This window comes from Indicator indicator, chromosome 14 (genome assembly GCF_027791375.1).
Source record: "Indicator indicator isolate 239-I01 chromosome 14, UM_Iind_1.1, whole genome shotgun sequence".
Lineage (NCBI taxonomy): Eukaryota > Metazoa > Chordata > Aves > Piciformes > Indicatoridae > Indicator > Indicator indicator.
Window position 1 is genome coordinate 6400673 of NC_072023.1, and position 139926 is coordinate 6540598.

At 42.7% G+C, this 139926-nt stretch overlaps 7 protein-coding genes and 2 non-coding genes across 14 annotated transcripts; 6 read left to right on the forward strand and 3 right to left on the reverse strand.

Annotated features, from left to right (window-relative positions):
- The first annotated feature begins 4021 nt into the window (after window positions 1-4021).
- On the forward strand, window positions 4022-43732 carry UBN2 (ubinuclein 2). The gene is made up of 17 exons (XM_054386797.1): window positions 4022-4459; window positions 8973-9065; window positions 13980-14081; window positions 21987-22128; window positions 22748-22856; window positions 23836-24334; window positions 27713-27783; window positions 28353-28482; window positions 29765-29883; window positions 30515-30628; window positions 31912-32055; window positions 33150-33200; window positions 34561-34603; window positions 35382-36914; window positions 40998-41244; window positions 41995-42084; window positions 43121-43732. The coding sequence occupies exons 1-17, from the start codon at window positions 4022-4024 to the stop codon at window positions 43168-43170; spliced, it is 3975 nt and encodes a 1324-aa protein (XP_054242772.1). The 3' UTR covers window positions 43171-43732.
- Window positions 43733-52664: 8932 nt separating this feature from the next.
- Window positions 52665-52737, forward strand: TRNAR-CCU (transfer RNA arginine (anticodon CCU)). Its single transcript has one exon. It is a non-coding gene; the product is annotated as a tRNA-Arg (tRNA).
- A 592-nt stretch (window positions 52738-53329) lies between these two features.
- On the forward strand, window positions 53330-53920 carry FMC1 (formation of mitochondrial complex V assembly factor 1 homolog). The gene is made up of 2 exons (XM_054386385.1): window positions 53330-53467; window positions 53625-53920. The coding sequence occupies exons 1-2, from the start codon at window positions 53330-53332 to the stop codon at window positions 53817-53819; spliced, it is 333 nt and encodes a 110-aa protein (XP_054242360.1). The 3' UTR covers window positions 53820-53920.
- Window positions 53921-56586: 2666 nt separating this feature from the next.
- On the forward strand, window positions 56587-87557 carry LUC7L2 (LUC7 like 2, pre-mRNA splicing factor). 3 transcript variants are annotated; one of them, XM_054386384.1, is made up of 11 exons: window positions 56587-56647; window positions 65292-65386; window positions 75374-75472; window positions 76250-76360; window positions 77004-77147; window positions 78131-78307; window positions 80507-80598; window positions 81441-81470; window positions 82406-82600; window positions 86548-86582; window positions 86619-87557. In XM_054386384.1, exons 1-11 carry the CDS (start codon window positions 56587-56589, stop codon window positions 86738-86740), a joined length of 1161 nt encoding a protein of 386 aa, XP_054242359.1. In that variant the 3' UTR covers window positions 86741-87557. The 3 variants fall into 3 exon arrangements, with proteins under 3 accessions (XP_054242359.1, XP_054242357.1, XP_054242358.1); XM_054386382.1 differs by having other exon boundaries at window positions 86548-87557; XM_054386383.1 differs by having other exon boundaries at window positions 86563-87557.
- A 3658-nt stretch (window positions 87558-91215) lies between these two features.
- LOC128971467 (cytoglobin-1-like) lies at window positions 91216-94266 on the reverse strand. The gene is made up of 3 exons (XM_054387036.1): window positions 94172-94266; window positions 92680-92911; window positions 91216-91344 (listed from the first exon to the last, which is right to left on the reverse strand). The coding sequence occupies exons 1-3, from the start codon at window positions 94264-94266 to the stop codon at window positions 91216-91218; spliced, it is 456 nt and encodes a 151-aa protein (XP_054243011.1).
- A 4926-nt stretch (window positions 94267-99192) lies between these two features.
- LOC128971556 (U12 minor spliceosomal RNA) lies at window positions 99193-99341 on the reverse strand. Its single transcript, XR_008489237.1, has one exon. It is a non-coding gene; the product is annotated as a U12 minor spliceosomal RNA (small nuclear RNA).
- A 380-nt stretch (window positions 99342-99721) lies between these two features.
- POLDIP3 (DNA polymerase delta interacting protein 3) lies at window positions 99722-113281 on the forward strand. Of its 4 annotated transcripts, none has more exons than XM_054386609.1 (9): window positions 99722-99781; window positions 103093-103489; window positions 105855-105932; window positions 107697-107792; window positions 109562-109744; window positions 110673-110750; window positions 111312-111441; window positions 112348-112414; window positions 112759-113281. In XM_054386609.1, exons 1-9 carry the CDS (start codon window positions 99723-99725, stop codon window positions 112931-112933), a joined length of 1263 nt encoding a protein of 420 aa, XP_054242584.1. In that variant the 5' UTR covers window position 99722; the 3' UTR covers window positions 112934-113281. The 4 variants fall into 4 exon arrangements, with proteins under 4 accessions (XP_054242584.1, XP_054242582.1, XP_054242583.1 ...); XM_054386607.1 differs by having other exon boundaries at window positions 103093-103480; XM_054386608.1 differs by having other exon boundaries at window positions 103093-103480; window positions 105858-105932.
- A 3011-nt stretch (window positions 113282-116292) lies between these two features.
- Window positions 116293-119453, forward strand: RRP7A (ribosomal RNA processing 7 homolog A). The gene is made up of 7 exons (XM_054386589.1): window positions 116293-116344; window positions 116429-116571; window positions 116743-116868; window positions 117170-117293; window positions 117916-118013; window positions 118377-118575; window positions 119065-119453. The coding sequence occupies exons 1-7, from the start codon at window positions 116293-116295 to the stop codon at window positions 119148-119150; spliced, it is 828 nt and encodes a 275-aa protein (XP_054242564.1). The 3' UTR covers window positions 119151-119453.
- A 913-nt stretch (window positions 119454-120366) lies between these two features.
- On the reverse strand, window positions 120367-127618 carry SERHL2 (serine hydrolase like 2). Its single transcript, XM_054386588.1, has 11 exons — window positions 127471-127618; window positions 127286-127399; window positions 126174-126215; window positions 125447-125466; window positions 125165-125239; window positions 124322-124431; window positions 123968-124047; window positions 123589-123623; window positions 122739-122815; window positions 121250-121343; window positions 120367-121145 (listed from the first exon to the last, which is right to left on the reverse strand). The coding sequence occupies exons 1-11, from the start codon at window positions 127616-127618 to the stop codon at window positions 121029-121031; spliced, it is 912 nt and encodes a 303-aa protein (XP_054242563.1). The 3' UTR covers window positions 120367-121028.
- Between the last annotated feature and the right edge of the window lie 12308 nt (window positions 127619-139926).

The window sequence follows — 139926 nt, forward strand, 5'->3', positions numbered from 1 at the left end:
TTCCTGCCCTAGTAAATTACATCCTGATTACCTGAAGCTAATGCAGTCTTTCTAGTTCCAACATCTGGTATTTCTCTACCTGTCTACAGTACTTCTACATGCTGTTTGCTTCACTGAATAGAGTACTTTGGACTTTTTAAGGATGTGGCAGAGCAGCTGGTAACAACTCGAGTACATGTGCCTGAGGAGAGAAAGTTAGATGTTCTTCCAGAAACAGTATTTTAATTAAAAGAAGGGGGGGGGGGAAGGGAAGAAGGGAAGGATCCTGTAGATAAAATTAGTTTTTTAAATGTTTTGCAGGGCATTGGTGCTTTGTTTTGGAAAGTGGGGGCAGATTTTATTCCTTGACTCTGGATCTGGCAGGAAGCAACTTAGTAAAGCTGTAGGAGGGAAGACAAGTTCAATAAAAAGCACACTTCAGACAGCCTTATTAAACAGAAAGCCAGTGATACCAGCCACACTGTTGGTACAGTGGATTCTTGTGATGCAGCAGCAGTTCTAGTAACAGCTATACAAACACCATCCTACCTCCAGCTGTATCATCTCCTGACACAGCAATGAAAGTAGCAGTTGCTGTGGCAGCAGTTTCAGTGAAAGGACCATAAGGATCAACAAGATTCCTGGTTAGACCATAAAAAACCAAGATACCAGGAGACTACCTTGAGGAAAGAGCCCACACCAAGCAGACATATCTCTTGAGGACTTCTCAGTGACTGAGCTCTGACTGGTTACCAGTGAAGCTCCTGTTTCAGTGCAAGCCCCAATGCTCACCTTAAGCAAAGCAGAAGACAAATCGACATCCCATGCCACCTAAGCCTGGGTGGGGAAACTTATTGATATGAACAGGAAATGGTTTCCCCCCACATTCCTATCTTGGGGCAACAGTCCCACAGCTCGTGGAAGTATTCAGTCTTTGAAACTAAAAGCAAGCTACTTGGAGACAGACACCACTGATCATGGATGAGGGGACCAAGTACTCCCTCAGTTTGCAGATGACACCAAACAGGGTGGGAGTGTTGATCTGCTTGATGATAGGTACTCCATTGGAAAATGCAGCAAATTATACTACGAACAATACTTGAGACAGCTTAACACCAAAGAAAAAACTGGTAGAATAAAAAAGAATAATGAAAAAATACAGATCTAACTCCTCTTAAAACTGTTTGATATGGCACAAGCCTGGAACTCTTCTTGTGTGTTCAAAACTAATCTGTCTTTGGCAAGCTCACTTGAAATTCAGAGATCCAGAACTACTGTTTGTCTAGTCGCATAAAAAAATGTTAAGCCTCATTAAAAAACTGTGCTCCAAGATGCTCAGAGGTAACACAGGAAGGTTTATTTGCTAATTAAACTCCCAGAAGACAGGAAGAGGAGGTATATAAACAAACAGCTATGAAAACCTTAGATGTGAAAGGCTGCTTCTACTCTCAAAGCCTGCAATCTCATAACTTACAACAAATGGCTACCTGGAACTATTTCCAAGAGCTACTTCTGGTTTTCTCTGTAACCCAGTCATGGGTCAGGTGAGTTATTGCTATTCAGCTTATTTTTTCCTACTTAAAATGCATGTTAAAAACCTGACCAGAATATGCTACAAACCAAGATGAAGTACTGAACTCAGATACTTGCAAAACGTATTTTCTTGTGGAGTACCTATCCTACACTCATTACTTTATATCTTAGGGAACTGCAAAACAGAACTGAGTTCTAGGCTAGATACTTTAAATGCACAGCTTATTTCACCTCTTCTCATGGATACGTCCAAGTACTACCTGGGAACAAAAGATGTTGTATTCCTGATTATTTCAGTGTCTAGTCTAAGTCTCCCACCTGGTAATTGAAAGCAAGCATTCATCAGAACTGCAGAAAAGCCCATGATTTCCACACAAGACTTTTGTTTGCTGAGCAATAAATTGTTCTTTTTTGGGTTTTGCTTGTTTCTGAGGAAAGGTTCCTTTTGCCATCATAATATGTTGAATGACACAGACTACATAGAAAGTTGATGAAAACTGGAATCTTCCTGGCAGGACTTGCTTGGCTGGAGCTTTGTTGGAGTCCAGAAATACACCACTCTCTGTGTGTCATCAGAAAGCTGTATGTAAGAAGAACTTGTGGGATTTCAAAATAATTTTATTATGACACTGAAAGTAAAACTGTATTTGAGGAGTACCTCTACCAAGCCTGCTAGTCATACTAGAACACATGAAGTTTTAAGATAAAACAAGTCTGACTATAAAACTCAACAGTCTTTCAGGCTTCAGAAGGAGAGAGCCCACACTTCTCGGATCAGTTCAGTCGTTCCACTGACTTTCTGCTGCAAGCAGAATTCTGGAATGTTCTCTATTCCCTTTTAGTGAAACCATGACTTTCAATAATGCCATTCTAGTGTCATGGATCTTCTCCAGATGAAAGCAAGCAGTCATGTTAAATGAGTTCATATGCAGTGAGAAGAAAACATCATACACTGCCATAAATGCAGTTTGGAAACTGGAGTAATGTGCTGCACAGAATGGTCTCCTATAATTATCCAAAATATATGTATGCAAATTATGTTTGGTTTGCATGAGTACATTTTTAAAAAGAGAACAAAACTACTCCTGACTAGCATTTTTGAGGCTAAAAAGAGGGGAAAAATATTGTAACATCTTTCTCTCTACTCCAATGCAGCTGGTGAATACACTGCAAACGAAGCTGTTTATGGCTTCCTGCAACTTGGTAGTGCCTAGGTGGCACACCTCCATCTGGAAATACCAGCCCTCAGTCTGTCGAAGTAGGTGGTGACAGACTAAACACTTGCACTGTCTGCAGGCAGCTCTGGCTCATGAGGGAAGTCTCGCTGCTGGTGTTACCCTTTCCAGCTCAGGGGATCCTGTGTTGTAGGGGAAAACTTCCTCACTAATCAGCAACAGCTCCCTGCAAGCCGAACTGGCACCCCACAGAGCAGGCACGGCAGCAGAACAAGCTACCTTTTCTCAGAGGACAGCCTGGCAGCCAGAGCAGAGTTTACTGTTTCTCATGAAACAGGTTTGTCAAACTCGGACCTTCTCAGTTGATCCAACAGGGTTTCATAGAGTGTACATAGATGCCCCCCACAAACGTTCCTAACACCATCCTTGCAGCCTGGAAACAGTCAGTCTCATCCTCACTGAACTCTCGGTCATGTTTAGGGTTTAGGAGTAATCTTGGTTTGGGTTTTTTTTTGGTTGGTTGGGGTTTTTTCGTGGTGTGTTTTTTATTTTCGGTGACTGACCTACAGCTGCTGACTTCAGGCCTCAGAGCACCTTCCTCTAAGCAGGCCTGCGGGCCCGGCTGCCATCCCACGCTGCCCCGAGCGGACGAGTGTTGTACAGCCCCATCAATACCCGCTGCCGGCAGCGGGGGGGCAGCTCCGGTCCCGCCGGCGGTTCCTGCCGCCCCGCCAGTACGAAGCAGCCCAGGCTGCGACTGCCCTTTCCTCCCCTCCCGCCTCAGCGGGGCCGCGCCGCGCCTCAGGGAAGAGGGGATCCCGCTGAAGCCGCTCTCCTGGCGCCAAAGGCCGCCCGCGAGCAGCCGCGAGGTGCAAGAGGTGGGGTGGCGAGACGGCAGCGACCGCCATTGTCCCGCAAGGGTGTACGAGCGGGCGAGCGGCTGTCGGCCCGGCGCGTCGCGGGCCCTTTAAGGAGCCGACGGCAGGCAGCGTGCACATCGCCAAGGCAACTGGAGGCGGGCGCCGGCGACCGCGCTGACGTCGGGGGGAAGCTGAGCAATAACAACAGCGACGCGGGGCGGTGCGCCGGCCGTAGCCGTGCGCTTGCGCGGCCTGCGGGCCTGCTTCTATTTATGTGGGGGGGCGCCAAGATGGCGGGGGTGGAGGCGGCGAGGAGAACGTAGGGGGCAGCTCCAACCGGGCGGCGGAGGGGGGAGGAGAGAGGGAGGAGGAGGAGCCGGTGGGAGGGAGCGCGGAGAGCGGTGTCACCGAGCGCGTGAGGCGGGGGGCCGGCTGAACGGCGGGCGGGCGGGCGGGGGGTGGGGGGGGCGGAGGATGGCGGAGCCGCGCCGGGTGCCGTTCATTAGCCTGTCACCCGTGAGGCGCCGCGAGGGCGAGAGCCCAGCGCTGGAGCGGGAGCCGGGGGGCCGCGAGTCGGAGCCGCCACCGGCGGGCCGCGAGGCGCCGCTGTTGGTGCCGCCGGAGCTGCCGCCGCACGAGCTCTCCCGGGCAGAACCGCCGCCGCCCCGCGAGACCGGCCGGCCCGAGCAGCAGCCGCAGCGAGAGCCCCCGCGGCCCGAGCCGCCGCCGCTGCCGCCACCGCCGCAGTTACCGCCGCCGCCGCGCCAGAGCAGTCGGCAGGAGCCGCCGCCGCCGCAGGAGGCGCTCCCGCTCCGCCAGACGGTCCGCCTGGAGGTGGTGCTGAAGGACCCCACCGAGGAAGGCTGTGTGGAGTTCAGCTACCCGGAGCTGCTGCTGTGCGGGGACTCGCGGGTACGGGACCTCCCCTTCCCACTTCCCCTCCCCTGCCGCCGGGCCGGGCCCCGACACGCTTTCTCCTCCTGCCGGCGGGCAGCTGACCACGTCCTTGCCTTTGCCGTTAACGTTATCGGTTTCCCCGTGTTGCTCGGAGGTGGTCCCGGCCCGGGGGGGGCGGCACCCTAGAGGGAAGTCCGGTGGCCTCACCGTCGCTCTGGGTTCCTCCTGGTGCTGAGGGCTCCAGTTGCACTTATGGGGGAAGGGGAGGCTTCGCACTTGTCCCTGAGCCGACCGAGGGCTCCCGGGTGGCTTTTCTGGTGTCTCCTGGCATTTGCTGGGAGTAATGGTGGGAGAACGCCAGTTATCTTGTACCCTGCTCACGCCCATCTCTCATCGCTTCCTTTTGCCTTCCCGAAGAGGTGTAGAGTTGCATTCTCCGTGGAAGCTTCTTGAGGCAGCTGAACGACACTATAGCCATGCTGGTCTGTTTTCCGAATTGTCTGTAGTCTCTGTGCAGGTAAATGCAGAGTTGTTAGCCTGGCTCTGCTACAGACTTGGAGAAGCAGTGAAGTGGCCATTAGCAGACTTGGACGTGAGTTTCTGCAGTCTTGAGAGAGCAGGGATGAATGAGAGTTAATGTGCTTGAAACTTTAACTTCACCTGTAACTGTTAAGAACTTGGGAAGTGCTTTCTTGTTTCCTGTGCCTCCCAACTGGAAAATACTTGGTACTTGAACTGCTTGGGTTTCTAAGGAGAAAAGCTTGTGAAGACAACCTTAAGAGGCAAGCAGCCAACCAACAATACCCAGCGTTCAAGTAGGAAGGAGAAACACATTTCCTTAAAGCTGGGTACACTTAAGCCACCCGTTCTTAGTGAGTTGAGGAAGTGAAGCTACACTTTAAATGGTTGTGATTTCTCTCAGTTCTGATACTCAGACAATTTTAGAGAAGACTTACTGAAAAGGGCAGGGGACAAGGACGTGACTCCTGCTGAGAAGGTTGTGATAAAAACAAACCTCAGAGGTCAAGTATTGATACTGCTATTGTATTTTTACACCTAGCACAAATTTGAGAATGTTTAAAGCTTTCATTTTGTGAATCAAAGTGTTTCTAGGTGGTCGTGATGCCACAGCTATGCTTAGTAGCATGCTCACTTTTGGTTCTGTAGTAGGAGAGATGTACACACTGATTGTGTTCAAATGTGGGAGGCAGAAAAATCAATGACTCTGATTTTAATTCCTCTGACATCTTACGATGCAAGTTCAAGGGTTCTTTCTGTGCATTCTGCCCTACAGCTGTTGTAGGCAAACAGTGTCAGTTATGACTTCTCTGTGTTGGTGTAGCATAAGCATGCTGCTCTGAAGTGCTGCATTTCTGAGCAGCTCTTGCATGAAGGTGAAAATTGTGTTAGTGTTGAGAAGTAGTTCAATGTGTGGAGGTTGATCTCCCCACCCCGCCCCTTTAGAAGTTCCTAGTTCCATAATTGCCTTTTTCTGTGGGTTGTTAGTCTGTTTGTTGCTTAGTTGGGGAAAAATTCTTTTATGTAGCTCTGATGCAAATTCCATATCTTCTCAGAAGGAGCAATGATTTAGGGAATTTTTGGTACAATTGGAATCAGAGATTGCTTTTAAGGTAAAGAAGCGATAGAAATGCCTTGTAAGAAATTGTGTATGTTTTTTCAGCTCTCTATAATAGAGTTCAGAGTGAAATGAATGGATCATAATGGCCTGTCTGTTGCTGACTCTGTGGAGCAATCAGATGATTATGTAAAACAGTGTCATAAATCGTGATTCTCTTACAGCGATTCTGGACTTTTCATTCTTGTTTAAAAACAGATGTGTGCTTGGCCTGTCAGTTTAACTTCTTGTCTGCTATGTGATATAAGCTGGAAAAGCTACTCCGATGTGGTAGGGAGAATTTAAAATCTTTTATTGATCAACATGAGAGGGGCAGCATGTTTTATCCAGCAGTGAAATTAGTGCATGCTTGTTTCTTCATAGGTAAAGCAAATACAAGAGGAAATTTTGTTCTGCACAGTGCTAGGAGAAGCAGGATGACAGAAGACTGTCTTTTACCCTAGTGTGTAACCTATTTGAAGTTCTAAAATAGAAAAAAAAATTTGAAAGGAAATGTGTTCCTGCTTGTGGATTAGAATAGCTATGGTGATTTATGCCAGTTCATGCAGAAAACTACCTTGTTAAAATGAAGCTTGATCAAGAAACCTCTGCCCTCTACCACTTTTCTGCAGAATCTGAGATTCACGGTTTCCAAGTAGGTAGTAACTGGTTGGCAGGCAATACTGTGGTTTTAGGTGGATTTTTAGCTTTCCAAATTTGTTGGTTTAATAATGATTCAATTCCAAATGAACAGTTCTTGTAAAATGAGCTGTGCAAACTATAGGGTGAAGATTGATTTGGTTTTCTAAAAGTTGTTTACTCATCCCTTGTAAGAAGTTGCTTAGTTTCCTTAACTATTCCAGTTAATATTCAACATCACAAAATTAGGAGCTTGTCTTTCTATCTTGTAATGTTGTTTAGAACTGGAGCAATCTCCAGGAGCAGGCTGTTCTGAGAGCGCAAGGACCATTGCACAAGATTAACTTAAAATGTTGCTTTAATAGGTCTCCTAATGGAATGGTAGAGAATGCCAAAACTTACATGACAAGGTCAATTCAGCTTCTTTTTTTATTATTCCAAACTGGGGGTCCTAGCTTGAATCAGAAGCTGCTGGAAATGTTTATGTTAGAAACTCAGGCTGTCCTTGTCCTGCTTGTTTGTCTTGATAAAGAGAACATCCTTGACAGGATTGTGGTAGACTTCATGCTTTAGCAGGATTTATGTAAAGTTTTCAGGTGCAAGTAGTAAGCTAAGTGTGGTTGAAGAGTTTATTTGCCTCTTAAACTGGCAGAAGTGAAAATAGCACTCCCTTTTCTGTTGATGTAATTGAAGCTTGGTGCATAAAGCTTAACTCAAAGTGGGTAAGTCAGAAGCCTAAGATGGCTTCTGTCATGTAGGCTGTAAAGGTGCTGAAATAGTAACTGCCAAGTTACTGCCAAGTCTGTGAGTTGTTTGGAGCCCTCAGAAACCATCCAAACTGAAAGCTGCTTGAATGTGACATTCCAGTAGTGCTTAACTAATGAAAATGGTCAGCTACAGGTTTGAGAGGTTGGTGGAAAGAGACAAGTTAACACTGAAGTACTAAATTTTGCTTTACTCTGGCCTTAGAGCTTGTTCATTTCGCAGTTAAAAAAACCCCTCCATTTGCCCAACAGATGATGCAGAATAGATTTCCCCAGCTAAAAGTAAACAGTATTTTATGTTTAATTTTGCCCACAGAAAATGTGTGTATCTTAAATTTGTTTCAAGATTAACATGTAATTTTTCTCCAAGTAGTCACTTCAGAGAATGTAAGATAGTTCAATGCTATTTGCTGTTTTGCTCAGCTCGCCTTTCTCATTGCATTGGTCTTGATACTATTGAGCTGGTTTGTCATTATTTGGTCAAAGTTTAGTCAACATATTGGCTTTTTGTACTGCAGAGGAAGGATCTTGCTTTTGGTTCTGTTTTGCCGTAAGCCTTCATTTATTCATTGGGTGATCTATGTGCCACAAAGTGAGCTACCAGCCTTAAAAGTTCTGTAAAATGGAACCCAATTCCACTGTATTTTAGCATCTTAATCCCCCCCAATAACAACAATTATATTTTAAGTGAGCTGTAATTTGAAGAGGTAGCCTTGGTTTTCTGCCATACTTTATTTCTCCCCTGAAAAATCACTGTGTATACCCATGATTACTGTTCATTGACTGCTTGTCAGTGAAAGCCTTTCTCAACCCCTCCCCCCCAAAAAAAACCCCAAACATCACAACAACAAAAAACCCAAACAAAAAAACAAAAACACAACCCACTAAAAAAAAGCAATGAAGGGGGTACTTCCTGCTTATTTGTACAGCTGGAATAATCTTTATTGTCCTTGTGGTTGCCATAGCATGAATTCTACAAAATTGCTGCTATAATTACTGAAATTACCTGGGAAAAAAGAATAACAGTACAAGAGTTAAAAGGAGTCACATTAGTTACAATTATAACTTGCTGAGCTTTTTAGTTTTCTGGCTGCTTCCCTGCTGACTGGCATACCAGGTACATCTTGTGTATTGTATCTGAATCACAGCACCAATAAAAGGCACTGGTGGAGCAGAAGTGAAAAGGAGTCATACTTGGAGAGAATTCTTTCTTGTTGAACCTTAAATAGGCATAGTGCTCTTTCGTGCTTGCACTTTCAGTTGAAGTTGTAATGGAATGCTTGGGAAAATGAAAATTGGAGTCTTTCGTTTCTGTTTGTCTTCTTATTAGAAAAAAAGAAAGCAACTGTGATAATTGAACAGGTCCAACTAATTTTTAGACAGTAATTTTGACTCTGTAAATTCTGACTACTAAGTCATCAGAGCATTGTGTATTGACATTTAGTAGGTTTTTATTGGCTGCACTCTGTATTTCTTTGTGCAATGAATATTTAACTTCTGTATTTTTCAGAAGAAATCGGTTCACTCAGAAGATCCATTTAATGATGAGCAGCGTGAGCGGCATGAAGTAGAAATGCTAGCCAAGAAGTTCGAGGCAAAATACGTGAGTTACTGTACCGGCGTTTAAACATCCAAATGTTTAAGAGTGATAACTCATGATGCTGCTGAGATGTTAACATCAGGGTTTTCTTCCTTAATAGGGTTTCTAACGTACTGTAAAATGACTTCTGTGCATTTTGGAGCCGACTGTCTCATTATATTTAATTTAAGTAGCTTGAAGCTGCTACAAGCTTATTAGACAAGTCTGCTAAAGAGATTTGTCTATAGGATGTTTCAGCCTGTGAAGCTATTCCTGGAAAACCTTGCTATAGAAATATAAATGAGTAATAGATGCAGGTCGATGTTCATGATGAATACTGTGCCAGAGGAAAGAGTTTTCAAGTAAAGCAGTTGTGTGCTATTGAACTGCTCTTCTGTTTGGGCTAAATACGGATGGATCTTGACAAATTTCTGACTAGTTTGGAATGCTTCCATAGGAAGTTATTGTTGAATAATAAGTCATTCCTTGATGAGTTTATCTTGTAGCTGCCAGCTGCCTAAAGATACTCTGCTGACTCCTGAAAGTGTAATATAAATGACTTAAACAACACTAGGTAGTAACATAAAGAGGCTTTCACTAATAAATGAAGATAGAAATCAGAAAATGTTGATTAAAACCACACCCAAACAGGTCTTTAAGAATTCATATGGGTAGAGTTGGGTGATTAATTCTGAGCTGGCAATCAAAACTCATTATCATGCTTAGGCATGTTGATATTCTGGATTACTAATAGAGCACCTCAGTAATAAGGGGAAACAAGCAGTCATTTGTGTATCTGCTATTAATATACATAGTAACATCTTTATTGTCTGATTTATTTAGATTTTTTGTCCTGGCAAAGGCAGATTTCTCTGAGTGTGCAGTCTATACATTCTGTAGAAGTTATTATTTCAGGGCATGTTAGCTGTTTCATAATGAAAGAAACCTTTAAACTGAAGAGAAGAATTTTCATCTTTTGGTGGGATTGATGGAACCCAGTATACCCAGTGAATTGAGAAAGGGGTTTCAGAACACTGTTTGCTTTTCATTTGAACAGTAAACTAGGTTTTGAACATGAAGTGTTTCAACTGTACTTTTCTAGAAAACTCATTTTCACAATACAAGTTAAGGATTTTATGGAGTCCTAAAAGGAGATGTTTAACTACATCAGATGAAAGTCTGTTTAAGCATGCAAAACAATGTGGGAGGGAGTGGTAGTGGAAGCAATCTCATTCGTTTATGCATACATTAAAGGTAAACATGTACACTACGGACAAAGCATGTTACTAGACTTAAAAAAGCTAGAGTTCAATGCTCAGTAATAAAAATTGGCAAATAAATACTTTTAACTGTTAGCAGCAGGGAACAAAACCTAGCCTTTCACAACAGTACAAATTCATGGTGCACTTGTGTCTTGATTACTATTTGCACTTTTGATTTCTTGCCTTTCTCATTCTCTGCAGTACCTTACACTCAGCTCTACGAAATTCCCAGAAGGAAAACGTCTTCTGTATAAAAACCAAATTATTAGGTTGGGGCCATTAAGCATGGAGGATGGTGAGGGGTTAATAATTCTTGTGTTAGATGCTCCCAGTCCTTTTTCTCTTCCAGTACGAGAGCTATCAATCTCTACTTGCTATCCGAGCTCAGAGGAATTGCATCTCTGTACACTGACCCAGCACAATTGCTCATGTTCTGACAGCATCTGGCCATCTTCTGATTCTTGTGATGAGACGTTCACTCCTTAATTTAAACTAGAACAAGGAACCCCATGAAGTGGATACCCATTCTCTCTAACAGCATACTAGTGTAAAAGGGATCACTGGTGATATGACAAAGGGGTCTGTCAGATTTGCAGGAATTACTATATGCTTCTTAAATTAATTAGCTATTACTTGTCTATAACCATTTAAAATTGACTCAGTTTTTAGTCATAGCATGTGACAGTACTTCTGAAAAATCTGGTGCATGAGGAACAGTCTTCTGTGAAGACTTTTCAGATAAATTCTTGCAATCAAATCAGTACAGTATGGCATATATCTTGCAGATACTAAGAAAGGCTATAAATAGATTTTTGTAAAATGGGCTGCATGAAGTTAATGTAGCATTTGTTCACTTGATTATTCAGAACTTCTTTGTAATTGCAGTCTGTTTTAAGCACTAGCATAAAAATCTGTTCTGAATGGTTCCCGTGTTCATTCTTTTAATCAAACAAAATCAAACACTGTAAAAACATAATATGGAATCTTGGCTGATATTGTACATGAGAATTTTTATTGAATCAAAACAAAGGTACTCTAACCTGAGTTTAATCCCAAAAGTACAACAAAGTGTGCACTGATACTACTTCACTGTGACTATCTAGCAGTCTGTAGCTTAATTTCTCCCAGAGCCAAAGGCTGTGGTGTTTAACTACCCTTCATATACGTTTCTGCCATAAGCTTGCTAGATCGTTTTGAGTTCAATGAATTTCTGTTTCTTTGCACTGAGTACCTGACAATGGTGGTGTATGAAAACGTATTTGTATTTAAACCTGATGAGTTCACTTGGTGGTCCATAGTTCCTGTATTGTAAGAACCAGTGAAATATTTCCTGTTTTTTTGCATGCTATGTGAATTATGGTGATTATGGCAGAAGCATTTTAACACTGTTACTGTATGGCTGCACTGCTTTTTACCTTTAAACATACTTGTTGGATTACTGCTCTCTTTTTTTTTTTTGTTCTAATTTTAAGTGAAAGGATATTAATGATAGGATGCCCTGATTTATAAGTGATATAATGATGACTTCTTGTTGTGTTCTCTGTTCTTTTTTCATAAGTCCCAATTATTTTCTTTTTTTGACCGCTCTTGATTGTTGAGCAAATGTCATGGAGCTGTGTGTAACAGCTCAGGGCTTCCTCAGCAGCATAACAAATTTTGGGAGCGTGCCATGTTTTTCTTGTCTGGCTTGTGCTTCCTTTTCGTGGATTACCTTGCTTTTATTGATAGGGAATTCAGTTTATGGTTCATGGTTCAGAATAACTCTTGAGGCCTTTCAGTGATTCTCCAGTTGTCTTCTTTATTTACTATCTTCAGTAATTTGCCACCTTCCTTCCCCCACCCCCTGGCCTCCCTCTCTGTTGCTTCTAAAGATGAATGAATGTACATGGCTTGGTGATTTCACTGATTACTTTCTTTGCCAAAATAAAATACTTGTTTCTACCTTTTCTAGCCTTAAGCCAAACATTAGTATGAGAAGATTTTCCTCTTATTCCGTGATAGTTTCATGTCTTTAAAGATCTTTGTACCTTTTTTAAAGCGTGCTTCTACCAAAATTTTCCTGCTCTGGAATGTGTGTTCTTGTGCCTGTTAGTTCTGTTCTTTCTATCTCCTATTAATTTGCCCAATATAGTGATCAAGTTTACTGGGTTATAGACTGCTGTGGCCCTTGAAAAATTCTTTGAAAACTGGCATTATATTTGCCTCCTTCTAGTCCTAGTGGGCAAGGGTTGTTTAAGCCTTAGGTTACATGCCACAGTTAATTTGTTGAACTCATATTTGAGTTTTCTGAATACTTACATGAGAACTATTTGTGGCTTCAGGAACTAGGTATCTTAACTGGCTCTAGTATCATGACTGTTTATCTTTTAGGGCAGAAGGGTTGAAGGAACTCTTGGGAAAAGTGAAAAAACTTCCCTGAACTGCTGCATAAGAAACACTGATGCAGATAATCCCTTCAGTTCTGTCGTGGTCTTCCATCCTTAACATCTTGATCATATGGACTTTAAACACACTTCCTTAAACATAACTAGGTGGAGCCAAGCCTGAGGGGAAATTCTCTGTATACAGTAGTTCAGATATTTTCATATGTCTGAATACAGATTATTACTATTTTAATTTTGCTTTTATTCATTTGACTATTATTTTAGGGTTTTTTGTTATTAACTTTATTCCATATCTGCACTGCATTTCTATGAATAACAGGCAGCCACAATGTATTGAGAATTTTAATATTTTTTTAATGCCCATACACTGGAACCATAGAATCATGGAATAGCCATTATCACATAAGGATTTTGGACTGGCAGACAAGGATGTTGATGGACACCTGGGCTTAGGAAGAGGTGTGGTACAGAGGTGGATTGCATTGTAGATTAGTGAGATGAGGAGAGGTAAAGTATAGTTTATCATTCTTCAGACAGCTTGCTGGTGCCTCAATCAGAATTGTGAGAATTGCATAAGCTTTTCAGCTGGAGTTTAAACAGAATTCTTAAGTGTTGCTTTTATTTTTCTAAGTTTTTCTTTTCCCATCAAAATTTTCTTTTAAAAAGAAAAAAGTACTGCATGTTTTGGGAATGAGCAGTATTTCAGATATTTTACCATATGAATGAGTGAGGTGATGTCTTTTGCATTTCTAAGTATTTTTTCTTAATATGTTTTATTTTCAGTTATGAATGCTGTCACTCCTTAAACTCAGAGACATCACATCTGCAAGTACCAGATCAATATTTTTCTGCTTTGACTTAGGCTTCACTTTTCTGTAGAGGAGCAATCCATCTTTATGGAATGCTAGGCTACCAGCACTTTCCTTTGAAAGGACTCTGTCACACATTGCAAAACTCAACGCTTTCTAAATTATCCTAGTCCTTCTATCACTAACAGTCTTACCATGATGTTGTAAAGGCACAGGATGGTGAAATGTCCCCAAATAGGAAATGTTAGGAAGATCTCAGTCATGCAGAAACTGGGTGGCCAGTGAGTACCTTTTGGGGATGATTCTAGTGAGCCTGTAGTAGAGCATGTTTGCCTGAACTCAATCCTGTATTTTCCAGGAAGCATCCAAGAGAGTAAACCTGCTAAGTCCTGGATGACCATCCTTCCAATGCCTTATGCTTTGTAGGGTTTAGTACTTTGCTTTCCCATTTCCCAAATAATGCAAGGCTTGCTTGCTTTTCAGGGTGGAAAGCCCCACAAACATCGGAAGGATCGCCTGCAGGATCTGATTGATATAGGCTATGGTTATGATGAAACAGACCCTTTCATTGATAATTCTGAAGCGGTAAGTAAGCCTCATCAATGCAGCAAGAAGAAACAAGACAATGCTGCTTTTTTTCCCCCTCTCTCTTTTGATAAAGAAGGTAAGGGAAAATACTTTGTGCTTGTGTGTAACTGGTATGGATCCCAAGAGCTGTATTACTTTGGGAATCTCATGAATGATTATATTTGCAGTCTCATTTAGATGTCATTATGCACTGTAACAATGCAGAAAACTATTGCTATATCATGTAATTTTCCAGCTTCAGAAATTGTTTGTCTTTAACACTTACCGTGGACTGGCTCTGTTCAGTTTCTTGTACTAGATATCTGGATAATTAGTACATTACTGGTGTTTTCCTGCATTAGCTCAGGAAGCTATTCTGCTTTTAAAAGCCAGCAAGAATAGAATGCTTATGCTAAACACTTACCAAATAGGTCTGAAAACTGAGATATAACAGCTTGGTTAAACTGCAGAGTATTACAGCTTATTTTGTGTGAATAGTTTTCAGAAATGAAAACACATTTCAAGGTGAAAAAAAGGTATTAGTTAGGTGCAGGTGATATTGGGGATATCAGGTTTATAAGAAGGCACTTGAAAATATCTTAGGAGTGATACGTGAAATTATGACAACGGGGAAGAAGCTTGGAAGAGCGTAGATGTTATAAAAGCTTAGACATAAAATTCTCCTCTGTGTGATACTAGATCTGAGGAATGGTAAAGCTTTGTAAAGAGCTTCTATGGGCACCAGCTTGTAAGGTTTTGGGCATATGGATGTTGCAATGAATATTGTTTGTAAGAACTGTGGGGGGGACACAGAAGGTGTGTTGTAGAACTGCTCCCTTCTTGAACAAAAGAATTTCAGGTATTAACCACCATGAATAGCAGGCTGAGCTCATCTGTGTTTATCATTAGTTTCTGAAGTGGATCTGAAGACACCTAAACAAGTTGAGTGAAAAATGAGTTTGCTTATTGTAGCTAGGATTAATTTGTCTTTTTTTTTTTTCTTGGTCTAGATGAAAATTTTAGTTGAACTTGCCAATATTAAACTGTCCTATCATTATCCTTCAATTTCTGGTTGTGCTTGTGTAGCAATACTGGGGCCTGAGTCTTGGTAAGTCCTTTCCAAAGGTCAGATTCTGATCTTCAGCTCAGTAAGAACAAAGGTGTTGCACTCCTACTGACCCCATAGGCTTATCCTCACTGTTGCTTGTGTTAACTGTCCTTAGTTTTTATAGTTTATGATACAAGACACAAGTTGTATCTTAGTTTTTCTGGATTTGTTGTGACCTATCACAGATCCGACATGTGATTCTGATAACTTTAAGTACTCATAGTACAGGTTTCTGTCAAAGACATATGTGAGAGGAGCAGGGATGAAGATTTCACTGGTGCACTGATAGTGCTTCTCATACTGTGCCTCTTTCCAGTGCTGTTCTTGTTACCAGCAGCAGATTTGTTAGGTCTGCAGGAGCATTTACTTCTGATACCTCTTGCCAGACTCCTTGCGAAAACATACAAAAGGCAGTTGTTAGAGGACTAGATGATTGCATCATGTGGTTGCTGTGTAAGCTACTGGGGAGAATGGTGTATTCTCCAAAGATTGCTCTCCTGAACAAATCATTATGCCTTGTGTCTGCGTTACCAATACAGACTAGTGAGAGATTCTCTCTGGTTTTGCTTTTATCCTTATTTCTGTATAGAAAAGAAGACGAAAAAAGCAATGTGCCAGCTGTAGTCTAAGGTGCTGTTGCAGAGCTTAAGAGTCCTGAAATGTAGGAGTTAACCTCTCATTTCATCTTAGATGCAAATAGGAAGTGTTCAGAAAGAAAAAACTGTCTGACTTTGTCCATCTGCTGTGTGGCCAGCTAGTAAATCACTGTATACCCTCAGAAATGTCAGAGTCAGGCCCTGCTGAATCCTCCTTCCTCTTGGAAGATATGTTTTCTTATATATAAAAAGCTGTGTAATATCCTGGGCACAAACACATGAAAAATGAGTATGACTGCCTCTTGAATTGCTTCAGGATTAGCATCCTGTTGTTTTCTGTATCCCAGAAAAAAATAATTGAAAGGTTCCTTAGAATTTCAGTCCTTTCTCTTGTCACAGATGTGAAAGAAATACTGAGCTCTTTCACAGTGAAACAGATTTATTCCATAGCTTCAGAGATATTTTCCCTCTAAAAACAGATTTTGAAGTAATGCCATCAAATCCTATTCAGGAAACCAAACCAATAAAACCCCTAAGCTTGTTTTGAGTAGTCTTTGTAATTAAGGAATGCTTCCTTTGTATCCATTTCCAATGAAGCATTTCTGTACATGTAAAATGGATGCATATATAACAAATAGCAGATGTACTGGAGGATTTGGGTCCTCCAAGGATCCAGGAAAGCAATTGCTTATATTCTTGGGGCAGGAATCGGGGTCAGTGCAAGAAATCTGCTAATGGCATGGTTTTCAGGTAATGAACTTTAATGGGGCTGGAATGCAAAAAGATACAGGACATAATTTTCTGGAGGAAGGTTCTTGAAAAGTGCTGATAGAAGAGAGCTTCTTCTGAGCAAAGAAATTTTTCCTGTCAGACTCCTCAAAGGGGCACTGACATCTATCCTGATAAGGTAAGATAAATCTTGGGCTGCCTAGTAGGCTAGATTTGCACAGAAGGTAAACAGTGGCAATGAAGAACATGCATGAGATGATTACAGATTTGCTTTTATTGTTTATTCTGGAAAGAATCAGTACTTTCTTACAGCATAGTAAAGACTTCAGCAGCCTGGCTGCATTAACACCATCAAGGTCCTTGTGGCTATTGAACACAGGCAAGTAAGGGCTTCTGAAAAGCAATTAAGTGGACTTAGACATGAAGTCAAACTAAAGAACAGTATTGGAGAAAGTTTCTTGGGTACATATTACCCTAAGTGACACAGTCAATTCCTACCTCACATCTTCCTTCAGACTTACCTCCTCCTAAAGGAATAAATACATGGTTAGAAGTTGCTGTTTGCTTTGCATGTATCCAGTTTACATGCTGTTCATTTTTTTACCTTGCTGTCATCCTTGGAATATTTTTATCTGGTCATGTTTGAAAGAAGTGGCATTTCCTCTCTGAATGCAATTGCAGCCAAGTGGGAAATTCGTGCTTCTGTCTATTGGGTTGAGCATTTTGACTGTAGTCAGCAGGTTGTGAACTCGTTGTTCCAGAAAGATGTAAATCAAAACCATCTTACTCTGTTGTTCTTAACTACTATGTAGTGATTAGTCTGATGGCAAATACTAATCTTTACATAGCTTAATGGACCTCTGTGGTAGTAATAGACAGAGCTCATAACCAGAGAAAGCTGTCCCCTCCTCAGTGTTTCTACTGCTTTGATGCTGAAAACAGCTTTGGCTAGAATGTAAACTGCCCAGAACTACATAATTTGTGGAATGGTATTCTTGTAGATTTCTGCTTCCCATGTATTCTTCCTGCATGCACACACAAGCATACATGTGCGTATCAGCCTGATTTGACTGGACAGCTTGCTCCTGGGATGATACCTGAATATTTGGTTGGTTGAATACTTTCCTGACAATGTGAGCTTTATATAGATAGAGGATCCAGAGGAATACAGTCTGCTCTCTGAGCTTTCTACGATGCAATACAGAACAGGGATCTGAAGTAATACATGGTGCGTAGTGAAAAAGTGTTATTTTCTTACTCAGGGTTAATAAGGCATGCCTGTCCACAACAAAGACCTTCTCCCATGTTAAGCAGATAAATGCAGAGGAACAACCTCTGCATTTAAATGTAATAGATACATACATAAATGTAGCAACTTCTTGCTATTTGATAACATTTTTGAAGAGTCCAAAAAATAGCACCTTGTTGTACTGGAGGTTACTGACTGGCGACTGGTGGGGGGTGTAAAAGGTCATGGTCATGGTGAGAACAAAATGGAGATACGTAGATACACATAGATATGCATCTCTAGATATAGGTGCTTCTCAAAAACAAAGGTTTTGAAACCAATTAATCAGAAGATTTAGAAGTTGCAAAAGCCATGTTCTCTGAAGTTTTCTGAAGAAACTTTAAAATTAAGCTTAATCTTGCTGTAAATATGATTGTATAAGATACTGGTTCACATGATCATTCTACTCATCTGCTGTGATTCATGGCTTCCTCGCTTGTGGACTGTCTTCAATCCTTTTTCTTGTATGTTCTTCAGGGCTTCCTTTACTGCTCCACAGCTAAGTCTTTACTGTGTTTCACATAATTTGTTCTTCACTTCTTATGATAATGGTCCTGGCTTTGACTGTGTGTTTTCTCCTTCAAACTTCTTCTGTTTTGATCCTATGCTGCCCCTGCCTCACCAATTCACTTCATACCCTGCCATCTCAAAAGGGAAATGCCTGTTATGTCTATTAAACACTATGGATAATGTATTTTCTTCTTCTTTCATCATCTTGTACATAATGAAGCTGGTTCTGAGAGCTGTAGAAAAACCATCAGATTTCTCTAAGATTCTTAGTCTTTTCTCTCAAGTTTACTTTGCACCTCCTATATTGCATGACCGTCCTGGTTTCTTAAGATGAATGACAGGACCACAACTAAGCTACTTTGCCTCCATTTTGTCCAGTTAATAGATTCTTGCTATTTTGTGCTAGTCGTTCATATGATCTTAGGGTGTTTCATGGATCCTGTCAACCACTTTTCCTTTCTGTACTGCTTGTTAAGCCTTCCATTTCAGGAAGATAAAACATGATGACTCATGGAAATTTCAAACTATTGAAGGATACAGGTGCTGACTCTACACTGTTTATCACATGTAGGTGTTTTCAAGTCCTCAATGTTGTGGCAGTTAAAACTGTCTACTAATTGGTTCAGTCCATTGAAGTCTGTCTTAACAGACATGCAGTGAAATGCCTCTGGTTCAAACCTTGACATAACAAATGTGTCATTTTCTTCTCAAGTATCTTAATCATTTGTCTGTGCCACCAAACATTTATTTCTTGCAGCTGTAACTGAAAATCTACCTTCTTCCTCTACCAGATGCACACCTCTGAGGTGTGTAATAATCCTACCCTTTCTTTCAGAAAAAGGACAGTAATTGATTCTTAGTCATTGCTATTATTTCTTCCTGGTACTTTTCTAACACTTTCAGTGAGGTCCTGTAAATGCTTCCTCCCTTTGTCAGCAGGTATGTCTCAGACATTCTGGTTTTATGCTTCCAGACAGACTGTAGCTGTCAGAATTGTATTTGTTGCCTAAGGACATCATCTTACAATTTTCAGTATTTGAAAACAAAGACTGGTAGTTGGTATCTAAAATAGTTTGGGGCAGCCTTGTCCTTTGATAGTGATAACAGCATTGTCAAGGCAACCTTCCTGTAGCTCTCTTGCGAACACTTCCATAGTTTTTGTTGATTATTATGCCCAGAGCTAGAGTGAGTATGTTCATAGAATCATTCAGGTCCAACCATTAACCCTACTCTATCAAGTTCACCAGTAAACCATGTCACTAAGTACCATATCTAAATGACTTTTAAACACATCCAGAGATGATGATTCAACCACCTCCCTGGGCAGCCTGTTCCAAAGCTTAACTACTTTCAGTGAAAATTATTTTCCTAATGTCTAGCACAAGCCTGCCATGGTGCAGCTTGAGGCCATTCCCTCTTGTTCTATCACTAATCACCTGTGAGAAGAGACCACTACCTGCCTCTCTATATTGTCCTTTCAGGTAGTTGTAGAGGGTGATAATTTTCCCTTCAGCCTCTTCTCCCTCAAACAGTCCCAGTTCTCTCAGTCACTCTTCATAAGACAAGTTTTCTAGGCCCTTCATCAGCTTAGTTGCTTTTCACACCTGCTTCAGGGTCTCAGTGTCTGTCCTGTATGGAGGTGCCCAAAACTGAACACAGTACTCAAGGTGTGGCCTCACCAATGCAGAGAGTAGAGGGGGACAATCATTTCTCTGTTCCTGCTGGTCACACTTTCTGATACAAGCCAGAATGACATTGGATTTCTTTGTCACCTGGGCACACTGCTGGCTTGCATTCAGTTGCTTGTTCATTAGAATCTTCAACAAGGCATTTGGCCTTGTTGAAGCACATACCCTTGACCTTGGCCCATTGATCCAATCTAAGTCTCTCTTTAGAGCATTCCTACCCTCAAGCAGATCAACACCTCCACCTAAGTTGGTGTCATCTGCAGATTTACTAAAGGTGCACTCTAACTTCTCATCAAGGTCATTGATGAAGATGTTAAACAGAAATCCTAATACTGAGCCCTGAGGAACACCCCTTGTAACTGACCACCAGTTGGACTTCACTTTGTTGATCACCACTCTTTGGGCCTGGCTGTCCAGTAAGTTGTTTTATCTAGTGGAATATATCTTCTTCCAAGCCATGACCAGCCAGTTTTTTCATATGAATTCCAGGAGAAACAGTGTCACCCTCCCAGCTTTGTTTGAGTTTGCTGTTGATGAAATATTTCCTACAGATTTAACAGTTTTCTGGTAATACTCGGGGAAAACATCATTCTGAGGAGGCTGCTGGTTGTGAAATAATTATTACTGACCCCTCTACTTACTGACCACTTCTCTAGTGTCTTTGGATTTCAGTATTTTTGACATACAGCTTTGTAATTCTAACTGCCTTTTAAAATGTATATGAGTCTGAAGCCTCTTTGGTGGTTTTAAAACTGTAAACAGAATGAGAATATATCAGACTTTCAGTGAAACAAAATCCTGGTACTATGGTATTTGTGTTAAGTCACCTAAAATTGTAAATAAGACAAAATCAACATCTAGAATTAGAAATAAGAGAACAGATACTGTGGCTAAGTTGTCATGCCTGGCATATCTTTTTTAACAAAAGAAAACTTCAGAGAACTTTGTAGGAGAAGTAGGTTTTTTTTGAGCAGGACACTGTGGTTAGAGTTGATACTAAATATAGCATGTGTTGGAACATCTGAACATGTCAAGTGCACTGCAGATCTTGGTGTTGATGAAAACTGTGGCAGCCGTAATGAAACAAAGCAGATAATCTGTGAAGGTTTGTTTTATGCTTAATTTACAAAAACATTTCTACTGTCTTCAGTCTTTTCCTGAATATAATATCCAGTTCTGTAAAATTCTGACACAGATCAGGCTTCTTCCAGTGCAGTAGAGTGATTGTTTAAACTGCCATCTGCTTTTCAAAATAAGGAAAGAATAGGTTCTGGAAGTAAATGCAGCTATCACAGATAACTTAAAGGTTCTGTGTTAAAAGTGTGTCACTAACAGAGGTACTTTGAACTGCACATTGTCTCATAAAATGGAAGGGTATTCATTAAAAGAATTGATAGAGGCAGTTCTTTTTACAAAATTTGTTTTCAGCCATTGATGTTCCTGGTTTGCCTGTAAGGCTGTTGTCCACAAAAACAAATAATTCACCATGTGTCAGCCTGCTTTCTAGGTAAAAACAACCAATGAACAATCCAGTGAAGCTGCTCCTAGGCAGATGGTGTAATCATTGTTCCTATGGTTTGTGTATCTTGAGATTTAATGGCTACCATAATGTAACATGCTCTCATAGGCAGAATATTGTGGGGGGAAGTGTAGAAGTTGGCGCTTTTTCTGCAGCCTGGATTGGGAGGGGGGGGATGCCTGTGTGTTCATCCTAATTTCCTTCAGAAAGCAGGACTTCCACTGCTGTAGTCCTCTCTTCCTTATATATGTGTGTATATGTACACCTATATATAGGCATTGTTTTGAAAGTAAAAAGGCTATTTTGTAACATTAATGTTCTGTGCCTTGACCAGTAATTATTCAATAGTGTTCCTATCCTGTTTCTGTTCTAGCAAACTGTGTTGTGTACTTGTATACAATTCTTCATGTATGGGGACTGATAAATGAAATACATACTAATTTTCTTAAGAAATGCTGATAAACTCCCCTCCTTTTCCTGCACAGTATGATGAATTGGTTCCTGCATCCCTAACAACCAAATATGGAGGGTTTTATATCAACACTGGCACACTGCAGTTCCGTCAGGCATCTGACTCAGAGGATGAAGACTTTGCAGAAGACAAAAAGCATAGGCCACCTAAAGTGAGTGATCTTAATTATGCTTTTTATACAGAGCTTATATCTAGGTGGGCATAGGGAATATTGAGGCTTAGTGGGGTGGGGTTAACTTTCTTCATAACAGCCCTTTTAGTGGGCTTTGGATTTGGATTTAGATTTGGATTTGTGACTGATACAGTGTTGGTAACATGCTGAAGTTTTGTCTGTTGCTGAATAGTGTTCACACAGTGTGAAGGCTTTCTTTTTTCCTGTGCTGCAAGAACTGGGGAGAGAAGACAGCCAGTCTGAATCAGTCAAGAAGATATTTTATACTATGTGACTTCATATGCAGTAGTGAAACTGTGGTAACAGAAGGTGGCAAAGGGGATTCAGTCTTCTGAGGTGGCCATTGCTCATGCTGACAGGACTTAAGTCTGTGTGACTTGAAATTTTTTTTTCTTACTGAATTCAGTAACTGTTCAAAAATTTGATTGCAACTTGTCAGCAACTGCAGTTGCTGACAGGAATCCAGTGGTACTGTTTGCCTTTATGCCTATTGAAGTATTTTTTTTTCCTGAAAAGTGTAAGGAAAAAGAAATGTTTCTTTCTGTGCAAGTAATTTAGGGTGGAAGAATCATTGCCCTCTCTTCAATCTCTTTTTTAGATAGCAAAGTTGAAAGAGAGTGAGGATCGTGGAATGAAGAAGCGCAAACGGAAAGATGAAGGGACAGAAAAGGAGAAGAAACCTCGGAAAATGAAAGTTCCTAAGCAGTTGGGGTAGGTTTCTTTCTTCAGATGAGCCCTTGGCTTATGTGAGGTTTGGGTTTGAGATTGTATGCCACAGAAAGATCATCACAACTGTTTAGAATATTTTATTTTTAAACTATAATCAATAGCTAAGAGATTTGGGGTTGGAATTGAGATTATGTATAAATGTGTCCTACAAGTTAGTTTTTTTGTCCCCCAATATTTTGAACAAGAAATAATAAACCAAGGAAAGACAAATTGCAGAAATTTTGTCTGAGGGACATTATCCATTTTTCTACCCAAAGCCTTATATAGCACTAAGAACTACATCTTCTAATGGAAAAGAATTTTGCTTTTATCCCTTGATTTCTAATCTGGAAACTATAAACATAGCTTAGTTATTCTATATGTTTATTTCTAACTTTATGCATGTTTTCATGAGTTCTGAGACTAGAGTTGGAAAGATTGGGTTCTAATTGTATTCTACAAAACTGTTATTGAGTGGGAGTTGTCATATTGTGAATATTTAAGTTTGTTGATAATATTGTTCATCAACATGATGAACTGGTGGAAAATTTTCGGCTTAAATAGCACATAGATGTTGAGCCTGCATGTCAAAATTCTCAGCAATGAACAGAATTTCTCATAACCTACATGGTGTGCCTAAACTTAAAGCAACCTGCCACCATTCAGGAGTCTGAGAAGCAAGTTTGGGTATTTTGGTAGCATAGATCAGCTATGGGTTTAACAACTGTGCCAGCTTAGAGAAGTCAAAAGTGAACCACCTTTGCCTTAATGTGTCCAAAACTTAGCAGAACGAATCAGGTGGAGCACATGACAGGACATGACCTGCAAAGGTTTATGGTAGTTAATAGAACAGTCTGAAGACGGAAGCACAAATTGCTGCTTCTTCCTGGTCATTTTTTAAGTTGTACTAAACAGGTTTTCTCTTTAAAGTTGTTATAGCCCTGCATCACATGCATTCTAATAAGATTTCTTTCCCACACAGAGTAATGGCCTTAAATTCTCACAAGTCTGAAAAGAAGAAAAAGAAACTATATAAAGACTCACTCTCTCTGGCTGCCATGATCCGTAAATTTCAAAAGGAGAAGGAAGCCATGAGGAAGAAGGAATCAAGTCCAAAACCTCCAGTGACTGTTGCAACCTCTACCCCTAGTAAAATTCCTTCCTCCTCTCTCAGTGCAGGAAATGATATCTCTGACTTGAATCTTAGGAGCAACGATCCTGTCCTCTCCATTTTTGGTAGCACAAATGAACCTGAGCTCCTACAAGAAACTGAAAGTGCCCTGGAGATGCTGGGAGACATTGACTTTGACAAGTTGCTTGATGGCACTTCTGATGGCAGCCCAGTATCTGAGCTGTCAGGAGAAAATGGAAATGTCACTCAGGCAACCTACACCTCTCAGGTCATGACACCCAAGCAGGTGCCTGCCCTCCCAGAAGGTCTACCTGTGCTACTTGAAAAGCGCATTGGGGACCTTCGAACAGTAAGTATGCATTCACTGTCAAGAGATTGCATTCAAGAATCTGAGAGGACAAGGAAGAGTTAAGTAGAGCCTGAGTTGTCATCTTTACATTGCTGGTAGAAACCAAAACATGTAGAACTGATCGTAGTGTTTATCTCAATGGCTGTGTTTATACCGAGATGAAAATGAGCACAGAGGTGATGCAGGTCAATTGTGTTTGTTTCACAATGTAGACAAGGTTTACTGAGTCTTCTGTGTGCAGTAACTTGTAAATTTTGTTTGGTTTTTTTTCCATAATGGAAATATCAGTGTTATTCTAACTTGAATTCTTAGCTGGTGAAATGAATGACTATTTCCTTACTTTGGAGCAGGAAACCTGAAATATAGCTGCACCTTACACGTCAGTGTCTTGAATTTTTGGCTTTGTAGTATAAATGCTGACTTGCCAGTTCAAAACCAAGCAATAACCCACAAAAACAAACCAAAAACAGCCTCCACCAAACCAGCAACAAAGGCAAACACAAAAAAATCGAAGTTGAATATTTCCTTTTGGAAGGTTAGAACGGAGTCCAAACTTGTCAAATGACAAATATTAAATCCTCAGGTTACAAACATCCCAATAGCTTATTGAAAGGGATCAGAGCCAGTAAGGTATTATGTGGTCCTTGTTTGGTTGCCCAGATTGTTACAGGAAAACATTTTTCTTATTCAGAGTAAAGTGCAGCTTTTCCTTACTCAGAGTAAGTTTGGTGAAAGCAGTTCAAGTTACTACCTTTTTGGAAAAATAAATAGACAGTAACAGCTTGCTTTGCTACATGTTACAGTAATGATAATGTAATAGTTATCTTACCTTATGGAAATGTCTAACAGTGCTGTTATTTTTGAATGTACCAAGCTAAATACAACTGAAGACTTAATATTACTGAAGTGAGAGAGAATTTTGTCCACCTTTGCATATTCAGTTTAATCTTGCTGTGAATCAACAAGAAGCTTCTACCAAAACTGCAGAGCAACTGGATTAGGCCAAAAGTCAGGAAGTTCGTGGCCTTTCCCAAATTTCTTCTGCTTTGCTGCATAACAAGCTCCATCCAGTTGCAAGAAAGCTTTAATTCAGTGGTTCCTGGAAAGCCTAACTCTTCTATCTTCTGCTTTTCATGATGTCTTAGAGAAGTTTGATGCTGGTTGAGCAGAGGAAATCCACCTGTACATGTGAGAAAAAAACTAGATTGTGTTGACTTACAGATTGCAGCTTCCTAACCTCCTGCAGCTTGCAGTCAACTGACACGTTATCAGTGGGGGGGAGCATCTGCTAAAAAGCAGGGAAAAAAATGAGCCTTGTCAAATACTTAGCAGGCTTACATCTTTATCTTTAGTGCCCAAGAAAGCTAAAAAGTTCAGAAAGCTGTAGGAAAAAGACTATGTTCCATGAATGCAGTATGACATGTCTAGATTATAAACATAATAAAAATTAAAGTCACTGACTAAATACAATAAAAATTCCTGACTTCCTTTTGTAGATTAATTTTAGTTCCCCAGTTGGGCAATTCTGATCAGACATGACAGGAGGCAATATTGTACACAAGAAGGAAAGTAATGACTTTTGTTTCTTATTGTGAAGGTAACTGTAAGATAATCTGTCTGTAAGGGGAAAAAAAAACAAACTGAAGGAGAAATTAAAAAAACCCCACACCAAAACAAAAGCATGCACTGCCACCCACCAAACCAACCACAGTTCACTGATAGCAGTGCACTTTTACAATCTCCCAGAGTTCCTGCCTTCAAAAGCCAGCAATGCTGTCCAGTATGACAGTATAATGCTGACACAGTCTTTTAAGGGGCTACCTGGAACTACAATATCAAAGCATATATTTCCTTCCACTTTATATAAAGCAGAAGGTGTTAATTCTTGTGTTAATTGTGTTCAAAGACTCTCCAACCTGTCTCTTCAGTATCCTATCACTTGTAAACATCTATAATTTTTCCAGGATTTTTTTTAGCAGGACCTATGCTTCAATATTCTTAAACAGATAGTATCATCCCCTCAGCAGTAGAAAGTGATCAGCAGAATGCAGTTCTTACAGGAACTTAAACTCTGGTGGCAGTGTCCGGGACTGAAGCAGTAAAGCATTCAGACAATGAGCTACCTTATGGTTTCTGAGAGAGGATCAGGCTCCTGTTTTCCTGTGCAGTCTAGAGTTCACAATGCCAGAAAACATTTTTCTTTGAAACTTAGATGAGTCAGTTATGAAGAGCAAGAACAGTAAGTACTTCATAATAATAAAGGAGGTTTTTATCAAGTTAACACTTGCATTTATTTGTAGGTTTTGGCTACTTTCTCACAAGCCACTACATTTCATTTTTTTTAATAAAAGGCAGAATTAGAGTTTTTTAATTATTTGAATATTCAGCTTTGTAGCATGTTGGCTGTCTCTAATATTTGTCAGTCAGAATGGTATCAAACTTGCCTGCTTTTCTGCATGTATATCTTTCTGACTTCTTTGCTGACTTGCCCCAGTCAGGATATAAAATGGGAGTAGGCCTCTAAAAGTGATTTGTGTTCTTCCTCTTCTATAAATCTACAGAGTGGATGAACACTAGAGAAAAGATCCTACAGATTCTTGCATCTTACTGAAGATGCAGAGCTTGTGGGCTTTTTCCTACAAACTCTCATTGCTTGAAAATAAGAATCTAGATGGTAAGTAAGAGCAAAGATAAAGGGATTCAGCATGGGAATTCCTGTGAAATCAGTGAAAAAAAAACAAACCAAAACCAAAAAGGAAGTATGTATGGGAATAAGGTTGTATTTTTTCTTTTCTTCCCCTGACCCTAGACAAACTCAGGAAGAGACCAGACAAAATTATTAAAGAGAGATAGTCTAAATAGGCAAGAGTGCTGGACAGCACCAGAAAAGAGGGATGAAGCATGCATAATCCCATTGTAGAAATTGCAGTGAAGGATTGTGATGGATGTAGGAAGGCTGGGAAGTTGTTAACTGGATGAGATACATATGTCGTAGAAAAGGAACCTTTAATATATTAAAAGTAGAAATGGGTTGATGCTGTTGCCTGCTTGATTTGTCAAGCAATGCTCTTTCTAAAGAGTGGAATGTTGCTGGTGGTGAGATGATAGAAATCTGCCATTTTCCTTCTTCCTAATTATGGAAAAGATGAATTAACATTGGGCAGATTCTAAATACAATGATTCTGGCCTAGAGTAAGACATTTTTGCTTGAATGTAATAACTTTTGTCACTTTTTTTTTTGAAACAGCTGAATATAGTTTGGTTTTCTTTTTTTTTTTTTCAAGTAATGTTGTTTTCTGGAAAATAAAAATGTAATACAGCTGTAAGAGTAAAGATGCTCTATGAACTTTTGGACACTCTTTATTGCTGTATTTTCAGGCCGCCAAGATGTTTGATGAAGAAGGCAGGAAGAAGTTTTTCACGCAAGACATGAATAATATTCTGCTGGAGTAAGTGCTTATCTGTACAACCTTCCCTTTTTTGAAAGGGGGTGAAAGGAAAAGTACAGAAGAGGAAATATTATTGAGGTTGTTCCAAGAAAGCCCTTTAAAGTCAATGAAGGTAGATCAGTTTAAGCTAGTTACTAGCTAAAGAGATTTATATATAAAATACAATTGCTGTCATGACTGTCTGTCTTTATCCAGTGTGAAGTGTTTTGTACTTCCCTGTGTCCTTGACTTCATGTGTAAAATTCAGTAAAAACTGCCATTATTTCTTTCTCCCCTGCTTTCATATGTCAAAACACCTTCAGCTTTCATGGAGTGCTGGCTCTTTGAGTAACTGCAATTTGAGTGACTGTGTTCAGCAGTATGTATAGGAGCAATATGTATAGGAATTGTTTCTTGCCATTGATTAAGCCTGCCTTCCTTTCTTACAAAAAAATATCCCAAGCTGCTATTTTTTTATTAAAATTATGCATAGCTAACACATTACACATATAAAGGTTCCTTAGGTTTTTTGTTCAGTTGTCATCATCTTCAGTGCCTCACTGATTGACTATTTTTCGTTTATTTGTCAGCATTGAGCTGCAGTTACAGGAGATAAATCCTGCCCTCCGCAATGGAGTGTACTCTCACCTTGAGGCTTTTGTGCCATGCAATAAGGACACACTGATAAAACGTCTGAAGAAGTTACACCTCAATGTGCAGGTAATGGTGGGGAGGTTAGCTCCCACAGGAGTCAGTTATGTAATACAGGTAAGGACAGAAAGCAGGAGGGCAGAGCAACAGTCAAACAATCTCCAACAAAACAAAAGATTTTTGATCAGTTGCTGGATCAGCTCAAAAGCTTTCTTTTTTGTGTGTGTGTTCCTGCTGTTGTCACTACTTTAGAAACAAATATTTTTAAGTACTTCATGTTCTTTGTTTGAGAATGAAGTGCTTTCAGCTTAAAAGCAGAGTAGAAGGCACGTATCAAAGTAGCAAAACTACAAAGACACAATCATGGTTATGACAGGCAAAAAAACCACTACTGCATTCACCTTTGTATCAAGAAAAAAGGTGATTAGATGGACAACAGATGACTCAGCCTGTACTGTTAGTGCAAATTTGCCACTATAGCTACGTCTTAAAAATATTTTGTCATTTGCAGTTGCGTTTCTCTTAATATGTTTCCCTACTGAATAATGTTATCTGTGATCTGAAGTATCCTGACACGATTTTTTAGATGAAATCCAGGACTAAATCTTGCCAGAAGATCATGAATGCAGAGATCTTGGAACCTTCTAGGAAAGCAAATGGATTCATATACTGTTTTTAAGCAATTAGACACCATAGCCCATAGTATTTGAGTGCTTTTCAAGAAGCAGTTATGATTCAGATTGAAGTCAGAAGATGAAGGAAGAGAATTTAAAACATGTAGGGAGGTATATGGTATATTACTTTAATGTTTGAAGAACTTCAGAATTTGGAGACCCTTCTAAATACATAGTCCTTACCTTTTTAAGGTGCATAAATCACATATAATAGATATGTTCAATTATTATTTTGCTCATTATCTGCAATGTTTTTATACCCCAGTTTTTGGAGACTTGGTTAATTGGATACTTAATTGGCAAGTCTTGAGAGAATCATTAGTCAGGTCATCCCTCAGGTTTTCTTCTTTTCCCAGTTTTGATTTAAAAAGCATCATTTAATGAGATCATGCTGTAATGTTTTGGAATAGTCATGATATGTTTCCTTGTGACTGTCCTTCGTTGTTTCTGGTCTAAATACTCACATGTGTTGTATGAAGAATGTCAAGTATGAGGAGTTCTGTAATCCTGTTGCACTTAACAGAATTAAGTGCCACGAAGGAAATGGCTGTTGCAGTCAATAGTTAGTGCTGGAAATATTGCCTCAGAAATGAGCAGGAAATAATTTTGGTGAAACTATCTGAAATACTCTCTACATTGCATGTAGTAAGACTGCTTTGATGCTTCTCTTTTCACAGGATGACCGCTTGAGAGAACCACTGCAGAAGCTGAAACTGGCTGTCAGTAACGTCATGCCTGAACAGTTATGCAAGTATCAAGAGGACTGTCAGGCCCGCAGTCAAGCCAAGAATGCCAAGTAGGTATTTCTGGAGTCTGGCCATGTCTGTTCTAGAGTCCAGCTGGAAGTCTGTCTCCATGTTTTTCATTCCCTGAGTTCAAAGTACTCAGCTCCAGTTTACAGGTGTCTGTAAGCTTTCAGTTGTTCTTAGTTTTTCTTGATGTTATTGCCTGACTCTAGAAATAAATTCATAAATCAAATTCAATAGATCTTGAGATCAGTTATAACCCAAGAAGGATAGTGGAGATTCTCAAAATGCTGGATTAATGGAGGAGGATGGTGTGATCATGTTCTTGATTAATTTTGTCCTTGTTCATTTTAATGGTTTCTCCTCATGGCTAACTAATTTTAGCTGTGGAGAGGCATTAACAGATTTATAAGCATCCTGCTGTTTCCAGGTAGAGGCACTACATGAAGCTTATAGCCAGCATCCTTGATAGCAGCCATACAGTGTCCTTTCACTTCTCTCTAAGGACCGTGAAGCAATGAGGAGAGGAAGATGAACTGTTTACTCTTTCAGGAAGGTTATAATAATCTGAAGACAGGTCTATTTGGTGTATTTTTTCCTGACACCTAAACCAGCACTCATTTTCAAGGGAGCATTGTCTGTGTTGTGTACCTATAAAGAACCCACTTGTTCTGACTGTAGGTCACAAGTGGAAGATGAACGAGAGAAAAATGGATCAGAGGAAGATGATGATGAAAAACCTGGAAAAAGGGTTGTGGGACCCAGAAAGAAGTTTCATTGGGATGACACAGTAAGGTGAGACAAACTACCAAGAGTTTTCATTGACTTCATAAAGGGATTTCTGAGGGCTGTTACTACGTGATATTGTTTAATAAATCATCATTCACATAAATATACCTTAGAAGTTTTGGAGAGTGTTGAGGCTAAATAATCAAGCTGCAATGCTGCAGTGATAACTCTTCTTTAGCTTGAAAGGCAAGATCGAGTTATGTCCGACCCTTTTTTTCACTGCTTCTTTGTCTGTGTTATCTAAATACATGAGAATTTTCCTGGTCCTAGGACCTTGAGCTTCTTTTAATAGCAGGTGCAAGCAGCGTTACTCATGCTTCCCATCATACTAGGAACAGATGACAAAACACTCACCCGATGAACAATTAAAAGTATCAGCTAAAACAGGGCAAGCCTTCCAGTCCTTGGGCAAGCCAGAATCCAGAATGCATGAATCTTATCCCCTCCCATCCCCTCTAAACACACACGTACACACTGTCTTCTCTCAAGGGCAACACAGATTCTTGTCTGAAATGATTTCTCACTGTTCTGTTTCCTAAAACAGATTTTACTGAAAATTGAGATTACTGTTATTGAAATGATCTAAACAGGCTTTTCTTTTTTTAGACAAGCAGCAGATCCTTGAAAATTAGTCATTTCCCATGCAAGACCTAAACTAATTTAGTACAAGTATAGATATTATTAAAAAGGGCTGATGGACTTAGTCTTTTTAGTATGTAAAGACAATGGGGAAGCAAACTTCATGGAACATAAAGAACCAGTATAGCTTGGACTGATCTGGAGGGAGCCATACTTAAGAGATTTAAACCTGTGTTTTTCATTCAAGGCTCTGAAACACCAGTGTTACTTAGCTGCATGCCCTTCGATATTTTTAAGGACAGTAAAAGGCAGCGCCCCTGAAAGAACCTTGGGATACTCAGTGTAGAACAAATTTCACTTGTTTTCAGACATTTTCCATCTTAAATGGGGTAGAGGTTACTGAGCAAAGTGAGAAGAAATATTTCACTGTGAATAAACAACAAAGAAATGTAAAACCGATTACAAAATTATATTAAATGAGAGGAAAAGAACACTCAACGCTTTGTTAGAAGTGGAGGAGAAGTGACAGTGGCAGATCCTAGCAGTTGTAGGAGCAAACTTGTGCAGTGGCAAATGTCCAGAAAACAGATTTTGGAACTTGGAGCTGAGTTCTTCCTACAGCAGGCAATGAACAGCAGCTATATAGAATTGCTCAGCCTTTTTCTACTGAGCTTTGGAACGATTTTTTACTTTATTGTTTCTTTCTGCAGGTCTCTGTTGTGTAATCTTGTCAAGATCAAGCTGGGATGCTATGAGCTAGAGCCAAATAGAAGTCAGTCTGCTGAAGATTACCTCAAAACTTTTATGGAAACAGAAGTGAAACCACTTTGGCCTAAAGGCTGGATGCAGGCAAGGTAAGATACTTGCTTTGTATATTTATTCATTTTTATGTTAACTATTTCTTAGGTCTTTCTTATTGTCATACACCTGACTCAACTATGTACTATTGTTTTAAACTTCAGAATATGTCAGTGGAACTGGAATATTTTAGAAGAATAGATGTTTTTCAGAAGTTAATTCTGTCTTATTTGCATGCTTGTGAGCTAAAATCCCACTCTTTGGAGAACTATTTGTCATCTGCTGGAGACTGTATTTACTGGTGTTTGTAATAGTGCATGGTGTTTCATTTGAGGGGGAAGTATGAGACCAGGTAACTGCTTGGGAAGTTTTCTGTGATATAGAAAATGATAGTGATATAGAAAGCAGTTTTGCCTATACATTATAAGCTGTCTGATACTGCAAGTCAAACAGCATACTTGACTTGAAGTCATGATCAGAGATGAACAATTTCATACTGATCTCATCAACTTGTAAACATACATCTATGAAATGGAGGGATTTGCTTGCAGGCATGGCCTTGCTTTTGGAACATACACTGCACTGTCCTTTCTTCGTACCATAGCTTTGACTTCTGTAGTTAGTCACACTTCCATCTTGAACCTTTAAGGACAGTACTACACATTACTCATGCCTGGGATTCATTTTGGATTTCATTCCAAAGTGAAAAAGACTAAGGAATAGACAAAGTACTGGGAAGAATATGACAAGAGAAATACTCTGGAGAAGCCGAGTAGATCGGAAAGCAGCACATTGAACTTGTAATGAGGCATGTTCCTTTTGCTCCATGATGTCCTTAAGCATTCAGTAGTCTCTAGTGGGAAGCAGCATAATACAGGTTTGGAGATTAGTATGGTGAAGAAAACATGAGAATGGATCTGAAAGTGCAATCTGAAAAGTAAGACATTGGAACTGTAGCAAGAGCTTTTACTTAGCAGATTACATGAGATTTTGTGGATACTTGGATTTTTCATATTGCAGCACTACAGCATGTGTTACCAGTCATGGAAGGGGTTCTTCTGAGAAATTAAGCATATTTGAGTATGTGGTGGCCATTTGCAGATGGTCCCTGTGCAATCACCTTACGTTTCATTTCTCAACACTCCTTTAGGATGCTATTCAAAGAAAGCCGAAGCGTTCACAATCACCTCACTGCTGCTCCGTGAGTATAATACTGACAATTTATTAGTATCTTCAGGTGGTTCATCCTTTCCATTTTCATGCTACCTTTCTTGGACAGGGAAGGAAAGGGAGATATTTTTTGGGATTTGTTTGAAGAGACTTACTATGTTGGTGGGGTTTTTTAATACGCAAAGCATGTAATTGTAATGTTCTTGTGACAGTTATATTTTGAGTCTGTGATGAAGTGGCTAGGCAACTCAAGGGAATATTCATTCCTGGATTAACACCTTTTTCTCAAAGCATTGCAAAGCACTATACCTTCATTTTGCTGTGCAACATATTAAATGGAACTCAGGCTGCAGTACTTCCTGCTCTTTTCCTCAAATATCTCTGTAGCCAACAGAAGGTTGTGTATCTTAGTGGAATTTTACCTTCTTCGTTTTCAGGCAATGCTTTGTCCCTCTCAGGAGCTGCCTGCATTCAGACAGAATTCAAATAAACAATAATGACTTTGATTAACACCCAAATTGCAGCCTTTATGATAAATATAATTACATGGGATATTTTTTCACATAATGGCAAAACTGAGTCATGATTCATTCACAGTTTGATCTGTTTTTAGAAGGTGTATTCCGAGTTGCCTAGGAAAGGAGAATAAATGACCTATCGGATGTAGATCTGTTGATCCTTGTGAATAGAAATGGGGAAAGATCATGTGAAATGCTTAACTGCTAAGCTGTAACTGACTCATAATCCTAAATGCTGTCCCTGCTCACATAAATGCCTTTGGTGCTGTGGTGTTCACTTAAACTTCCACGTTCTTTTGCAGTTGTTAAATAGTTTCTTGCAACAAACAAGTTAGATACAACTGCTTCACAGCTGATAAGCAGTAAAACACTTTTTTAGTGGGGAGGGGAAAGCAACTGTTTTAACATGGTTTGAAATAGAAATGAGAATTGAAGTATGTTCCTCAGTGACAAACGTCAGTATAAAGTGAAATTACATCACTATTATAAGTGACCTCAGTTTAGACAAAGCTCTGCCAAGTAGTCAAACTCTTAAGATTGTAAGAGGTTGAGATGGCTTAATACTTCAAAGTTTCTCTAAATATGAAAAGTAAAAAAGTAGCTCTCCTGATATATATTGAGTTATATCAGCAATTCAGTGAATTTTGCTTCTGATTCACTTAGAGGTACATGACAAAAATGGATGAAGTGTGCTTGTTTTCTCCTTTCTCTACATCTTAACCCATTTTCTATTTCAAGGATGTTTTATCCTTAAAGCTGGACTCTAGTATCCATCCTTCTAGTCTATTGGGATGTAATTAAGGTAACAGTTAATGCTAAAATGTCTTGTCTTTCTTTTTGTCTTCTGATGTGCTTGTATCTCCTCTATTTTAGGGCAAAGAAGAAGGTGATTTTGGCCCCTAAACCCAAAGTGAAGGTAAATGCCATTTGGGTATCTGAATTTTACAAGTGCTTGATACAACCTGTTTCCTGCTTCTGATCCAGAAAGTCTGGCAGAAGAGTTCCATCAGGAAATCCTATAAGAATTTACTGCTCTTTAAAGAAGTTTTACAAAAGGCTTCTGTATAACTTTGTAATTTTAAGTTATATTAGTTCTTTTGAAAATTACTTGCATTAGTTTGGCAACACTGGAAAAATGTGTCATTGAGAGGAAACATAGTAAGTTGATTGAGGTTCCCATTAGACACGACCAGGTGTCTTCAGTAGCAATTCTACCTGGTGATCAGATCAGCTGCCCTGTTCCTCATAGCATTGATTATTCTGAACTCTCTGGGATGCTTTCAGTTACAGAGCAACAGCACTAAGTTTTTAAATATTTAATTAGAACCATAGAATTGTTTGGATTGGAAAAGACCTCTAAGATCATTGAGTCCAAGCATCAACCCAGCACCACCATGGACATTAAACCATGTCCCCAAGTGCCATGTCCACACACTTCTTTAACATCTCCAGGGACAGTGACTTCACCACCACCCTGGGCAGCCTGTTCTAATGCCTGACCACGCTTCCAGGACAGAAATTGGAATTAGCACCCAGGCCCTCAAACACCTCAGTACAGTAGACAATATGAAAATTTCAATAGCAGATACTTGGCTCATCTCTAGTTACAGGATAACAGTATTACACTGAAGATGACTTTAGATCTGCTTCAGAAAGGTTCTTAAACCTGCCTTTTCTTCTCTCTTCATTCTCAGGACTCCAGTCCAAAGAAAGAACAGAAAACATGTTTGTCTTCAGTCAATTCAGGTTGTGCTGCTGTCCTGAGTTCCAGCACACCTGTCTGCACCCCAGCCAGCTCTAGCTGCACACCGGCTCCAGAGACGATCTGCTTGGATGACTCATTGGATGAAGACCTCTCTTTCCACCCACCATCACTGGACTCTATTTCTGATGCTCTGGCAGTTATGAATAATGGTGCCAAGGGATCACCTCTTGGATCTACCATAGATGCACCAACGTCCAGACCTCGCCCTGGGCTGAGGGAGGAGAAATTAGCAAGCATTATGAGTAAGCTGCCCCTGGCAACTTCAAAGAAAGTAGAGCCCACTCAAACACCCCATTCATCAAGTCTTATTGCTGGTCACACAGGGCCAGTACCAAAGAAACCCCAGGACCTAGTTCACACTGGTATCTCTTCAGGCCTTATTGCTGGATCTTCAATTCAAAATCCGAAGGTTTCCTTAGAGCCTTTGCCAGCCAAACTACTTCAGCAAGGACTACAGAGGTCAAGCCAGATCCAAGCTGCCTCCTCCTCTTCGCAGACTCATGTTTCTTCCTCTAAGACCCAAGCAGCTATTTCCACCTCTTCTCAAAGAACCAAGGATGCTAATATCTTAGTATCATCTTCTGAGGCTCAAGGTAGTTCTTCCTCAACATCACAAGTGACAAAGGTGCACCAGCATTCAGCTGTACAGCAGAAATATGTATCTCCTTTACAAGCAACTATTAGTAAATCACAGACCAATCCAGTGGTGAAATTGAGTAGTAACCCCAAACTGTCTTGCTCATCACCAGTCATCAAGGCTCAAGATAAGTCTGTAGTATATCGCCTGCCTTTGTCCAATCCCTCATCTGGAAGTGGCTCTCAAGTGTCTCACCCACTGGTTTCTCGGTCAACATCCAGCACCTCTACCTCTAGTAACTATTTAGCCAAGGCTATGGTGTCACAAGTTTCTTCCCAGGGTTTCAAGTCTCCCTTCTCGATGGCTGCCTCTCCCAAACCTGCTGCCTCTCCCAAGCCCACTGCATCTAAACCCTCTGTGACACCTAAGCCCAATGCATCACCTAAATTTTCATCGAAGTCCACCTCATCCCCCAGGCCTGCAACAACACCCAGTTCTTCCAGTTCAAGTGCACTAGTTTCCCAGAGCAGTCACTCCAGCAACAACCCCCTTCATAAACAGACCAGTGGTGTAAATATCAGCAGGCAGTCTCCCACAGTCAATTTGCTGCCCTCTAATCGCACCTCAGGCCTTCAGCCTGCAAAGAACCCTCAGGCGTCAAAATTACCCAACTCTTCTTCTGGAACTGTTGGTAAAAACAATTTGGGTGGAGTTGGAATGAATGTACCTGCCAGCAGAGGCAGTAACCTTAACTCAAGTGGCGCTAGTAGGACTAGTCTGTCTGGGGGAGCAGGAAGTGGAACACAGGGTGCTACTAAACAATTGTCAACTCCACACAGACCGTCTTCTGCCTCAGGGTCATCAGTTGTAGCAGCCAGTGTACAGGTATGCATCTAATGACTTTACATTTAAAATATGCATTAATATTTATCACAGTTTGTAAACATTCTTTCTTGGCAGTATCTTGATTTTTGAAAATGTGCCATAAATGTAATGTTTCTACTTTACATAAATGTGAATCCTGATGAAACTATTTTGCACTAGCAAATGGGTATTTGCAGCCAATGTCAAATGCAACCATCAGTGTGGAATGAATTGAATGAATCCTCACTAAAATGTTGGTTGGTCCCTGCTGTGGAACAGAATTCATTCTTGCTGGGGATTTTTGTGTTGTTGGGTTTCGGGAGTGGGTTTTTTTTTTTTTTGTGTGTGTGTGGTTTTTTTTTTTTCCTTTTTTTTAGCATTAGGAAAGGTAAGTTTTCTGTGGTCATATTTTCAGGGAATGTTGTATTTTCTTGCATTATTTTTGTATTCCTGTGTATTTGCTTGTAATGACAGCGGTCATATGAAAAGGTGTCTTGGTACACTTGTCAAACTTCACAATGACCTTGCAAAACTGGAGTTCAGTTGCTTATGATTTGAGTATGATTTAAGACTTGTATTTAAAAAACAACCTTTTCTTTAGTAGTTGTGATTATATTTTATTTTGTAGGATCTAGTCAAACTAAATGAGACATCTCACCAATATATAAATAACCTAGGAATTGTCAGAAAGAGCTTATACAGGACTCTATCATTGAAAATAAAAAGTCATGCAAATGAAATACTTTGAAAGTACTGTTATAAAACTCATGCAAACCTTCTATATACTCAGAAGGCAACCTGCTTTCCCACGTTATGCATTCTTCTTACTGGGAATTGAAATGGTGAGACACTGGAACAGGTTGCCCAGGGAGGTCATGGATGTCCCTTCCCTGGTAGGTGTTCAAGGTCAGATTGAATGAGGCCTTGAGCAACCTGGTCTAGTGGGAGGTGTCCCTGCCCATGATGGGGAGGTTGGAACTAGATGATCTTTAAGGTCCCTTTCAACCCAAACAATTCTGCGAATCTATGATTTGAGATTTCCCAGTCTTCTATTGCTTTTTGTCTGAAGTGTTCACTACTTCTGTGCATCAGGGACCTGGCATACAGCAAATGAAAGCTTTGTATTTTTCTGAACAGTGTGTATAGCTATTGCATGGTAGTGATGTATACTCAGCTTGTAGCAGTGGTTTATAATATTTAGTTTGCTATCCTGTTTTGCTCAATGCAGCTGAGTAACAGGAAGATGATGATTTTTATAAGATATTTCTATGGTCTTTCATCCTCTGGTACCTTAAGTCTCTTAGAGTGAAGAAATGTCTGGCAGACTCTGGCACAGCCTTCTCATTATTTTGGGTGCTTTGGATGAGGAAAAATAACCCATCCCATATGCTGTGTAAGGGCTGCTAAGGTACCACAGAGGGCCTAGAGAAGAACCGAGCAGTGTGGGCACTCTGGGTGACAACTGGAACAGACAAAAAAGGCTACAATGAATGAAGTGGGAACAGAGTTGCTCATTTCTGGTGCAATCGATAGAATCCAATGGATACAATTGCTTTGATGTAAAAGAAAATGTGAAATGAATGTGGTAGTGTTCAAAGATGACAGGCAAGGGAAGTAAGTAGTGAGATGAGATTCATTCTGGCAAACTTTCCTATACATAAAGGCAAGTAAATTTTTTTTTTTAGAGATACTGATCACCTGAGTAACAAAATGTATTGTGACAGACAGTGATATTGAAGAGGCCTAGAGGGGTGTGGTAGATAATCAAGTAATATGAGTGCACAGTGCAATACAGCAAAATAGGGTGTGTTGGTGTAGAGAAGGGGGGAATTAGCCTGAGGTACTGAGCAGTATATAGTATCACTAGAATAATTATTGTGACTTTACACATGGAGGTTTTGGACACTTCAGCAGTTACTTTAATAACACAGAAATGGTTGAGATGAATGGTGCAAGATAAACTGTGGAATAAGGCTGTTGCCACTCTGCAGACTGAGGCTTAGTCAGTGAGGCGTGTTCAAGAGATTAGAATCAAGCTACCTCCCAGTCTGAGTACACTGAAGGGGAAGAGATTTGTGGTAAGAGGGCTTTATTTAGCCTTAAAGGTCTTATTGCTGACTGAACTTAATTCCAAGATAGTTGTTAGGTGCAATGTGTACTAAGGAGTTAGTTACCCCTCTTAAAACTTTGCATGAGACTGAAAGTGAAACCACTTTCCATTAAAGTTTAATGTGTTTAAGTCCTATCTGTTATTAATCAGAGGATGAGGATGGGATCTGAGCCTGCTCATGGGAATGTCCTGATCTGCTTACACTGAACTAGATGATTTCATGTGATAATGAAGACATTCCTGTCTAGGAAGGAAGAGTTTCCAAATGAGTTTCCCTTCTTTCCCCTTTTGGCTGACACAGTCATTTACACTGAAATATAAGCTGCCTGCTGTAGCTCCACAGAAATTTTACTCTGGAGTACTCTAAGTTATATCCTAAGAATACAAAGCCAAATTAATCTAGAAGTCAGCAGTTACTGCATGTGTTTTCCTTAAATTCTACCCATCATTAGTGCTCTTAAACAATCTGTCTTAGACTCCTGAGGATCATGGTGACTCACATTTACATGAGCAGGATGAACACTTGTATGAAGTGCTGTCACAGATGAGATAAATAAACCCCTGAACTGCCACTCTTTTAGGGCATTCTTTGTAGCTCTTTCCCTCACTTAATTTCGCTCTCGGTTTTTGAGAGAGCAAGTAAGAAGAGCACATTACAAAGCTGCTTTCTGTGTTCAGGTGTTTTACAAAGCCACAACTGTAAGAGGTTACTGTATGGCTTCTATTTTTGATTTATTACAGAATCAGTTCTTTTAAAGGCAAGACAGAAGAATAGTACATGTTGAAGGTTTTTTATCCATTTAGGTTTTTTCTACTTGTGGAATGGCGTATGTCTTGGAAGCTGTTACTCATAAGACAAGCAATAAAACACTTGCTAGAAACATTATAGCTCTGATTGTTTGCACTTATGGGGATATTGTTTTAAAAATCTGTGTTTCCTTGTCAGCAGCAAACAGCCTTTCTTTAGCTGCTTTAATCTATGAACACCTTAAGACCAAAGCTTGTAATAGGAATTTCATTCCCGCTTGGAGTTTTCATCATTTTGCTGTATCTGTAAGTTGATTCTACACAACTCAAGGAGACTTCGTTTTTTAAGTTCACATTCATTAAAATACTCCTAAGTTTGGGGTTTAGTTAAGGTTTTCTTGTATAGACGCATAGGCTAGAGGTCTTCTTAAATCAAATAACAGATGACTCTGTGTGGTTCAAAATAATTTCTATACCAGCTGTTTTGTAGAGCATTAGAGAAATTAACATTAGTATATAAAAATACTATAGACACAGTGAAGGGAAGATTGTTACACAAGAATGAGCTGTTCTAATGTTAGAGGAATTAATGCAGGTTAGGAGCTGTTGTAGCTAATATTCTGGCTGATGTTGTTGGTTTTCAGTGAATTTAACTTCATTGTAACACATAGAATGGAGATATATTTTTTTTAAATTTTATTTTGCCTTTTGATGTGTGCAAACAGCTATACATGCATATGTATGTCTGCAGCTTGGTAACCTGACTCAAAGTGTGAAGGTTCTTGTGCATGAACCTTAATTTTCAAAAATATTTTGTTCTAAGCAACCTCTTTAGAAGGAAAGTTAATGTTCTGTTAAGACCCAGATTTGGAGAGGGAAGAGTAACATCGTGCTTCTAAAGAGCTTCAGACCTACATCTGGTAATTTTGTATTGTTAATATAATGGAAGATGTTGCAGTAGATTTTAACTGTAGAGCCTGTGAATAATTAGAGAGGAGACAGGAAATTACCTGCAAGACTGACAAGAAAAACATGAGAGATGAACCGCTGTCCTGTCTGAATCCAAGATGTGATTGTACTTGCTTTGCAGATGAACAGTAGGAAGAGGTCCTAGCTGCATAAGTGAATATTAATTAATGGTTTAATACAGTTCTTAATAGGGCCACACTTAAAGTATAGTTAATTCTTACCACCTTGAATGCAACTCAAAGGTTTAAAATCTTTAAGTACTCCTTTTCTTTGTACAGTCAACAGCAGGAGCATCCTTACTGGCTAATGCCTCACCTCTGACTCTCATGGCATCACCCCTGTCTGTAACCAGTCAGAATGTGACGTCTGCACCATTAACTCCTTTTGGGATGCTGGGTGGCCTTGTTCCTGTGACCGTGCCCTTCCAGTTTCCCTTGGAGCTGCTTGGATTTGGGACAGACACAGCTGGAGTGACAACCACCTCGGGATCTACCTCAGCGGCTTTCCACCACAGCCTAACTCAGAGTGAGTGGAATTAGTTATCACACAGTGTTATAGGGAAGGAGGCACCCTGAAGATGGAAATTAAGATGGGAAGCAATAAAGTACCAAGATATGTGGTTCTTGAAGATCTCTGCAGGAGACTAAATGTATTTTCTTCACTGGTAAAATTTTGTGTGGTGATCCGAATGTTGTGAATCACCTTTGATAAGTATAACTTAGTTGTTATGTACACTTAGTTTTGAACATGTAGTTTTTTGGGGTTAGCTTTTAATCTCTTATTTTCAGGAAGGAATATAGCTTAAAAGTCTCTAAATGTCACAACACAGCAAAGAGACTTAATATGGTGATTCCAAAAATAGGTTTAGCTCAGTGATCTCAGATATCAGACAATCCTTACAGGGAAGCATCAAGCAAGATGGCATTTATTTTTTCTGGTTGCTTAAAGAAATACTTTGTATTTTTAACTCATGTAAATATTTGGTCTTTCTGCTGAAGAAAATTATACAAGAGTTGCATCCCAATAGTGAAGCATAGTCCTTGCTCTGACTTTTAACCATATCTGAATAGATCTTTCCGTTGACTTATTCCAGCCATCAAAATGCTCTCAGGAATGTTTTTTTTTTTTGTTGTTGTTGAGATACATCTTCAGTAAACTGTTCAAATTAGCATGCTACTATAGCTACATTATAAAAATAAAAGCTTCCTGTTTCACAAAGGCTCCCTCTGTTCTCAAGAATATTTTTCATCTTTATTGCTCTTCCTTTTTTCACAGACTTACTGAAGGGTTTACAGCCAGGTGCTCAGCACGCAGCAACGCTGTCTCACTCACCTCTGCCTGCTCACTTGCAGCAAGCTTACACAGGTAAAGACACCATATTTTTCTTACTACTTACTTTAAAGGTCAGATTCCTGCCCTTGACTGAAACAAAATGTACAACAGAAATGTACAATAGAATTGGAACCGGTTTGTGGAAGACAGAACACAGGAACAAGTTTTGGTAGCAGTACACATTCTATCATAGCAATACTTTGGAACCTGAAGATTTTTTATCCTACTTGTCTTCCATGTCAGGAACTAAAGTTGTAAAAGTTCGATAATGCGTTATGCTATCAGTTCTAGAAACTGAACTCTACAAATTCAGATAGTGGGAGAAAAAAAGAGTATTCCTTACTGGATGCTAATATGATTGTTTCTTATAAGAATTTCTGAGTGTGTGAATAGTGTGATGGTTTCCTAGTGGAAGATCTGCCCTCCCTGGGAATTCTGTCCTCGATAAGAATATTATGACTGAGAAGAGGAGCTTCAAGTAAAATAGCTCCTTTTTCTGTTTGCAAGGCTTAGAGCTGAAGAACTATTATAAACCTTTAGAAGGTGCAGATTAGAATATACTCCTTTCTTTGCTACCTGTAGGGTTGATTTATTGACAGGAGAAGGAACAGGAAAGGTGGCAGTGGCTTGATGAGGGTTCTTCATCCTGTTCTTGGAGTCGTCAGCACCAAAAAACTGGGCAATGGTGTGTTTGGAGGCACATCAATTTGCTATATTTGGTGCAACTTAATTTTTTGGTCACAGTGAGTGCAATGGTTTGAACGCCAAAGTAGCATTATTAAAATGTGAAGGCTTGATGTTTTGAAACCTTTTTTGGTATCTCAAGCTGCAACTTAATCTTTAGAAAGATAGTATCTTTCTGTAGGAAGCCTGGTATCTCAGGTTTCAACAGTGATACTTATTATCAGTGAACCTCAGAGAAAATGCAGAGTCTTCACCCTGTACAGACAGTGTAGTTTTTGGTGATGCTAAAGCTGAACATGCGAAATTCCTCTTCTGCTGTAAGCTGTTAAAACAAAAGTTCGCTCGTTCTTACTCTTGCCTTTCTCTTCCTGTCTCTAAACTACAGATGGAGGCCAAAGTAAAGGGGACACTAAGCTACAGCGGAAAAACCAGTGACTTCTGGACAAGCAAGGGAGCTGAAGCAGTTCTGGTTGGCTGACAGAATCTGCCCAGTTGGGAAAGTGCTTATTGTCACAGGGCTGCTGTTTCTGTCAATGTTTACATATTCTGATCCCAAGCACTGTGGTGAGAGGAAGAAGAAAAATAAAACAATACTTGATCAAAGAGAGAAGGAAAAGGAGGACTGGTCCTCCTTGGTCATGCAGACTGGTCATAGTTTGATCTTGCCTAAAGAAACAAGCGTTTTTTACCTGCTCTGATTGGCTTTTAAAAGAAATTGATCGTCAAACCCACAGCAGCACAAACTTTTTTTTTCTTAGGTGATGTCCAATGAAGAGTTGAAAGTGTGAGAGGAGCTAGAATATGTTTCTCCATCCATTGTGTAAGGTGGAATCATCTACTTCATTAGTGCCCAAAGTGCCCAGTATAAGATTATGTGCAGGTCCTGAGTGTACTACATGGTTGTGGACCAAAGGTTATATAGAGTAAAGGTGATGCTGGGATGCTTTGCATTATAATTAAACCCTTATACAAATGCAGTTTCTAGTATGGACATTTTTCCAACTTTACAAGGCTGTTTGGCTTTAGGGAGCCTACAGATGTATGCAGTCTCATTAGAGATGTCTTCAAAATCTTTGGTACATTGAGATGTGAGACACAGACTACTGGGAAATCTCTTGCTCCTTGTTAGTTTTTTGGTTTTTTTAAAGATTCTTATTTAAGGGAGGAAGGGGATGGAATTTTTTCCATTTACATGAAAAGGAAACTCATATTGGTCAGACTAGCATTTCTTTCCCACTTTTTTAAAGGCAGAGTGAGTTTTTTTTTCTGTCCTTCTGTTTGTTAAACTTTGTTTTCCTTTGCCTTGTGCTTATCTGCTACTGAAATTAAGTAATATTCTATTCATGTCTCTTATAAACATGCAGTTCTTTACTCATTCTAGATCTTCCTCATCTTCCCAAAAGCCCAAATCCTCATCTTCCCAAACTTCTCCCAGAAGCCATGTATTGTACTGATTTGCTAGTTGAAGTTCATCATGACCTGTTCCAGAGCCAGGTTAATATTGCTTCAGGCATTAGCCAAAGAGGAGTCGTTCAAAAGCGACCAGAGGTGCCTTCTCTTCTGGGGGCTGAATGGATTGTCTCCAGCCCCTGCTGGCCTGGGGAGTTCCTGACCTGAACTCTTCCTTATGTGGTAGCACAAGACTGTAAAGCTGGCTTTTTTTTTTTTCTTTGTTTTGATAGCAGTACATCAACTGGTTCATTTGTAAGTTTAGGAAGTACCCAGCACATGTTGCACTTTGACACTAGGACAGGACTTGGCTCTTGAGATCCTTGCGCTGTCAGTTAAAAGGTGAGAATGGCAGAAACTGAAAGAAGTCATGGGGGAAAGAGGCAAATTAAAATAGTATGCTTTTCTACCCCAAAACATTCCTCTAATTGGAGATGCTGAAATTCCTAGTAGCTAAGCTTACCTGTAGGTTGATTTGAGATCAAACCAGTGACTATTGGTTATCTCACACCTTCCAGAGAGACTTTGACCCATGGATAATGAATATTCAATGTTTTTTGCTAGATTAACTTATAGCTTTCAGGCTTCTTTTACATGTGATTTATTTTTCTTAGATCAGACAACAATTTCTTTTCTATTTAGAGCTCATTTGAATTTTATATAAATATATATGTGAATTTAATATATATTGTGTATTTAGTATAAAAATGTTGGGTTGAGCTCAGCAATAAATGTCTTTGCACAACACTTCTGTGAAAGTCAAATTGAATTAAAATAAGATGCATTAGTTCATTAACTTCACAGCATCTGTCAGTTAAATGCTTTTTAGTGAGTGCTAATGTTCTGTATGTGACGACGTGTCGATTAGATAAGCTTGCATCTCCATCAGAGTTATTTAAGAGTTGAAACATACAGCTATGTAAACTCTGGCATTCTTTATGCTGTGCAGATTCTATCAAAATACCTAGAATGCAAGCTTTATCTGAATTTTTTTTTTTTCTCCAGGAAGGGTTGAAGGAAGACAACTCTTGGGTTTTGAGGCCTAACAGTTCTGGCAGGATGATAATTCTTTGAACTGCCAAACCTGATACTTTTTCACAATGCACGTAGCTGAGTTGCAGCAGTGAGCTATCAGGCAGCAATGTATTTATCCTAAGAGAGTCCTACCTCTTCTGTGTTTTTCTCATCAAGACATCTCTTTCAAGTTGTCATCTTTTGCCTTCATACTTAATGAAATTTTAGACTGGGAGAGACTTGGAGCTCTTTAGAACTACAGCACAAATTTCCTTTCAACATTCCTCTCCTCCTGGAAGTATGCCTCATCTGCAGTTGAGGAGTATCCTCTCTAAATCTTAAGGAGGGCAAGAGTAGTCTTGTCTGTGGCCTTTTAAGCTTTTCAGTCTTGAGAAACAAGTAAACTAATGCTTACTGTGGAAACAGGTAGTAGGATGACAAAAATAAAGATGAACATACATTGTTCATGAAGCCCCCACAGGATAACTGTGTTCAGTCATCATGCTCCTGAGCTTAGGAATCAGCAACATAGTGATGAAAAGGTCTACATTCCCTGTTCCCTATTCTCCCTGGTCAAACCTAGCAAGGCCAAATCAAAGGAAATAATAGGGTGTCTCCCAGAGACCTTTGCAGGTAGCATAAACAGGATAGGAAAGTGACAGTTTTCTGCAACATCCAAATGCAAAATTTAGGTTAATGTTTTACTATTTGCTGTGCAGGAGCTCTTCTACAGACATTTCCCCCCAGTTTTTTTACTACTTTTTAAGGGCCTTTGTTAATAAACAAAATGTAGTTGTACATACTAAATAACCCTCAGTATTCACAAGCAATAAGAAAGCCAAGTAGAGCTGTCTTTTCTAGGCAGCAGGGCTGAACTTGGTTTGGGGACTGTATGAGAGCTAACATATCCAGCTCACTGAAAGCCCTAAACAGATGCAAGCAATAATTTCAAACACAGGTTTTAGATGTTAAAACCATCTGGGAATATTTTCTGCTACATGATCCAAAGTCTGAAAAGTCATGGTAGCTATCTTAAGTCCTTTTGAGACCCTTACAGGCTAGATGGAAAACAGGCTGCAGAGTTTCCTGATACCTTGGACTGTAACTGCAGTCTTCTCCTGCTCCAATATGCAAATGGCCTAAACCCCTTTGTCCAGGCTTCTCTGCTGATTTGAGATACATGACTAATACCAATCAACTAAGTCACAAGTGTGGATGCTGTGGGTTTCACATCTGTTTTCTGCTAATCAGAAGTAACTTTTAATTATCTGGGTTCTGCTTCTTGTTTGAATCCAATCAAAGTTGCTAATGCACAGATTTAGGGGTGGGACAGGTGCCAAGAGCCTGTTGCCCTCCCACAGTCCCATCACCTGACCCTTCCTCCACACTCCTTCTCCACTTGGTGCAAGACCCTTCAGGACATGAAAACAGAAATCCTGCAACTCTCCCAAGCTGCCATCAGTTGTGTGAACCATTAACCCTCTGGGAGTCATCTTGAGCTCCAACTAATAACTTTATCACATTTGCTGCTACATACATAAGATGAACTTTTGGCTGTATTTATTAGCAATTCTTGATCTAGTTTACAGGTTTTGGTTTTCTTTTGAGTAGTTTTTGCCCACAGATGGATTAGAAGTGTTGGGGTGTTTGGGTTGTTTGTTTGGTTTGGGGTTTTCTTTTGAGTGAATGGGTAAAGGCACAGTGGTCCCTCTTCTGCTTTTGTTTGGGATTTTCTTTTTATTTTGAAGATGGCATTGCAGGGAAAACCTGGAGCTAAGACAAGCTGTGGAAGGCTTCCTCCCACAAATAACTTCTGCTGAACTGGGGGGAAAATCATTAGAGGGACACTTGCTTTTTGTTTGGGTTTGTTGGTTTGTTTGTTTTCCCATTAAATGAACCAGAAGGTGAAAGCAGTAGGTAAATGACTGATTAACACTTTATGCAATTTTAATTTTATAGAAATTTAAAAAAAAAAAAGGTTGGTAGGTTTTGATTGGTCCTAGCTCTGGTGAAATGGTTGTTACCCTCTATGACTGACTTGATTCAGGCCTTTGTCCTTTGTTTAAGTGCCTTTTTTTTGGGCCCCCCTCCCTTTTTTTTTTTTTTCTTTTTCATTTCCCTACTCTCCTTAAACTGTTCTCAAAGATCCTGAAGTGCTGGAAGGCATTTTGGAGGAAAATCTTAAGCTTGCCAAGATGGCTTGATGCTGTTAAACTCTTTTTTTTCCCCCTTTCTAAAGAAGAAGGAAAAAAGTGTGTAATGTATGTAACTTCATAGCTGCTGTACCATAGCATTGGTTCTGTGTGCTTGTGCATTCTTTCTCTCTTGCACACACATACAGCAATATTCCTCTGAATCCTGTTCATCCTTCTACGTTCTGCTGGCTCTGTTAAACACTTTACCTAAAGGTGAATGTTTGTGCCAAGATGGCAGTACAATAAAAGAGTGTGTGTGTGTAAATGTGCATGAGAGAAAGGAAGTGGCTAATGGGAATGAAGTTTTTTGTATTTTTTTTTCTCTGGATGTTTTAAATTTGGCTTTTAATTAGGTCATGAGTAAAACATGGGCCCTATCTGGCAACTTTATGAAATACTGAACCACTTCACACAGTTACTGAATCTTCAGGCAAAGACACGTGGCTGACAACCCCAAGGAGGTGGGGAAAAAGGTTAAAATAGCACCTTGCAACAAGGTGAGTTGCAAGGAATCTTCTTTGTGTCTATTCCCATCTGCTTGACATCAGTTACTGCAAGGATTTTTCAAATTTACTAGAGTTGTCACTTCTGACCATGCATTACATAAAAGGAATTTGGTCAAAATCTGCAAGAGTGCAGCTGCTGCCTGAAGTTAAGCCTGGCTATGCTGCACATGCTGCCTAGGTCACTCACCGTGAAGTACTTTTCTAGATGAACTCAATTTATTGAGATTTCATTCATGGTTTGTTCTCTTAAGAGAGCAAACCATAAATTCATGTGTTGCTAGTTGTAAGTGAACCATCATAAGTGTCTGTGCTTGTTTCCCTGTTCTCTGACAATTAGCAGTCTTCAGTAGAGCTAGTGATTTTTAATTCTGTGCCAAGGATCTAACTTACCATTATTATAAACATGCATACCTAAAAGTAGCAATGTACTACTTGACCAAGTACTAAACCTACATATGCATCACTAGGTTGTGCCAGTCCTGTGATGCACTTCCAAACCGTGAGCTACAATACTTTCCAGAATGGGATTGAAGAGTATTTCCTAGGTGGAGAACCCATCTTGAGAGCAGAAAATAAGGTATCAGATACACCATATCCCTGTGACAGCCTAATTGCTTCTCTTCACATCTTTGAGTGAACCTGTTTATGTTAACTAGGCCATAGGCAGATTTCTGCTACCAGTCTAATGGTGCCAGTCAAAGACAGGACTATTGCTGGTAGCTCAGCCAGTTAAGAATAATAGTGAAGGTGCTTCTTAATCTGCCTTAGGTGCATCAGTGAAGTAACTTCAGTGGTTTGCCACATTCATCTGTGACAGTAAGCTGAGCTAACCTGGCTCTTTTGTTGCTGTTCAGTTTATTTTGGGCACATAGGTGCTTTATCCTAGGCTGAGCTGTGAGATGAGGCATTTACAGCTGATGATGATGATTGACTGTTGCAGTCTTCAAAACAGCTGCATTTGTTAAAAAAAAAAATAAAATCTGTGTTTGTCTGCTGTTTAAGAAATCACTGCCAAAATAAGCAGCCAGAAGTATCCTTGCTGGGCCACTGGAAAGATAGCAGTTCTGTAAGGGAAATGCTTTGTTTGTGGAAATTTCTGGTGGGGCTTCATCATCCTTTTTCTGTGACCCAGTGATCCCTTGCTGCTGTAATAGCCTTTTGGGGCCATAGAAAGCCCTGCTGCTGCTATGAGTTATGCTGAGAGATCAGCATGGCCTGGAAATGGCCCAAAACTGGGGAAATACAAAGATTCCTCACAGCTGGTTTTGCACACGCATAAATAAAACTGTGCTAATCTCGTCAGTAGTCAAGGATATAGGTCTGTATTTTGTAGTCATTTTTGACAGCTATAATTCTACAGTGTAACTCTGGAAAAAACAAAAAACAACCTATGTTTTTATCTAGAAGTGAGTTTCAGTCTCTTCCCTTGCCTTCCTCTTCTGCTTAAATAATAACCATTAATTTGTTCTTTATGGTGAAGAAATCCAAAGCTGTTTTGATTCTTACCATGCTGAGTACTAAAGGGGTTTGGGTTGGGGTTTTTTTTGTTGGGTTTTTGTTGTTGTTGTTGGTTGGTTGTTTGGTTGTTTTTTTTTTTTTCAACAGATAGTTATGTTTATTACTATCTACTACCAAGAGAAAAAGTGAGGGAAAGAATCAACCGAAACCAGTCAGGAGATACCACCATCATAGGCCAAAACCAAGTAGCTGCTGAGGCAGCCAGAGCTTCTTTGAGATTTGCCAGATTTCACCAGAGGAGTGAGGGAAGAAACTCTTGTGTTCTCAGCTTTTTCCAGATAAGGCCTTAGTTTGATTAGTAGTCACTAATATCAACTATGCAGATAAGTATTTATGTGTTTCAGTGTTACATGCATTCCTACCCCCAGCCCCTCTTAACACATCTTGAAGTTTTACCCAAAGAAAATTCAATATTTTTTGAATGTCTGTACTGCAGAAGTCTTTTTTGCTAACGTGGAGAAATTTGTATTTTAAGAAAAGAAACCCTTTCACTGGTGCAACACATAATGTCAAGTGTCATGAAGCTGCTGAGAGGGAAGATAAAATCACCTCTTGTGACAAGTTTTAGTCTAAGAGGTCTTTTTAGAATATTTAGCTCTCAACATTGGTTTAAGAAGCTGCAGCAATGTTTGGTTTTAATGTTCAGAAACTAGTGAGATATCATAGGTTTCCTTCCAGTATCAGAAATGAATTAAATCAATTTATCAGTTAAATGAATTTGCTTCTAAACAAGAGGAGTTGCCAGCTACACTGTAGCTGGATCTTTGTATTTCTCACTGATCTTTTAGTCTTGTATGTAACTACAGATAACAATTTAGGTCAGAGGTGAGAACTGTAGTGTGTTTTATTGCCAGTGATTCATTCCATCATGTAGCATTTAGTACCATGTTCTGTCATAGTTCTGAAGATCCATACTGGAAATAGATGGAGAAATTTTATTTTTGGACTACTGTTTAAAAGTACAAAATTAACTACTACTATTTACCTTCAAAAGTCTACTGAGCAGTGATATATTTTAGCAGTCAAACTAGTATACCCTTGTTATGTGATTTGTCTCTTGTAGTGTTCTTTCTCTGAGGGTTAGAAGCATTTCATGAGTAATGCTTAAAGTGTTTGGATTCTCTAGCTTAAAGTCAGGTGCTTGTGAAAAAGGCATCTGTGATGATAACTTCTGATCACACAAAAGCAGTGTGTTCAGAGTATTTTGGGGGCTGGGAATGGAACAAAACAGGTGTGGGTGCAAGTCCCTTTAGTTCTGCCTGGTAGAGGCTTAGTCAAGAACAGTGCATCCAGATACTGTCTGCACAGGTAACAGTAGTGGGGATTATTCCTGTAACAGAAGCTTGGCCTCAGCATCCTTTGTTTGGTATCACTCTTATATACTAGCAAGTTTGGATACAGCTAGCTTAACTCTACCTGACTTGCTATCATCCCCAAGACCATAAAGTACCAAGAAACAGATGGACAAAGTCTTTTCCTGCCTTTCACTAGGTAGCTCAGAACAAACCACTGGCCAAAGTTTGTTGTAAAGGCATGTTAAATCACAGCTAGAATTCTTTACATTCCTTGGCTTCAAACAAAGGAATGTGCAGTGGCTATGGGGTGGCAATCCTGTCTGAGATGGTGATTCTGGTGATCCTTTACCCAGTACAGCATGAATTAATATAAGGTCACCTTCCTGGTTTTATTATATTTTCACCAATTCCAGATCATAGGGCTTAGTGACGGAGAGAGGATCCTAAAAGCTGTGTGCTTACCTGATGAGGTCTCCAGATAAACTCCACTGTTAAATGCTCCCCTGGTTATAATAGGCCTGAACAACCAAATGCAGCTACGTTCGGGTGGTTAGCACCACTTTCATTTGGGTTTTTAGGGAGGTGTTCCAATAACTTCAAGGGATACTGTGTTTTAAATGTGTGATTTCTTTCCTCTCTCCTTATAAAACTGGACCTGAACGCAAGTTTTGAGTTGTTGGGGGGTTTTTGTAATAATCTCAGGACCTGAAAGATTGTAGCATTTAGTGTGTCTTAAAAATGATGTACTGTACCAGCCATGGATTTTGTAAATACACCTGTCTCCCTTTTTTGTATTTTAATTTTTAAAAAGTGTGTAAGGCTCTTTGCCAGAGGAACTGGTGCCTGCTTAATTTCCATCCTGAACTGAAGCAGGAAAAGGAAGAAGCTGCTGCCACAAAAGCCTGCATCGGTTCCAAACGTGTATATTGTTCTGGTCAGTTTAATGGCTGATAGTCTTTTGTTAGTTGAGAAGCTGTTTTGTTCCTCTGCACGTTCCCAGTTATGGCTAGCAGAGCCCTATCAGGGAGACTAATTTTAAAACTCTTCTGTGTGACTACTTGATGTTTTCACTTCTTCCAGATACTCAGGTTTGCTATCCCTGAGAAGTCTGATGTTTTCAGAGGTCAGGATTATTGGCCCTCTGCAAGAATAGCTGGAGAGCATTCTCATTTTATCAGTGCTTTGGTCCAAACATAGTAAGTGGGTTTGTATCCAGTGAACCTCGCTGATAATGCTGCCTCCACCTGTCCAGAGAAGGACTTGTCCTCTTATTTTTCTGCTTTCCTGGCAGGACTGCAGATGAGATTTTTTTGGCAGCAGCCTGCTCTGGGATCCAACCTTGTCAGCAGACCCCTGTTCTGCAGTAGGAGCCTTACTCAATTTGGCATAGCTGTTCCCTGTCCCTCACTGCGACAGGCTTTTTTCATGAGTGTACTTTTCTTTGTGTCATGTGTCTGTGCTGTATTAAATAAAGAAGAATGTACATATTAGCCCTGCCTCTGTGCTTTCTCACGAAAATGAAGGTTTTACTTGAAGGCATGTCAGGCAGGGCTTTATGCTGGCTCTTCATTGTCATTTTGGGGGGGTTGTGTGTAGGAGAGGGGTGTGTAGTAGCTTTCTTCTGTCAGGGCAACCACAAAGGCAAGGGAAATACTGCGAGCGAAGAGCAACATTTTAAAACTATTAAAGGATTAATAGAGAAGTGAACCGTTTTCTTTCGGGCTATGTGCGGTCTGGCGCTTGGACCCAGAGCTAAGACAGGCCCACTTGCAGCCCTCCCCCTCTCCAGCCGAGCAGCGGCGTGGCCTGGCGCTCCCAGGGGCCTATGCGGCCCCCGGCTTCCACTCCGCGTGCAGGCGCAGCCCAGCCAGCGGCATTTCGTGGTTGCCGTAAAAGGGAGAGGGGCGGTGATAAAACAGAAGTATCTGCATAGAGAATGCCTTCTCGTGGCAGCCCCAGTGGCCTAATGGATAAGGCATTGGCCTCCTAAGCCAGGGATTGTGGGTTCGAGTCCCATCTGGGGTGGGCATTCTTTTTGCATTCTCGTCGGCTGAAGCGGGACAGCTGGGACCTATGAACACCTCCCAACGCAGAGCCTGCTGTCTTTCCCCAACGCCGTCCGTGAGTAGTGGCTGCTGAGGGTTTGCAGCTCCTACGGTTTTGAGGGTCCCCAGTCGGTCCTAATAAGTGGTACATCACTTCAAAACCTGAGACCCCTGAAACCCGCTTGGGCTTCTCCGGGAGGGGAAGGGGTCACGGCCCAAACCGGCTTCTCGCAGCGGGATGTGCCCCTCGGCTACCTCCCTGTGATCCCGTCTGCGATAACCTCGTCGACACGCGCAGCGTACAGACCACGGACGGGTAGCTCCGCCCCCTACAGCGGGCGGGAGGCGGGGGGCGAGCGTTCGCTTTGTCACGGCCTCGCCTTCTACGCTCGATCTCCGGCACTCGACCTCCAGTGCTTGTGGGGGGTAAGGAGAAGGCGATCGTTGGACTCGGCACTCGACAGCCCGCCTGCGCCTGTGAAGGGTACAAGGGCGAAGCCCGCGAGCAGCCCAGCCGCTTCCCTATTGGCCGCTGGGGCGCCGCTCCATTGGTCGACGGGGCGGGGTGGAAGATGGCGGCGCTGGGCTCTCCGTTGCGGACGTTGCGTGCGCTCCTGCGCGAGCTTCGCCAAGCCAGCGGCGGGGCCGGCCGCCCCTACCGCGACACCCCGGCCTACCGGCACATCCTCGCGGCGTTCCGCGCCCACCGGGTACGGCTGGGCGGGCTCACCACCACCACCACCATCACCCGTTCCTTTCCTCCTGCTTCTCCTCTGGGGAGGTGGAGTGGCGGCGACCCTCAGCGCAGGGGGACCGTGGCCTGGGCGGGGAGGTGAAGTACCGGGGCGTGTTCCCTCCTCTTGGCAGGTCACCAGCGAGAAGCTGTGCCGGGCCCAGCAGGAGCTGCACTTTCAAGCTGCCACCTACCTCTGCCTGCTCCGCAGCGTCCGGGAACACGCGGCCCTGCACCAGGAGTACCACGGCAAGGGGGAACGCTCGCCTGAGGAGGTCGCTGGCCTGGTGGGCTTCAGGTTGCCCCAGCAGCCCGGAGGGAAAGGATGAAAATTATTCCGTTGTGATACCTATTTAGCCCTGAATAAATAATCTAGCATTATCGAAACGGGATGGATTTTCTAGCTAGTGTTTTCTGTCAATTTTAAGTTGCCGGTATCATGTGAAAGAGCCATAACTGGGAAGCCCTTTCTGAATTTATCAAGCACAAGCAGACCCACCCCTTTGATGGTAATGACAGGTGGCCTCCATGGAATGAGAGGCTGTTCGTAGTGCAAAACATTGACATCCTTTAGTGCTAAATTCTCTTAAGGAGCTGCAAGGTTGTTGGTTCCCTGCTCAAAATCTGTACGAGGAGAGTGTGTTTCCTGTAGGATCTTCCAGCCACATTCTCTGTGTGTGTAATTTTATACTCTTCCAAGAGTGAAGGCATTTGGAATGTTAGTGGATTGTGGCAAATACTAGAATAGCATGAACCTCTTCATCTTGAATATGTTTTTTTGTCATAGCAGTGAGCTACTGGTAACAATTCTAAGACAAATACTACTTAATTAATTACGTGTTTCTTGGTGTCTCTTGAGCAGCTGACTCCATGGCTCTAGGCTCTCTATGCTGTTCTTGCACACTGCCAGTCTCAGAAAAACTTCATTAGGCAGTGAACGGATTGATTACTACCAGTTACACTAGGTATACAAATCATGCTGCCATTTTCTGGCTTGTCTTGCAATCTCTAACAGTTTGTTTTTATAAGAAAAGAAATACTGTCTTGATGCTGCTTTCAGAGAGGATTGAATTTTATGCAAGATACATAAGATACCTGTAATAAAGATTACTTTTAGTGGCTAAAAATGTGAGGCTTATTTACATGGGGGAGGAGCTATAAGCAAGGCTAACAGAAGTGTTTGGGTTGGTCTGGGTTTTTTTTTCCTACCAGGGAAAACAGTATTCCATCAAAAAACATTGCAAAGACAATTACTTAGTCTAAATCTATATATTCTCCTTCCCCTGCATTTAGAACTTGGTATTTTAATTCTCTATAACAAATAGGAGCAATAGATTTTTAGAACTGAGGAGATTTGGGATACATAAGTAAGACAAGGAGATGTGAATGACAAGTTTTAAGTTTCTATAGACCAAGAGTCTGGTTTGCAACTCTTGCAGCATCTCACTTGTTGAGCAGTGGTGTTCTTTTTGAAAAGTGTTACAGATTGGAAAACATCAACCTATTTGCAGCTCAGTAGGTGAAAATCAGTATACCCTGAGAATAGCTGTGATATCTTTGTTGTTCTGAGTTATTTACTGCAGCTGTTACATTCTGCAGTCTGCTTTCCAGATGGACTAAAGGTTGCTCCACCGAAGGTTTGTAGTATATTGCTCCAGAAGGAAAATAAATGGCTCACTGAAACCAGGGGTGTGTGTGTGTGAAAGGGCAAAAAAGGGAAAGAGATGGGGAAAAAATAAAGGCTGAATTTTGGGCACAAATAAATGCTCTCTTGCCTGTTAAGCTAACCCTTAAAGGTCTAAAGGTCGAGCACTACGACGTTCTGGTTGTGGGCGATTAGAGTCGATTGTGTCACTGACGGCCTTTCGGCACTAGATGGCAATGCAATGGTTAAGAAAAGGATAGTCACAAAAAGCAGACATTAGTACAGATTGAAAATATTCCAGACTGGATTTTGGCGCTCTGCAAGTTGAAGTAGCTGTAGGACATCACTAACTTCGGTTTTAAGGGAGGTTCTCCAAAAAGCAGGTGGGTCGCTGATGCAAACGTAAGTGCCCTTGGACAGCTTGAAAGAACAGAGGCATTTAAACGGTTCTGAATGTCAGTGAGATAAAAATAATTGTCTTTAAGAAGCATATTCCATCGGCACTAGGCCAGGCGTAGGTACTCATTCACCCCTGCTCCCGCCTGGCCCAGATGCGTGCGCGCATCACGCGTTTAATAATGGCTCCTGTCACTCAGCGAGCGTCCCAGTGAAGAGACGCGCCTGTTCCGGGGCTAAATAGGACCGGGCTGCTGGGCTCGAAGAGACTCCCCTAGTTTCCACCCTGCTCTGCATTAATTTCAGCTCAGCCACGTGCTGTGAGCCGTTAGAATCAATACTCGTGAAAATGTTCCGATTGGGTTTCCCCTCGCAGAGGCAAGAACGCAAACGGACCCGCTAGTCCACACACTGCTCGACTTCTGCTCGCGGGTCCAGAGCCCCTCAGCCGCCTCCTTCACTACCTTTTCCGGTGCCCGTGCGGACCAAACCGCGCGACCGCTATCCACCCGGAGACCAGGACGTCACAGCGGCTACGCGGGACTGCACGACCAATCAGCGTACCCCACACGGGCTCAGCCCGGCGAAGGGCTGGACGGCCCAATCGAGGGCTTCTCCGTGGGGTGCGTCACAGGCCGAACACCGCGCGCCGTGTCCAATCAGCGGGCGTCAAGGCTTGTCCGCGCTGACGTCGAGGAGCGGGCGAGGGTGCTCAGGGCGCGTGCGTGCGGGTTTCCGTTACCACTAGCGCGCGCGCGTGGCAGGCGTGAGAGGAAGCGGGAGGAGCGGAGGGGGGAGGGGAAGCGAGGTGGTGGTGGCGGCGGCGACACCACCAAGGCCGGCGCGAGGCGGGTTTTCCGCTCCGCCTTCTACCGGGAGCGCGAGACAGGCAGCGCCCGCTTCTTTTCCCGCCCCCGTGGTGTCGGGGAAGCGGCTCCGCCCGGGGCCCGCCAGTGACGCGAGGGGGAGGGTTGAGCGCCGCGCCGGGCCTCGGGCCTTGTAGGCCGCTGTTGGCGTGACTCGGCCGGGCCGGGCCGGCCCCACGCGCGCTCAAGATGTCGGCGCAAGCCCAGATGCGCGCCATGCTGGACCAGCTCATGGGCACGTCCCGGGACGGTAAGTGTCCCCCGGCCGGGGTGGGGGAGGGGAGGAGGGGCGGAACTGCCGAAGCCCCTGAGGGTCACGGCAGAACCGAGCGGTCACCGTTCGGCGTGATTGGTAGGCCCGGGGCCCACTCTCTGCCCACCCACCGGCCCATCCACCCCTTCGTGGGTCTGGGCCTGCCGAGGCCGTAGGTCAGCGTCAGAGTGGGAGCTTTCGGCACCACTGCCCCTGGGGCTCGGCGAGTCGGGCGTCGCTTCACCCCGCGGAGCTGCCAGCACTATCTGTTGTGCGGGCAGAGGCCGTGCTGCCGTTTCACAGCTATTTAAGATCTGCTCCCCGCGGTACCCGGGGCTCGCAGCGGAACTGCGCCGCTGAAGGTGCGTCCGCCATGCCTTTCCGTGGGGCTCACGTCTGAGGGAGAAGGCAGCTTCATAGATTCACATCGGGAAGGTGGGAACAAAAGAAAAATTCCCTCTCAAACCAACAGCCACTTCAGTAGAGCAGAGGGATTTGATTTTTTTGTGTGTGTGTGTGCTCATTATTATAGTTTTATCTAAAGCATGACTCAAGCCATCAGTTAGCAGGTGGGTACGGCTGTTGTTTTCTGGAAGAGAGAGTGTAGTTCACCCAAGTGGATGAACAAAACAAACAAGCCCCAAACAGATAACTAAAAGCTTAACATCTAGAGGCAGTAATCTCTGGAGAGAGATACTAGGTGTGCTGGCAGGTTTCAAATCACTGTGCGGTCACATACTGAACTGACGATCATCACTGTGTAAAGCTGAAAAAAGGAAAAGAATCTTTGTCAGGGTGCATGGCTATCAGCATGAAAACTTGAACTGGCAGTCGCCCATAAAGCTAAATTGTTTAGGGGCTGCTAGAAAAGAACAGTCTGTCTTATGCTGTGTAGTATTTTATTTATAAACAAGAAAATACTGCACCCGAGGGCAGATAGCAATTAGAGATTATTTAAATGTTTTGTGTCTTATACAAACTCTGGCAGATGTGTTATATTTGAAGCTTTGTGCTGAATTAATAGTTACCTGTTTTCCCATGCCCTGAGTAGGCTGTATGAACTGGGGTGTACCTGTACGTGCCAGTTACCTGTTGGTACTGGGGTAATGCGATATGACAGGGGTTTTAGCATCAACTGGAATTTAAAGTAAATGTTAGTAATTTCTATGTACTCCGTGTGTTATGAATGCTTTCTGCTAAGTGCGTATAGTTGTTTTAAACTGGGGCATGATGCTCTCATTGGAAAAGTACTGTTCTGCAGAGAGAGCCTTTCAGAGCAAGGCTGGTTAGTGAGTAGTCATCCTGCAGGATCTCTAGGGTGGTTTTGTCTTTTTCCTGAAGCTTTTTTTGAACGCTTCCTGTTGTGCCTGCGCGTGCCTGAGTGCTTGGTAAAATAAAACATTGTGCTCCTGAAACTCAAGTTTTCCCAGTGTTGGCACTTAGATTACTGTCTCAGTTACCTAAGACTGCACAGAAGGTGGGGGCGGGGAGGAGCTAATTCAATTTATGAATGTATTTTCAGTTGGGTGATCAGAGTGTGATTCACTTGTGACAGCTGCTTAAAAAAGCTAAGTGACTAAGATCTAAACCAGGAAAAGCAATTTCAGACTAGATTAATTTTGTGAGAAAGTGGTTACTTTATTGATAACTGTACTACCCATTTTTACTTACCCTGTAATTCCCAAACCAGATATGCTGAACTGTTTAGAAAGTAACTGGCTGGAGAAAAAGCGTTTAAACGACATTGACAGGATAGGGAAAGGTAAAGAGAAAAGACTGCGAAGCTGGCTTCCATTCTTGAATTAAGTGAGGAATTGAGGATCTAAGTGTAACACTGTTTCTAAAAAAAAATTAAAAATTCAGTGAAGTATTATTTAAGCAGAAACATGCACTGGGATTGAAAAACATCCTTTTCTGTGGATCTGGTACTTACTAAATTCAAGGCCAGCCTCAAGGTCATTGAAATATTACTAACCTTGAGAGTGGTGGGGTTTGAGGTGGTTGGTTTTTTTATGTTCCTATCACCTTAGACAAATACTCTATTTCTAGTAATATGTAAATGCAGCTTTTTATTGGAATGCAGCAGTTCTTTAATTTCTTGGTAGAATAAAGCTCTCAACACTTGTCCCCTTTAATTTTTCTCTGCCTGGCAACACAAGAGTTGAAAGTGTTTCTGCAAAAGATAATCTCTCCTGGGTGATGTTTGTGGTTTTATGTTGTTCGGAATTTACCAAGGTGCTTTCTAATTTCCTAAGGAACGGAATTTTATAGTTTACGCAGTTTGGAGGTTTTGGGGTTTGGATTTTTTGGAAATTTTTTTGTTTGGTTGGTTGGTTTGGTTTGGTTTTTTTAAGGAGCCTGGAATGTGCAAGTTTAAAATTACCTATATTAGAAAAGGCAAATCAAATATTCCATTTCTTCAGTGGGAATAGAACAAACTTCGATGTAAATTCAAAGCCAGTGGTGGTGCCTTAATATGTAGCCTGTGTTACTTTTTTGGACTTTACAGCATCATTTGTAGAGAACAAGAATGCACTCTGAAAATGGGTTTGAAAATTCCATAGTGATAAACACAGGTTTTAGGAGATGAGCTGTAGGCTAATTTGTGGAAGTTTGTGCTTGCTCATTATAACTGGTATCCCTGGGGTCAGAATGGAGCTCAGAGGACCTAGTTATTAACTGTTTTTATGGATTTCCTGTTAAGCTCAGAGAACACCTATAAAGTACAGTTCTGCATTGATCAAATGGATTCAAAAAGCTTAGTTGTAAGAATATTTATGAAAAATAATATGTGTTGGTAAGGAGCCTTCTCATTTCAACCCAAGGTATGGCTGTCTTAAAACTAGATATGTGGCTTGGGCCTGCTTCTTGCTGTATCTTTTGCCAGAGGATCCTATGTTTGCAGGCAGGGAGAATTGAAAGGTTTGTGACTTGCTTTGGCAACCTGTTTACTTGAGTCCTTGTCTGAATTTTGGCAGTGGAATAAATGCATTTGTAGTCACATGGCACCGCTCAATGTGTGATAAACTGCTGTATGGTCCCTGCCAGGGTGTGAGGTTCAGGTAACCCCTTGCCAGCTGCCTGGCCCAGCACCCTGCTGATCCTTGCTTGCCTTTGCTCATGTGACAGACACCTGACAGAAGTGAAGCAGAAGGGACTTGGCAGATGCACTTCAGGAGTTTCCAGTGAGTTGCAGTTTCTAGAATTCATCAGGGATGTCTAAAAAGTAGTTGTATTATTAATGTCTGTGCAATTAAAATGTTCTGTAAATGGCAGATATGATTCTGTTATGCACTTGGAAAAGAACATTATTTTTAAAAAGTGGTTTGGGTTTTTTCAAGTACCTTAAATATGCAGAACTTAAGCTTGTCTTGTATGCTTTTCTGACCAAGAAATGGAAAGCTTGATTGGATGTGGACCATGCCTTACAAATAGGATCATAACAGCTCTAAATAAATCAAGTAATTTACAAATTGGGTGATATATTAACAATTAATATTAGTGCCCCAGGAAGTTGTGGGGCTTTCTTTGAGAATGTACCTAAAATGAGCAGAGACTGCAAAGTTTTCTTTAAATGGCCTGATAGTAAAGATCTTGTTTTATCTTAAATCAGTTTATCTTGTTCAGCTGGTTCATTTTCTGCTGGGTCAGTTACCTGCTCTGCCTTGCTGGGTAAGGGCTAGGGTCATTGTAGAGAATCAGTTAGATGCAGAGGGTGGAGCAGGATCTTAACTTCTGACAGTGGTGCAGACACTGAGCAGGTCTGAATGGCCTTGGAACAACCCAGTGTCTTGAAACTGCTAAGAATTGATTATTGCAAAGAAATGTGGCGGGTTTGGTGGGTTTGTGTTGGTGTTCTAGAATTTTTTTTTAACATAATTGCCTGTACATCAAAATTATGGTCTAGGAGTATGAAAAACTAGCAAAGATAATTAGCTTCCTTTTAAGTGATAGATAAATTTGTGTGTGCTTTTGAGGCTTACATGTGATCAGGAAAAGGTTCTCCCAAGCATCCTAACAAACACTGTGCTATGTGACTAGCAGAAAAGTCTCTGAAGCCTTTAGATGTACAAAACCAGTATGTATGAAGTGCCAGTCATCACCTGTTTTGCTTCACCTGCTGGCTCTTCAAGCCAAACTGCCGTTTGGAGTCTTTTACTCAGTTCTTTAGCTGTTGCTGTCAAAACATGTCTCTTGTGCTAGATCACTGTCTCACATAGAAACTTTTGCATCTATAAATGTCTTAATCAGTTTTACACTAACTACTTCAGTTATCCTTAGTAGTGATTACTAATGTGTGACCTTTTTCCCCTTCTTGTTTGGGAGGAGTTGAAATGATACTCCCATGCTTATCTTGGCCATCCTGTGTTTGGTGACATACCTTACATGGTAACAAAGGTGCAATCTACAATTTACAATGCTTTTTGTAATTTCTTTGTTTCCATATGGGATTATGGAAGAGTCCTCTGTGCACTTAAGGATAGGTGGTGTGTTGACGTGTATTTTCAGGGTACATAGATTTTGTTTCCCACTTTGGAGGTGAAAATTAGTATGTTCTTTTGGAGTTTGAATATGTTGTCCATTACTGGAGGACTGCTAGCTATTGGAGTAGCTTCAGCTGGAGAGCTAGCTTAGACAGGTGAAGAGTCAAGTTAGAGGGCCAAGAGCCTCCTCTGAGAGAGGGTCTTTTAAATACAGATCAGCAGCAAAGTACAGGCAGAAAAAAGTATCTTGTATACATAAGTATCTGCAAAACCTACCAAAAAAAATGAACTGGTATCAGGTCAAAAATCTGATAGTAGCAACACTAAAGACTTCCTTAAAAGATTATTTCTTTATCAATCACTAGTGATCAGGCGGCTTTAGAAGTGATGAATAGGCATATTGAATTTTGTATATTTGCTGGCTTTATTAAATTCTTACATTCTGCATTCCTGAGTATTAATTCAGTTATAGTGTAAACCAGAAGCAATCCTGCTTAGAAATGTATTGCCGTAAAGGTATTGTGGTAAAGACGCATCCAGCATTAGTGACAATATCAGAATTGGTGGCCTGTTCAGTGTGTAGCAGGAACAGGATCTTCTGTGACTGTGTAAGCCTCAATTCAGTAATGATGTTGAATAGTAGTTAAAGAGGGCTTGCTCTGCTGATGAAATTTGATACGCGATCTTTAACCTGGTGTTTCATCCAGTCCGTAGCTCTTTGTGAGTAAAGCTCTCAGTCTTGCCAATATGTTGGGCACTCATGTTTCAAAATTTAAGTGGAAAGCTAACTGGTTTTGGTTGATACAGCTTAATACAGGAAGGCAGCAGCACTAGAATGAAAATGCATGTTGTTGCCTTTGCAGGGATTGCACCATTAGTTTGCAATTAGAGGTTACAGTTGGATTATGAAGGGTAATTCTCAACAATGCTCTGGAATTGTTGTTAGTAGTATTAGTATACGTCAGAATAGTAAGAGATGCTGGATCAAACATGTTATAAGCATGTTATAATGCCAAGTATTGTTAATACATAAGTATTCATTCTGCTGGTTTGTGATTAAAATATACTGAACAGGAATTACATTGTGAGGCTTGTTAGTAGGTTAGCCTTGGGAGTTCAAAATTAATTGTATAGTACAAATGCACATTGCAGTCTCTGTATGTTCCTTAATCGGCTATATGCATTGGTCTTGACTCCAAAAGTAACGTCAGTATTCAGCTTGTTTAATATAAACTAGGAAAGCTCCTTTGGAAAGTTTACATTACTGCTGTCATCTCTAGTGTGCAGTTTCCTTATGCTTGTAAAGGATAAGAGATGTGCAAGTGTAGAAATTTCCTTCAGGTTTGGCTTTTTTACTTGAATGGTTTCAGTTTGGTTTCAAAGTTCATCAGGGAGATAATCTCTTGCAGAAATGTGGCTTCGGCCAGGTACTTAAGTAAAACTGAAGATGCTACTCCTTGAGGAAAATTTATATTTTCATTTTCTCCATATAAATTTCATCAATTAGATTTTCTCCATTAAAAATAGATTTTAATTGGAAACACAGGGGTGGCTTATAGTAATAGATGCTGACTCCTGTCATGCCTTGGTAACTAACTTTGATTTCTTAAATGAGCATGAGTCCTAAAGATCAAATAGTTGAATAATCTGCTGTTCTTCAGAGACAATGTTAAATAAGTTGCTATTCTGAGCTAATTTAATTATTTACCTATTAAAAAGAACTTGTAATAAGGTCTGGAATATCAGTGATTGTTTCCCCTTTATAAACATTAAAGGATACTTCTGATGGTAAATAGCTAAATGTTCTGTGTACTGGAACATTTCTCAAAGTCTCTTAAATACTGGACCAAAGGTACAGTGCAAAAAAAATAAACTTTTAAAATATAAATGTGGAACATGTTCTTGAGGATGTCATTAATCAGATTCTGCTACTTCTTTGGGTTTTCCTCCTCTATTCCCTTATCTTAGTTTGGTAATTGTGGTTATCATGCTAGTGACTTAGATAAAAAAGACTGTGTTGCAGCTGTAGCATCAATTACTCCTTGTGGTAGTGGTCTGAAAAAGCTACTTCTAGATGTTGAGGTAGTGTCTATGGAAGATACTGCTTGCCAACTTTACCTAGGGAATCATGAGTCTTTCAGCAATTTTCTGGCCTTGGTAACTCCTTGACTCCGCTAATAGGTTAGTGCTATTAGGCTATTAGTGTTTTGTTTTGTTTTTGTTTTTTTAATACTTTCTTGATTTTGTTCTTGTGTCTTTATATAGAAGGATCTTTACAATCAACGTGTATTTCTAGATGCTGTGTTAAAATTGCTGGCAGAGTCTATTATTCTATACAAACTGAACAATCTGGCCCCTTGTTTTATTTATAAAGGTTCAATGTATCTTTGCCTGCCTACATCAATCTGCAAGGGAGTGTCAGAAAGGCCCCGCATTCGCCGAGCCGTGAGTTATCAATAACTTTTCAGATGTGTTAATGAATGTGGAACAAACGCAGTTATGTGTTTAAAAAAAATATGGATCCACCTCCTAAAAAAAAAGAGAAAAAAAAGAAAAAATAAAGGAAAAGCAAAACTCTTGCTGCAGTAGCAGGCATGATTATAAAGGGATTGCTCTAAATTTTTAGCAGTGTAAGTATAAGCAGTAAGGTCATCCTCTAGAAAACCTATTGTTGAACTGCTTTTGAAGCTGTCTTTACCCTGTGAATTACAGGTTTTAACTGTTGTATCCCTTAGGCAAATTAAGCATATGGTGGTTTTGGAAACGTTTGTTTGCTTAATAATCTGAAACTTCGTCCATCTGATAATCTTATCTATTAGCATCCTATACATAGAATTGGTATTTTGAAATATGATGATGTAATAGTAAGAAAGGCTTGAGTAATAAAAGGGGGTTGTTTTTTATTCCACTGTTGTAGTTACCTCAGTAATGAGTTTGGCTTCTTGATTTGTTTAATAGATTCAAAATTTTTAGTGTTTCAGGTCATGAAGCCATGAAAAAAATCTTTTAGTAACTGTGAAATATATCTATAATCTTAAAATATTTGATTACATGGAAGAGGCTGCTGCCTGACCTTGTGTATCCTTTTTTAATCCCTGCAGCCTTCTGTGCTTCAGTAATTCACCAGTAGGTTTTCAATGGCTAGAGATCTTAAGTTACATTAAGAAAAAACAACCAAGCAAACAAAAAAACCCCAAAGATACATCCTGAGAGAGATTAAGATGGTTTATCATGCCTGTGTCTTAACAATGAGAGAGTCATAGTAGTGATCTCTCTTCTGAATCTCAAATAGTGACAATTATGTTATTACTGAAAGGAAAATATATCCCCATCCTTATCCCCAAAATACCAGCTGGTTACTTTGTTCTGAAGACTTTAGGTCTTGCTCCATATGGGGTTGCTTTTAACTTGCAATTGGACCTCAGCGTGTGGGCAGGTTGATCTTTCTGCTGATGCAAGAATTGCAATCTGCCATGATGAAGATGTAAATAAGATGTTCCCAGCCCAACAAACAGCGTGTTGAAAAGAGGAAAAAAAAGGCTTATGATATGAAGATATGCAAACATCTGTAAAATTATTTTGCATATAGGCTATGTCCATATTTTGACTGACTTTTTTCAGGTTTGTAAGCATTTAAAGTCATTCTTCTGCCAACTCTTTATGCTATTCCCATCAGAAGTAAGAGGATGCACTGCATCCAGAAGCAAAATCATAAAATGAGTATCAGGTGGGATTCAGTAAAGGACTCAATGTGTATAATTTTGTGTTTACGAGGCTGCTTTTATATGCTAATTATTGCATAGAAATACATCACTCTTTCATGCAAAATCTGAATAGAATATTACATAGCTCATTACCAAATGCTGCCATAGCAAAGTGTTTCTAAGCTAATGCTGTCTTCCCGGTTTCAAGCTCTTTTCACACTGCATTTTTGACGGGGAAGTGTGAGGGGATTTTTAGATAGCATTATAGAGCATTAAAACATGTATTTGTGTTTTTAGTATTACCTGTCAAAGAAGTATACAGTGTTTTAAATACTAGTTTATATAGACCTTCACTGTGTGGCAGGGCAATATTAATGCTTTGCATGTGATCTGCAGAACATGTCTGGCTTCCCCAGATTTCTAACCTAGAATGTGCTTATTTCTATATTGCAGGTGACACAACCCGCCAGCGAATCAAATTCAGTGATGACAGAGTGTGCAAGAGCCACCTTCTCAACTGCTGTCCTCATGACGTACTCTCTGGAACTGTATGTTGCTAAATCTTCTAATCTGTTTAGATAGGAGTGCAGAAATTCTATTTTCTTTATTGTATCTTTTTTAATTGCACAGTTTTCAGCAAGTATATCTAGTGTTCCCTGGTAGTTTAGAGGAACCTCTATAAACAACTAATTTATGCGTTACAATCTTATGTTTTAGAAGTTTCCTGTTCTTTATGCTAATTACTATTTACAAATTCAACACATAAATAAAAAGCATGATATTAGCTACATGAATTGTGCTATAGCTAAGTGGAGAGGTGATTTTTCTTTCTTCAGAAGTGCTTCAAATAAAAACAGTTCGAAGTTTAAAAAAAATACACTTCTACAAGCTGAGATACTTAACATGATAGTGGCACTTACTGTACAATATCCAATTGTCATGCCATTTTTACAGAATCTAAGGCAATTTGAAAATCTCCATTTATGGCATATTAGTAGCTTGTTTAACTTGGATTTTTCTGTACTCTGTAGCAGAGGCTTCTCTGCCTCAGTGTAACAAGCAAGGGACTTAAACACAAGCCAGTAGCTCTTGTCAGTGTGCCCATGCGTTACCTTGTGGTGCCTGATTGAAGTAGAGGGTTCTCTGTGAAAGGCAAGTGAGTTAGGTTGCATTGATTGTTTAACCTAATACTCTGTGGTGGTAGAATAATTAGCAGCAGACAGATGCAGTATGATGATACAGTGTTGTGTGCCTACCACTCTTAATGCTGCACTTTAGTATCTTTTGTTATTCATGTTGGCACATCATCTTGCTATGTGGCAGAGAGGAAAATAAGTGCTGGAAAGCCTGTCCCAAGGATTACTTGAAGCATTATTAATTTTCCACACTGTATCATTCCAAATGGCTAACTTAACTGGAGCCTTTATTGAAATACAAAATTGAATTCATTTGCAAAATGGAAAACTGAAATGTGTAGACTTGGTAAATTATTTACTTGTCACCTGGCTTCTAGTGTGCTTCCCAAGTAGCTGTAATTTTAAATTAGCATAGCGCTTCTGGTTGATCAGAGGGCTTGAAACATGCATGCATACATTAATTTTGTTTGTTTTATTTATTTCGGTACTTGCATTGATAAATAGTTGCAGTCCATCCTTGTCTCAAGTCCTGGCAAAAAAAGGCACAACTATAATTGCTAAGAAGCAATTGCTAAGGAAGAAGAGGCAAAATAAGTAGAACTGGAGAACTTGTCATTTGGGTTAGTAAAAGCAGCAATGGAATAGAAAAGGCCCACTAGTTGAGCTGCTTCATAAGTCTTGTGGCTTCCCAAATGTTTTTTTTCCTATTCTTAAAGACAGGGTTTCCTTTCCTACTCCCACCACCCCTCCACATAATTCCTGTCCTTTAAGTCATTCTTTTTTTGTAAGTAACAAAAAATAGCACAGTAACAATGCTTTGTGTATCGGTGCATACATTTTTTTTTTAATGTTCTGTACATTACTTTCCAAACATAATGGGGAAAAAGGCAGAAGAATGTGTTTCTCTTCACCCATCTGTTGTCCAGTGTTTTGGTTGTGTGATTGAGGAATATAGCTCATGACTGGGGGAAGATACAGGACATTAACAGTGTGCTGGAAAAATGTACAAAGTCATTGGTCAAATCCACAAGAAGATAATGGTAAAAGATTAGTTTATCAGCTTTTCATTGTGGTCTAATTGCTGTAAGCAAAGATTTTTTGAATGGCTGTCTTCAGCAAGTAAGCTGTTTCTCTTTGAAATTGTAAGTCGTAGGTATCCTGTAATAAAGCCTCTTACATTGCAGACTAAGGATGTAGGTTGGACTTGCTTACCCAGTTTAAGTCCTCACAGAAAGTTCTCATCTGCATCTGAATGCTGCTGCTTTTGGAGTACTAAACTAAACTGCTTATTCAGTGAACATTGGTCTATTTTTTTCTTCCTCGTTATGTTGCACAATGCAATTCTGGATCCAGAAAAACAATGACTAGAGTAGTCTTTTAGTGGGAGTAGTAGAAAGGGATCGGCTGAAGAACTGTCTGACCCATGTGATATTCTGCTGTTTACCTAGATTTGGGTCTCAAGCAATGGACCTTCTCTTTTTTGTAGCAGTTTTTAAAAGTGCAGGAAGCATGTAGTGTAACTAAACAGTTTATCTTTGAGTTGGAAAATCAATGTAGAGTTTTCTCCAGAATTTTGATAGGAAACTTTTTATGCATCTTTGTGTTTAGTGTCTGTAGGTAGCAAAGATTGAGTGATATTTTTTCTTTTTTTCTTTTTTTTTTTTTTTGGGTGTGTGGGTTTGGTGGTGTTTGGTTGTTTGTTTTTTTTTTTTTTTTTTAATAGAAGCCCAGAATCTTACATTTCCAAAAGAAAAAGTTCTGTGGAAGATTTTGTGAGGTTAAATTTCTACATTAACTAGGTTATCAGTAAAATACTGGACAGGAATTGCCTTTTTTATTGTCTATCACAAGGTAATCTGTGCAGCTCTTATGAACTGCATATTACTGTTCTCATGTGCAAGATGCAGACTTCAGTGCTATTCCAATCCACACAGTCTTTCAAAAGTACTTAGAGGAGGACTTTCACAGATAATGCAAGACAAAAGCTAAGTGAGTCATTATCTGTAGGCTCTGTTAATTGTGTGGTTTTTTTAACCCAAAACTCTGAGGAATTGGTTTCCCTTGACAATAAAATCATGTTTCTTGGGCTGCAGTATTGTATTGGTGACAGTAGTGTGTGTATTCTTTTCCTAGTAGACTGGAGATTTTTCTCTTTGTTGTCCAGATTTCTGCATGTATTAGCTCTTCTTGTGTTAGATTCAGTTTGAGCTTGTTTTTTAAGAATGCTCTATGAAGCCTTTGATACATCTAGACTTCACTGGAACACTTGCAGTAGGTGTTTTTCTCAAGTTTCTTTATCACCTTTATCTTTTGGTGAACATTAGAAACATTTCAGGAAAAAAAGAAATTCCAAGCTTCACTGATTTGTGTGGATTACTAGGAAACTACCATTGTCTAGATTGGCTACAAAGCATAGCTTCTTACTTTGAACTTTCTTTCGCACTTTTCTGTGTCATGCTTCTTCAGAGTAGTTTGTATTTGAAGGAATAATAAGTTGTCTTTAAAGGAACTCTATAAGTATTTTACTTAGGAGTGTAAAGTTGTAAGAATTAGCTGTATTTTGAAAATACTTCCTTCTGCGTGCCTTGCCAACAGAGCAGTTAATTCTGTATCAGCAATCTTCTTCCACTGTTCTGGATGGTTGTCTCTAATGAGCTTCAGTTGTTACCTATTTACACCAGGAGGTGTTGGTTCCATTCCTGTTTTGTTTAATTTTATTTAGGGACATGTTTTTGTTTGCCTAGGCTTCTAGTTTTGTAGACTTGAAAATTCTAAGTCAAGCCATTAGAGGTGTCTCAGTGCCTGCGGATGATTGTGTGTCAATTTTCAGGGAGAGGCAGGGAGAGTGTGGGTTTAGATTTCTTTGTAGTCCATTTCTAAAGGCAGTGAGAATAATGGGCTACATGGAAGACATGGATAGAATCATGAGTCCCAACAGCAAAAATGCAAACGAAGATAAAATTGTGCCATCCTCTTTCAGTTTATTAAATTTTAATTCCAAGTCTATTGTGCTCCTATGGTTATCTTTTTTTATTCGAAATGTGTTTTGAAGTTTGTGGGAGGCATATAGTAAACTAATTGGCAAGATCACAGAAGTGACGATGTTTTCAAGGTTGTAGAACAGTGGCTCTCAGAACATGCTTTTGACAGTGCCTTCCACAAAAGTTCTTTTAATTGGTATTTTTTTCATGTTTTGGTGCTCTGCTTTTTCATAATAATCACTTGGCAGTGGCTCACATGCATAAGTCAGCAGTTTAATAAGAGTTTATTCGTTTGTTTCAAGTTGAAAATTTTACGAGGAATTGGTAAGGGTTTGTAAACTCTGGCTAGGAAGACCTGAATAATTTAACACTTAAAGTTAGCAATTTAATTTTCCCCCCCTGTCCTAAAGGATTAACACTCTTTAGTTTTTTTGAAAAAATCGTTACTAGTTAAGGAGGAAGAGGCTTGTGGGTTTTTCCCCAAATCTTTGGTTTTGAGTGCTTTTTTTACCAGCATTAATAAATGTTTGCTTTTATTTATCTTTATTATGAGACTGAAGCTGCATATGTAGGAGTTGGGTGACTCTTCTGTAATGGTGCAAACTTATTAAGCAACATTCCTTGAATGTAAGCTCTGTGCTGTCTTTAGCAGATTTCACAAGATATGTGAGGGGTTTTTTTTGTCTGTGTGTGTTTTGAATGAATGGCTGAGCACTAGTGAAAATTACAAAGTGGGAAGATTTAGAGCAAATAACCTCTAATGGTGTTAAAAGTAATAATGTCCTGAATATTTATAGTAACCCACTAGCTATCTTAGAAGAGCCCAAGCAGTTCAACACTTCTGCAGCAGTTCGGCTTTCTTACTAACTTAGTTGTGCTTCCCTGTTCACAAACTCACAAATACAGCATGTGCTTGTGCAAACCATTGTTGAGAAACTCTTTTCTACTCAGTAGATCAACGTTGGTTTTATATTCATGTGTATTTGTGGAGGAACATTGCTTCTTGCATTTGATTTACAGAAAACTCAAGAGTATACTCTATCAGCTCAGTCCTGCAGTTAGGCATATCTTTAGGTGCTCATGAATTTATTGCACTCGGCTCTTCAGGACTCTCGCTGACTAAAACCATATTGATTGAGACTTTAGTTTAGCAATGTACTTCAATGCATGATTAACTTTAAGCTTATTAGGGATGGAATTCAGCTCCAGATTAAGACATCTAAATTTAGGTTTCAGCAGCGGAGCTAGGTGTCGAAGCTTGTGCTGAAGTCAGAAGAAACCTAGGCATTGGAACCTAGAGAAGGATTTAGTTCATGTGCCACTGGGGTGGGCTGAATCCATTTAGGCTCACTGACTGTACTGTCTAGATCTCTTTTGACCATTGAAGAGAAGTTTGGGAGTTCTCACGTCTGCAGATAGATGTTAGTAAGGTGTTTGAATCTGGAGTTGATTTATTTGCCAGTACTCCCATTGGGTCAGCAGAACTATTTCCATGCTTAAACCTTCCACCTAGGACACCACCTTCTGAGCTTCAAGCACACATTGCCAGGTCATGTTGAGCCTCGTTATTAAGTTGCCCCTTCTGAACATGTGTTGCCTACAAGAATGGACAGGCTTTATCACAAGTCTAAAAATCAGTCAGAGACGAAGCTGGTACTGCAGATAAAAAGTGAGATCCATGGTAAGAAATATCTCAGCAAAGAGATGTATAAAGAAAAATAAAGAGAAGAAACAATAGCAAGGATGTTCTCCTACAGACCCCAGTAGTTGGCAATTTGATAAATAGAGAATCACAGAATGTTAGAAGTTGGAAGGGACCTCCAGAGATCAAGTCTCCAGCGCCCCCTGCTAAAAGCAGGATAACCTGGAGTAGTCCACACAGGAATGCATCTGGGTTGGTCTTGAAAGTCTCCAGAGAAGGAGATTCCACAACCCCCTGGGCAGCCTGTTCCAGTGCTCCATCACCCTCACTGTAAAGAAGTTTCTCCTCACGTTTAGGTGAAACCTTCTATGTTCAAGTTTGCATCCATTGTTCCTTGTCTTATTACTGTACGCCACCAGAAAGAGAGATGTGGTTCCTCTGATATAAATTTTTCCAGTAATGTCAGACCTTCCTAAACAAATCAAATCCTTCTCCTGCTGAATGTGAACTGCTTTGGTATGAGTATTTTCATAACTAGAAAGAATTCTCTGCATAAACACGACCCAGAGTACCTCCTTCCAAAACCTCTCAGAGGTGTGTACTGTTATTAGAAGTGTTGATAGTGCATGCTACTATGTCACACTTGGCTCCGCATCAGCCCTCTGTGTTTTAAGTAGCTTTGGCTTTTCTGTGGTCGTCTTGTACTCCATATAGAGTAAATTCAGTAACCTAATTTCTGATGTCAAATGCATGTGGAGTAGTAAAAGCGCCAAAAAGGGAGTTTTGCTGTAGGTAGCTGAGGATCTGAAAACTGCCTTAATTTCATATTCCAGAAACAGCATCACATCAGTTTAGTCTCCAATTCACTTATATACTGAGTGCACCTCTACTTTGCAGGTTAACTCTTCAGATTCTCTATTGCCCAGGTGTCCCTGGCCAGCTCATGTCTGTTCATACTTAACTCATCTGATTCTCTTTTTTATTTTTGGTGTGTGATTTAGTTGAAGCAGAGCTGTGTGTTGTGGTTAAACTAAATGTATGTGATCTATATTTCTATATTAATACCAAAGGTGTCCTAGCCATTTTGTGGCTGAGATGACAAAGACAATTAAGTCATTTCATCATGAGGTTGTTCAGAATGAAAGACCAGTTGTCTAAACCTTTGCTCTAGGGAGTCAGGTAGCTTTGCACATCTAACAATGGGACATTAAAAAAGCATTACAGAAAATTTCTAGCAAGCTGTCAGTAGAAGGCACCAGTTTCTTAAGCAGAGCTCAACAATAGCAAAAGGAGTCCTGATAGCCTGCTTTGTGTATGGTTGACAGACTATTCTCTGGACTAATCCTCAGCAGTCACTTTCACTTGTAAGAAAGATCCACTAAATATATAGGGCTTTTTCTGGGTTTAATCTTCAGTAAAAGTGTAGTAACTGCAAAAAACCCCAAAGCATGGCTTCAAATATTCAATAAGCTTTAGTCACGTCTAGCCTGGGGACTTGGATGTTCTTGCCTTTCTTTATTTGCTTTACTTACCAGGACTCCTCTGCAAATCACTTCAAGCAGCATAAGTCTGTCTGGAAATCAGTGTAATTGACAATGAAAAAAGAAGTTTTTGCATTCTTCTTAAGCCTTCATTAGTAGCTCCATGTCTGAATATTAGTCTCCCTCAAAACCATCTTCTGTTTCATGTGATCAGTCTTGAAATGACTGACTACCAGTGCTCGTTCGTTGCCTCTAAGGGAAGGCATGTCTTGGCACTAAATCATAAGGTGGATGAGTGGAAAACTAAAATAATGTCTTACTGTATCTTCTATCCATTTCCATCTGCTGTTCACCTACTTTGCCAGCTAGCCATATGAGCCAAATTGTGTTACAGGCTGATCCAGCATAGACTTTGACAGTAATGGATTGTCCCCAGGATTAATCTTCTTTGCCTGATGTTGCATAATTTATACCAGCAGAAATTCATTTTAGCCAGATTATGCATATAATAAGCAAACTGGTTTGAGAGTTTCAAATATTTTTTTTAATGTCTCTCTACATTGGGGTTTGCTAATAGAACTTCTAAGAAAGATATTTAGTAGTAATATTTCTGTGAAGGTGCTTTCAAAGGATTAGCCCAAATTAGTACAGGCTGTGTAAAGGAGCACTTCCAATAATGGTGTAATTTCTTCAACAAATCCAATGGAAAACAATCCTTTTCTCTTGTGCCTGCTTGTTCTTGCTCCCTGTCTGTTGGGCCACATGAGTAAGGCTGCATTCTGTTGGATCAAAGGGGGAAGGCAAGCCAAAATTCTGTCTTTGGATGGGAGACATCTAACAAAAAGACATCCTCCATAACACTCCCCTCATCCCCCAAATTGCCTCTGCTGTTACCAATAGCAGGAGTAGGAGTTTCTGAAGTAGCTTACTGTAAGAAATTCTAGCTACTGAAACCCACTATTACATTGCCTATTACATACTGTCATCTCATCTGATTTTTGTGACTGCCTGACGACTTGGACAGCAGTACACTCCTGAAAAATGGCTTCTATTTTTGGTTTGCAAAGACAGGTATTACTCAGCCAATACCTACATTGTGTTCAACTGCAGAGGCAGAGTTTTCTGACCATGGGGTAGCTCAGCACAGTAGTAAAGGGAGCACAGAAAATTTTTCAGTAGTGATGCTGGCTCCGAATAATAACCATCCTTCCAGGCTATGGGTTTACGATTTCCAGTAAGAAAAAATCAGAAAATGTGGTGTCTTGTGGCCAAATCCAACCCAAATAGAAGCACAGAACACGTGAACTGTGTCATGATAGTTCCAGGTAAATTCTGATTTTAGAGTGTGATGAAAGTTTATTTCATGCATTTGTTCAGAGTCTATGTAGATTTGCATATTGAAGTAGTGTTTTTCTAATTTTTCTAATGCACTAGTGAATGTTCTTAGGCTTCTTGTCATTGTGTTCAGATCTATTAAAGCATGTCACCAGCCATATATGTGCACGTGGAACTGGAGTGCTTCACTTAAAATGGGATTGGCCTTGAATTATACAGTTTAACCTTAAATTACCTTATCAGTACACATGATGAATTAGCACAAAGACAAGCTTTTCACAGTTTTAGGAGGGTTTTTAAGTGTCTGATTTTCAGATAATTTTAAATGTTCTTTCATACTGCTTTTCTAGTACTGAAGTACGATCCACAAAGTGTGCTGTGGTTTAAACGATGTCAACATCTAATGACATGGAAATAAATGAGTGGAACTTAACCTTCAAGTTGTGTGTGAATTTTCATCAGTTAACAAAATTGCTGAGGTCCTATGTAGTTGCAAGAGGAAAGGCTGGTCTTTGCAATGCTAAAGAAAGTCATATGTTTTGTATTGCAATCAAATGTTTTCCAGAAAACAGATTTATGGTGGCTCAAAAGCATTTCAAAAACTCTCAAGTTCAAAATTTTGTGTTTTAACAATGTGCTTTCTGTCTCTAACATTTGAAATAAAGCAGTAACTTCCATAAAAATACTTAAGTGGTTTTTTTGGGACATCTAGCTGATTATTTGAGAAGGTGAAAGCAATAGATTTTTGTTTTTTCACTCTACTTGTGAGGCTTGAACTTCCACTTAAATGCAAGTATTTAGGGTTTTTGTTGTTGTTGCAGTTTCTCTGTTAACACTTGTCATTTATTCACAAAATTGAGGACACAGGTTATTAATCATTTCAGGCTTGGTTCTAGAGTTGTTAAGCTGCAACAGTAACAGTTTTCTCCATCAGAGTTCAACTTTTATTATGTGCTTTCCATGTTACGAAAGGATTAGTTTTTCTGAATATAAAGTGAGCAGTGCCAAGAGCAGGCTTAACTGAAGCTGTGCTAGTTTTAAGTGACAAATAAGAATCAGCAATAATTCAGCCTGTGCTCTTGCAGAGACAGTGCCTTGGTGTTGTTCAATTTTGTTTCTATTACAAATCTATTTTTTTGTTAATGTCTTTTTTGGTTACTATTTGTGCAAGTTAGGTTAGTTTGTTTTTTACTATGTGCATGTTGTCTAATCACCAAACTTTCAAGAAACAGATTGAATTAGAATTCCTTATGCTGTGTGCTATGCAAATTTAAATTTTAAACTAGTATTTGTTACCTGTTTCTGGACACTCTTCTCAGGGTGTTGTGTAGAAGACTAGTCGTGCAGCCTACCAGCATTCTTGAGTTACTGCTTGCTTCCTGCCCTTTCCAGAACAGCTTCAGATTACAAGAAGAATGTCTATACTTTTTCTTTGTAGTTCTTGAACATAGTCCAACATTCAGCTCATCTTCAGTCATCTACAAAGTGTTTTGCACCAGTTTGATTTTTGGCTTTCTTACTTGAAAGGCTTCAACAGTTTTTAAGCAGCACTTACAATGGTGCTATGGTTGTAGCTGTTTTGGGTGATGCATATAACTGGAGCATATTTGAACAGATTAAGTCAAGCAGTTGACCATTTATTTTCAGGGAACTTGATTCCCCTAAGCTGTTCTAATTCAGTATAGGATGTCACTCCTCAAGTTTTCAGTTTTTGCAGGACGTTAATATTTTGTAATGCAAACAGCCATTGTGGTAAGCTGTTTATTCTGTCTGCTGTTCTTGCGTCATGCATGTTTATTGAAGATCTGGTATTGTTTTACATCTTTATTAAGCTGTCCTTTCATTCCCAAAGAGGAGGTAATTTGCTTCAGAAAATGTGACTGTTAAGGAATATTGTGCTAACTTCATTTCTTGTATCACTTCTGAAAAGTTAAACCACTTTCCCTCTGTCTCTTTTCAGAGAATGGACCTTGGAGAATGTCTGAAGGTGCATGACCTGGCATTAAGGGCAGACTATGAAATAGCATCCAAAGATCAAGATTTCTTCTTTGAGCTTGACGTATGTATTTTGTATGCATAATTTGCATACTAGGTGGATAAACTCAGCATCAAAAGTTAAGTTTTGGGGAAATAGCTTTACAGAAAGAGAAACCCTTGGCTGAGTTACATAATGCAGGTGTTTAATTGAATAGGTAGCCATCTTTAAGTAGATCTGTGTAACAGCCTTCCACAGGACAAATTACCATAAACCCAAGTGATGTCTGAGTGTTACCAAATAGCAAGCTAATGTTAAGGCTGTACTTGTTTTGAAGAGAGTCTTAAATTCTATGCTTATTGAAGAAAGTAATTTTGTATCGGCAATAACAAATCATACGTTATGTCTCAGTATGCTGTACTTTGAGTAATACAGTTTTGAACTCCTGCCTAGGCCTTTAGTTTGCAGGCTTTTTTGGTGTTGTTTGGAGGGATGATGTTAATAGACTTAACAGATGAAAACCCTAGTGAAAAAAAGTTACACTACCAAATGAATTAGCTGGGTGAGGTGAACCTGAGTATACTTTGAAGAATTTTAATGCATGTCAGAAATGTTTGCTTCTTAGGGGAGACTTAAAATAGAATCACTTCCCAATTTCTACAAATAACTATGATAATGTGTAGAATATGATTTTTGAAATGCATATTAATATGTGATGAGTCACCATAAAGTGCTAGATTCTTGTTTTACAGAAGTTTCACTAATAAAAACAAAAGTTAAGTCTTAACCTGGATGGTGTTAAGGCTAATGAAATACTCATGTTCTTGACAGGATTGATCAGTGTTCTTATTGATGTTTTAGGCAATGGACCACCTGCAGTCATTTATCGCAGACTGTGACAGGAGAACAGAAGTGGCTAAGAAAAGACTAGCAGAAACCCAAGAAGAGATCAGTGCTGAAGTTGCAGCTAAAGTAAGCACGTAAAAGTAGTTACTGAAGTACCTTTGAAGGTCTGGTTTTCTAAGGAGTCAACTTAAGGGTTTGGCAAACTATCCACTTTAAGAATTCATACTGAGGAGGGGAAAAGCAAGACATTTTCCTTTCCCAAAACCTGTCTTTAAACCACAGAGAGAACACAGGGAAGAGACCTCACTGATACTTCTGAACTCCTGAAATGACTTTCCGTGATACTATGCAACAGAAATGTTAGTAACTTGATCCACAAAGTGAACAAAATTTTACGGGATTTCCTCTAGATCTTCTAATTGAAAAAAAAACAAACAACTTAATTTTTTATACATCTGCTCATGCTAGGGGGGATGATTGGACAAATAGTAATTTTACAAGACTGTGTGGGATAGACAACAGTGTGAATTACTTGGAATTTTCTTGATAAAATCCTGCTCTGGTGTTGGTACATAGGACTTGATAAGTCAGCCTTTCTTTGTGTTTTCACATGGGGCAAATTCTGTTTCACTTTTGCCTGGAGCAGTTATCTCTGTATGTTTCTGTTAATTGCATTATACTGATTTTTCATCTTACTCAGTGTGGTAGTTCAGATTGTTTTTCATCATTAAAAGCATTTCCTATGTTGAACCTTTCCTTGTCCTTCAAGGCTGAAAGAGTTCATGAATTGAATGAAGAAATTGGGAAACTGCTGGCCAAAGTAGAACAACTTGGAGCTGATGGGAATGTGGAAGAATCTCAAAAAGTAATGGATGAAGTGGAGAAGGCTCGGGTAAAGAAGAGAGAAGCAGAAGTAAGTTACTTGTGTAAGGCTTGTGGAGCGGGAGAGGTCAGAGTTCAGTACTAAATTGTTTGACATCTGTGTAATGCAAGGTGTCTTATCTGCTGTCACTTCATATGAAACTGAAGAGTTTGCTCTGTGGCATCTTGTACAGTTAAAGTTTTTACCTTTCGAATAAATTCCTGTACTACTTCCACTGATGATGCATTTATTGCTTTAACTGTGCTGGCCAGGTGTATCTGTTCACACTACAGTTGTGTCTGTGTGCTGGACTGACTTAGCTCGTTCAGTCTTGTGGCTCTCAGTGTAGCAACCCCGTTGTGCCTCATGGTGTGCTGGTGTGGCTCATACTGCAAAGCTTCAGTGAAGTAAACCATTGTCTTCGTTGAAAGGTAGTCAGTGGCTTGTGTCAAGCAAGTCAGAAATGGTCCTTGCTGTAATGTTCAGATGGCAGAACTTACCAAGAGCTTTTCCATATTGTATTTCACCAAGATACTTAAATTTACAGAAACAAACATCTGCAGTTGCTGTAATGGTGCCAGAGGAGTTGCCAGCAGTTTTGGTTGTCTGTTTGCAAGACACTACTACTTTTTTAGGAAAATACTACAGGTTTAAGTTGAGTTCAGAATTAAAACTGGTGTGATGTTTTCGTAATGTGTTAACAGAGTAATTGTAGTGTTAATACGTAGTCACCTTTGCATATTAAAAAACGGTTGTCTTTCTAAGTACTTTGATCTTAAGTAAAGCTAATAATTACTCCATTTAATTTGCAGAGCCAGTTGCTGATGTCCTCCTTATAAATACATCCAATCTTCAAATTAAGGAACATGCCTTCTATTTCAATGAGACAGTTGATTTGTGAATGGTGTGAATTAACTCCAGGGTGTGCTCATGTACATTGAATTCAGTTAGCAATTTGTAGTGTATCTCTGGTAAAGTGTTATCTTTGTTTCTGTGCATTCAGAAGTAACAGCAAATTTGTTTTATTTTTCTAGGAAGTGTACAGGAATTCTATGCCTGCCTCCAGCTTTCAGCAGCAGAAGCTACGGGTTTGTGAAGTGTGCTCAGCTTATCTTGGTCTTCATGACAATGACCGACGACTTGCTGACCACTTTGGAGGAAAACTGCACTTAGGATTTATTGAAATAAGAGAGAAGCTTGAGGAACTCCGGGTAAATCATTCTTTGCGTTGCGGCATGTTCTTGTGTGTGTGTATGTGTGTGGTCCTGCCTGATTATTTGTCAGGAAACCTTAATGGAATTGTTTGGGTTTTTTTCGAGGTATGTGGGTTTTGGGGGCTTTTTGTATTACTTAAAATTTGGGATCTTGTTAGTCTACGAAACACTAAATGTTCCAATATCAGTTCTCTGGATAATTTGTAAGATGACCTCTTTTGCACTGAGGTACGTTAAAAAATACTCAGAGGAGTGCATCTTGGAAACAAAGACTATGATTCTCCTTGTAAAATGGAGAACTGTATTTTGAAGGACAGTGATGTTAAAACATACTTAGCAGTTATAGTAGATAACCAGATGAACTTTACTTTTAGCCAGTTGATTGTCTAAAAGTAATAATGAGAGTCTTGAAAATACAAGAACATGTAGCAGGCCTAAATGAGTCGTATTTTACTTAATTAGGGTAAAATGTGAATAGAGCTGGTGTTGAAATGCTCACTTCTGGAACCAGTATGTAAGGAAGATGATGACACATAGCAAAGTTTTCAAAAAGGATCTCCAGAACTGCTTGGAGCTCAAACAGCCTGCTGTATGGCTAAAGACTAAAACTCAGTTCATTAACTTCATCCAGACAAAGATTAGGAGGTGACTTTCACTCTAGCAGCTAAAGAAGATTCTTTTTGTAAAGTAATTTTTGAAGGCTTTTAAGCTTAACAGACAGTAAGATGAAGTAAATAAGTTCTAACTCAAGTCTGTAGAATACAAAAATATTTCTATCTTGAAGACAGGGTAGCTATTGAAATAATAGTTGCAGGGGGGTTGCATGATCTCTGTAGCTTGAAGATTTGAAATCCAGTTGGAATATTATCCTAAACAACACTGTCGTGACCAGAAATCATGTGCTGGAAGAAAGACTTATTGGAATTATATTCCAGACTTTTGGTATTCAAGAGGATGGATTTGGACAGTGATGTCATTTACAATCTTAATGTGCAAATTACAGAGTGCAAGGGTCAATTAAGCATTTAACTGTAGAAATCAAATAAAGACAATTATGTTGCTGCTGGCTTGGTTTATATTCCATAATATTCCAGCTGTCTTGCATGGATACTGTGACTTACCCTTTGGAAAGCCCAACTCTTTGCATTGACTGTATTGACAATTTCAGCTCCTAAATAGAACTGCTGTAACATAAACCTTAGATGCTGAGAATAAATCATGTGTGCTTTCTCTCATCCCTCCATGAAATTATGCAAAGAGTCACTTCAACAAGAAACCTTGCTTGTAGTTAAATTACTGATACTGTACAAAGAAGTATAGGTATAGTTTGACATAAAGGGTTGAAATAACTGATTACTTACACCATCTGGGGGGGGAAGTGCATGGATAATTATTTCACATGCCCAAAGCATCAGTAAAATAATCTTTTCAAATACTTCACTAACAAAAAAAGAAAACAATAACTATCCCCTCCTTCCTCAGAGCTCTCCTCAAAGATCTAATCAAGATGCTGCTGGGGCAATTCCACATCTCAGAAGAAGGTCTTTACAAAGAGTTGAATTTCTTGCATCATGTCCAGAAGGTGGCAAGACTTGGGTTTGGCCAGATCTCCAGTTGTGAGTTCACATCTGAGGGCCCTCTACTGAGCGTGCCTTGTCCCCAGTAGTAGGGAGTTCAACCTGGGGGCTATCAGCTGAAGCATCCTCTCTAGTTACATGTCTCATGTTCACATTACAGAAACCAGTAGCCTGGAAACTAGGTTGTGTCAGCCTAACCAAGTCCTTTAAGGATTGCTTTATGTCATGGCCTAGCTGAAGGAGTTGATGAAACAATTGACTCAGTTCTCATTCCTTTCTACCTTTACCCAGTGACCAAAAGATTACAGGATTGGCATGGAAACTCTCACATTAAAGGCATGACTTGCTGCTCTGAGTTCCCCTTTGTGAAAAATGTTAAGATAACTTTACGTGTTTCAGGTCTTTGTGTAACACCTCTATTTGCTGCAGCTCTTCTGCAATAACTTTTATTTCTTGGAGAAAAAGGAATATATGTACTGAGGAAGAGAGAGGGAATAATATGCAAAAGGGAACGTACAGTAGGGAAAGAGTGAATATTAACTGCCTAGATTATTTTTATAGCAGCTTCATCTGAAATTTTTTGGAATGTAGCTTAATGAATATTTTCCTTTGCTTTTAGAGGATTGTGGCTGATAAGCAGGAGAAACGAAATCAGGAACGTCTGAAACGTAGAGAGGAGAGGGAAAGAGAAGAAAGGGAGAAACTAAGAAGGTAGGGAGTTGTTTTAATTGCCATAATGGAAAAACTAAGATGTAGTTCATAAACATTCCTAAATCTGAAGAATCACAACAGTCTGCATTCCTTGGGAACGTACAAGATACTCAGAGTGAATTTCTTGTCCAGCTCTTAAAATTTGAATTGTTTACATGGAAATGCTTTTTAGAAGCTACAGACAGAAGTGTCTCTACATGTTTGAACAAATGGTCTTTAAATAAGATAATTTTCAGCTATAGACCTTGTCTTGAGACCTGACAGATGTGAGCTTACACACGTGAATTTTTGACATCTGTTAGATATCTTCTTTATAGATATTAGAAATTTTCCTTATTGGAAATGACTGAGAAAAGGATTTTCCTTTTCTTCTGTGAAATAGTTGCTTCCAGGCCTTGTGGAGCCAGAGTGGAATGGAATATGAACTGCAGTTTCTTGACATGTTGGCTTCAGAGGTTAACAATGTCAGCTTTTGAATTGTGTTGCAGACTGATCATACATGTCTGACAAGAAATAAGGGTCTTGAACTATAAGCTTTTTCTGTGGGAGGGCTGGGAATACAAAAAAGATTAGTTTTTTGGAGGTGGGGGTTGTGATCTGGTGAGCTCAAACACAGGAAAAAGAAAACCAGCAAACACAAACCAGTTGTTAAAGGGATGTGTTTCCTGGTAAATATGTTACAAGAATGTTACATCAAATGAAAGACCTTTTAAATAATTGCTGGTAAAATGAGAACTACAATAACAAGTCAACTAGTCTTGTTTATTATTATTAAAAATATACTTTTATTTGTAATAAGATTGTGTAAGAGAAGTTGATTTACCATTTTCCGTTGATTTCAGGTCCAGATCCCACAGCAAGCATGCCAAAAGGTAGGTAAATCTGCAGACAAGGAACACCATCGGTGAAGTCAGCCTTTCACAAGCTGAAATTAAGTTTCTCTGGTGCTGTTATTTTAAGATGTCCATCTTTACACACAAAGCAGTTACACACTCACTCCCTGTGTTTATAGAGAGTTTATCACCATGCTGCTGAGTTTACACATGTGCATCTATTTTGTGGCTACTACAATACACCTTTTTGTCCCAAATAACACTTAGAAAACAAAGAATTGCTCTTTCTTCAACAAGCTTGTGGTTAGTGAAAACCCATGTGTTTTGAATGGTTAATACCCTTGGGTGAAAATCCATGTTTTCAAAATTCTAAACACCAGGTTAACTCTCATCAGATGACCCATAAATATAATAATAAAGGAGGGTTTTTCCTGCCCTACACAGTTAACAGTATTACTGCAAAGAGACTTTTTCTTTCTCTCTTTTTTTTTTTTTTTAATAATTTTTATGGTGTTTAGAACTTTCCATACTAGTGTCATTGTGGTTTTATTTTCTTATTTATATCACTATGGGGAAGGATATAGCCCTGTTTTCTTAGCACCTCATTCTGGGAGACGATCCCTGTCACTGCATCACAAAGTTCAACAACTCTGCCTGAGGAAGACAAAACTTCAAAGTAGATTTTTTTGTGGGGGTTTCTTTTTTTTAATTCTTTTCATAAGCTTGAGTTGGCTCTGCTGTAACCATATATATAGTCATGAATTAACTTAAAATTGCATTAGTCACAAAGGAGTTTGTAGGATTTCTGATTGGCTTTCACCTCTCTGTGTGTGAGAGGAAAACACAGTACCTCTGAGCACTGCAGATTGTTCTGTATACAGATTTGCTCATGGCTAGAGCATGTAGCATTCTCAGGACACTGAATCAGTAGCTAGGTGAAGGCAGTGTCTGGTTTAAGTCCTTTCTGATTTTAGATCTAGGTCCCGAGACCGCCGCAGGCATCGGTCTCGGTCAGCCTCCCGGGAGCGGAAGAGGAGAACTCGCTCCAAGTCCCGCGAGAAGCGCCACCGGCACAGGTCTCGCTCGGCCAGCCGCAGCCGGAGCCGCAGCCACCATAGGAGCAGGCACAGTTCCAGGGAGAGAAGCCGAGAGCGCAGCTCCAAAAAGAGGTAAGTGGTGGCCCACCAATAAATGGCTTCTCCTAGCTGCACGATGACAATTTTCACACTAAATTAAGTTTACAGTTACCACTTGGTAATTTAAACACGTCCGCAAGAGACTGAAGAATCGTTAGAGCTCTGACCTTGCTGCACTGGGACCAAGATAGCTACAGAACCTGTAGCCAGTTCATGTCTGCTTTGTAGAGGTGTCTTTCTAGCCATTAGAGCTGCTTTTTGGATGAAGGTGGGACAAGTCTTTCTGTTGAATACCATACCATTATTGATGCTAGAATCCAAAATAAACCTGATCTTGCAGGCTAAAATGTATTCTGCTTTATTCTCCTAAGAACTTTTTTTCTAGTCCAGGGAATTTCTTATCATCCTGATACAAAATTTTTACCCAAACCTTACTTAAACTTCCTGAAGCTCAAACCGTTCAGTTATCCAAGGAATTTTGGCCAAGAATAGAAACGGTCCAGCAAGGTAACTTCTTCAGGAAAGTTTTGAATAACCAACTCAGTTCAGATCTGGAGAACGTGACACTTTTGCCAAACTCACGAAGAGCATTGTGGCACCAGAAACAACAGATAGTTGAAATCTGAAGCAGTAGCAGCCTGTGGTGCCACTAATTCTAGGGCCTTAAGAGAAGCTTGGAGTTGTGGTTGCTGAGTGGAAAGAGTTGCATCATTCTATGTTAAATTAAAGCCTTCAGTGTGATGCTTGGGCTTGCTTGAAGTACCATAAAACACAGTTATTGGAGGCTGCTGTATCCTGATGTAAAAGCTGGTTATGTGTCTGGGTTTTTTTTTTTTCAGTTCTCATCGTATCCATTATGGCTTCAACATGCAAGCATACCAGACAATTAGATTCCTTACTGGAGCTCCTCCTGGAAGTCATTTTCCCATTTTGCTCTGTATTACAACATTATCACAGGCAAATGTGCATTGAGTCCTGTTTGCAGCAAACCCTGTGCTTTCTTCCAGCCCTGATATGACTCTTCTTCAGAAAGTATTTTCTAAAGAGCCTTTCACATAAAATGAAAAGCTGCCACCTCTTGGTTATTTCATTACGAAAGTAAAGGGATGTTTACAGTGTGCTATAGCTGAGGAAGTACTGCACCTGGATAGATTTATCTGACAGATGTGATTTCTTCAATCTGTATCATCAGTCACCCCACGAGCGAGTGAATAGATGTAAATCTCTAATGGCTGGGATCTCTTTCAAGATAAGGAGCAGACTTCCACTCTTTGTGGGCACAACTGAATGTATATAAAGTATCTGCCAGTGGTAGCAATGTTTCTTAAGATGATGAAAGCCCATCTGGTAGTAACAGCAATGTGCCTAAGGTAATAGGAATGCTACATCAGCTCAGGCTTGGATTAATGTCTTATCAAGAACAGGTCTAAATCAAGTCCTGCTTTTTCTCACAGCTAGCTGTAATTTCCAAGTAACAAATAATTTTTCATCTCATTAGAAACAAAGTACGTGCTTTGTTGTTCTTGATTTACAGTGAGAAAGTGAATTTTGCAGGTAGATGTTGAGATGCATGCTCAATGATGTGATCAGTCACGAAAGCAGACCTAAACGTGGGTAAATTGAGAGATGATTGTGTCAGTATGTTTGAGCCCACTTAGAAGAATTCATGTGACAAGAGCTACTGCACTCGCCTATGGACATTGTATGCATAAGTAGAGTATCTGAAGTCACAGGATAGGGCTTCATTTCACCTGCTTTAGATGAATAGGTGTGATATAAATCTTAGGAGTCTCATTACAGACTCATCTGACATCACTTTGTCTATTTTAAGACAAATCATGCCTTAAAGTCTCTGTTTCTTCTGCTGTTAAGGAAATCTGGCTGATTAGCTTAGATGTCTACACTGCTGACATTTAAAGCTGAGTGAGATAAATCCCACTCCTAGCATTTAGATGATTTTTTTTTCTTTTTAAAAATATCCTTTGGATCCTGACTGACAACAGGATTTTCTGTGCTAGTTCTCTGCTGTGGTAGAGAAGTACAGACTTCACTTTAAGTTTTTTTTTCTCCTTTTGAAAATCTTGAGGTGAGCACAAGCCCGTTTAGTCAGACATATCTTACCTCTTGGAAGGTTTGAGACTGTAGCTGCATTTTTCCCTTGCTTTCCCAGATCGGTCTGGTTGCTCTAGGATTTTCCCAGATTGCCAAGACTACACTAGGATTTTTGTCCAAGGCTGCTTAAGGGTTGAGGCTGTTTTTGTGTCCTCAGACCCAATGCAGGTACCTACAGATAGTCTTTTGGAACCAATATCACATATCACAACATGAGTCATAGTTGGTAAACATGCTTGTGTGGATGCTGCTTGCATACTTGGTGAAATGGTTGGTTTCTGCTGAAGAATCTTAGTCAGGAAGTCATGCTTTTCAAGTCTTCTAGATAATGTAAGTCTAGTAGAGGTTCTGTTTCTAAAGGTTGCACCTTGAGAAAGGCAGGAATGGTGGTTTAATTCTAAGTGTTCCAGTAGCAATACTGCTTGCTGAAGCGAGTGTATAAACTCAGACATCACTCTGTCATGATTCATTAAAGCCAGTCTTCCTTCTTGTCAGCTGATTAGAGACTCGCCTGGAGAGAGATGGAAAGGCTGGGCAAATGCATCTTACATTGTTCCAAAAATGCATTGAAAGAAAAGCCAAAGATACCATAGAATGGTTTGAGTTGGAAGGGACCTCCAAAGGTCATCTAGTCCAACCCCCATATGGATGGCATCATGTCCTAGCTGTCTGTTCTAGGATTAATTACTAGAGTTAGCCTCAATTAACTAATTTGGAGGCATTGTTGCTTGTAAAGGGGACTTGCAGCACAGAACAGTTGTGAAACAGCTGTGTTAACTCCAGTATTAACTTGGTATGTAGCTCCCCTTCTTACCTGACCTACTTCATGTAATAGAAGTAATGCCTGTAGATCTCAGTGTTTGCAAGTGTTAAGTCATGCAAAACACTGCATTGTAAGGAAAGGAATCTTTCCAGCTGAGGAATTAAAGTGAAGTGTCATTGCTTTATAAGCATATACAATTAGTTCAGAAGCATTGTGCAGACTTCAGTTTTGAAGCTTTGAGGTGATGACAGTTAAGTCTCTGCAAGTGGAGAGGGTACAGCATCACCACCCAGTACACCAGATTTTCTGACTAAGAAATTAGTGGCTAGCTTTAGAGCATGGTGTTAGATTTTTGTGTGGAAGTGTGTCTCAGAATGTTTTATGATTGCAGTACCTCTTACAACAAAAATGTGATGATTTTCAACAACAGGCTTAGGTGCACTCTGTGAGAGAATAGAGAGGAGAATGTCTAATCCAGGTACAGATAGCTCACTTAATTTAAAACTAGGTGGTTGTTTAACAGCTTTGGGAATGCCTGGTATTAGAGGGAAATGTCTCAAACCAGCATCACCTCAACATTGCAGATTCACGCAGGGGATAATTCTTCTGACAAAACCTACCAGTAGCACAGATTCCAGATTTGGTTTGTCTTTGTAATGTAATAGGCTTATTCCAGAATTGTGCAAGTTCATTTTTCCCGGCTTTAAATCAAAGTTCTGGGTTTTTTAAACCTGTTTTTAAAGTTTGGAATTTATGTATCTGAGAGAGGCTAAACATTCCTCTTCTCAAGCTACGGAATACAGCTGAGAAATTCCAATTAAATCTCTGCTAACGCATGCTTGAAGGCAGAGGTTGAAAAAGAGATTTGGTGAAACACATTGACCTTAGTCTGGGCTCCATAATAAATGTGGATTAAATTCTGCCTCTAGCAATATTTGCCTGTTGACATTGGAAGCAGGGGAGGGAGGAGAGCAGAATGATTTCTGATGTTTTCTCATACGCTCTATTCATGTAATCCTAAAGTTGCATTGGAAAAAGAAGAAAATTACCCCCCCAAATGCTGTTTGATAGTTGCAGGCTCATAACTTGACCTCTCGCATTTCAGATCCTCAAAGGAAAGGTCTTCCCGAGACAAAGAGCGTTCAAGAGACCGTGACAGAACATCCCGGGATAAAGATAGAAGCTCCCGAGAGAGGTCGCCGCGAGACTTCAAAGACAGGAAGCGCTCCTACGAAAGCGCCAACGGCCGGTCGGAAGAGCCCAGGAGCTCGGAAGAGCGTGAAGCAGGGGAGATATAACTGGCTGTATAATCACCTGATCTCTAGCTTCCTATGGAGTTGCATACTATGGTTTAGTTTACAGTTGTTCAAAGGGACACCAGTGAGCAGTTCCAGACACTGATCCAACTAGGGTAGATGTACAGTATATAAAAGTGGTTATAACCAAGTCAGAATTAAACCCCATCAATTAATGATGCCTAAAGCTGGGTCCTGGACTTCCATCAAGTTGTAAAACTTCTCTGAAAGATTTCTCTTTATTCAGGACAGCAGTTTTATGTACCAAGTTGCAGATCTCAATGTTTTTAATCTCCTTTCCAATACAAGTTAGTGAACAAATTCTATTGTACTACTTGCCTTGGGTGCTTTTGAACCTTTATAAATTCTCCAATTCTGCTCTGGTCAAAACAGCAGCATTGAAAGGTTGTCTTTTGGGGAAAGTTACTTTTTTTTGTTGTTGTTTGCTTTTTTTTGTAAGAGGGTGGGTGGATGAATATTAACTTTTACTCTAAGGTTATGTTCCCAGTGATTTGTTTTGTTTGGGAACCTAGCAGTTGATTACAGTGGGAGCATTTAGACAAGAATGTGTGCTGGAGAAAGCGGAAATGTCTTTTTACAGTGCCTCTTTAGACTTGGAAATTGAACAGCTGTTGCATTACATCTTTTTTATTTCTACTTAAATTTTGAAATCAAAGCCAGTCCCATATCTGTACCATTTGATTGGTATGTGTTCAATATATTTGTTTTTTTTTCCATAAGGACTCTTTCTGCTTTTTCTTGTGGGGTGCATCCTTAACTGTATTGAAGACAAACAAAAATCCAGCAACAACAAACAAAAATTAAGGAAAAAAATAAAAAATAAAAAAGGCAAGCAAATTGTCCAATAACTTCACAGGGATATACTGGTCTCATCAGGTGGTTACTTAGCAATTAGTCTTTTAAAAACATTTGATTATCGGACCTGTTAACATACAGATACTCTCGAGGGGAAGCAACCTTTCCGATTACAGTTCTGACCATCCTAAGGTCTTATTAATAGAATGGTGTGGGTTGGAAGGGACCTTAAAGATCATCTAGTTCCAACCTCCCTGGCACTGGCAGGGACACCTTCCTCTAGACCATGTTACTCAAGGCCTCATCCAACCTGTCCCTGAACACCTGCAGGGAGGGGGCATTCATTACCTCCCTGGGCAGCCTGTTCCAGTGTCTCACCACCCTCTCTGTAAAGAAATTATTCCTAATTTCCAGTCTAAATCTACCTTCAAGCTTCGAAGTCCAAAACCTGTGGAATCAGTCTTTGTGCCATGATCATAACTCCCTAATGACATCCAATTCAAAAGGCAGTAGCTCCTGTTGGGAACTGCTGTCTGTTCTGTCACACTGAAGGTGCTTTGGAGCATATAAATTACTCAGCTATGCCCTACCCCCACACAGAAGAATTTAGAGATTGTTAAATTCCCATCCTTAAGACAGCACCACTGGGTTACTTAACGTTGTTGTTCAGGATGTTCAATGTCATGATTTCTTGGCAGGTTCTGCAGCCTCTCTAGTGTCTGTATCTCCCATGGAACAGTGCTTCTGCAGGGTGGCTAATCACTTGAAATTCACTTTGTGTTGTACCTCAGTGTCTTGAGTATGGTCAGAAGGCATGGGTGATAATTATTACACAGGATATAATTGAGCAGTATTTTGGTTGTCAGTGAAAGCTGGAACAGGACCTTTACATCCCAGCATAGACTTGTATCTAACACAGCACACACACTCCCCTTTGAATTCACTTCATTTTGAACTCCTAAAGAAATCTTGTAACCATGTTAGGTAACTATTTAACGCTTCTTTTGTTTACCCATTTGAAATCTGAACAAGAGTTTCCTTCCTGGGACTGTTTAAGAATTCCCTGTATGACCCAGCAGTGTGATGAATGTGAATTAGCAGTGTTTGTGCCTCTGGTATGTGTGCACTCTGCAAGGGCTTGCTCACATCCGTTGTCACACCTTTGTTAGTGGCATTCTACTGGTGTGACAAAAGGTGGTAAACATTCCTACATACATCTTGCATAGGAGAATTGCCAATGAGTGGATTGCTAACTCCTCTGGAATTCCTTTCTGGAATAAAAATATTCCAGAAATACTAAGAACCTATCTCCCCTTGCAGACACTAACCAGAAATTCTGTGTTATAAAAAGGTTGGGGGTGGGGGGGCAGCACAGAGTTTGCATACAAAACACACTGCTTTAGACTCCTTACTAGCAACTTTTGGGTAATGTGCCATTGGTTTTACAAATAGCTCTTACATTTAATTATGAAAAGGTGATTGGATTTGGGCTTTCCCTTATTTACTGCGTTTTGTGGGCTGGTGAGCTTCATAGTACCCAAGTAGCACACCAGTGTCTTGCTTCTGGCTTCCTGATGAAATAATATGAATTGTAAGTCATTACTGGGGCAAATGTTCACTTTGCTGAACAGTTTCAGTAGTCCTGTCACTGGGCACCACTGATAAAAGAATGGTCCCAGCCTCCTGCCACCCATCCTGTAAGTATTTATAAGCATTTATGAGATTCCCCCTCGGTTTTCTCTTCCCCAGACTAAAAAGACTCAATTCTCTCAGTCTTTCCCCATAAGAGAGATGTTCAGTTCCCTAATCATCTTTGTAGACTGTTTCTGTACCCTCTCTAGCAAGTCCCTGTCCTTCTTCAACCAGGGAGCCCAGAACTGGACACAGTACTCCAGGTGTGACCTCACCAGGGCAGAGTAGAGGAGAAGGAGGAGAACTTCCCTCAACCTGCTTGCCACACTTCTTGATGCAGCCCAGGATGCCACTGGCCTTCTTGGCCACAAGGGCACATTGCTGGCTCATAGCATCCTGCTGCCCACCAGGACTGCCAGGTCCTTTTCCCCAGAGCTGCTCTCTGACAGATAGCCTCCAGCCTGTACTGATGCATGTCTATGGATGTCTATGGCAATGACATCCAACAACCATCACGGCAAAGCAAGGCAAGTTAAAAAGGGGGAACCATTTGAAGCTTTTCAAAGTGTCACCTACTTGTCATCCCTGAAAGGGATAGGAAATTACAAATCATTTTTTACAAGCCTTTTTCTTTTCTTGCAGTACTCACCAACGCTTTGCAATACACTGCCCCTTCTGCCCAAGCTGACTAAAATGCCACATCCAAGCAGCCTGTTCCCATCCTTCCCCTCGAGCAAGAGTTCCTCTTCTGGACTTTGGGATTTCAGCATTTTTGCTAAACAAGTGGGATGGATGAGGAAAACTACACCCTGAACAAAGGAGAATTCTGCATTTTTAGCTATTTGTGAAATTGCTGTTTCATGGTCAAGTGAAATGCTTCCCGTTGCCCAAGGAGCCTGCTAACTGCAGCATGATGGGCACCTTGGCTTGAGCTGGAGCCCATTTCTGTAAGCCCCCCAGCACCACCAGTAACCTTGCACTGTAACCAGCTACCACTGCTGTGCGTGGTGAGTGCCTTCTGCCTGCTACAAATGAGAGGACACCGCTGCTCTCTCTGTGTTTATTGAGTTATACTGAAGCAAGAGGCCATGTGGTTACCTGCAGTTGTTAGCTGATTATTTCACCACACCTAAGGAATGCAAAGAAAAGCAATTAAATGGTTGGGGACCTGGTTACTGCTGAAGGAAGGCTCAGGCCATGGACAGGACAGGATGAGGGCAGCCCTGCAGAAATTCAGTCAGTGAGGCAGCAGCCTCCCTCAGCTGGATGCGTTCTGAGTGGCACAGGAGCTAATAAGCTCAGTACTGGTGCCCTCTCCTGGGTATGTGGTCAGAGCAATTCCCTGGGAGCAGCACTGTGAAATCCATGCACTGAAGATGTTCATCCCTGCCCAGAGGGACCCAGTGGTGGCCACATCCGTTGTCACCCCTTGTGCTGAAAGCTGCTCCGAGAAACCTCTCCCAGGGTAAGGGAATTCCACTGGCTCATGCAGGACAGGGTCTTTCTCAGACATTAGTCTTTCCTATACACCACTCCCCCCATTGTTGTAGTTCAAACACAAAACAACAGCCATTCCTCTTAAATAGTGACCTCTGTAGTCCCTGGAGATGCTTCAAAATGATCTCCTGCTCATCATTCATGAGAATGGAGAGGTGGTCACTGAGCTTAAGAGCTGCTGGTGTCTCGCTGGGCTGGTGCTGCTGGAAGGAGCAAGTCTTTCTTTCAGGAACAGCAAGCTGAAAGTCACCATATTAAAATGTAGTCTTCAAGGATGGAGGCCAGAGGAACCCACCTGGAGCACCAAAGCTGCAGAGCACATCAGGATTTGTTGGCTGGCTTTGGCATATCTGTGAGTTTTATTTAGCTGAAGAAACTCAGTTTGCTAAGGAAATTATTGTCATTGGTATCTACATTATATTAGCTTTTTTCTCTTTTTTTTTACTTTTTCATTCGTCCAACTGTGGCTGGAGGCCCAAAAGCAGCAAATCAGTGCTGGTGAGACATTTGAAGAGCCTGGAGGCTGCAGACCCTCACCAACCCTCTTCTTTGTAGATGTTGTTCAGGTGAGTGCAGATTTCATTGGTCACCTTCTCAAAGGAAGATTTGCAGTCTCCACCAAATTTCTCCTCCATCAGTTGCAAGATAATGTCACAGATAATCTAAACAAGGAGAAGGGAAGAAACTGCCAACATGAACTTCTCTCTACATTAGAGGCATAAGAACAAACTACATATTTTCAGCTGGAATTCTTGGTGGGTGGAAAGGGACAGAAGAACAATCCAGACATGGAAAATTACATAGGTTATAAAATTCACAACACATGACAGTCACTGATACTGTGGTTTTAATTACCCTTTACCTAGTTCATGTGGACTTCACCTGTCACAGATGGCTGTACAGGACCATCTTGTACACTTGGTCCACCTACTGCAATTCTCCTCCTGGCATTGGAGTGCCCTAAACGTTTATAGAGGCCATGAGGAGCCCCAAGTTGGACACCTTATGGAATACATAGCTTGGGGGATAAGTTTATTGCTGCCCCTGCCCAGGGAAATGGTGGAGTTACCATCCTTGGAGATGTTCAAAAAGCACATAGATGTGGCACTTCAGGATATGGTGTAGTGGTCATGGTAGTTGGGTACAGTTGGGCACAATGATCTTAAAGGTCTTTTCCAATCTTAATGATTCTATGATCCTATTCCTAATCTTGCCTGCTCGTTTAGCAATGGGGGTTTGTTTGTAGGTGGGATAATTAGAAATGTCAGCTCCTATTTTGTGTAGCATTTATCATTTTTTGTGCCTCTTTACCCTGAAAAAGTCTTCTTGTGATTTCTCCAGACAGAAATCTTCATGTTTTCTCCCACTTACTGAATATTTGGCCCTCTGCTTTGGAAACCACTTTCATGGTGCCTGAGGGACCTTTGCCAGAAGGTACCTCCCTTTGGATTTTGTGCTGTGTAAGGCAGACGAGTTATAAATGCATTCTGCTAGTGACCTTGGGGGGACTTGGACGAGTCATTTGATTCTGTTTTACTATGTGGGGGTTGTTTAATGGTGGCAATGCTGTTGTCATTGGACAAATAAATCAGCTGTTATTGAACTAGAAAAGCTCAGCTCCTGTTGCTGGATTAAAATAGACATCAAGGGCTGAAGTCCAGTGTTGAGCTGCTTTTCTGTGTCTTGTTATTAACTGGCAAGCTTGGGAATCCTGTTGCACTGAGAAAACTCACTACAACTCATGGGTAGCTCTGCAGCTCCCACCTCAGCAGACCTGCCTGCATCCCATCTGCTGCACCACCTTCTTCCCAACAGATGCCAGATCTCTCATTCTTGCTATCTTCCACCACCAACCATCTCATGTTCCACCATCTCCACCTTCTGAAGCATATATGTATTTATATATGCTGAAATCTGTTTTCCTCAGTTCTACTCAGTTCCAAGAAGACATCTTCCCATCACAGTTACACCTTCTGGGAAGAGGGCTGCTGACTCACCCTAAAGTTTTTGGGGTCAATCTTCAGCTGAGTCGCATGTTTCTTGCCGAGTGGATTCAATATCCCAAGAAAAGCCTCAGAGTTGTCCAGGTGTTGCACCATGTCATTGATGGCAGTGAAAACCTTCTTGCCATGGCCCCTGACCTGATCCGACTGTTTCATCTCTTCAGCAGAGTCCATGCCTTTGAAGTGTGTGAAGTAGGACTTGGTGTCTGGGTGCTCAGTAAACATCCTGTTGGGAAATGAGAGCCGTTCTGATCGATGCAGATATGGCTTCACGTTCCAGGCCTTCTCCTAGGCATTTATTGCCCTTTGTTCCTTCTCTTTTTTTAGAGCAGACTCCTCTTTCCCCTGCATTATTTCTTGCTAGAATCTGCTTTGCCCTGCCCATCAGAGCACAGCCCCTGTGCCCACACCAGCCGCTCCCCTCCTTCACCTTTTCCCAGGGCACTTCCCTTTGGTCACTCCACCTTAAAACCTACCTATCCTGAATTTGTTCTGCTGCTTCTAAAGTAAACATCTCCCCAGTGTTGACTCAGTGTTAGGTGCAAGTAAAATCCACAAAGAAGTGGGAGCGTGTTCCCATGGGGTTAGTGTGACAGTGCAAAGTTCCCAAAGACCTTCTGAGGACAGCAGACAGGTTCTCTGTGCTTTGGGGGGGTGTTTTCATGGAGAAACCCTGGGTTTATTCATTAACCCCTTCCCAGAGTCCATTGCAAAGCTTTCTTACTGCCTGTCATGGGTTGTTGGCTGAGTAGTGAGTACTGCTCATTTCATTTGTTCAAAGGCAACACAATCCAGTGCCACTTGTAAAGATATTGCCTTCTATAAAGTCTCAGTTACAGTCACCTTGGTCAAGCTCCTAAAAAAGCAGTTTGCTCCACTGGGTGAAGCAGTTAGTCACATGAAACAGCAATAGGAAATGCCAGATTGCATTTCATGGGCACAGAGCAGTTGGACTTGAAGGGACCTCTGGTCCAAACCTCCAGATCAAGCTCAGGACCATGTCTAGACATTAATATCTCCATGGATGGAGCTTCTGCAACCTCTCTGGGCAACCTGTGCCAGTGCTCAGCTAGCTTTCACAGTGAAAAAAGTATGTCCTGATGTCCAGAGGGAGCCTCCTGCTTTTCAGTTTGTGCTGACTGCCTGTGATCCTGTCACTGAGCACACTGAGAAGAACCCAGCTCTATATTCTTTGCACCCTTCCTTCACACGTTCTTTCCTTCACCTTATACAGATGGAGTGACAAAATTGTTGTCATCTGTTCTTCCTTTCCTGTCCTCTTCCCCCTTTTCCTTTACTTCTTTTTGTGTGGATCCCTCCTGTTTTCCATTTCCTCCCTAAGGTGCAAGAAACCACAGGAAATCAAAGTGTAACCAGCAAGGGCTGCATGAAAAACACCAAGTCGTGCTCTTAGGCGATAACTCCATCCTCTGACCACTCCTCCTTCAACCCTCGGGGGCAGTAGCAGGATGGACTCTTTCCTTACCTGACCAGCACAGCTGTCCCATTTTCCTCAGCATCCACAAATACCTTCTCCCAGGCCCCACGGGCACTTTGCACCTCTGCTTCAGAGAATGACATGGTGGAGGAGATGTTGGCAATAGAGGACACAGCAGGAGACAGAAGAACAAGGAAGTTCTGGTGGGGTAGACCTGTGGTGGTTCACTCCTCAGGGCCCTCTAAATACTGCCCCAGGGATTTAAGAGATCTTGAATGGACTCTTTGTCTCCATTCCCCTTGGTCACATTTCTGCAGGCTTTAGCGCTGCCTAATCACTTCTAATCAGGAAAGAAACCAACCACATGAGGAGGGAGGACTAGCACTCTCACCAGGGCATCAGGTGCCAGAGCAAAGATCTCACTGTCTGAGGAGAGAAGGGGAAAAAAGGAGTTTTCAGCAGGGGAGGAAAAGATCAGCTCTCCTGCCCTTTAACCCCTGCCAAGTTCAGTGCTTGTCTTCTTTTTCCCCAAAGGTGATCCTTGCCCAAGCACTAATTTTCTTGATATGCTCCCTGGTCTGGTGCCCTGCTGTGCCCTCTTCCCAGCATTTCTTGGTTCTTCAGTCCAGAGATCCTGTTTCCAGCTCCAGCAATTCTCTCTAGTCATGCTTTCATGCCACAGTCACTGCTTTCCCCACAGCCCTCTGTCTTAGCAGGGACTCATCCCACAGCTGCTTCCAAGTGGTGGAAGGCATCGCCAGCCCAAAATGACAGCACTGCAGGAACTGTGATGGCAGCATGGGCACAGCATCCCTGGCTGCAGTGCTCTGGAAAACCACCTCATTTTAACTCAGAAGGAAAATGATGCAGGACAGCCAGGCCAGGAACTCAGGCATTTCACTACCCTCCTGGTTTGCAGTTGGGATCTCCGTCCTATCCCAAAGCCCTACTTGCCTAGGAGGGAGAAAGAGATAAGAGGCTGGAAAAGGGCAAGTGTGGACCTGCAGACAACACCTTTGGGCCCATTATTGTCACAGTCACTTGGAACCAGAGGCCAAAAAAATCTTGGATTATCCATGTGGCGCCTGGGCTTAAACTCTGGAAGGAATGTTCTGGTTAAGTCCAGGGCATGCACACGAAATAAGGCTAAGGGGCTTGAGGAGCTGCTGCTGGATGCTGAGCACAGACAAAACCTTGTATTGTTTGGGATGTTTTAGAGGAGAGAAGGAACAGTTGCAAGGGGCAAACGTGTGGCACATGAAGCAAAACCAGCCTGATAACCCAGGGCAGAAGGAAAGTGGTGGCTCCAGAGAGGCTGATTGGTCTTGGTGGGGCTGTGTGTCATCCCTGGCAAGGGATGCCTCAAATAACTTCACTGAACCACTCCCCCTTCCCTCTCTCACCCTTTTCAGCACAGCATACAAAGGATGGTCTGACAGAAACCTGCACAGACTTCTGCTCTCTCATTCCAAAATCCTCAGAAAAACTTCCCAGATTCCAGGAGGACCCCAAGGGGACTGACTGTGCTGGTGGGACTGCTGCCTCTTCGGAGAAAAACACAGACCAGGGAAGCTCTGGTTGGTCAAGCCCACCACAAGCACAGGGAAGGAGCAAGGACAGCACCAGAGGTGTTGGCAGTTCCCAGGCCCTAGGAGCCAAATGTGCCTGGGAGGAGCTTGGTAGGGAAGCACAAAGTATTTGACTGAGAGCAGAACACTCATCAGATGCTTATCATGAGTGACCTGGAAGAAAGAGCTCCTGAAGAATGGCACCAAGTTTAGCCAAAGGGAAAGAGGCTTGGGCAGGTCAGAGAATGGAGGTCAAGCTGGTTTCTCCTTGAGGTGTGAATGTGTACAATTGCTCACTTGCAATGCTTCTTCCCCTTCAGTAGGTGTCCTGTTCTCCTCGCAGATCCTGGTGTCCCCCGACTTGCTGTGGACACTTCTGGGTGGGAGAAGCTGAGCACAGTGGTATGCTTGGCTCTCTGGCCTGAGCTGTGGTAGCAAAGTACATTGCTCAAGGATGTCCCTTAGTCTTTTCCTCTGATCTCCCTTGTTCACCCTAGGTTTCCCTCCCCTGTGGTTTTTATTTCTAGCAGTTCACAAGCAAATCTAACCTTCCCTAGGAGCCTTTGCCTCTGCTCTTCCCAACCTCATCTAGGACACTGCAGTACAAAGATGCTTGATGTATTGTCAGACATCCTGGGCCAAAAAATACCTGGTTTGAGTTGTGAAATTTCAATCCAATTAGTTTACTGACAAGTAACAAACCAGCCAACACTTAGACACCTGTTTTCTACCCTGCCTTTTTCCCCCACCTCTGCCACATGATACATCCAGGTCTTTTGATAAGAGTGTGGGCACTGCAGGAGCTGGAGACTGGTATGTGGAGATCCCTTTGCTCTTACTGCTCCTTGTGTGCTACTCAGCTGCTTCAGTTCCACCTCTTCCACAGCAGACCTGCGACAATGCAGGTTGCAGTAGTTAAGGTATTTTTTCTACTTCTCACAGCACCCTACCAGCACGAGCAGGCTGGGACAGCACAAGAATCTGGGTGGGGACACAACCTCTCATCCTATCCCTAGTTACTTGTGAGAAGGGACCAGCAACAGGCTCACTGCAACCTCCTTTCACGTAATGTGGTAGAGAGCAATAAGATCTCCCCTTAGCCTTCTCTTCTCCAGACTAAACAAACCCAGTTCCCTCAGGTGCTTCTCATACAACATGTCCTCCAACCCCTCACCAGCCTTGTTGCTCTTTTCTGGATGTGCTCCAGGACCTCAATGTCTTTTCTATACTGTGACATCCACAACTGAGCTGTGGCCTCAGCAAGTCTGAGTACAGGGCATGATCACTTCCCTACTCTGCTGGATACACTGGTTTTGATACAGGTCAGGATGTCTTCTTGGCCACCAGGGCACACTGCTGCCTCACGTTCAGCCAGCCATCCACCCCAGATCCTTTTCCACCAGGCTGCATTCCAGCTGCTCTTCTCCAAACCTGTAGCACTGCTTGGAGTGGTTGTGACCCAAGTGCAGGATCCGGCACATTGTCTTGTTAGAACCTCATTCCGCTGACCTCAGCCCATCACTTTACCCTGCCCAGGTCTCTCTGCAGACCCTTCCTACCCCCAAACAGATCAACAGTCCTGTTCAATTTAGTGTTGCCTGCAAACTTGCTGAGGGTGCCCTTGGTCCCCTCATCCAAATCATTAATAGAGATATGAAACAGAACTGGCCCCAGTACTGAGCCCTAAGGCACACCACTTGTGACAGGCTGCCAGCTGGATTTAACTCCCTCTATCACAAGTCTTTGGGCCTGGCCATCCAGCCAGTTTTCAATCCAGCAAAGAGTCCATCTGTCTATGCCACGGGCTGCAAGGCTCTTGAGGAGAATGCTGTGGGAGACAGTGTCAAAGGCTTTATTAAAGTCCAGGCCAGACAACATCCACAGCCTTTCCACTAGGTGGGTCACCTGGTCATAGGAGATGAGGATGGTCAGGCAGGAGCTGCCTTTCATGAACCCCATGCTGGCTGCAACATCAGGTGTCACTGCATCCATCTCGTTTAGCTGTGCCACCCGGGGGCTGGCTCTGCCCACTCCACCTGAGCAGCCCACTCACAAGCTGCCAGCCCTCGGCACAGGCATGCTGCTTTCCCGGCTTCAAAAAGCTCCCAAAAGAGCTCCTTCTTGGCGCATTTCACCGTGATTCCCTTTCCCAATGTGGACCTACCTACGCTGGAGCTGATCCCTTTGGCGAGCTGAGAGCTCTCTCTGGACGAGCTCATACAGAGTCCAAGAGCTTCCTTGCCGTGGATCTTGCATGGTGAATGCTTCTGTGTATGCTGCGCTGCCCAGGGGTCACTGCAGCTCGGAACATCATGGCAGGGAGCGAGCAGGAAGAGGACAGTGAGGGTGTGGAGAGGAACCCCACAAATTGATCCTCCTGGCAGCTGCCAGGGCAGGGACAGAGCTGTAGCCAGAAGCCAAACTGCATTTTGGTGACGTGTCTTCCAGTAACAGGAAGAAAACCTGGCGCTGCAAAGGGTGTTCCGAGGGAGGCCCGACAGCACTCAGGGTGGGTGTGAAATGCAGTCACTGTCCTGTGGGTACCCCACAGCCGCTGGAATCAGGACAGGGCAGGAGCTGACAGTGGAAAGCTCTCCTCTGCTCCAGCTTGTGCAAGATGGCTTTTTGTGGTGGTTTGAAACTGTCTTTTTAATTTTTCCTTGCAAAGTTCAGAACAGAGAAAGTGAAAGAATGTAAATAAGTCACTATTGGGTGTAAGAAAGCAAAATAACGATTGTTCTAAACACTTCCATTGGATAGATAGAAATGTTTAAGAACTATTACCCAAAACAAGGTAGGCATTCGGCACATTCTGCGTTCGGCAGTGGGGGCAGTTGCTGGGCTGTCTGGTTGCTGTTTTCTTCTTCTTCTCTTCTGGCTGAAGATAACACACTGACCTTGGCAGCTAAGTTAACAACTTTCTGCTCTAACTAAACTCTGCTTCTCTGTCCAGGGGGGTCTGGGGGGGAAGCTCCTGGGAGAGGGAGGCCCCTTTGGGAGGGTCCCCTTGGGGGGGGAAGCAAAGGGAGCTTGGTTGTGCTTTTCTGTTGATTGTATATATTTGTAAGTGTTGTGAATTTTGTATATTTGTACATATTCATTGCATTTCATCTGCTTGTAAATACAGCTTTTCATTTGCTTCCAGACTGAGCTAGCCTGGTTGTTGTCGGTGGGGGGGAATTTCAGCTCACACTGACACACTTTTCCCTTACACTGAGTGGTGGTTTTTTGACTGATTGTAAACGGCACAATTCCTCCCACAACAGCACAAAGAAAAAAGGGAACTACTTCCTGCAGACATATGAAACGTGAGTGGGGGTTTGGCGATGTGTTTCCAAGCTTCGTGAACATCAGCTCACGCAGTCTGCGCGGTACATACAGCAGCGAGCCCATGCGATGCGCAGACACTGACACTTCTCCAAAACCAGGAAGTGGGATCGCAATACCCACACAACCTCGCCAGACCCCACTCTGCTCTTCAGAACTCACAGGAATTAGGGTCGGGCAGATCGCAGCTCCCGGGCATCCCGCGAAGTAAGCGGGCCACCCTGGGGCGACCTGTACCCGCGCAAAAATTCCTCTCACATTGGCAGTGAGGACCCGGGCGTCACCCCGGGTCGTTATTTTCCTTACTCATAAGTTTAAGGCATAACTACTGCTCCTCCGTCCCGCGAACAGAACCATAGGCGTCAGCGCTCAGGTCAGGGCGAGCGAATCCTTGCGCAGCCTCACGGTGCACAAGTGAATTTTTCTTTGCCCTGAGGAGTCGACCCGTTATCCTTTCCCTTTGCGCCGTGTAATCGCCACGCTGGGCAGAAATATGTGTAGATGTGCAGGATTGTATGTAAATGAAGAGCCCAGGCGCCGCTGAGGGTTGTGGGATGACCTCCCCACCCACCCTGCGCCGCGCACTCGGGCGGAGCCGAAGCTGGGGCCTGTCTTACTTCTGGAGGCGGGGCGGGCAGCGGAAGCGGTGTGATGCTGTGTCCGGGTCTCGCTCGCTGCGTCTTACTGTTGGGCGCCGCGACAAGATGGCGGATCTGTCTCTGGACGAGCTCATACGGAAGCGCGGCGTGACGGTAAAAGGGAGGTAAGCGGCTGGAAATGCAACACCCTGGGCCTGGAGGACTTAATATTTTTTGTCTGGTTTTTTGCCTTTTGGTAGTTCCACTCCGGAGGCTGCGGGCCTCAGCCTGCCTCAGCGCGGCCCGGCCCTATTCCCCGCTCTCGCCTTACTATTGGCTTAGGTCTTGGTCTGTGGGGCTGTGCCTTTGGTGTAGATTGGCGGGGGTGGCCGTCGCTCAGGGATGGGGTGGGGGTTCTGTCTCCCCACTTCACTCGCCCGTGCTTGGCACTGTCCCGTGGGCTCTGGGCCCGACTGGGCAAGCACACGCACCGCCTCTCTCCTTCCCGTCTTGGCCTTGCTTGTTTCTCCCGAGATTCTTGTCACAGTGCATCCTTGGTGTCTCCGACCTGCGCTTTCCCCGCCGTCTCCTGCTTCTCCCCGCCGATTAACCAACCTAGTGGTGCCTCTCGGCCCGGCATCAGCAGGGTCTCGGTTCCTTGCTCCCCCGGGCCCACTCGGTATCCGTGGCGCCCTGTGTCTGCGGCAGGAGCTGCTGCTGGGCTGTAGCTCGAAGTCAGGCAGTGGCCTGGGGGTGGGTGCGCGGTCCCCCCGCAGCTCCTGGAAGCGGTGCAACAGTGCATTGTGGGGTAGCCGTGGGAGGTGTAGTTGTGCTACAGAGAGCCGTAACTAGCAGAGCTGCTCGGGATCCGCACAGACGGGCCTTCGGGCTGCAGTGGCTTCATCGCAAATGCCGCCTGGCCCCTGGAAATCTAGTCTCTGTAGCATAGTTAATGATACTCTGACAGATTGTTTGCAGTGCTTATTGTGGGTGTGAAGCGTGTTACATATTGGCTACAAGACCAGATTCTTTCTTTGTATGGCAGATGTCTCCAGTGTAGGCTTGACCATTTAGTGAAACTGTTGGTAGTTCTTAACTAGCTTCTCCTTTGGTAGCTTTTCATCTTGTCTTTTGCCGTAGTCTCTTGATGCTTCTGAAGGGCTTGTGTATGTATTTCTCCCCATCTGTGTTAGCAAAATGTGCTTCTTTTTGTTGCTGTATTTGTGGCTTTTCTTAAACTTAAGGGTCGTTGGGAAATCTTGGGCGTTTAAATCTGTCTACACTGATGTCTAGGGTAGTATTTTGAAGGATAGCTGCTAATGTGTACTAGCAAAACGTTCAAACAGGTTTAAATCCTAGTCTAGACAAGGTTGGAACCATCTTATGCTGCTTAATATGCCAAGCACCTCCTTTCTCTTTTCAAATCCCTCCTTAACTCGTTTCTTCCAGGAATTTTTGCTTTTATTTACTGAACAGTAACCGCACTGCAGCACTAAGAATTTTTGAGCCCTGTGTTTCTCTTATTTGGCATTCTTAACTCAGCAAGGCTGAATAAACTTAAATCATTATATCCACAGTGTTCAGTAGTCTAGCTGAAATAACAGAAAAATCTTCACCTATAATATGTACTAATCCACAAAATATTCAAGCCAGAACTTGGGAGTAATGGAGGGTGAATAAGGTGTTTGAGATTCCCTTTTATTTTATAGTTGTGGCACAAAATGTCAAAACAGCCAATGCTGTTACAGGGTAAGCAACTCTCTGTGGAAGAGAGTTGCTTGTTAGGATAACCACACGTCTTCAGAGAAGGTGTTTCCTAACCAATTTCATTAGTTCATGTCATTAACAGCATTAACTAATTCTGCCTTAAATGCTGATACATATATTTCTAGTTTTACTTTGGCCTCTTATGGTCATGAAAAAAACCCATTCATCAAGCCCTTCTGCAGCACTCTGTAACTGAATGCTTGCAAGGGAAGTCTTGTATCTGTTGGTTTGTTTTGTGGGTACTGTTACGCTTCTGTTTTACTCTGGATATATTTCAATAAATGGTCTTACTAGTGCTCTTTCTTCTGGGTGTTGTGCTTTGCCTGTAGGAGAGGGCAGCCTTACAATTCTTAGGTAACAAAGCCGGACCCCAGTCCTAGCTCTCCAGTTGTCTATACACAAGAATGAAAGAAACAGAAGTGGAGACTCAGTCTTCAGTCTTTTTTTCTCCACAGAGCTATCCGCTGAACATACATGATTTAATAGTGTTAAAATTATGGAGTTAAATCAGGAATTGCTGATACAAAGCTGCATGAAAAAATTCAAAATGCATCAACATTTGAATTTGTGATGTTAGCCTTTTGAGAATTACAGCAAATTCTAGGTATCTACTTTCAGACTTTATAATACTGGACAATACATTCCAGAAAGGAGGTGAACACTATAGCCCTCTGTAGCTTACTTGGAATTGTTTTTAGCATCTTGACTACAATTTCTCATACCACTTTGTCTTTTAAAAAACAACAACAAAACCCCCCACAAACCAAACCAAACAAAAAAACCCCAAACACAAAACAGAAAAGCACCCAGTGGAGAAAAACAAAGAACTTAAAATACTTAAAGGAGGAATTTTCTTATTGGAGAAGCTGCCTCCTTTTAAGGGACATTTTGAAAAAGTGCATCAGGGCTGTAACAATCAGACTTGTAACAATCATGTTTTGCTGCTTTATTTGCTGCTTCTCAGTAGTACTTGTGTAGCAGTACAAAGGCTGTCTTTTCTGTGGGCAGTATTGTAATGATGTGTCTGTGCACAGAAGTATCCTTCCTGTGCACAGTATTGTAATGCTGATGTGCTCACAAGTACAGGCCTTGTGTAAGGTGTAGTAGTTCTGTTAGTAGGTTAAAGAGGTGGTGCTGTTAAAAGGTAATTTGACTTACAAGTATTCTTACTGGCAGTTAATCAGCTTTGAAACTCATGGCTTTTAACCGAGATTGGTATTGTCACCTCTTAAAATCCAAGTCTCTACACTCACAAATCTGAACTTGCAGCCCAGAATTCTTTAAGTCTTGTTTAGCTCCATATTTACGTTGTATTTAGACAAGTTGCTGTATTGCAAAAGATGCTTTAGCAGACCTGCTTAATCATGAAGCTGTGCGGTCTGCTCCTCTTTGTCTTCAGAGGTCTCCCCTGAGCATCTGAGTTGTCAATTAATTTCTTTTAGGATGTACTTAGCACACCTGAAGTTAGACCCTTTACTTAACTTTGTAAATGTGAGCTTAAGAATGGATTTTGGAAATCAGTTCCTTAGCTCTCTATGTAGAAAGTAAAATCCAGCCCAAAACAGCTTAGGAGCTCTACTGTTGTAGTTGGACATCTAACCTGAGTAGATTTCTGTGCACTAATAATGACCTTTTGTTTGGAGCAACACAAATAACTTTATTGATACTGTCTCACATTTTACAATATCTGATCTCTCTTGTTTTTGTTTTGTTTTGTTGTTCTCCCCAGGCTTAACACAAGGCCAGTGTTCGGAGGTGTAAGGTCTCGCATTGGGATACAGCAAAATCTTCTAAATAGACCATCACCAGCTGTCAGCTTCCAGCGGACGTTTGATGCCCGACAGAAGATTGGACTCACTGATGCCCGACACAAACTGGGGGTTAAAGATGCCCGTGAGAAACTGGTTCAGAAGGATGCTCGGTTCAAAATCAAAGGGAAGGTGCAGGATGCTCGAGAGATGTTAAATTCCCGTAAGCAGCAAAGTGTTACTGCTGAAAAGGTGACCAAAGTGGTGGATGCCAGAGAGAAGATCAGCTTAAAAAGAAGCACTCCAGCTGCTATCAGCCCAACTATGGGGACAGTAAATCCAGCCATGAAAATCACCAAAACTATCCAAGTAGGTCAAGCAAGCCACCTGTGAGCCCCTCAGTTATTCTGCAGCAGTCCAGGAGGAATGTTAATACATGACTATGTTCACGTTTACTGTAAAAGCCATGGTGCTACAGTTCATTCCTGCTGTAGGGTAGGCTTTGGAGCCTTTTGGGTGTTCTTGCAGCTGCTTGGGGCTTTCACTTATGTTTTCACATGGGTTTTGGGCCAAATAAATACTAAAGCAGTGCTCCTGTCAGCATTAAAGTTGTCTTGAATGGTCAAGTAGTTGCTTTTCAAGTGAAATATGAAGAAAATACATGCATTTTTTTGTCATTCTTAGACTCTTTGCAAGTCCAGTGTGGTAGATCGACCAGTTTAGATAACTGGTTTAGCCGAGTGGTGGGATCAAGGTTTAGAATTGTATGTTTGTATATAAGGAGATCTACAATTCAATGAACCCTTCTCCAGTTTCTGTATTTCTCCTTGTCTGGTTTTCAGGAAGGTCCTGGCTTTCAGGGAGTTGCCTGATTGCATGATTCATTCCTGCTGAGGCTCAAGACTTATTTCACTTGCAGTGCAATCAGTTGGTCACCCTGACCTGCTGATTGACAGTATTCTAATTTCACTTTGCTGTGTGCATGGTAACTTGACCCTTTGCAAACTTCTCTGTGAAACAGCTACTATTGAACTGTGTGTGTCAAGTACAGTGGGTAGGGTCGGAAGTTTCCAGTCAGGATTGTAGTTTGTGAAGTGGTTTTGTTCCTCCCCTCTACAAGCACATAACTGCAGTTCCTAGCATACATATTTCACTTGTTTCTTCCTTCCAAAGATCAATAGTGTGCTTACTCATACCCAGAACATCTCCTGTTTGCATCAGTTTGAAAACCTAGATGAGGCTGCATTGTGTTCAGCTGTGGGTTTTGCTCAAGACTATCGAATATTTTTGTAAATTAGCTTTGGAAATTTCTCATTACTTGGCAGCTTTACTGCCAGATCAACTTAAGAAAGAGAAAGGACTCCTGTGGCTGTAAGAAGGGCTAATCACAGAGCAATAGTGCAGTGTGTTCAGTAGTCTTTAATTAGTAGGCTAATTAGTACTCATGCTGTCCTTCTAAGCCAAATCACCACCAGCAGCCATTTGAACATTTTCAACAAAGTTTCTAGGAGTTAAAATAGCTTCCAGAGACTTGGTACAGTAGCAGTTTGCTCTGACCTGATTTTTACTTTTTTTGGGGTACAGTTTGGTTTGACCTGCAGGACTTTGTTAGACAACACAGTACAAGCAAAAATATTATATAAAGTAATGGCAACTTAGACTGTAGACTAAACAATGCACATGAATAATTATGTAATTTTTTTTTTAATTTATACCAAATTTCCAAAGTGTCCTTGGCCTCCCTCCCTTCCCAAATGTTGAGAGCAGAATCAAATCAAACTAGCTTGATCTGAGATGCAGCAGACACCTCTCATGTCCTGTGCCATGGCCTTGTTTCTCATAAAGGAAGGGAAGAGAAGTCTTTGAAACCCAAGGAATTTTCAGATGCCTTGCTGATGTTTCCATAGGACAAGTACCTGTGTTTCTGAACTGATTAGCAAATTGAAACATGAGGGTGATACAGAATAAGTTAGTCTATATAAAAATGCAAATCTGAATATTTTACTGCCTGTCTGGAGCGTTTTTGTAAGACGACCCATTATTTTCTGTAATGGACAGCTTCCAGCCCTTTTAAAGAACAAAAAGGGCATTTTTGAGTGAGTTTGCAGCTTGATTTTTGGTTGCCCATTAGTACAGCTATGTTCCCTGACTACTTCTGTTGTGGTTTCCCTGTTTCATGGGATAACAGACTGCAGGAGGGTCAGCTTCACTATCCTGTGCATCATTTTATTCGTCTACAGCTTATTACAGCTTTAGTGTGTAAGGACAGTATCTCAGTATACTACTTTGAAACGCAGCTGAGCAAAACTGTGCTGTGTCCTAGCTTGTGGACTTTGATGGGAAGAGAATGCTTCCCTGTACTGTGGGGGTGGAAGAAAAAAAGACACTTCATGATTTTCCCCATGGTTTTGTATTGGCAGAAATGTAGATCTGGTCAGTGCTGACAGGTGTGGAGTTGAGTACCCTTCCCACTAATCTTGGACTAAAACTCAAATAATTCAAATTAGTTTCTCTGCATGGCCTTAGGTCTTCATTTCTTTGATTAAGTGGTTATTTCATATTGACCATATTACAGAAAACAGATGTCATCTCATGGCATATTATGGTAGTATATCTCAAGAGCAGGAGAGCTAAGTGTCATTTCAGTGGTCTCAGGGTATCAACTAACAGCTCTGATGTTCTGACATGGTGATTTGGTGGACTGTAGCATTTAATGCTTTGGCTTTTTTCTCTCTAACTTTAGCAGAAGGCTCCAGTTCCTGGACATTCAAATACAGCAGGAATGAGGATCAATGTGGTGAACAACCATACACACAAACAGGTGTGTGCCTGCTCTGTGCTGTTTGTTACCTTTGGAGGGGAAGGAAGGTGTCCATAAACATTGGCAGGTGCAAAGAAAACTTTAAGTAGGAAAGAGGAATGTTTGGAAGTTCTCCAGTATCTTGGCTCCTTATTCTTTCATGGTTAAGATACTTTCATGGTAATTGAGGTTTTAATTTAGTTTAATTGATCTTGATTTTGTATGTTACATGAATGCAAAGTAGGTATTCCCAGGTTTCCTCTGTATGTGCTAATGGTTTTTCTTTTTTCCTAGAGACTGTGACCCCTTAGCTCTGATGTCTTTTTGTAAATTCTCAGTGACATCACATCAGACCAAGTTGTTGGTTGTTTTTGTTCACCATCCTGCCAGCCTTTTCAGAGAATGGATATGATTGTACATGGTCAAATGTTCTACAGTGAGGTGGGAGAGGTATAACCATTCTGTGAAATCCCAGCTGGGGGTCCTTGCTGGAAACCAAATAGTGAATGATGTTTACTGGTATTCTGATGTACTTTCAAAATTGCCCTATTCTTTGTCAAGCAGACTTTGAGAAGACCCTGGAATTTGTGCTATTTCTGTGGCATCAATTTTAGAGGCCTTAGTCACAAACCCCAGCCCTTAAGCCACTTTACCACCCTGTGTGCTTTCAGAGAGGAATTACACATTTTTGTTACTTGATTTTGTGTATGTATACGTAAATATTGGAAAAGTGACAGTCACAATATTATGTCATGGGGCTTTTGGCCTCCGGTATGGTAACTAGCAATTTGTGTCTGCTACATCTCTACACTGACCTGCTACCCTCACCTCTCCTAGATGCTGGCACTTAAGGAGATGTCTTCATTATTTTGACCTCGTTACTGTAAACTTTGAATCCATTTAATTTTCCTCAAATTCAAGGCCAGCTGATGGCTTATGCTTTTCCCAGTTCTTTTATTTTCTGCACAATTCTTCTTTGTTCTACCATCCTTTATGGTGTTTTTTTTCCTTCATAACATTTCTGCAACTGGAACAATTTTCCTGTTTGTAAACCAGAATCTTGCTGACTATGAAAACCCATTCATTTTGCAAGCTCTCATTGCTAATCCTTAATTTTCTCTTTACCTTTCTACTGAATTAATGGGAAGCTGTTCAAATTGTGACTCCTTATGTTCTGGACAGTGCTATGTGTGCATAGACCTTTTCTTAACATTACTTAGTTTATAAAAAAATATTTGTGTAGGGGTTCTCATTATTTTAAGGCAGGGCTGTGAGCATAAAGTTGAACTGGGAAATGAATTATTCATTCAGTAAACCTCCTGGTGCAGTGGGTTTTAGTGCCAGACGGATATGTGCTGTGCTGAGGATGTATTTGGCAAGCATCTGCTTAATTAAGGAAAAAAAAAATTGTATGCACAGTCTTCAACTTTAAAGGTAGTTGTGGGCTAAAAAGTAAGGCACTGAGGCTTTATGCCATTCAAGTGGTTCTATTAGTCCTGGCAAGGTCTAGGTGGTAGAAAAATCTGAATCTTGTTTCAGTACACCTAGGAAAACAGCTTTACTGTGGCATTTCTGGAGAATTAGTTGGACAGTTTTTGCACTCATGTTTTGAAATGGACTTGTGTGCCTTCAGCTCTGTGTCTCCAAGCTGCAAGGACAGGATTAAAGTCCAGTGCAGATACCTTCATTACCTGAAGAAGGCTGAAGACTGGTGAAACTACTTACTTTGGAAGTGATGTCTGGCTTGAATCTACTTACTTGTAAACTTCCCTTGCTTCTCTTCAGGGCCTGTTTGACATGGAAGATGATGATGAAAGTGTCTCTCCCCTTGCTAGCAAACAGATGAAAATAACCACCACAAACAGTTTCCTGCACAACACAGTAAGTTATCTGAACAGTTCCTACCACACCATGCTCACAAGACTTAGGTTCTTTTACAGCGTGGAAACCGTGCTTTCTCCAGAGATGTTTGCTCTTCACCCTCAAAGTGCTTCTAAGTGTTTTTGGCACAGAGTCCTCTTAGGCTAATTCTGGGTTTATAGGCCTTTTGCAGCCAGAATTCTCCTTTGCTGGCTGCATGTCAGCTCTTGACTCTCTTCTTGTTCGGGAAGTGCTTTCAACCTAGCTTATTATTTGAGCAAGTGAGCAAGGGAAGCTTTTGGCTGCTTCTAGAGACTGGACATCAAAGCAGGGAATCCGTTACTGTTCCAAGTCTTAGTTGGCAGCTTGCTGGGGAGTAGTGGTGCTCTGAAAGAGGTGGAATTTCAATGCTGACAAGTGTGAGGTACTGCTCTTACTTAAGATGAGATGACCCTCTGCAACTGAAGCTGAGAACTGACAAGCTAGGAAGTGGGTACCTGTGGGAAAGAGCCTGGGGGTCTTGCTGAGTGATACATTGAGAATGAGCTAGCAATGCGTCTTTCCAGCATTGAACACCAACTGTAGATTGCATGTTTGCAAGATCATGGCCAGCAAATCAAGGAAGATAATTACTCCCATCTGTTTGGCTTGTTGAAAATGCATCTGGAGCTCTGCATATTCTGGGGCTCTGTGATCCAAGACAGACGCTGACAGTCAGGAACCAGTACAACAGGGTGGTGAGAGGGCTGCAGTGCATGATGCGTGAGGAGAGGGTGAGATAGCAGTGTCTCTTGAGGCTGAGGAGTGAAGCGTGTAGTGAGATCTGCCCATTCTCCCTGCCTAATACATGGTCATAGAAAAGGCAAAGCACAGGTCCTTTTCATCACCAAAAAATGTGTTGCAGCACAAAAAAAAAAGTTCTAGTGTGATACTGGGGACGAAGTTGTGCAATTCTCAGGGTACTGATCAACATCTGACACAGGGACCCAGAGAGATAGTGAAATGGCCCTGTTCAGATACCCAAGAGTTCAACTGGGTAAGGCCCCAATCCAGCCTGATGTATCTTTAAAGTTAGCCCTATTTTAGACATGGGGATTGGTTGTAGGTTTGCCTTAGATTGTTCTGGGAAAGCAAATTTACGTGGTTTTACCATCATGCAGACAGTAATGCAATGATTAGCCCATGGGATTTTTCTCATCGAAATATTCAAAGTAGAGCTTCTGGCCATTTGTGATCCTTAAAAACAGCCTTATGGTTTTGGTGCTTGTTTACTTTTTTCAGGAGTAAATATACTATCAGTGTTCACAGCAGCTACCAAGCACAATGTTTAGTCTGGCTTTAAAGTGGGGTAGTTCCAAGTGGAAAGGTTACACTCTGTGTGTGCCCTAGCCTGATGTTTTTGAAGAACTATGGCTGTTTGTTCTAGGGCAGCTCAATCTTAGCATTAATGAACAATGTTTGTGAAGACTTTGTGAAGTACTTAAAAATCTTTTGATAATAGGAGCTTTTCAAATGCAGATCACGCTGGTAAAGTTCATTTAAGAAGAATATGAAACTAAGAAGCGCTCATTAGCGAGTGAAATGATCTTTTTATGTTTATGCCATGAACTTCAGTTGATTTTTGCCTCAAAGCTGGAAGTCTCCAGCACTGTAGCGGTTTTGATGCTGGAAAGGACAGGCAGTTGCACATACTAGTGCATGCTAGTAATACACCTGCTATTGGAGCTTGAAAAAAAGGGATGACTTTTGTAGCCTGCATCTCTGAGACACCTTGTTCTATCTTCCTGTAGACTGGGCTGAGTGGCAATAAATTCTCTCTGTCCAAGACTGTTCCCCTGACTAAAGTGGTTCAGAATGATACATACACAGCTCCACCTGCACCTCCTTCTCCTATGCGGACAAAGGCTTTGACAAACATGTCCCGGACCTTAGTGACAAAGGAGGAGCCACCCAAAGAACCAGCACCTGTCGAGGTGAGCTCAGGGGAAGGGAGTGGGAGATGCTCTGTAGAAGTCTCTGTAACTTGCTGTGCATTGATCACTCGAGCAGCTCATTTCCATCTGCCTTCTGCCATTATTTCTGGGACTCCATCAAGCTTATTCTGATACCTGCTACCCATATCCCAAGAATTTGAAACCTGTCCAAACACCCAGTTCTTCAGAACGGGAATTCTCGGTGCATCTCGCTTCTCTCGGTGCATCTCGCTTCTCTCGGTGCATCTCGCTTCTCTACTTTTCTCTCTAGCATGCAAGCATGCGGTCTCAGAGGCATCCATGGTACAGGGATGTGGTTTAGATGCTCCTTGGTGTCTTCCACATCCCTAGGAATAGTTTTAACACTACTCAATATGTTGTCTTCTGTCTGCTCCTGTTAGCAAGGAGAAAAACGGAATTCTTCCAAATACAGCTTCTAGCTGCACACACAAGACCTCTCAGGCAGTATGTGGGCAACCTGCCTGGAATTGCTTTGCCAAACCCCTTGATGCTGGATACCCACAAGGTGTTCCCAGGCACATAGAGTTCAGCAGGTTCTTGAGGGGCTGGAGAGTTTGGGGCATTTGCTGGCTGGTATAGAGTGCAGCAGAGACGTGCTTAAATGTGTGGGAGTGGCTGGAGAGTGCTGTGTATGTATGTGGTTTAAGTTAGTGTCAGACTTAGGAATGAAAGAGAAAAGTTACTTCACAGAGAAGTCTGTGGAAGAGGAGCTCCCTTTGGCAGTCAGATGAGCTGGGCTTTTGTAAGCACTGCCACTTCCCATTGCTAGCTGTAGCTCTCCTTTGTGTGTGTGTGACTTCCCCAGCCATGCCTTTAGTGACTTACTTTGATGCTTTTTCTGCAGTGCTATTTTGCCTGCTACATTTCTGACCTTTCTTTATATGATGCCTTTTTTTTGTGTTGGCAGCTGGCATTCAGTCCTTTGGAAGGCACAAAGATGACTGTAAACAATCTGCATCCTCGAGTCACAGAGGAAGACATTGTTGTGAGTGTTGCTTACTGCTGAACTGTGCATGAGTGACACTTCCTTCCCTTATTCTACCTCTTTTGATAAATCAGTTGATCTGTGGTGGATGTGGTGAAGGGGGGCATGATGCGGATTTGTTTTCCTTGCAAAAACTTGGATGGTTCCTGATTATTTTGGGGTTTGTTCGCTTTTTATAGTATGCTTAAAAAGATGGGACAAAATCCTGTGTCTAGAGTGAGCTGTGATACCTGACATAGCTTAGACTTCATGCCAAGTGATGCTTGGGCCTTGAATTTAGGCCCCATCCAAATTATCTAGGCACTTCCATTCTCAGCCTGGTCTTCATGTGAGACAAACTGGAGTACTGCCTTTGAGCTTTTCTGCTCATGAAGTATATTACTAAAGCCAAGCACTCGTACCACAGCAAATACAGCAAGGCAATTGTCAAGATTCTGCCAGGTGTTTACTAAGCAGGATTGGGGGATGAAATTAGGAAATGAAGCCTTTCTCATTTCATGTCTTTGGTTGATGTGGTACCTTTTGATGTGAGCATGGCCATGACTAACTCTCTGCCCTCAGGAGTTATTCTGTGTGTGTGGCGCTCTGAAGCGAGCCCGGCTGGTGCACCCTGGAGTGGCTGAGGTGGTATTTGTGAAGAAAGAAGATGCTATCACAGCATATAAGAAATACAACAACAGGTGTTTAGATGGTAAGTTTGAGGCCAGAGTTGCATTAGTCAATCAATGATAACCCTTCCACATCAACAGTTCAAAGGCATCTTGGATGCTCATATGGTACCAAGAGAGACAGGAAATGCCAAAACATCAGTTTGAAAGCCACATGAAGTACGATTCAGCTAGTTACATATGAGCGTATGTGCAGAGTTTAAATGAGATTAAAAACCAAAAACAAACCCAACAAGCAAACAAAAGCAAACCACACCACACCCCCAACAACAACAACAAAAAACCACAAACCATCACACTTATTTAGAAGGGGAATGCTCAAAGCTGAAGACAGCGTCGTGGCAAGTTGTCTGGTCTGTCTTCCAGATTAGTTGTTTCAGTCCAGAGCTAAGAGATAGGTGGTCCTTAGGAAGGCTCTACCTGCTTACAGAATAGCTGTTTGCAAAGCACAGGTAAAACTAGCATTTGCAGAAGACTCAAGGTGTAGTCAGAGACATTTTGAGTTGGACATGTAAAGCAAATGGTATCAGCTTCTCTGTAAACTTTGACCAATGCAATTTCTAAGCTAGATCCACCTGCAGTGTGGAGACTGAAATTAGCTCTTAATTTAGCTGGAAATAGATGCCTTTTCTTTCTCTAGAGGAATGACATGTTAATGTCAGAGAAGGAGCAGACAAATGAGAATGGGAGATTCTCTTGTGTTTTGTACTTTCATGTAACTTGTTAACTAGTGTGATTCTTCATATTGTACTGAGTGTTTCAGTGGCTCTTCTCTTGCTGTGATTTTGTAGCAGATACATTAGCTGTTTTTTCTAGTGTTTCCCCAGCATGTGAAATTCCATTGTTTGTACTGTTGTGTGGTATTTCTGGAGTCTTGCCTTCCCGTAATTCTGGTAGGACTTTTTCATTGCTGATTGTTTTGTGTTTAGGTCAACCAATGAAATGCAATCTTCATATGAATGGGAATGTCATCACTTCAGACCAGCCTATATTGCTGTAAGTGTCCTTTGGGTGAGGGGAAGGACCAAACATGCATGTAGCTTCTGTTTTGAGAGGAGGGGAAGAAAACTGCTGGCAAATTATTATCCCTTGAATACTTTCCTTCTCCACATGTCTGTGGCCCTCTGTTGATCTGAGTGCAGTGTAGCTAACTCCATAGTGTTCACAGCCCTGAGGTTCAGATTGAGTTTGAGATGAGGAAGTTTTCCTGTGAGGAAAATATATTTATCTGTTATCTCTGGTATTGTAAAAGGGGCAACAATGATAACAGTAAATGCAGACATAATGTTAAATTTTCTTACATAACAAGAGGTTAAACACTGCTTTTTCTGATCCTCCAGCCGACTGAGTGATACCCCTTCAGTGAAGAAGGAAGGGGAGCCACGCCGGTCAAGTGCAAGCGCTTCCTCCAATCCCCCAGCTGAAGTGGACCCTGACACTATCTTGAAGGCACTCTTCAAATCTTCAGGGGTCTCTGCTTCTGTGCAGCCCACAGAATTCAAAATAAAGCTCTGAGAAGGGGGGAGCAAGCATTGGACTGCAGATCTCATTGAAGCTGGGGAATAAGCAGTGCAGGAGTGCAGATGTCATTTGCATTTGCCTGCCTTGAAATTGTTTGTTTTCTATGATCGCTACCTTACTGTACAGTAGTGTTTCCTCTTGTGTGTGTACTTTCTGTTTTCATAGTTGGAGTTTTCTTCCTTGATTTTTCTTTCCCCCCCCCCCCGCCTCAAAATGAATAACCTCCTCCTCCTGCCAGTAATGTATTACCAAGCATATACCATGTAACTCCCTCCTTTACTCCAGAGCCACTAGTGGCCATTAAAAGTGCACAGAGACTTTGAGGGAAGGAGTGGTGATCTCCTCCTCTTTTTTTTTTTTTTTTTTTTTTTTCTTTCTGAGTGACAGTTAACTAAAAGTTGCATCCCCCTGTTTCTCAACAGGCAAGAGTACCACATTATTTCTGAAATTACAGTGCTGGGTACAAAGTCAGGTGTGGCTCCATACAGGAAGCACCAGCTTGCATCTTGGACTTCTATGCATTTGGTGGCACACTGTTTCCCTCTGGCTGTTAGATGTTTTTCTGCTCAGCAGCTGTGACATTTGAGAAGAAGTTTGAAAACCTGAGCTTCCTGCTGTATGTGTGCCAGCCAGTGGAGGCATCAGGCAGAAAGGACATGAGTGCACCAGCAATTGTGCTATGGGAGGGATGCTTCAGCTCTGGTAGTGCAAAGAGGTGAGGGGGTGAAAAAAAGCACTGGCATCTGTACAATGAATATATCAGCCCTGTAGAGTCAAGCTCACTTGTTCTCTTCTTTCTGGACTGAAAAATAAGAACCAGTCTTGTGTTCAGAGCTTGGGGGAAGCCCAGTGTTTCACTCATTAGACTGTATTGCATCTTCCTGCTGATGCAGGGGGGTGTTTTTTTTTTTTTTTTCTTACCTTCAAACTTACCTGGTCTCCTATGAAAAGGAAGGAGCTGGGGTCTTTTTCAGATACCAATATGTAAAAAGCAGTCTTGTGCCTGAGAGCTCTGCTCTTTGAGAGGTATCATCTGGGCAATGTTTGTTTGCTGTGTGGGCCTGCTGCTCACATGCACGGATTTGGAGGATGATTGTTGCACTTCCCTGTTTCAAGGAGAGGTTTTGGAGAGGAGAGCATTTAGCACTCTAAGGATCACATGAGAGGAGTGTTAAACAAGTCCCAAGCAGAGCTGCAAGGATGTACCTTGGGCCAGGGAGCCACAAGCCGCTAGGTGTCGCCTCCTGTGTTAGTACGGCTGATTGCCGTGGATATTTGAAGTCCATAGCTCTATTCTTTTGTATTTGCTCAAATTGTACTGTAAGAGAGGAAAGTTAAGAGCCACTTCCAGAATCTGGTTGGGGTTTGGACTTGATCCATCTGGTTGGAGACTAAGCTAATCCATCCTGTTCAGCACTGCTGAACTGTAATGAACACTGTAACCATTGTAGGTCTAGATTGCAGTTCTTGGTCAACCCTATGTTTCTTTTGCTTTCTTGTCCTGTATTAACTCTTTGCTCTGTCTAGCTTGTGCAGACCATTCCTCTATCTCACTGTATCCCTTTTAGCCATGGAAATAACTGGGGACTTGTCAGGACTTGTTTTTCTGGACTACTTTCCAGTTTGGAAACCAACTACACCAATATTGTTAGGGTGCTTCATGTGAAGAGCAAATGTTGCAAGGGAGGGGACCTAAGACAGCTATTATTCTCCTTTTATAGATTGCCCGTTGAACACCTGTGTTTTATTAAGGAAAAAAAAAAAACAAAAGGGGGGGGGGAGGAAATGGGGGTTGGAGAAGATAATGTATTATCTGTTTCCGAATAAACGTTTGTTATACAGAGTGGATTCTAAGCCTTTTTAGATGGAGTTGTTCCAACATTGAATCAAGTGTGCTTTTAGAAGAATATGGAAACTTTGAAACTGAAGAGTAAAAGGAGTATATGGATGAGGGAACTGATACTCATTAGCTTTTTAATCTGGATCACTGAAATTAGCAGCTGATTCTTGTGAGGTAGAAGCAATTTATGTCCTTGCCTACATTCCAATTCTATTGTCATAAAAGAAAACTACATTTGTTATTGACAGCTTAATTTTAAAAGTTACTTTATAAGAAAAAAAAATACTGTGAAATCAGAGTACTTGTTCTGAAAGAATGGAGAGATTAAGCCTTCTTTTATTAATAGATTCAGCCTTCTTTTATTAATAGATTCATGTCCATTCCAAAAGGCAAATACCAAGATGCACTTTAACTTGCTGTGAAGTTGTGCATTGTGTTTAGGTTAACTATGAGCAACGTCATGAACGTACTTCCTTGGAAGAACTACTGCTTTATGATCTAGGGCAGGTTTGGGTTTATTTTTTTAGTTAATTTAAATTGAAGTCAAACACCACTTCATGGTTTGTCTTACAGCAGTTTCTTGGACTGTGTTACTTTTCTCAGCTCTCTGAAGTTGGTGTGGCTGCGTTTGTTGGGTTCAGAAAGAAGAGTAACCACTTACTTGTAGCCACTTTCAAGTAGTTCACCTTGGAGCTTTCCAGTTTTTCCTGGTTGTCCTGCAATTTCATGCATGTATTGTTTGCATTCCACAGAGTTCACATCTCTACTCATTCACCCTCATACAGTATGGTTATATTTTTTGTTCAGTTCTTTCTGGGCTGTTAGAGATTATAAACTCCCCAGTGAAACACTGGCTGCTTGCACTAATTCATTGTGGCTGGCCAGGACCAGGGATTGGTAACTCTGTAATAATGTTTCTTTTTCCTTTGCTCTTTCAAAAGCACACTGACTTCTAAAGCGATGCTACACTTTCTAAGCTTTTCTGGTGTATTTTCATGAGTTTTGCATGTACCATTTGTTCTGATGATATTCATTAACTTGAATCAACTCTCCAAATAATTTCTTAACTTTCACTGACACTTTTTCATCTGTTACACTTGTGTTGCTCCAGTACCTTTATTTTTGGAGTGGTCCTGTCTTCTGTTCAGTCATAAATACAAGTTTCTCTTTAAAAAACGTTGGGTTTACAGTTGTCTTTGAATGATTTATGTATCTTGATTGATTTATTTGCCACTCTAGGATTAAGCACATTGCCTGCGTTTTACACGTGTCCAGGTTTTCACTTTCAGAACTGTTATGCTAAATGGTGGTGAGCAGTAAGCTTTGTTACAGACCATCCCGTGAGATGCTCTGGATGGCAAAACCTTGTGGAACCACTCCAGGTGCGGCAGAGGGTCCCTCAGGGCCCGGAAGGCGCTGCCCGCGCTGCTGCGGCCATTAGCAGCGCCGTGCCGCCGCGGTAAACTACAGCTCCCAGCGGGCCTTGCGCGCCCTCGCTTCCTGCCGCGCTAAGATGGCGGCCGCTGCCGAACGTGTGGTCGCGGTAGCGCCTCCGGGCTACACGGGTAAGGGGGTGCGGGGCGGCGCGGGAGGGACCGGGAGCGGGGCTGAGGCGGTAGCGGAGTCCTTAACCAGTGTGTCGCTTGCAGCTCTGGCGGTGAAGTTCGGGGAGCGGCAGCGCTCGCCGCACTGCTTGTTGGTGAAGGAGCACCAGGTTCGGGAGGGGGCCGGCACCACGCACCCGGCTCGCCGCACCCTCTTCGTCCTCAACGTCCCCCCGTACTGCAGCCGGGTGAGTGGGGCTGGCGGGGGGCTGGAGGCCGGGGGAGCCAGGCGTGCTCGGGGTAGCTGTGGGCGTGCTGGGGAGCCTCCCGGTGCGCTCCGTAGTCCGTGCCTGAGGGCAGGGAGAGGCATTGCTCCGGCTGTTCTGTACCCCTTATTCTCTGGTATTTCCTATGCCAAGGACTCGCTGGTCAGGCTCTTCAGCCGCTGCGGGCACGTCCAGTCTGTGTACATCTGTGACAAGCCAGAGCTGGGAGAGAAAAAAGACAAGTCAACGTCCAAGTTCTTCAACCGCAAAACTGTTAAGGTAAAGCTGGGCAGGGAGGGGAATACTGATGCTTTACTGGGCAGAATGGGAAAAGATTGCAAGCACTGAGTGGTGATATTTGAGATACTGGTGCTATGAGGGGCACTGGATAATGTGATTACTTGTTTAAGTTCATAATATCTTTCTTCTTTTTTTTTTTTTTTTTGTTATCCTGCTGCAACTTGTGCTTTGCTTTTATTTACTTTTATTCTGTTTGTACTGCAGCTCCTTGCTGTGTCACCAGTCTCTCTGATGTAGCTGACTGGCCTATGTGTCTGGTTTGGTTTTTGGGATTTTTTAGGGGTTTCATGTGGCATATGTGGTGTTCAGGAAACCAGCTGCTGTCCAGGCAGTCAAGACCCTGGCACAGGAAGGTCCCTTGCTGATATCAACAGAGAGTCACCCTGTGAAGACTGGCATTAGCAGTAAGTCAGCCCAACCTATCTTCCCACTACCTAGAGCCAGGAAGAACTATTCCCATTCCCTGCTGAATCCAACTCTGTCCTAGATTACTTCTCACCATTTTTGTACTAAGCTGGGAAATACCCAGTGTTTCATTGTCCTGATTTTAGTGATCTTGTTGTTCTGGACTTTGTAGTCTGGTCCAGTTGACCCTGTGGGAGAATGGGGTCACTTGCTATAACGGAAGGGCAGTTGTTCCTGGTGTCTTTTGGTATTGCATAGATTCAGAGAAACTAGCTGTTTCTTGCCCTCAAAATGGAATCCAGACTGAGTAACAGGCACCTGGTGTCTGTTGAGATGACAGCACTTCAGATACGATCCCCTGACAAGAACACAGCCCTGAATGTTGTACTTTTTGGGCCTAAAGCTACCCTATTCCTCTTGGGGGAAGGTTCAAGCTCTTACTACTTACTGGCTGTGGCCTTGGCCACAAGTTGGTTGAGCTGTGGTAGTGGGGAGGCTGAACAGAAATGGGAACAGAGGGTGTCCTTCCCTACAGCAGTGCTCTTTAGAGATGCCTAAAGGCACACCAGAGCTTGCTTGCTTCTAACAGGTTACTGCTGACTTCTACCCTCTCTGTCTCAGAGTGGATTGCCAGCTATGCGGCCTCAGTCGTGGATCCAGAGGAGCTGAAGGCTGAGGTGGATGCCTACATGCAAGACTATGACAAAAAGATAGCAGAGGTGAGGCCAGGCTGGGGAGGGGACCCAGCTAAGCAGGGGAGAGGTCTCTTGGTGCCCTAGTCTCTGGAAAAGGTAGAGGGAAACACATTAGTTGGCAGGATTGCTTTACCTCTCAGCTCCTCAACCTGACCTTTCCACACCCAGAGCTTACAGTAGGTATCTACAATTAAATTGGGTCCTTGCTGGCATGCAGTGTTATGACTGAAGAGCTGAATGCCTGTGGCCTTGGTCCCGTGGCTTCATTCAAATCTCATTCAGAAGCTGTAGCTTTGCATGTGTTAGGGGAACTGGGGGGGAAGCTGTGCGTCACGCTGCCTGGCAGCTCGTCTGCACTGAGCTGCCCTCATCCTCCTGTCTTTACAGGAAGAAGCCAAAGCAGCCCAGGAGGAGGGTGTTCCAGATGAGGAGGGCTGGGTGAAGGTGACGCGGAAGGGCCGGAAGCCTGGCCTGCCCCGGACAGAAGCTGCCAGCCTGCGAGTGCTGGAGAAGGAGAAGCGGAAAAGGGCCCGCAAAGAGCTGCTCAACTTCTATGCCTGGCAGCACCGTGAGACCAAGAGAGAACGTGAGTGTTTGAGTCTCCTAACCCTGCTGCTCTCTTGTCTTTACCACTGCAGTCCAAGGGATGTCCTTTTTCCTTCAGTGGAAGCTACCTCCAGCTGCAGCTGAGCAGTTGGCCGAGTGGCTGTGCCAATGGCCTCACCAGCTCCTGGGGGCCCCCTGCCACCACTTGTCCTTTCAAAGTCTGCTGGAGTGCTTTGCAGGAGAGTGTGTGCAGGTTGTGTCTTTCCAAAAGATAGTCCTTTAATCTGCAAAAAGGCAGCCATTGAAAAGAAAAAAACCCAGCCAGTTCCCTCCCCAAGAGGGAGCTGCAGCACTGCTGGAGATGGGCAGCCAGAGCCTCAGCTTGGCACTCAGCCCAAACACTATAAAGGACCTGATCTGGGAAGTGTGTATGTTTGCAGGTGCCAGGACTGAGCCTGTCCTGTTTGTGAAGTTCCCTAGGAGAGGGAGTTCTGCACCCCTGTGACCTGTTCTTTTTTTCCTTGCTCAGATATCGCCCAGTTGAGGAAGAAATTTGAGGAGGACAAGCAGAGAATCGCACTGATGCGAGCCCAGCGCAAGTTTCGGCCGTACTAAGCTGTGCTGAGGTATTCTTCAGATGCCTGTGATGGGGAGAGAGGTGCCCGAGTACTCCATGTGCCAAAAGCTTTCAAGGATTGGAGGCAGCTTCACGGTTGTCCCTGCCCTTGGATCTGAAGTTGGAGATCCCAGCAACTGTTGTGGGAGGAAGACTTTCCTTGGCTTGCACAGGTATCCTGCTCTCACGGCTGCTGTTCACTTCCCAGGGCGTCTGGGTCAAGGTACTGAGGTGTTTCCTGTGACAACCTGTATCTCCTGGCCACCCAAGGCACTCCTAAAGCTTGGTGAAAGCTGTGATTGACCTAACACAGCCTCTGCAGGAGCAGAGAACAGCTGAAGAACTGTAAATAAACTGCTGCTATGTTCTCAAAACGTGGGAATGCCTCCATCTCCCTCTTGGTCTGGGGTGGCAGTAAATGTGATGGCTTGTTGTATCATGGTGCTCCTTCGCACATTTGATCTGGGGGGAAGAAGAGGGAAGTGACTTCAGGAAAAGCCCAGCTGGGAAGCTCCCAGACAAGGAAAGATGTGATTTGGTACAGAGCCCTACCCCTTGCCTTGGTGTTTCCCTTCCAGGCAGCTTCCTCTTAGCCAGGAATTGGGGTGCCTAGTCTTCTAGCTGTGCATGGACCTCTAGCCTGGGCTATGGAAGGGTCTGATGTAAGCACTGTCACTAGAACAAGGTGAAGTGTCCGCTTGGGTCTTGAGGGAGAAATCAAGACTCTTCCCAAGGCCTGTTTCCACTTAACTTGTCACCAGCCCACAGGAGGCAGGGCACATGCAGCTGCTTTTGTGCCACCTTTGGACTCAATGATTGTTCACTCCAGTGCATTCTGTGACCAAAAAGGGGCACACAGCCAGCTCCAGGCTTTCACACATACATTTTATCGCCTGCAGCCTCATCATGGGCATGACCATGAGTGCAAGGTGGAAATGCTGGTAAATTCCACAGAGCTGGTTTAAAATGGATTTACTCTCCCCTAGAAAACACACTGCAAATGCAGTTTACACTGCATGGGGACACTGCCAGGCCTGCTTGGCTTTTTGCATCAATTTAAGTAGGAGGCAGATGGATCTTTAATGTGCTCCACCTAAAGCAGACTGCATGTAAAAATCACTGCCTCCTAAGGCTGGTTTTAGCTGCTTGGGCAAGCATCCCAAAAGAAAGTTAGTTCACTCCTGTAGAGTCAATAAGACATAAACCCTGGGAGCTTAATCTTTATTTAGAACTGAAATCACTTCTGCCAACTTTTCCATTATTAAGTAGTTCTCCCAGCTGCTTGAGTTAGAGGATTAGTGACAGATTTTCTAGGAGCTCATTAAAAGGGCCTTTGGTGCCCAGGTGAGCTCTCACTTAAGCTGATTTTTTGAAAAGAGCAGCTCTCACAGCAGAACAGAGACACTGAAGCCTTCTGAGTTCAGGCACCCATGGAAGTAAGCAGAGAAGTAGAACTTTTCTCTGGTTTTGCAGTAGGTCTAAATGCTGGAGGAGACTGGTCACACCATCCTCAGGAAGGAGGTGAGATAAGCCACCTGCAGTGCTGCAGCAGGTGATGCTGCTCCCCCAGAGGATGCCTTTGCCTGTGTTCCTGCTGTTTCATGGTGCAGCTTAGGAGCAAGGTGCTGAGCCTCTGTCCCTGTACTCACAGAGCTGGAAGTGGAGAAAGGATTCCTTTTCCCTTTAACCACTGAGATGCTTTTTGGTCAACTGTCCTCCAGGGAATCTGCTGCAGACCTGCTTCCATCCTGCAGTGAGCTAAGCTTAGGAAATAGCATCATCAAACTGATGTTGGATGTGAGGTAGGAATGGTGACAATTCCTTCAGAGTCTGCTTTTCAGCTCCCTGTTCTGGACTGCTGCAGCAGTGAGGGCTTCCTAGAGCCTGGCTCTAGCATTTTGCAGTGTCAGGAAGTTGCTGATGATTCCAGACACCACCTCAGGCTCATTCAGGTGCACAAAATGACTTCCAGGCACCTCTACTAGCTGGATGTGCTGGAAAGAAAGGACACAAGATGTCAACCAGGAAAGTGTTCCCTCAAGGAAACTGGGCTTGTGTGGCACTTGTGGCAGATGCAAGGATGGAAGTTTGCTCTCACCTCTTTGAGGGTAGTGTCAAAAGCCTCCCGCAGAGCTTTCACAAACTGATTTCTGGTTTCTAGCTTGTATGGTACCAAGAGTCCATCATGTGCTCTGAAAAGCAACAGCAAGGCTCAGTGCAGCACAGTGTACCTCCATTTTTCTGTGCTGCTGCCCTGGGCAGAAGCAGTGTCCCCAGTACAGTGGGGTGATAGACCAAACTGTTCTTTCCAGGCTGCAGCGTTGCAGGGTCATACACAATGGTCAGAGGAGAACTCCACAGCTTGGCTAAGCAGCTATTTTCTATCAAATTATCTCTTTAAAACTGTGGGTGGTTGCCTAGCAGTATCAGAGTAGAGAGTGGTTAAATACTGCCCCTCCAAGGCTGGCTTCGTGACTAGTCTGAGTACCTCATTCCCTTCTACCACCCTGTCTTCTGCTGTTTTTCCTTCCATACAGTTTCTCCATCTCCCCTCTGGCCCTTTCCCTGCTCCATGCTGCTGTTTTAAACAAGTGTGCCCTGCTTGGAGAAGCCAGAATTAGACATCCTGCAGAGCTAAGATCATGCTGTCTCCTACCATGCTGTAGGTGATGGGACAAGGTGACATCCCAGACTCAGGTGTGTTCTCTGTGTGGCCTGGAGGACTTACCTGTACTGTTGATGTTGCATTTCTGGACAAGCAGGAAAATCCTGAAGCAGCTCTTACAATTCCAACAGACATGGGAAGCCAAAACTGCACCTCATTTCTCAACTTCCAGCACTTCATCTCATTTCCTAGACTCTTAACCAGCACTACACAGGCCAAGGCAGCCAGAGCCCTGCACATCCTGCCCTCCAAGGAGATGGAGAAAAATGCAGAAGCCTGGCAGAACCAGATACCTTAACACCTTGTGGAGCTCTGTATAAGCCACCAGATAAGTCCCCACAGCTCCTCCCTGCCCCAGGCACCCAGGACAGAGGTTGCAGGAACTGGGTCAGGATGGGGCCTCCAGGATGGAGATGGAGACTGCCATGGTTTCACCTGTTTTCCCAGGAAAGAAGCTTCTGGGTCTGGAGAAGGGGGTAGGCTGGATTCTGTGACTCAGGAAAGAGTCAAGCCAGGAGGGAAGCAAGTAAGAGTGGTGCTATGGAGAGTTATGTTTGCCAGGATGGGCCCTTGCTGCAGGACAGAGTGAAGGCAAGAGTGTAGGGAAGACAGGGCAGGACTGGCATTTCTTCAGTTGGTTTTCTGCACCAGGGAATGCCTAGCCTGAAAACAGCATCAGGCTGGGAGGAGGATGTTCCAGCTGCTCTCTGCATGCTCCAGGAGTCTGTCCAGCCAGGACAGTGGTGGGGAACTGGGAAATGCTTCTCATGTGTGGGGCTGTACTGTTCTGCCAACTGGCCTGAAGATCTGGGTGGCTGATTGCAGGGGAGGTGGTACCAAAGGACTTCTTTTTAACCTTCACTCCTTCCACCAGGGACTACAGGGGGGCAGCGAGGGTTGGTTTGGCTTGTGCCTCACTCACACAATGATGAGAACACGATCCTGGATCTTCTGCAAGAGCTTCACACACTGCTCCACGGTGAAGTACTCTCGACTCTGCTGCAGGTGCAGAGAAAATGGCAAAGGTCAGTGACAGGAGCTGGGGATAGAGGGTGTCCCTGAACCCTGTCCCACTAGCAGCTCTGAAGGCAAAAATGGCTGCAGTCCCAAAGCTGCCATGCTGGGACAGGACAGACAGCCAAGCTGTGCACAAGAGTAGCTGGCTCTGTAAAGGCTCCTTCTGTCCAGCTGTGTTTTAGGGCTGCCAACAACGCTGCCTGCTGGGATGCAGCACATATGGGAATGATCTCATTGCAGAGAAAAGCTTTAAAAATCCTTTTACTAAAAAGGAGACAGTACATGATTCTGGCTGTCATACCCTGGCAGCAGCATAGGTAGAGGAGGCCCTGCTTCCTCAAAAGTGCTCAGACGTGGCACACGGCTATCAAAGTATCAAACATAAGCACTTTTGCTCCACTTTGTCTCCCTTTCTTGTATGGGTGACCTGACCAGGAAGCTGACCAAAAGCATCCATCCATCTGCTGCCTGAAGAGTTGTTATAGCAGGAAAATGTGGCCAGGAGGCTCTGGGGTAGACAATTGCTTAAAAAAAAAAAAAAATCAGTAACATTTTTCAGTGACTCTGTAAGCTGAGTCAGTTAATGATCGAGTGCAGGCTCCTTTAACAGCAGCATTTAAAAGAGATGTGGGAATTGGGGAAGCAGAAAAGTGAACAGCTGGGTGGAGGCTGGGCCGGGGCTCAGTGAGGGGACCTCCACTATCTCTGACAGGGCTAGGAGGCAGCAGGGGACTCAGCAGTACAGTGGTGCTCACCGTGCGGACTCTCAGGTCTCTGTTATACACCAGCCCTGGAATGAAAAAACAAGAAGGTTTTCATGTCTCTCAGGAGCAGGACTTGCTCTACTTCTCCTCATCTTTGGGGCCTGCCCAAGACTTTTTGAGTCAAGAATAGGATTAATTCTAATTTCTCTTTTTTCTCATGTCCTCAAGCATTCTAGGACTTGACCACCAACCCTAGTTGCTGGGACTGGAGAAGTCTGCTTCCAAATCTAACTGATCTTATTCAGGCTGTGTAAAACTGTAGCTAGGGCACCCTGTGCCCTGCAGAAGACAATGGATGTTGGCATTTCTCCCTTCCGCACCCAGCCTTGGCCCAGCATAGTACAAGCCCTGCCTCCATGCAGCCCCTTACCAGCGGGTGTCTCAGTTGCTCCTCGCTGCAGTAGGACTGCCCCACCCTCTGCTGTCAGATGGCTGTTTGCTTCTAAGAGCCTGGGGGAGACATGGCAGAGAGATTGTTCTGCTGGAAAAGGGAGGAAGCGAAGCGAAAATGGCATGACAAGGTGACAGCAAGCTCTTGGGCTGCTTCAGAAAAGAGCAGGAAGAATCAGCAGCTTCTGGCAGCAGAAGCAAAAGGTCTTGCTGAGACTCCAGAGGAGGACTTGAAAGAAGAAATACAGGGACAATTTTCCTTTCTTGTTCAGCCAGACAAATTCTGTCCAAGGTGAGGGCAGACAGCAAATGAAAAGGACAGATGGAAACCTACCTCTCCAAAGCTGCTTCAGGGCTGCGTGCTTTGGGAGCTTGCTGCTTTGCCTCTAGACTCAGCAGTCTGTCAATCGCCAGTCGTTTTGATTCCAGCCACGCCTCAGTGTCCTTAAACAAAGAGAAGTAGGGAACAGGAGTAAACCTCCTTTTTTGAAGAGGGTAGAAGAGAACACTTCACCCTTCAGCATCTCTCAGAACTTTTACCAGTTCTGAACATCGTGTTAGAAATTACCCATTTCTGGGGAAAAGGGAACAGCAACAGTTAAAAGGCAAGGTAGGAACAGAAAAACTAAGCACTGCTGTGAAGAACTTGGTAATTTTAACCCGTGCAATCTTTTGTACCCTTTCCTACTTCACTTTTGTGTTGAGGACGAGTGTCCAAAGAACAAGGGAAATCTGGTAGATTTTGTCTCTGCTTCTGGGCTTTTGTCTCGCTTCTGCAAACCAAAGCCCCAGCACCTGGTAGCAATGATGGCAGGTTGTAAATGGAGTTTTATGTCCTGCCAGGTTACCCAACAAGCTGTTGGCAAAAAGTCACCCTCAGCTGGCAGCTGCTTGGACAGAGGTTCCAGTTCCCTTTGCAGAAAGGCATGGCACAGATAAGTGAATTTCAGAGCTAAGGGACTGCAGGATCTGGAGCACTACCGAGTGTCCTCCAAGGGCCACCCTCAGCAGGGCCCTTATGCCACGCACCGAGGAGCAGATCTGTGCCTGCCAGAAGGAAAAGCTTAGAGACTTGTGTGACCTGACAGGAACTGGTCACAGCAGTGCTTTTTCTGAACAAATGAAAAGGAAAAAAAAATTGTTTTAAAAGAGAAGGGAAAGACATTTGAAATCTAACCTCTGGAGCTAGCAGAAAGCCAAGATTTTCCAGCAGGATCACCTTATCCACCATCTCAGGATAAAGGAAACAGAACTGAGGAGAGAGAAAACAATATGAGAAAAAAAAGAACAGCTGGCCACTGAGTGATGTCTTATCCTGCTACCCTAGAGAAGGGGTCAGGGAAGGGCTTCTGCTACCCTCAGATCCAAGCTCCACACTCTTTGTCCCTTCCTTCTTTTTCCATTTGTTGTCCCAGGTGCAGAAATCACAAACCCCACGAAGAAAGGAAGCTTTACTCACCATTCCTGCCACAGACCCACCTGCAAAGGAGAGAATGGTGGTCAGTTACCCACAGGACACCCCCAAACCAGAAGGTTTCCTTCCCCACAGCAGGAGCTGCCTTAGAAGCATAAATGCACATTGTACCAAAGGATAAAACACCAGCTATGAAGTACAGCTCTCTGAGCAGGCAGGAGTTAACAGCCAGCTGGACTCCCTCTCCTGCACCATCCCCTCTTAGGCAGCAAAGACCACAGAGCAGGTACTAGTTAAAACATTACAGTTTGCAGGTCCTGTGAGTTGTGGCTACAGCAGCCCTGGGGAACACAACTCAGATTGTGGCAAAACCTAATCATATCCCAAACACAAAGTGAGTGCTTAGAGTTCAGTTCCCCTCTGCAAGCATCCATGACCCACCACGAAGGGTCCTGCTGTCCCCACTTTATGGTTACAGGGGGACCTGGCACTAAGGCCTGCTGTAAATTCTCTTGCAGAACACCCTCTCTGCCCATCACTGGGGGTGGAGGAAAGGCCCACAAGAAGTTATCACTGTTTATACTACAAGGTCTTGAAAGCAAAAGCATTTCAAGTAAGGGCAGAGATTGTTGAATCACTCAAGCAGGAAAACCTGGGAATTGACATAACATAATAAATATTCCAACCCAGCTCCTAGCAGCCTGTCTTGTAAATTAATTATCTACTTCTATTTCCATGAATTTCACAGCTTACAAGGACAAGAGCCACTTACCCATACTGTGACCCATCAGGGTGAACCGTCTCCACTGCAAGGCTAAGTGGCAACAGACAAAAACAGTTCTGCATTAGAAACCAGAGCAGCATCTTGCTGCTTCACCACCAACACAGGCCCCTTCTCCCAGGAGGGCTTTTGCACTGCTTAATTTGCTTCCTAATCCAGAAATGGGGTAGCTAAGTAGGCCAGTTTTAAAGAAAAAGAGCATCCACTACTTCATTTCTTTGGTAGCTAAGTAACACAGCTCTCAAGCTCTCTCTGGATGGCAAATAAGCTACAGCAAATTCCCATTCGTTGCCAGACATAAGACTGGCAGGAAGCAAAGGAGTCTAACTGGGCAGCATCTGCTGGAAGAGAGACCTTGACAGAGCATCTTGCTGCAGGGCATTCCACAAGAGCTGTGAGGACGCAGAGCCAGGTCCACTGCCTTGAGGAAAGTATCATCATTCCAAGGAAAAGCTCTCTTCCCTGTTTAGCACATGAGGGTCTTCAGTCCTGTTTTAGGGCACTTCAAGTGGCTTTTGGGGAAATATCACTTCAACAGAGCTGCCCATCTGAAATCTACTTCATTGAAAGATGTATCTTACCCTTTGTCACGTCAAAGAACTTCTAGAGGCTCTTTGTACACTGAATAAGGACACAAAACTGAATAAGGATGCATATGCTGCAACCCCCCACAAGATCAGAACATAGACCAGCAGTTAGATCAGGAGTAATTAGGAGCCCAAGGCACTCCCTTTCAGATTGCTCTGTTACGACAATTAAACAAGCAGTAAGTTGCCATCAGGAATAACCAGAACCCTGCTTACATCTGACACTAGTTAGAGTTCACTGTCTGCTTACAAAAAGTCATCCAGCATTTCATCACTACTGCTGTTTAGGACAGAAATACTTGGTTCCCAAGGCCTGTTGCCTCCTCCTCTCAAAACAGTCAAAAAGAAGAGTGATTATTCAGTTGGTGGTCACAAAGTATTGGCTAACATCACACTGGGGTGAAGCAGAAAGAACTGAACCCACTCCTGGCAGTAGATGTTGCTTTCTTGTTCTAAGGAACAGGACAAATTATCTCCTGCACCAATACCCCATCAAGGGGCCCTTCAGCTACCCACCTGCTGCCACCCTGCGCACATCAGTCACGTAGTCCAGGAAATAGTAAGGGGCACCTGCAGGTCGGTGGGATGATAAACCATGGCCAGAAAAATCCATTGCCACATAATAGTAGCCTGAAAGGGAGAGAATATCAGGTGTACAGCCCTGCAACACAACAGGAAACATCCTGAAGAGCCAGGCCTACCTTTGGGGAGCAGTGGAATGAGCTTATCAAAGGTGTTGGCATTGTCCAGCCAGCCATGCAAGCACAACACAGGGTGTCCCTCTGAGGGTCCCCAGGCCTTAGCTGCCACGTGGCCCCAGGGCACAGGGAACTTCAACTCTGAGAACATGCCCAAAATAGAGTGCTCACAAGTGATGTCCCTGAAGAGCCAGGTGCTCAGAGTAGGTCCCAGGGATCTTGTTAATGGCCCAGAGGTCTGAAAAGAATAATACAGGTCTTTAGTAACTCACCAGCCTCCAGTGGTCTTAATTAGCAGCTTGCTGATTTATAGCTCCCCATTCAACATCCCAAGCTGCCATCCCTGCCTGGCTGCCTGGGGATTCCTCTTCCCAGCACGTACTAGCAATGCTCCTAGGAAGAAACAAGCTTTCCCTATGCAGGAGGAGAAAGCCTCTCAGTGTCTCTGCAGCAGATGCAACCTGACCAGAAGGCACAGAAGATCTGGCAAGAGGGAACCACACAGAATTCCCCCAGCTAGCTGCAGTCAGCCAGGCACCTGTGCTAGTCCAAAAAGGCAATTTTGGGAATAAGGATGCTGCCTCCAGTACTAGACTGTTACCACCTTCTCCTCTTTTACCTTGGTGCTTCTACCCTTTCACACCACCAGTGGGCACTTCGGAGAGAGCAGCTGGCTGCACGTCACACAGCAGGTCACTGCGGCCACCCTCCCGTGCACCCCTCAGGGCAAGGGACCCGGCATGAGGGATGGATCTACAGCCTGCCAGACACCTGATCGGCCTCCAACCTATCTCATCGCTGCTGATCTGCCTGGAAGTCACGGGGCTGACCCGTACTCAACTCCAGGTTCTTCAGCGAACGCTACACTCCCCCACGCCACCCCCCCACCCCCATACTACCCAGCCTATGGGGATCTTCCAGGGGTAGTTTAAGTATCTCCCATTTGCCCTCAAGCCCTTCTGACCCCTGGGGCTTCTCTTCGGCAGGCTGACTATCCCCACCCCCAGGTCTCTCATGCCTTCTCAGTGACTTGTCTCAGGTTTCTGCTCCCTTAAATAGCCCTGAGACCTCATAGCAATTAAATTACTCTACAGCACGTCCCTCTGAGCCTACACTCCTGTAAGGTGTGAGGACAGAAGTGGTGGGCAGCAAGAGGGGCTGATGTCAGGGCGCTGATAGCACTTACAAGCCCCAGAGGTCCCAGTCAGCACAGCTGGAGCCTCCCCTACATCTTTACCTCATGCCTGTGAGCCTGTTTAAGCTCAGCGCAGCAGCAGGACCAGGTCCTGCTTGCTGATCACGGATGGGGCTGCGTCTCACCCTGGCTACCTGATCCTGGCCGCCGTGGCCTGACTTCCTGGCGTGACTGTGCACCTGCCTGTCTCTCACAGACCCGCCTGCCGACCCGGGCTCCCGGCAGCGTCTGACTGCCCTCCAGAGGCCCACACTGCCCGCGCCCAGCGGGTCCGGGCCGTGGGGCCTCTAACGCCTCTGGGGTGAGTGCCTCCCGAGGTGGGAAGGCAGGGCCACTACACCCGGGCCTTCGCCTCAGGGCTTCCTGGGGCAGCTGATCCCGTGCCCGAGCATGGTCAGCCCGGGTACCTGACCCCCGCCTGGCGCCGAGAGCGGTCCCCAGAGCGCCGCGGCTGCTGGTGGCCGCCCTGGCCCCGCTCTCCGCGCCCCCCACACGCTGCACCCGAGCCCGCTCCTACCGCTCCGCCTGGCCGGGATGGTAGGACAAGGCCGCGGTCCGAGGACGCAGCCCGGCAGCGGGGCGGGCCGGGCCGGCTGCACCGCCCTGCTTCCCGCCTCCCCGGGGCGCCTGGGGCCTCCGCCTCCAGCCGCTCAAGCGGCCCGGGAGGGCAGGGGGCGGTGGGGCACGTGTGTCGCCATCTTCGTCCTCCCTCATCGCCTCACGGCTCCGGGAGTTCTGTGAGGAAATGGGGTGCTGGGGGCATAACAGCGCGGCCTCCCCTACCTGGGGAGCGATTCCCGGCTCTCCAGCTCTCCCCACCCATGGCTTGCCAGGGGCTACCCTGGTCTCCAAGCACCGCTCCTGACTCTTACCCGAGTCACGGCAACCCCGCCTGCCCCCTTCTCCACACCCAGAAGCCGCTTGCCTGTGCAAAGAGCTGAAACCATCGCAGTCTCCCTCTTCTCTGCCGGCTGGGTACTCCTGGAGCTTCTGGCCTGAGCCATCTCCTGCAAACTCCCTCCTGGGTGCCTGAGGCAGTGGGGAGCTTGCAGAGCCTGTGCTTGGATGGGGCTTGGTTAAGAGTAGCAGAGCTCATCGTGGGGCCTGAAGCTGTGATCAGCCTACCGGGCATGATAGGGACCCGTGAGGAGCTGCAATCGTGGAGGTACGGCTGCAGTCTACGAGTACCTCCAGAAGACATGACTGACAATAGAAACTGCCTGTACTGCAGTCACACTGTGTGAGATGTTTTAACTGTGACCCAGGAGCATTGTAGCAACATCAGATGGGCTCAGTGCTTGACACCAGTGCTGAACTTCTGCCACTCTCTGATAGAGAAACTCTTCTGAACTATTTAACGCTTGCTGGAATCACATTGCTCCGAGACAAGAGTCACTCTCTCCTACTGTGACCCATCACAGTGAACTGACTCTGCTGTGGGGCCAAGCTGCAGCAGATAAACAGCAGACAGCACTGCTTTAGCTGCTCCACTCCTCTTGTGCAAAACCAGACCCCTCTCAGCTGGAAAGGTTTCTGCATGTTTTTTTCAGTAGCTGCCCAGAAAAGGGACAGCTGCATAGACAAGGTTTCAAGACTCAGTACTGGGAATGCTGCTTGCTGGTGCCTCATGTTCCCTCCAGCAGTCAAGAGTCTACCAGGCCTGATGCAGAATGCAGCCATTCCCCTTCAGTCAAGGACTCTGCAGTCAAACAAAGCAAAGTCAAACCATGCTGTGAGCAGTAGGATGCCTTCCTGGAACAGCTGGAGAGAGCAGAATGAATGTCTGTTCTTAGGGAGTAATTTTTATATTGGTAATTGAAAACTCTGCTCAGTTCAGCACATCAGTCTGCTAAATTACACAATACATTTTCAGAACAGCCTGCAAAGCTTGAAAGAAACCACTGTAGAGGCTTACAGCCTGATTTCTTCTGCCTAGCTCAAACTCATCCTTGCAAAATAGGCTCTGCACCTATTGAAAGGTAACCTTGGGGAGCTTCACCATGCATTTGAAAGGTAACCTTGGGGACCCATCACTGAGAAGAATTAAGAGACCTATGCAGCTCACAGTTTCTCCTCCAGGCTAGCCATTAGATGGGAAATAAGAACATAAATTCTTACCAGTTTGGAAGGTCCAGTGCATTGTTTTTTTCTTAGACCTCCTTGGAGGAGGAGCAGGAAAGCAGACCAGAAGTGCTGAGGAGGCATGTGGATGGGGAGAGGTCATGGTACCACCTACAGCTTCTTTCCTGCAGCTGTGAGAGGTGGGTGGCTGATTACAAAAGCTGAGAAACAATAGATAGCTTGGCAGAACAGATTTGTAAAATGGACTCAATAGTCAATTGCTGCTGCTGTTAGGGAGGGCAGACCCTTCCTGTGAATTGCTGGGATTTCTTCATGACAAGCCATCAGAAAGAAGTGTAACTGTTAGTGGCTGCTAGGATTGTGGTTCTTCTTGTCTATGGCACAACTGTTGAGGAAGAGGGCCCTGTCTCAGGAGGATGGCTGATATGGACCCTTTGTACAAGCCTCTGTCACTGGTAGGACAGTAAGCAATGGCCAGAAAAATCCATTGCCACTTAACTGGAATCTGAAAATGAGAGAATCATGCATGCAGACCCAAATCATGACATGCAGTCCATCTTTGTGTGACAGACCTACTTCTGGGGAGCAGTGGAATGAGCCTGTCAAAAAGTGGTGGCGTTGTCCAGCCAGCCATGCAGGAAAAGCACAGGGTATTCTCTTCACAGTCTCCAGGCCACAGCCACATGCCCCTGAGGCATGGGGAGCTTCACCTCTGAAAACATACCCACAAGCAAGATCCTCTGAGTGTGGCATGCTGAGGGCTGGTCCCAGGAAGCTTCTTAGCAGCCAAGAGCTCTGGACAGAGCTAGCAGGTAGGTGGTAGTTATCAAAGTTGTTTATCTGGCAGTCCTCTCCTCTGCCTAATACCATGTACTGGGAACGAGTCTTGTTTGGGATAACCACTGAAGTCTGCTGTAAATCCTTGCCCTGGTAGTACGTGCATCACTGCTCACAGGTCTTGGACCATCTTCACCACCTTTGGGCCTCCCTCTTCCACTCCAGCAGCATCTGTGCTTTCTTTGCTTTGAGTCGCAGAGATGACCTCTGGGCCTTAAGTGGGAATGACATGTTCTGTAGTGAATTCAGACTCCTGTGGTCTGCATCCCAAGTAATTTCTGATAGGAGGCCCTATAAGCAGGCATCTCACGTAAAATCAAAGTTTTCTCACAGAAATCATCATCCATAGGTGATGTGAGATAGAGCTCCAAGCGGAGAATATTGCTCTGGGATGTAGCCCTGAACCCTCCTTCATCTGCAGGACTTATTAGCTAAAGTCAGGCTGCTGAGATCTTCTCCAGGTGCCTCCTGTCTTTTCTAGCAATGTTACTTACCCTTCTGAAAGCGCAGCCCAGCCTATTACAAGGTTTCCTCTCTCCCCCTGTCCCACCTGGAAAACCACCCCTCAGGAGGAGGACAAAATTTAGATGTCTCACAGAATTCATTTTGCTGCATCTCCTTCCTAGAAGTGCTGCAGGCTGCTGCCTGTGGAGGACCAAACTAGCTACCACCTGGAAAGGTGCTGAGGTGTTGGCTGGGCTGCTCTGGGCTAGAAGTAAGACAAGCTGGTTTTGCATAAAGAACTGAGAGTTAGAAATATCCCATGTGCTTAGCAAAGGATAATCTAACCTCTGTGTCCTTGCAAAGGAGGAGGAGACCTGCAAGGGTGAACACTGGGACATGCAAAGATGTTATGCTCCACTGACTTGGAACAGCATTGATCAGTTTGTGCTAGCTGCAGATCTGGTGAGGAAACTTTAAGTACAGCAGATTGATTGCTACCAAGGGACAAATTCCCCATAGCTGGCTGGATTCAAGCACTGAAGTACTGACATATTGATCTATTTATGGTGATTTATTAGTAATAGCCCTGTACCCCAAACTGTCTGGTGTAGTTACACAAGCAGAGAAACATGCAATTGCTAGCTTAACAGATTTCATTCAGAGGATATATAGGGGATAGGGCTTCACATTGTGAGCATATGCTGCAATCTGTGGTGGACAGGAAAATAAAATTGATCACAGGGCAGCACGTATCATGTAACCAGGCCCTGCACACTGGCTCCCAAGCCTTTGGGTTTGTGGCCAGCAGGCAGATCGTGGGTGCTCTCTGGGCCTGCAGAGCAGTTCTTCCTCTGGGATAAGGACCAGCTTCTTCCCTGCTCCAGCAGCCAGGAGCAGGGGGGGATCTCTGCAAGGAGAGGAGGGAAATCTGGTGAGTGCAGAACTGTTTGTGTTTGGTGTGAGCTCTGCTTGGGCAGCCCACAGTGGGGTCAGCAAATTCAGAGAGGCAGTTAATGACCACAGGGAAGCCCCTCACCTCTCCAGTGCCTGGATCCCTAATGAATCTTCTGCCCTCTATCAAGCACAGTGCTTGGTGTCCCCCTGCCAGAGGAGAGCTGCCCTCTGATCCCTGTGTTCTCCACAAGGTTGTGAAGGTGAGACTCTGATCTTCTAATTTTAACTTAATCTGGAAGGAGAACAGAATTTATGAAAAGGGGAGGACTCAATTAGGATCTGTCAATCTACACCTTGCACACATTTTGCAGTGGACATCTTCTTCCCATCCATAAACCTTGCTTTGCTTGGAGATGGTTGCAGGGAGTCACACAGGTTTAAATAAGCTGCCGACATGGGAGGAGTCGAGGTAGGATATGAGTGTCCTGCCACTCCTGGACTCTGCTCAACAGCAGCAGACCCATCCAAGTACCTCGTGTGGTGTACTTTTCCCTTGGTTTTCCCTGAATTCATGTTGAATTTCACTGACATGAATGAGTTTCTGATGGCTGAAATACCCACTGATGTATTAAGCTTTAAAAAACGCTGTGATGGCTTAAGTCAGGTTCTCTCCCTTTGCTCCAGGCACATGCCTGTTATGCTCCTTGTCCCAGAGCTCTCCAGCCCTGCAGAAGGTGAGACAAATAAATGCTGTCTTTACCCACCACAGTCTGGGGCCAATGTGATAGTTTAAATGGAAATTTTTGTTGAAGTTAATAAGTCAAGGTACGAGTGGTTGAAAAAGTGTTGTGCATCTGCTCCAGGGATTAACCTGCAAAAGAATTTGGATAGGAGGGCTGCTGGAGTGTTAAATCATCCCCACAGGAACCACTGCTGTTCAGCTGGGAGCAGCTCCAGGCACTCAGCCTGCATCAGCTCCAAGTGCTGCACATTTGTATTAATTTATTTGCAACTAATGAAATAGCCAGAAACATTTATTGCATATAAATTACATATGAGCACCCATCATACAAATAAACTCTTTCCTGTCTCAGCTTTCCATTTCCTCCTTAGTCAGAAAGTTTTCTGTATTTGGGACTGATTCAGGAGTCTCTACTGGTTCCCATCACCTGGGCAAGGCAAGCTACTCACGAAGTCTCTACAAAGCCATACACACCTTTAGAGCAAGCACCTATTTTGATGTAGCAAGAGAAGGAGAAGAGTTTCTCTTTAGCTCTACATTTTAACCTTCCTTTGCTTGGAAAATCTGGCAGATTCCCCAGAGGCTGAAATAAAGCAACAGCAAAAATCAGAAGTAATCTGACACTTGTAATTATAGGTCTAGCAGTTCCTTATGGACCTCAGACAGAATAAGGCAATAGCACATTCTAAGATCCTTTTAAAACAAGGGAAGAGTTCCAGTTAAAGCTAACTACCACATGTTTATTAAAAGAATCCATAAAAACTACTTGGTAACTCTTGGATATGTAATTTATGATTTGGGTTATGAGTTTGGTTGATTTAGCTGGAAGTGCAGGGGGGGTTGGACAAGATAACCTTCAAGGGTCTGTTTGAACCTGATGCAATCTGTAAAAGCTGTTGATGTGACAGGGCTCCAGCAAGGAATCTCATACAGTCTTACACTGTATTTTGATTTTTTAAAAAAACTGGAATGATACCAAATTAAAAAAATTGTAGTACTTAGATTTAAAAATGACTTGCATTAAAAACTGGCAAAATGTTAAAGCTGGGACAAGCATGTAACACATTTGTTTTTAAACAGCCCAATTGTAAGTTATTCATCATAGACCACACTTCTGGTCTGGCAGCTCTGTTTGTGGAAGAAGTGATGTTGGTGGCTTGACTCACAGTGTAGGAGCAGCTGAATGTGAGCTCCCAGCACAGTGCTGCAGTCAGAAAGGCTAATTCCATCCTCAGATGTATAAGCAGGGAATGTGGAGCAGGTGTAATGAGATTATATTGCAGGAGATTATACTGCGTCTGCTAATTCCATGGATGTCATTACTGGTGTGAAAGAATTCCCAGGTTTGACATCTACAATTTGAGGCTGGAAGTTAAGTTGGAGAGGCTTCCAGCAAGAGCTCTAAGCCCTGTTAAAAGGTTAAAAGGCATCTTATGGGAGGAGGAGCTCTTACAAGTGATATGATCAAAGCCTAAATAAACCTGTGCTGTTCTGCCTAACAATGGTACACATAAAAACAGCCTAGAGATGAGGTATAGATTTAATAATGGAGTAGTTAAATACTTGAGCAGTTTACTCAGGGGGGTGGCAACTTCCTGACCAGTAGCAGTTTTTTAATTAAGATGGCATGTTTAACAAAACAATGACAACTAAAGTGACAGAGTCCTGTTGTCCTGTGAATATCTGGGAAGTAGATTTGTCTGGAAGTTACTGCAGTGCAAGAGGTACTGCTGTCAGATGGTACAAGCCTGCAGTGCTGCTGCTACAGCTGCTCCCAAAATTATATCACATAGCTACAGTCCTTCTTGCCTCCTGGTGTTGGTTGTCTTCACTTAGAGGCTCAGCTTCCTCAGCTGACAAAGTCTCTGCTTCTAGGTCCAGAGATGTCTTAGGACATTTCTTCTATGGAGTGTGTGTCTTGTTTTGCTCCCTGCACTCATTCAGAATGGTCTCTTGCAGCTGGTTTTGTTTGCTTTGGGGAAAACTCTGAAGTGGGTGGGCATAGGTCAGGGCCAGTCTCCTTTGAGTGGGGTTCAGCATCACCTCCCAACTCAGAGAGGAGAACAAATCTGGGGATGCATGGGCAGGTCTGTGGCTATATGTTCCAGGTGAAGGATTCTGAGTGAAGGGCTCTGGTCAAAGTCCACCACTTTTGCACAGCATGTCAGGAATATGTCCTGAAAATGTGGGATCACAGGGAGAAACAGTAGGTCTCAGGGACACTATGAAACACTTGGCTGAGCTTCTCCCTCCATGTCTGGTGAGCAGCAGCATTAGAAGTCAGCTGCGGTGGTCCTGGCTTCATGGGGCCACAGAACCCCAGGAAGCTCACACCTGTGTCCATTGGTGCAGTGGTATGGTATCTCATTTGTCCTGGCCCAGATTGTCCTCTGTTACTGCTCTAGGGTGTCTGACATACAGGCCAGCATCAGAGGTGAAGGAGCAGTTTGCTATACAGTTATAAAAGGCTGTTTGTTTCCTCTGCATCTGCTTACCTCGGAACTAAATACCTTCCAGGTTATACAGTCTGGTGCTTTCTTTGAAAACCTAGAAGGTCACACTGCTGTGCACATCACCTATTGGTGCCAGGAGAATGTGTCCATGTTCCCTGCTGCTCAGTGAGCCTCAAGAGTATAGGAGTCCTGCAGAGGCTGAAGCCCATGAGCGTGGTATCCACCACACAGCTGTGGGGGAAAGCCAGAACAGCAGGACGTGTTGCAGGCTGGAACCAAAGTGCGTTGGCAGTAGTGTGCAGGGTGCCCATTGCCGAGCTGGCTGTGGCTCCCCCCCTTCCAGTCCTCTGTGACATGCAGCATCACTTGGTACAGGAGCACACCAGCTGGGTGCCAGAGGTTGGCTGCCAGAGGCTGGCAGCCTGCAAGCAGCAGTGCACAGCTCCCCACAACTGTGCTAGGTCACTCCGCTCTGGGCAGCCCCTGTACCTTTGCTTTCCTGGAAAGCAGTTTCACTTCTTTACTGAGAAGAGCTCTGTTCTCCGAGGGGAAGGAGGGGCCTGGCCACCTCTTCACACAAAGGGGCCAATACTTGTGCTAATCTTTCTCGTAAGAGTCGAACTAATACAGCCTGTGCTTGCTCTAAACCATAGAAAGGTGTGTGTGTGTGTGTTTGTTTTTCTTTTCTTTGGTGGAGCAGACGAAAGGGGCTGGGGGATTTTTGTGAATTGGTTTTGCCCTCCTGACTTTCTATTTTTGTGTTGTTGTGGTGGTGTTTTTAAGTCCTTTTTAATGCTTTTCTATTAGCATCTCCTAAAAAGAGGCTTTTGGAAAGTTATGAGAGGGAGAACCTAGAAAGAGAAAAGGCACCTAGGACAGTATGCAAGGCAAAGGTTGTACTGTTTGCAGGCACAGATCATGGCAGTCATTTCCTAGTCACCCCTCAAGCATCCTTCCATCTGCCTCTCTGTACAAAATCTGACACACTGCCTTCATCCCCTCTCATCCCAGGGTACCCAAGTCTGCTGCATGCTTTGTTCTCCCTTTTCCTTCCCATCTGACCACCTGGCAGGAACCCCTCAGGTTATGTTTTAGTCAGTTGGATCACTCCCTTGCCAGGGCAGTTTCACCACCCATCCACATCCCATTCACAAAGCCAGTGTGAACACTGGTGCGTGACATCACATTTGGGTCTGGGTGGAGGCCCAGTAAGGCACTGAGACCCTAAATAATTAGAAAGTCCTCATCTGGAGATGATGCTCCAGCCCCAGCTGAGCTTCCATTCACAGGTTTGCTGGTTGAAGGGCAAAGCAATACTGACACACCTAACATGTTCACCCATCTTCCCACCCTTGTGCCCTCTGTTTTTCTCCTTTCACTTTTCTGTGCCTCTCTTCTTCTGCAGATTTTTAGTGCTTCATTCTCTCCACCTCAGTTCTTTCCCTCCCCATATTACATTCTCCCTCAGGGCAAATGCATGCCTTTGGTGTCCCTGACAACCATCTTTAGTCAGCAGTTTGCAGTGACCTGCCCCCAAATACCTTTCTTCTTCCCATACCTCCCAAACTGATGGGGTGCAAATAGGTAGCATGTGGCTCTCTCAGCCTTTTGCTGGCTGTGAGGAATTCACATGCTGAGCAGGAGTGAAGCTCAGCCTCAGAGCTGTTGGATATCAACATATTTGAACTTACCAAAGACTTGGGGTTTGCTGAAGGACAAGCAGAAAAATGCCACAAAGCAGAACTACCATCCAAAGGTAGAATGAACTCAGACCTACTTGCCTCAGGAGCTGGACTTCAGACAAAACTCTCTGGAAAAGGTTCATTCCATCAGTACTCTATCAATTAATGCTTTCATGTTTAATATTCAGTATCAGGGACAGGAAAGGTACAAGTGTCTTTGGGCAGAGGAAAAAACAAAGAGTAGCAAAAAAAATATGTAAATCGTGAGAATAAATCCTGACCTCTTCTAGGGAGCTATTCCTCTCCGTACTGTCATCAGCATCTTGTGCATCTTGGAAACTCTGTCTTTAGGATGGAGATCCAGCTTTCTCCACAGATGCATCAGCGGGCAGTGTTCAAAGTGAGTTGCTCATGGCAGGACCATTTACATGCCTGCACCCTCACTGTCATTACACAGAACCTTTCAGGTAGGTATCCTGCAAGCAGTTGAGAAAAAAACACATCAATCCAGTGGTGAGAACATGGGGAGCCTCTTGCTTCTAAAGAATCTACTCGTACTATTTTTTTTCTTAATAAAACTCACTTAAAGACAAAGCTTGTTTCTCACTTTGAACACATCCAGGCTTGGTTTCAGCCTAGCAGAGAAGAAATGCAGCACAAGTGAAGCCAGTGCTTGGGCATAGTTTTGTTGCCATCTCCTCCTTTGTGTCACAGGACACAAAGCTGCTTGTGTTTTCCACTTATAATGAAGCCACCTCAGAGGCACCTTGATCTTGAATACATTTGGGGCCTCATGAATCAAACCTGAGCTTAGGGAAACTGTGGTAAGTGATGCCACTGTGACATGTCTCACCAGCTTTTATTTCTGAAGAGGATTGCTGCAATATGCTTCAGCTGTCACTGCTGTGAGGTCATAGTTTTGAGTGGATGAGAGAGAAGAACAAGACCCACAAACGATCTCCTAGCAGTGAAATTCCATGTTACTCTTCACAGGCAAAGTCAAAGAGGAAGACTAAAAGGCAGAATTAGACTATTCCTTTTAATGTTAAGGCAAGTTGTCTGGTAGAGTCTATGAATTCACCCAATAAATGCTATAAAAGGGTGTCAAGTGGAGGGGGCCAAGGCTCTTTTCAGTGGTTCACAGTGATAAGACAAAGAACAATGGGTTCACACTTGGACATAGAAGATGTCACCTCAACATGAGGAGAAACTTCTTTACTGTGAGGGTGATGGAGCACTGGAACAGGCTGCTCAGAGAGGTTGTGGAGTTTCCTCTGGAGACTTTCAAAACCCACCTAGATGCATTCCTGTGCGGACTGCCCTGGGTGATCCTGATTTGGCAGGTGGGTTGGACCTGATGATCTCTTGAAGTCCCTTCCAGCCTCTGATATACTGTGAGACTGTGATAAACATCCACAGAGGGAAACAGACTCCTTCCTAGGCAACTGTAAAGCAAACCACAGGATATTTTTTAAGCTGCCATCCAAAAATACAAAGAAAAGTGTGACGAGCCTAGTTAAAACCAAAAATGGAACAGATGAGCACTTTGTTTCTGCTGTGATTTAGAGCTCCAGTGGCAGGTCCTCCCACTGAAGATTCCCTGAAAAAAAAGAAGGAAGCGCTTTGCCCAGACTCTTACGGAAGTTCAGAAATTCATCTGTGGTCAGCAGCATCTTCATGCTTGGTTGAAAGGAAAAACAAGAACTGATGTCCTGGTACTTGTGGAACTTCTGGAAACGCTGCAGATCGGATTCAGTGGTGTGTTTCTGACTGCTTCGTGCTCCCTAGCAATGCCAGGCAGCTGTAAAGCTCTTTTAGTCAGCTGCTCACCCCAGAGTTACAGCTGCTTTGCCTCACTGGACTGGTACAGAGCAGCCAGAGCATGTCTGCCTTCAGTGTTTGCCTACAGCTGTTTCACCAGGGCAATTCACCTGGCATGCATGCACCAGGAATGACCGTGGCAGTCTTGGTGGGCTCTGGGGAAAGGACACAGGTGAGTGAGAGCTTTCATGGTGCAGCCAAATCGTAGCCTAATTGCCTTTAACAGCTGCGGGGCTTGTACTGAATTCTGAAGTTTATCTTTTTTTCTCTCTTCTCTTTGAGCAGTAAAACTTGCTTATGGGATGCACC

Excerpts from the sequence above, each read along its gene's own strand:
- UBN2 (XM_054386797.1), top strand. The coding sequence starts at position 4,022 with ATGGCGGAGCCGCGCCGGGTGCCGTTCATTAGCCTGTCACCCGTGAGG. Across the intron at positions 27,784-28,352 it reads ATGAATAATATTCTGCTGGA|CATTGAGCTGCAGTTACAGG; the intron begins GTAAGTGCTTAT and ends TTTATTTGTCAG. Across the intron at positions 33,201-34,560 it reads AATCACCTCACTGCTGCTCC|GGCAAAGAAGAAGGTGATTT; the intron begins GTGAGTATAATA and ends CCTCTATTTTAG.
- FMC1 (XM_054386385.1), top strand. The coding sequence starts at position 53,330 with ATGGCGGCGCTGGGCTCTCCGTTGCGGACGTTGCGTGCGCTCCTGCGC. Across the intron at positions 53,468-53,624 it reads CGGCGTTCCGCGCCCACCGG|GTCACCAGCGAGAAGCTGTG; the intron begins GTACGGCTGGGC and ends TCCTCTTGGCAG.
- LUC7L2 (XM_054386382.1), top strand. The coding sequence starts at position 56,587 with ATGTCGGCGCAAGCCCAGATGCGCGCCATGCTGGACCAGCTCATGGGC. Across the intron at positions 75,473-76,249 it reads ATTTCTTCTTTGAGCTTGAC|GCAATGGACCACCTGCAGTC; the intron begins GTATGTATTTTG and ends TTGATGTTTTAG. Across the intron at positions 82,601-86,547 it reads GAGCGCAGCTCCAAAAAGAG|ATCCTCAAAGGAAAGGTCTT; the intron begins GTAAGTGGTGGC and ends CTCGCATTTCAG.
- LOC128971467 (XM_054387036.1), bottom strand. The coding sequence starts at position 94,266 with ATGTCATTCTCTGAAGCAGAGGTGCAAAGTGCCCGTGGGGCCTGGGAG. Across the intron at positions 92,912-94,171 it reads GGGACAGCTGTGCTGGTCAG|GATGTTTACTGAGCACCCAG; the intron begins GTAAGGAAAGAG and ends ATTTCCCAACAG. Across the intron at positions 91,345-92,679 it reads TTGACCCCAAAAACTTTAGG|ATTATCTGTGACATTATCTT; the intron begins GTGAGTCAGCAG and ends CTCCTTGTTTAG.
- POLDIP3 (XM_054386609.1), top strand. The coding sequence starts at position 99,723 with ATGGCGGATCTGTCTCTGGACGAGCTCATACGGAAGCGCGGCGTGACG. Across the intron at positions 111,442-112,347 it reads CAACAACAGGTGTTTAGATG|GTCAACCAATGAAATGCAAT; the intron begins GTAAGTTTGAGG and ends TTTTGTGTTTAG. Across the intron at positions 112,415-112,758 it reads TCAGACCAGCCTATATTGCT|CCGACTGAGTGATACCCCTT; the intron begins GTAAGTGTCCTT and ends CTGATCCTCCAG.
- RRP7A (XM_054386589.1), top strand. The coding sequence starts at position 116,293 with ATGGCGGCCGCTGCCGAACGTGTGGTCGCGGTAGCGCCTCCGGGCTAC. Across the intron at positions 116,345-116,428 it reads AGCGCCTCCGGGCTACACGG|CTCTGGCGGTGAAGTTCGGG; the intron begins GTAAGGGGGTGC and ends TGTCGCTTGCAG. Across the intron at positions 118,014-118,376 it reads ATGACAAAAAGATAGCAGAG|GAAGAAGCCAAAGCAGCCCA; the intron begins GTGAGGCCAGGC and ends CTGTCTTTACAG.
- SERHL2 (XM_054386588.1), bottom strand. The coding sequence starts at position 127,618 with ATGTTCTCAGAGTTGAAGTTCCCTGTGCCCTGGGGCCACGTGGCAGCT. Across the intron at positions 126,216-127,285 it reads TGTGCGCAGGGTGGCAGCAG|CCTTGCAGTGGAGACGGTTC; the intron begins GTGGGTAGCTGA and ends GTTGCCACTTAG. Across the intron at positions 125,467-126,173 it reads CCTGATGGGTCACAGTATGG|GTGGGTCTGTGGCAGGAATG; the intron begins GTAAGTGGCTCT and ends TCTCCTTTGCAG.